The following is a 143239-nucleotide window of genomic DNA, read 5'->3' as shown; positions in this document are numbered from 1 at the left end:
CCAGTGCAGTCAAAACATCATTTCAGCCTGTACATTTAAAAAGTATATATAATATTATTATTATTGTAACTATTATTTATTTGGGTCTGTTTTAGTGGGGTGAAGTTTTGTCAGTGAATTAGTTAATAGACCAATAAGAAAGAGAGTTCCAAACCTCTCTGCCAATAACAGCTGGTTTTCAGTTTTCCCCTCCCCACTCAGACTCACAGACACTCCCAGTAAAATTTTTGCTTGAGAAATTGCTATTTCCTAAGAGGCTTTTTGTTGTTGACCATTTTAATTGAAAGCAATCACAATAAGGTACTTAATTGGCTGCATTGGACCTTTAATGACTAATGTCCTTGATTTTGGAATCGTTCATATATGGTTGAAATCTAGAGCCCAATGGACATTTATGACTCTTTGGTTATGAGTAGTTGTAGCGTATTCCCAACACTAGAGGGTGGTATTTATCTTTTTCTACTACTCTCTGTTGGTCCAACAAATAGGATGTAAACAGTCAAACATACATACACACACTATCTGTAATGAGTCTTGTGTAGTGAGTTGTGTGCTGTATGCTGCTTGTCTGTGGCAGTATGGTCTGCTGTAGCTCTAGCTGTGTCCTGCTCTCTGGTTATTGGTACATGGGGAGACAGGCAGGCAGGCAGTGTTAGCGTGGATGCTAATGAGACCCCAGGTCACATCCCCTCAGGCTCATTGTTATTATCTTCTCCTTCCTCTCTCCCTCTCCTCCTCTGCCTCCATCCTCTCCTTCTCTACCCCCCCCCCCCTTTTCTTCCCCTGCCTTCGGTCCTCCCTCCCTCCTTCAGAGCAAGGTGTGGAGCGCCAGGTGCTGCAGAGCCAGTGTCGGAGACTGGAGAACCAGCACTACAACCTGAGCCTGACAGCAGAGCAGCTCTCCCACAGCATGGGGGTAAGACCCTGTCTGCTACATCTATCATCACTGAGCTTCCTGCAAATCGTTTGGAGGAAATATACTGTCTATTTTAATCAGCTATGTTCAATTGTATTCTTCATACTGTAAAATAATATTAAATAATGCCACATAATTCTAAGCAAATGTGTGGGTGAGTCTGTATCCTTGTGCTGTGTTTTGTTACTTTCTCTTCATGGTGTTACATTTTTGTTAATATGGTTTTATTGACTCTACTCCCCCCCACTCTCTCTCTCTCTCCCTTCTTCTCTGTTTAAAGGAGTTGATGTCTCAGAGACAGAAGCTGGCGGTGGAGAGGGAGAAGTTACAGGCCGAGTTGGAGCACTTCAGGAAGTGTCTGACGCTGCCGCAGCCCCACTGGGCCAGGGGAGGGCACTACAAGGGTTACCCCCCCAGGTGACAGCTCCACTGGGCCAGGGGAGGGCACTACAAGGGTTACCCCCCCAGGTGACAGCTCCACAGGAGAGAGGGATGAATTCATGGATTCATTGATAGATGGATGGGGCTGCTGCCAGCCTGCCAGGGACGGTGCCACCAGCCAGTGGTCTGTGATAACCCTGGGGTCAGAGGGAGCAACAGGCACGTCACACACGGGGCAAAGCTCTAGGGCGGCATGGTCAACACACACACACAAACATACAGAGGAACACACTCACACCATTCTCTTCAGCAAGCACCAGTTACTCTCTTACATTGCAGTCCCAGCCCCATCCTGGGCTCCCCTCACTGCCACGACCACACAGACAATCCTGTAATCGGAGAGCAGCTCAGCCCTGGAATGGGTGTGGTCACGTGACAGAGCGCCATCTACTACCAATCCAATGCCCCTACCTCTGGCCAACTGGACAGGACTGAACCTCCCAGCATCTCTCCTGGTGGCAGGTCAGGCCAGCTTTCAAACTTGAAATGCACTTAAAGAGAAAGACCTGAAGAACTACCTGGTGGTACTGTGTTACGACAAAGAACTGTTCAAATTAGGGAAGAACTTACAAAATGCACATTTTGGAATGAATAAAGGAAATGTTTTATTTCGAGATGAGAATAAGAATTTAAAAGGTGCTTCAGCCTTGTATTGTAAATAATATTAAGACTAAAAATAATTTTGTATGTTTTTATTACTTTAATCATTGTTCTTTTAAGAAGAAGAAAATAAGCCTGCCATTTTTTTATATGTTCATGCTTTTTTGGGTGAAACAGAAAGCTTTGCTTTTAGTGTTTGTTCTGCTGCTGGTCAGGACTGCCCTGTTCAGAGGTGTAGATGGAAGGAGAAAAGGAGAGAACATGCTCCTCTTCTCCTCTTCCCCTTTGACCCAGCCATGTGTGCTGCCGTAGCAGCAGCCTGAGCTCCAGCCACAGCCCTCCCTCCCCTGGCCTCCAGGCCCCGTAAGGCTCACTGAGATGGGGGTAAGACCTAACTCCAGGCCCCACAGGCCTCCCAGATCCATGTACTCCATCAGAACACCAGGCCCACACAGAACCCCTCCTGTCAAGAACAGCGTGTTTTACCACACCCCCTGTGTGAGTAGTTACCCACGGGAAAGAGTGAGTGACAGCTACAGTTACAATGTCATCCTTTATTTCTCTCTCTCCTTTTTCCCCCTTCAGCTCCAGTCCAGGGATGGGCGCTTGTTAACTGTTAACTGATAACTAGACCCATCTCTCTGGACCTTATCATTAAGCACAAGGGGCACAACACCCATTATGATGAGACATTCATATCACTAAACCCACAGAGAGGAGGGAACAATGCAGACAATACCACGTCAAGATTATTCTCCTTTGTGTTTGCCATAAAAGGAAATAGTGCCAAAAAGTAACCCTCCCTAAAACAAAAAATATCATGAGACATTTAAACCTCCAAATAGATTAATTAAAATAACTCCCTGAATTGAAATGGCCAACCCACTTCTAAACATATTATATTACTACATTTATCCCACTTATCATAATGTCAAAGCTCTTGCCAACAATTGGTTAATGGACAATTGTTTTTCACTTGAGGGCCCTCAAATCCAAAGTCTATTAAAGGTTCTCTTTTGCCAAGTATATGAATCATTGCCCTGCACTGCACTGTGCATCTATAGTGTCTGTTTTCAAGCCTGCATCAGTGTCCACCTCGCTGCTGGCCATAGCTGTTCCCCAGTCTGTCTATTCCCCTACCTTCCTTCTGTGGGAGTGTCTGGCCTTTTAGCCTTGCAGGAGGACCTCCGGCAGCATAGATCGCAATGCAGCGTGGGTATTGTAGTGCTGTCAGTCAGTGTTGACAAGGCTTTGAGTATGTAGTCCTAAAGGGGTTCTGTTTGAACTCCAGGCTGATGCTGTGGATGTGAGATGACAGGGAGGGGAGGGTGGCTGCAGGTCTGGTCCCTACATCCCTCTTTGTTCCACTCCTGGTGAGCTCTCAGAGAAACACCCAGTTAGGGAGGCGGAACCATGTTTACAGACCAGAGCAGAGCTACGATAGGAGCACCACTTGTCAATCAAACAGCAAGCGCTACCACTGAGTTAAGCAGCCAATGAGTTAGTGGGAGGACGTTAGGCCCTTCCCCAGAGCCTCCTTACTCTACTACGCACGCACACGCAATAGGCCCCTGACTCTATGGAGGATGTCTAGACTCTAGATGCTGTGAAACTCTGATTTTTAAAATGTACTTGTTTGAATTAATTGTAATGTAATATATTATTTGTTGAATGTAGTAATTAGGTATTTATGAATATATTGCTGTAATTTCAGACAAAAAAATAAAAGAAAATATTTCAAAAATGTACTTGAATAGTCAAGTCTTCTCTTGGTACCATGTCTTCCTGCAGGTTCACTGCATCCTTTTTCAGTATCTGAGTAAAATTCTAACTCTGATGTGTGTTTAACAGTGAGACTGCATTGAGGTCACACATGTCTGATAGAGATGGGGATTATCAATTAATTGTTTCTACTACATTGGATTTACCATCTGGAAGTGGTGTGTTGGAGGACCAGTAGGGGGCACTCTTCCCTCTGGTCTAAGGAGTTCCCAATGCCCAGGGGCAGTGACAGGGACATTGCCCTGCGTAAGGTGCAGCCTTTCAGATGGGACGTTAAACGGATGTCCTGACTGTGGTCATTAAAGATCCCATGGTACTTACTGTAACAGTAAGTGATGTAACCCTAGTGTCCTGGCTAACTTATTATACTCCTCAATCCTAATTGGTTCATACTGTGTGTCACTCCTCACCTCTACACCATAAAAGCTGATGTCTGGTGAGAATTCTGGCACAAATGGTTGCACCCATAGTTGTGTATGACTAGAGATTCATCCAGTCATAAGGTCATTTAGCAACATTTGAGTTTATGTTTTTTTTATGGACATGACATTCTCATTCTGGATTGGATAGATTTGTATAACTCTTATTTCTGCTTGTAGGTATTAAACACTACCTCCAACAGAGGACTTGTGGATTGGATAGATTTGTATAACTCTTATTTCTACTTGTAGGTATTAAACACTACCTCCAACAGAGGACTTGTGGATTGGATAGATTTGTATAACTCTTATTTCTGCTTGTAGGTATTAAACACTACCTCCAACAGAGGACTTGTGGATTGGATAGATTTGTATAACTCTTATTTCTACTTGTAGGTATTAAACACTACCTCCAACAGAGGACTTGTGGATTGGATAGATTTGTATAACTCTTATTTCTGCTTGTAGGTATTAAACACTACCTCCAACAGAGGACTTGTGGATTGGATAGATTTGTATAACTCTTATTTCTACTTGTAGGTATTAAACACTACCTCCAACAGAGGACTTGTGGATTGGATAGATTTGTATAACTCTTATTTCTACTTGTAGGTATTAAACACTACCTCCAACAGAGGACTTGTGGATTGGATAGATTTGTATAACTTATTTCTACTTGTAGGTATTAAACACTACCTCCAACAGAGGACTTGTGGATTGGATAGATTTGTATAACTCTTATTTCTACTTGTAGGTATTAAACACTACCTCCAACAGAGGACTTGTGGATTGGATAGATTTGTATAACTCTTATTTCTGCTTCTAGGTATTAAACACTACCTCCAACAGAGGACTTGTGGATTGGATAGATTTGTATAACTCTTATTTCTGCTTCTAGGTATTAAACACTACCTCCAACAGAGGACTTGTGGATTGGATAGATTTGTATAACTCTTATTTCTACTTGTAGGTATTAAACACTACCTCCAACAGAGGACTTGTGGATTGGATAGATTTGTATAACTTATTTCTACTTGTAGGTATTAAACACTACCTCCAACAAGGAGGATGGAAAACTGTTAGGTGTAGTTGAATTTCTCTGGTCCAAGACATACAGCCAAGCAGTCATCAACATCCACTCTGTGTCTTTTTCTCCACACTCTCTCAAAGGTGCCTCTGGGAATACTATCACTTTCAAAATAAAAGTCCCCAGGGTGTAAACAATAACGGTGCCTCAACATTACAGTAAAATAAAAGTCGTAACAAAAGTAAGGCTAGAGATTTTTATATCAACATAATAAGTCTAGGCTTTAGAGCTTCCAATAGTACATATGTGTTACATCTCTGATTGTTTTGCCTGCCTGCTCTCATCCTTTTTGTTCTAAGCCTCTCTCACTTCCTTTCTGAATTGTCTGACCCAACAAGCTGCATTACTACACATGCTCTTAAATGCCTCATCATTTTCCACAGGAGGTTTTGTACAGTTGTTCTCTAATTCAACTTCTGGACAAGTCAACAGTTCCATCAAGAGTTTTCTTAATTTACCAGAATGTCCTTGGCCTGTTAGTTGACTCTTTATCTCATAATGTATGTATATAGTTGTTGCCCAAACTCTAGGATCATAATGTGATTGGGCAGTTGTCAGGCCATCCGTATTTACTTTACACCTTGCTGGAACAGAGGTAAATATGGGGAAGACTGCTGTGGAATTGTACACGTTGCTTAATGCTTCTGATCCATGTTGGTGACTCCATTGTTTTGCCTTTTCCAAGAAAACTCTCTGTTAGTGTTTCCTCCCCATCTAGAAGTAAAACACAGAAGTTGGGCTCTGGATAGTATGTGCCTAGACTGAAGCATTTTGCTGTCTCATTTTGAATGCCATTGTCAACCTGGCTTGGCCTCTTGAAATCCCCCTCCGGAAACTCATAGTCTGTTGACATCACTGTGAGTATTAGAGTGCTTTCTGACTATCTCTAAATAAGAGCTGTACACTTGGTTAAAGCTTACAGTATCAGCGTCAATAAAACTGAAATAGATCAGATCGTCAGTATCCTCTCAACTCTCTAACAAGCTTTTTAGTTTCTGCATGATTTTTTAGATATTCTCTGATATCCGTATGTGGTACTTTTTAATATATTTTTTAATGTTTAATGTTACCATTGGGTCCCCAGGTAAATGAAATATTTTTAAACCTCAGTGTTGTTTTTTCCTCTTATTCAACCAGTTGAAACAGCAGCTTCGTGAGCTCAGGAACATCTTTGCCATTGAGGCCAATGATGATGGCCACGTCTTTCAGGAGCTCCTTATCTTCCTCCTTAAAGCCTGTATCCTCCAACAACGTCAGTAACCTTTGAACCTGTGTGTCACGTTCTGACCTTAGTTCTTTCGTTATGTTTTTTTTATAGTATGGGCAGGGAGTGAGTTGGGTGGGTTGTCTATGTTCGTTTTTCTATGATTAGCTATTTCTGTGTTTGGCCTGGTATGGTTCTCAATCAGAGGCAGCTGTCAATCTTTGTCCCTGATTGAGAAACATATTTAGGGAGCCTGTTTTCTATTGTGTTTCGTGGGTGATTGTTGTCTGTTGTGTGTCTGCACCAGCCAGAACTGTTTTCGGTCGTTTCTCTTTGTTATTTTTGTTATTTCCACGTTCATTTGAATAAATATGGACACATACCACGCTGCACCTTGGTCCTCACCTTCTTCTACCAACAACGGCCGTTACACTGTGACTCGATTTGGTCCAGTGGTCGGCTGTTGTCAGGTAGTGGGACCCACATGGGCACATTGATCAGGAACTTGATATTTTGATCCTGGTTCTGCTTCTGGGTTTGTCAGGAGAAACAAACACAAAGCATGTAAGGTTAGAAAATGAAAGTACTTTTGGTTAAAGGTCACTGTTAGAAATTTGCAGTATCCCTTGGAGAGGATATATTTAAGCTGAAGCTCATTGACCTCTAACTGTAATTCATAGATTTGAGCCCAGATGTTGTTCTACTACAATGACACTGTTGTTGGCTCACCTGACTGGAACCCTGGTTGAGCTCGTTCCTTTCATCTTGTCTTCCTCCCCTGTACCTCTTCCTACTAGAGGGCCCTAGCTGTGGGGTGTTGTTCGACCTCTTGGCACCAGGGGGAAACCTTGCAGCTCAGTATTCTCCGAACTGCAGAACAAAACAGGAATAAATCATGCTTTTTTTAACAGCTAAGTTATAACAGTAATAGGAATAGTTACTTGGTTTTCCTCCAAAACTCCCTACATTAATCATTTTCACCAAATGGTGTCCCCACTATCCCCAATCTCCCTACTGTATTATGTGGTCGCTGGTTTCTGGGTTGTTGACATGAGACTGTCTGGTGGGCGGCTTCACAGTAGAGTCTGAGGGGAGAAACAGGCTATTCAGAGACTTGGGGAGGGAGGTAGAGAGACTCAGATTGAATGTGTAGTGATAAACCATCCTCTTCTCACCTGGTGATACTTTACAAACTGAGACGTCTACAGATTCATCAGACGCCTTCCCCAAACAGCAGGAGAACTTTTAGGAGTGTGGTCGCCAAACAGCAGGAGAACATTGAGGAGCGTGGTACCCAAACAGCAGGAGAACTTTAAGGAGTGTGGTACCCAAACAGCAGGAGAACATTGAGGAGCGGGGTCCCCAAACAGCAGGAGAACATTGAGGAGCGTGGTACCCAAACAGCAGGAGAACATTGAGGAGCGTGGTACCCAAACAGCAGGAGAATATTGAGGAGCGTGGTACCCAAACAGCAGGAGAACTTTAAGGAGTGTGGTACCCAAACAGCAGGAGAACATTGAGGAGCGTGGTCCCCAAACAGCAGGAGAACATTGAGGAGCGTGGTCCCCAAACAGCAGGAGAACATTTAGGAGCGTGGTACCCAAACAGCAGGAGAACATTGAGGAGCGTGGTACCAAAACAGCAGGAGAACATTGAGGAGCGTGGTCCCCAAACAGCAGGAGAACATTTAGGAGCGTGGTCCCCAAACAGCAGGAGAACATTGAGGAGCGTGGTACCCAAACAGCAGGAGAACATTTAGGAGCGTGGTCCCCAAACAGCAGGAGAACATTTAGGAGCGTGGTACCCAAACAGCAGGAGAACATTTAGGAGCGTGGTCGCCAAACAGCAGGAGAACTTTTAGGAGCGTGGTCCCCAAACAGCAGGAGAACATTTAGGAGCGTGGTACCCAAACAGCAGGAGAACATTTAGGAGCGTGGTCCCCAAACAGCAGGAGAACATTTAGGAGCGTGGTACCCAAACAGCAGGAGAACATTTAGGAGCGTGGTACCCAAACAGCAGGAGAACATTTAGGAGCGTGGTCGCCAAACAGCAGGAGAACTTTTAGGAGCGTGGTACCCAAACAGCAGGAGAACTTTAAGGAGCGTAGTACCCAAACAGCAGGAGAACATTGAGGAGCGTGGTACCCAAACAGCAGGAGAACATTGAGGAGCGTGGTACCCAAACAGCAGGAGAACATTGAGGAGCGTGGTACCCAAACAGCAGGAGAACATTGAGGAGCGTGGTACCCAAACAGCAGGAGAACTTTAAGGAGCGTGGTACCCAAACAGCAGGAGAACTTTAAGGAGTGTGGTACCCAAACAGCAGGAGAACATTGAGGAGCGTGGTCCCCAAACAGCAGGAGAACATTGAGGAGCGTGGTCCCCAAACAGCAGGAGAACATTTAGGAGCGTGGTACCCAAACAGCAGGAGAACATTGAGGAGCGTGGTACCAAAACAGCAGGAGAACATTGAGGAGCGTGGTCCCCAAACAGCAGGAGAACATTTAGGAGCGTGGTCCCCAAACAGCAGGAGAACATTGAGGAGCGTGGTACCCAAACAGCAGGAGAACATTTAGGAGCGTGGTCCCCAAACAGCAGGAGAACATTTAGGAGCGTGGTACCCAAACAGCAGGAGAACATTTAGGAGCGTGGTCGCCAAACAGCAGGAGAACTTTTAGGAGCGTGGTCCCCAAACAGCAGGAGAACATTTAGGAGTGTGGTACCCAAACAGCAGGAGAACATTTAGGAGCGTGGTCCCCAAACAGCAGGAGAACATTTAGGAGCGTGGTACCCAAACAGCAGGAGAACATTTAGGAGCGTGGTACCCAAACAGCAGGAGAACATTTAGGAGCGTGGTCGCCAAACAGCAGGAGAACTTTTAGGAGCGTGGTACCCAAACAGCAGGAGAACATTGAGGAGCGTGGTACCCAAACAGCAGGAGAACTTTTAGGAGCGTGGTACCCAAACAGCAGGAGAACATTGAGGAGCGTGGTCGCCAAACAGCAGGAGAACATTGAGGAGCGTGGTACCCAAACAGCAGGAGAACATTTAGGAGCGTGGTCCCCAAACAGCAGGAGAACATTTAGGAGCGTGGTCCCCAAACAGCAGGAGAACATTGAGGAGCGTGGTCCCCAAACAGCAGGAGAACATTGAGGAGCGTGGTACCCAAACAGCAGGAGAACATTTAGGAGCGTGGTCGCCAAACAGCAGGAGAACTTTTAGGAGCGTGGTACCCAAACAGCAGGAGAACTTTAAGGAGCGTGGTCGCCAAACAGCAGGAGAACTTTTAGGAGCGTGGTCGCCAAACAGCAGGAGAACTTTTAGGAGCGTGGTACCCAAACAGCAGGAGAACATTGAGGAGCGTGGTCCCCAAACAGCAGGAGAACATTTAGGAGCGTGGTCGCCAAACAGCAGGAGAACTTTTAGGAGCGTGGTACCCAAACAGCAGGAGAACTTTTAGGAGCGTGGTCCCGAAACAGCAGGAGAACATTGAGGAGCGTGGTCCCCAAACAGCAGGAGAACATTTAGGAGCGTGGTCCCCAAACAGCAGGAGAACATTGAGGAGCGTGGTACCCAAACAGCAGGAGAACATTGAGGAGCGTGGTACCCAAACAGCAGGAGAACATTGAGGAGCGTGGTACCCAAACAGCAGGAGAACATTGAGGAGCGTGGTACCCAAACAGCAGGAGAACATTGAGGAGCGTGGTACCCAAACAGCAGGAGAACTTTAAGGAGCGTGGTCGCCAAACAGCAGGAGAACATTGAGGAGCGTGGTACCCAAACAGCAGGAGAACATTTAGGAGCGTGGTCCCCAAACAGCAGGAGAACATTTAGGAGCGTGGTACCCAAACAGCAGGAGAACTTTAAGGAGCGTGGTATCCAAACAGCAGGAGAACATTGAGGAGCGTGGTACCCAAACAGCAGGAGAACATTTAGGAGCGTGGTCCCCAAACAGCAGGAGAACATTTAGGAGCGTGGTCCCCAAACAGCAGGAGAACATTGAGGAGCGTGGTCCCCAAACAGCAGGAGAACATTGAGGAGCGTGGTACCCAAACAGCAGGAGAACATTTAGGAGCGTGGTCGCCAAACAGCAGGAGAACTTTTAGGAGTGTGGTACCCAAACAGCAGGAGAACATTGAGGAGCGTGGTACCCAAACAGCAGGAGAACATTGAGGAGCGTGGTACCCAAACAGCAGGAGAACATTGAGGAGCGTGGTACCCAAACAGCAGGAGAACATTGAGGAGCGTGGTACCCAAACAGCAGGAGAACATTGAGGAGCGTGGTACCCAAACAGCAGGAGAACATTGAGGAGCGTGGTCGCCAAACAGCAGGAGAACTTTTAGGAGCGTGGTACCCAAACAGCAGGAGAACTTTTAGGAGCGTGGTCCCCAAACAGCAGGAGAACATTTAGGAGCGTGGTCCCCAAACAGCAGGAGAACATTGAGGAGCGTGGTACCCAAACAGCAGGAGAACATTTAGGAGCGTGGTCGCCAAACAGCAGGAGAACTTTTAGGAGCGTGGTACCCAAACAGCAGGAGAACATTGAGGAGCGTGGTCGCCAAACAGCAGGAGAACATTGAGGAGCGTGGTACCCAAACAGCAGGAGAACTTTTAGGAGCGTGGTACCCAAACAGCAGGAGAACTTTAAGGAGCGTGGTCGCCAAACAGCAGGAGAACTTTAAGGAGCGTGGTCGCCAAACAGCAGGAGAACTTTTAGGAGCGGGTACCCAAACAGCAGGAGAACATTGAGGAGCGTGGTACCCAAACAGCAGGAGAACATTGAGGAGCGTGGTACCCAAACAGCAGGAGAACATTTAGGAGCGTGGTCGCCAAACAGCAGGAGAACTTTTAGGAGCGTGGTACCCAAACAGCAGGAGAACTTTTAGGAGCGTGGTCCCCAAACAGCAGGAGAACATTTAGGAGCGTGGTCCCCAAACAGCAGGAGAACATTTAGGAGCGTGGTCCCCAAACAGCAGGAGAACATTGAGGAGCGTGGTACCCAAACAGCAGGAGAACATTGAGGAGCGTGGTACCCAAACAGCAGGAGAACATTGAGGAGCGTGGTACCCAAACAGCAGGAGAACATTGAGGAGCGTGGTACCCAAACAGCAGGAGAACATTGAGGAGCGTGGTACCCAAACAGCAGGAGAACTTTAAGGAGCGTGGTCGCCAAACAGCAGGAGAACATTGAGGAGCGTGGTACCCAAACAGCAGGAGAACATTTAGGAGCGTGGTCCCCAAACAGCAGGAGAACATTTAGGAGCGTGGTACCCAAACAGCAGGAGAACTTTAAGGAGCGTGGTATCCAAACAGCAGGAGAACATTGAGGAGCGTGGTCCCCAAACAGCAGGAGAACATTTAGGAGCGTGGTCCCCAAACAGCAGGAGAACATTTAGGAGCGTGGTCCCCAAACAGCAGGAGAACATTGAGGAGCGTGGTACCCAAACAGCAGGAGAACATTTAGGAGCGTGGTCGCCAAACAGCAGGAGAACTTTTAGGAGTGTGGTACCCAAACAGCAGGAGAACATTGAGGAGCGTGGTACCCAAACAGCAGGAGAACATTGAGGAGCGTGGTACCCAAACAGCAGGAGAACATTGAGGAGCGTGGTACCAAAACAGCAGGAGAACATTGAGGAGCGTGGTCCCCAAACAGCAGGAGAACATTTAGGAGCGTGGTCCCCAAATAGCAGGAGAACATTGAGGAGCGTGGTCCCCAAACAGCAGGAGAACATTTAGGAGCGTGGTACCCAAACAGCAGGAGAACATTGAGGAGCGTGGTACCCAAACAGCAGGAGAACATTGAGGAGCGTGGTACCCAAACAGCAGGAGAACATTGAGGATCGTGGTACCCAAACAGCAGGAGAACATTGAGGAGCGTGGTACCCAAACAGCAGGAGAACATTGAGGAGCGTGGTACCCAAACAGCAGGAGAACATTGAGGAGCGTGGTACCCAAACAGCAGGAGAACATTTAGGAGCGTGGTACCCAAACAGCAGGAGAACATTGAGGAGCGTGGTCCCCAAACAGCAGGAGAACATTTAGGAGCGTGGTACCCAAACAGCAGGAGAACTTTTAGGAGCATGGTCCCCAAACAGCAGGAGAACATTTAGGAGCGTGGTCCCCAAACAGCAGGAGAACATTTAGGAGCGTGGTACCCAAACAGCAGGAGAACATTTAGGAGCGTGGTACCCAAACAGCAGGAGAACTTTTAGGAGCATGGTCCCCAAACAGCAGGAGAACATTTAGGAGCGTGGTCCCCAAACAGCAGGAGAACTTTTAGGAGCGTGGTACCCAAACAGCAGGATAACTTTTAGGAGCATGGTCGCCAAACAGCAGGAGAACATTGAGGAGCGTGGTACCCAAACAGCAGGAGAACTTTAAGGAGCGTGGTACCCAAACAGCAGGAGAACATTTAGGAGCGTGGTCCCCAAACAGCAGGAGAACATTGAGGAGCGTGGTACCCAAACAGCAGGAGAACTTTTAGGAGCGTGGTCCCCAAACAGCAGGAGAACTTTCAGGAGCGTGGTACCCAAACAGCAGGAGAACTTTAAGGAGGGTGGTACCCAAACAGCAGGAGAACTTTTAGGAGCGTGGTCCCCAAACAGCAGGAGAACTTTTAGGAGCGTGGTACCCAAACAGCAGGAGAACTTTAAGGAGCGTGGTCCCCAAACAGCAGGAGAACATTGAGGAGCGTGGTCCCCAAACAGCAGGAGAACTTTTAGGAGCGTGGTACCCAAACAGCAGGAGAAAATTGAGGAGCGTGGTCGCCAAACAGCAGGAGAACTTTTAGGAGCGTGGTACCCAAACAGCAGGAGAAAATTGAGGAGCGTGGTCGCCAAACAGCAGGAGAACTTTTAGGAGCGTGGTACCCAAACAGCAGGAGAACATTGAGGAGCGTGGTCCCCAAACAGCAGGAGAACATTGAGGAGCGTGGTCCCCAAACAGCAGGAGAACATTGAGGAGTGTGGTCCCCAAACAGCAGGAGAACATTGAGGAGCATGGTCCCCCAAACAGCAGGAGAACATTGAGGAGCGTGGTCCCCAAACAGCAGGAGAACATTGAGGAGTGTGGTCCCCAAACAGCAGGAGAACATTGAGGAGCAGGGATCTGGGGTCTTTCTTCTGATCTTTATCATGATCTTTGTCTCTGTTGTCTGTTATTACCCTCCATGATGTCTCGGACAGACCTACTGTTGTTACCCTCCATGATGTCTCAGACAGACCTACTGTTGTTACCCTCCATGATGTCTCGGACAGACCTACTGTTGTTACCCTCCATGATGTCTCAGACAGACCTACTGTTGTTACCCTCCATGATGTCTCAGACAGACCTACTGTTATTACCCTCCATGATGTCTCAGACAGACCTACTGTTATTACCCTCCATGATGTCTCAGAGAGACCTACTGTTATTACCCTCCATGATGTCTCAGACAGACCTACTGTTATTACCCTCCATGATGTCTCAGAGAGACCTTCTGTTATTACCCTCCATGATGTCTCAGACAGACCTACTGTTATTACCCTCCATGATGTCTCAGAGAGACCTACTGTTATTACCCTCCATGATGTCTCAGACAGACCTACTGTTATTACCCTCCATGATGTCTCAGAGAGACCTACTGTTATTACCCTCCATGATGTCTCAGACAGACCTACTGTTATTACCCTCCATGATGTCTCGGACAGACCTACTGTTATTACCCTCCATGATGTCTCAGACAGACCTACTGTTATTACCCTCCATGATGTCTCGGACAGACCTACTGTTATTACCCTCCATGATGTCTCAGACAGACCTACTGTTATTACCCTCCATGATGTCTCAGACAGACCTACTGTTATTACCCTCCATGATGTCTCAGACAGACCTACTGTTATTACCCTCCATGATGTCTCAGACAGACCTACTGTTATTACCCTCCATGATGTCTCAGAGAGACCTACTGTTATTACCCTCCATGATGTCTCAGACAGACCTACTGTTATTACCCTCCATGATGTCTCAGACAGACCTACTGTTATTACCCTCCATGATGTCTCAGACAGACCTACTGTTATTACCCTCCATGATGTCTCAGAGAGACCTACTGTTATTACCCTCCATGATGTCTCAGACAGACCTACTGTTATTACCCTCCATGATGTCTCAGACAGACCTACTGTTATTACCCTCCATGATGTCTCAGACAGACCTACTGTTATTACCCTCCATGATGTCTCAGACAGACCTACTGTTATTACCCTCCATTATGTCTCAGACAGACCTACTGTTATTACCCTCCATGATGTCTCAGACAGACCTACTGTTGTTACCCTCCATGATGTCTCAGACAGACCTACTGTTGTTACCCTCCATGATGTCTCGGACAGACCTACTGTTGTTACCCTCCATGATGTCTCGGACAGACCTACTGTTGTTACCCTCCATGATGTCTCAGACAGACCTACTGTTGTTACCCTCCATGATGTCTCGGACAGACCTACTGTTATTACCCTCCATGATGTCTCAGACAGACCTACTGTTATTACCCTCCATGATGTCTCAGAGAGACCTACTGTTGTTACCCTCCATGATGTCTCAGACAGACCTACTGTTGTTACCCTCCATGATGTCTCGGACAGACCTACTGTTATTACCCTCCATGATGTCTCAGACAGACCTACTGTTATTACCCTCCATGATGTCTCAGAGAGACCTACTGTTGTTACCCTCCACGATGTCTCACAGACCTACTGTTATTACCCTCCATGATGTCTCAGACAGACCTACTGTTATTACCCTCCATGATGTCTCAGACAGACCTACTGTTATTACCCTCCATGATGTCTCAGAGAGACCTACTGTTGTTACCCTCCACGATGTCTCACAGACCTACTGTTATTACCCTCCATGATGTCTCAGACAGACCTACTGTTATTACCCTCCATGATGTCTCAGACAGACCTACTGTTATTACCCTCCATGATGTCTCAGACAGACCTACTGTTGTTACCCTCCATGATGTCTCAGACAGACCTACTGTTGTTACCCTCCATGATGTCTCGGACAGACCTACTGTTGTTACCCTCCATGATGTCTCAGACAGACCTACTGTTGTTACCCTCCATGATGTCTCAGACAGACCTACTGTTGTTACCCTCCATGATGTCTCGGACAGACCTACTGTTGTTACCCTCCATGATGTCTCAGACAGACCTACTGTTGTTACCCTCCATGATGTCTCGGACAGACCTACTGTATGAAAGCACAATATAAGACTCAGATGAGGAAAGGATCTGTGTCAAATCAAATGATATGTGCAATACATTTCATAAATCTAAAAACTTTTTTTTAGCACTTTCCTTACCAAGAATGGATTCTCATTTGATTACTGGCTATTGACATTTTATAAATCCAATCATACTTAATTGAAACTTGAATGTTGATAGAGATTATACTAGAGCTTAGAATAGCATACTACATTTGATGAAGACATCAATCAACGCATTCACTATTTCCTTGTTTCTTAGTGAAACTAAATGATTCAGATGAAGGTTTTTCCTAATGCCTCTAAAGACGGAGATGAGATTAGGCCTGTCTAAAGAAAATATATTATCTGTTGATGTTCTCAGCAATCTACCCCAGTAGTTTCCCTGTGGGACTTGTGTTGTGTTGCAGGTCAACATTGCAGGTCAACATTCCTCCACCATGTTGAATATTTCATTAGAGACCCATCTTCCTTTTCGGATATGTTCGCAAGAAAACACCTGCATCACTGCCGTGGTTTGTTATTTACTGTACAACATGAGGAAGTATTGTTGTGAGCACATTTTGGATAACTAGGACTGTAAGTACAAAAAAGGTGTCTTCTTGTTTCAAACATACACATCACACCAGTTTTAAAGGGATATTTTCCTCAGAATACATTATTTTGGTACCTTGTTTGTAGTCGATTCAACAAGGCAGTGTTTGGATATTCCCTTAGATACTTAGTCTTATACTGTATTTAGTTTTGTTATTATTACCGTTAACACTTATGCCTCTGTAGTAACACTATCATTTTATTAACATGTTGTTACATATAGCATTTTCCCGATTGCATAGCAATGTAGTTGAGTTGATCATGTACAGTAAAGGTCATTTAAAGGCAATTTACACTTGAGCCTTGTACTGAATCCCCACCCTTGTCCTTTAGTGTCAGTAGAATTACATAAACAAAAATACTTTGTGTTGTGTATATTTACGCTGCTAAGTTGTCATATAGGCCTATATTCCCTGTTCCTGATAGTCAATCCTGTCAATTTAGACAAATACGTAAATATACAATAAAACCTGAAACGAAGTCTGACCCACTAATCGTCTTCTGATCACTCCACTGTCTTTACATGACTTTGTTATTCCATGCTTCAGGGAGTGGTCCCTTGAGGCAGAAGCTCTGTATGTGAGCTGTTGAAGGTTCCTCTTTATGAAGCCCAGAATAGGATGTGGCCTCTTATACATCTGAAGAATGAAGTTATCTGCATATTGTGCTCCTTTTGTAATAGGTGGAGGGAAGCATCTAAGAGGGAGAGACATACTGTACAGCCTTCCCTGCAGTCATCTCATCTTCACTTTGGGAAAACAGGATTTAGCAAGTTGGTGGCCATGAATCATGTCAAGCTAAACTTTGACACACACACACACACACACACACACACACACACACACACACACACACACACACACACACACACACACACACACACACACACACACACACACACACACACACACACACACACACACACACACACACACACACACACACACACACACACACACACACACACACACACAATAATATGTCATTACACAGTAGCCTGTATGTGTGTAACTGTAGTACATGCATTTGTGGGAAAAATTACAGTAAAGCTTGACTGCTTTTTGAATGAATAAATGTTGTTTTAATGAGGCAGTAGTGTAGGCTCAAAGATATCTCTATAGACAGGTTTGTCACACCCTGATCGCACATCTTCCTCATTATCCCTAGTGTATTTATACCTGTGTTCTCTATTTGTCTGTTGCCAGTTTGTCTTGTCAAGCTTACCAGCTTGTTTTTCAGTGCTCCTGGTTTCCTAGTCTCTGTTTTTCTAGCCCTCCCGGTTCTGACCAGTTCTACCTGCCCTGACGCTGAGCCCGGCTGCCTGATCATTCAGCCTGCTCTGACGCTGAGCCCGGCTGCCTGATCATTCAGCCTGCTCTGACGCTGAGCCCGACTGCCTGATCATTCAGCCTGCTCTGACGCTGAGCCCGGCTGCCTGATCATTCAGCCTGCTCTGACGCTGAGCCCGCCTGCCTGATCATTCAGCCTGCTCTGACGCTGAGCCCGGCTGCCTGATCATTCAGCCTGCTCTGACGCTGAGCCCGTCTGCCTGATCATTCAGCCTGCTCTGACGCTGAGCCCGTCTGCCTGATCATTCAGCCTGCTCTGACGCTGAGCCCGACTGCCTGATCATTCAGCCTGCTCTGACGCTGAGCCCGGCTGCCTGATCATTCAGCCTGCTCTGACGCTGAGCCCGTCTGCCTGATCATTCAGCCTGCTCTGACGCTGAGCCCGACTGCCTGATCATTCAGCCTGCTCTGACGCTGAGCCCGGCTGCCTGATCATTCAGCCTGCTCTGACGCTGAGCCCGGCTGCCTGATCATTCAGCCTGCTCTGACGCTGAGCCCGTCTGCCTGATCATTCAGCCTGCTCTGACGCTGAGCCCGGCTGCCTGATCATTCAGCCTGCTCTGACGCTGAGCCCGCCTGCCTGATCATTCAGCCTGCTCTGACGCTGAGCCCGGCTGCCTGATCATTCAGCCTGCTCTGACGCTGAGCCCTCCTGCCTGATCATTCAGCCTGCTCTGACGCTGAGCCCGGCTGCCTGATCATTCTGCCTGCGCTGACACTGAGCCCGTCTGCCTGACCCCGACATGCCAATTGCCTGCCCCTTGTATTTCAATAAATATCAGAGACTCGAACCATCTGCATCTGGGTCTCACCCTGTGTTGTTATTAGCTGACAACGTCACAAAAACAATGTGCACGCTTCAATGGGGCAGAAGTCCATGTGTTGTTGCCTAGCAATAGCTAGCAATAATGACAATAAGCTGCCTTGTGGGGAATCGTAGGTGTCTCGTTTCAGCTAGTTTTAACTTGTTCTTGATACCATGTCTTGTTTTTTAGGCGTTTTGACTGTTGCCACATCTTTGCCATTGTGGCAACAACTGTAAAGATGTATTTGAGAGACAACAAGTGCTCATTGTGTAAGGTATTTATGTTTTCAATAAACAGTGGAGATGAAATATAGTTTACATGCTGTCAACAATCTTAGCCAGCCCCAATGGTCAAAATGATCCAAGATTAGACCAGAAATAGATCCCACTTGTGACCACTGTAAGCAGGCTCCTGATACTTTATTACACACGTTTTGGACATGGCCGAAATTGGCAGATTTCTGGATATCAATTTTTGAAACCTTTTCTAAGATACTGGAGAGACTTATAGAACCTTCTGCCTTTACTGCATAATAAGAGTAGCACCACAGGAGGCCCCTCAACAGTTCTATGGAGTGGCACCACAGGAGGCCCCTCTAAACAGTTCTATGGAGTGGCACCACAGTAGACCCCTCAACAGTTCTATGGAGTGGCACCACAGGAGGCCCCTCTAAACAGTTCTATGGAGTGGCACCACAGGAGGCCCCTCAACAGTTCTATGGAGTGGCACCACAGTAGACCCCTATAAACAGTTCTATGGAGTGGCACCACAGGAGGCCCCTCAACAGTTCTATGGAGTGGCACCACAGTAGACCCCTATAAACAGTTCTATGGAGTGGCACCACAGTAGACCCCTATAAACAGTTCTATGGAGTGGCACCACAGTAGACCCCTCTAAACAGTTCTATGGAGTGGCACCACAAAGGCCCCTCTAAACAGTTCTATGGAGTGGCACCACAGGAGGCCCCTCTAAACAGTTATATGGAGTGGCACCACAGTAGACCCCTCTAAACAGTTATATGGAGTGGCACCACAGTAGACCCTCTAAACAGTTCTATGGAGTGGCACCACAGTAGACCCTCAACAGTTCTATGGAGTGGCACCACAGTAGACCCCTCTAAACAGTTATATGGAGTGGCACCACAGGAGGCCCCTCAACACTTCTATGGAGTGGCACCACAGTAGACCCCTATAAACAGTTCTATGGAGTGGCACCACAGGAGGCCCCTCAACAGTTCTATGGAGTGGCACCACAGTAGACCCCTATAAACAGTTCTATGGAGTGGCACCACAGTAGACCCCTATAAACAGTTCTATGGAGTGGCACCACAATAGACCCCTCTAAACAGTTCTATGGAGTGGCACCACAAAGGCCCCTCTAAACAGTTCTATGGAGTGGCACCACAGTAGACCCCTCTAAACAGTTCTATGGAGTGGCACCACAGTAGACCCCTCTAAACAGTTCTATGGAGTGGCACCACAGTAGACCCCTCTAAACAGTTCTATGGAGTGGCACCACAGTAGACCCCTCTAAACAGTTCTATGGAGTGGCACCACAGTAGACCCCTCTAAACAGTTCTATGGAGTGGCACCACAAAGGCCCCTCTAAACAGTTCTATGGAGTGGCACCACAGTAGACCCCTCTAAACAGTTCTATGGAGTGGCACCACAGTAGACCCCTATAAACAGTTCTATGGAGTGGCACCACAGTAGACCCCTCTAAACAGTTCTATGGAGTGGCACCACAGTAGACCCCTCTAAACAGTTATATGGAGTGGCACCACAGTAGACCCCTCTAAACAGTTCTATGGAGTGGCACCACAGTAGACCCCTATAAACAGTTATATGGAGTGGCACCACAGTAGACCCCTATAAACAGTTATATGGAGTGGCACCACAGTAGACCCCTATAAACAGTTATATGGAGTGGCACCACAGTAGACCCCTATAAACAGTTATATGGAGTGGCACCACAGTAGACCCCTATAAACAGTTATATGGAGTGGCACCACAGTAGACCCCTATAAACAGTTATATGGAGTGGCACCACAGTAGACCCCTATAAACAGTTCTATGGAGTGGCACCACAGTAGACCCCTATAAACAGTTATATGGAGTGGCACCACAGTAGACCCCTATAAACAGTTATATGGAGTGGCACCACAGTAGACCCCTATAAACAGTTATATGGAGTGGCACCACAGTAGACCCCTATAAACAGTTATATGGAGTGGCACCACAGTAGACCCCTATAAACAGTTATATGGAGTGGCACCACAGTAGACCCCTATAAACAGTTATATGGAGTGGCACCACAGTAGACCCCTATAAACAGTTATATGGAGTGGCACCACAGTAGACCCCTATAAACAGTTATATGGAGTGGCACCACAGTAGACCCCTATAAACAGTTCTATGGAGTGGCACCACAGTAGACCCCTCTAAACAGTTCTATGGAGTGGCACCACAGTAGACCCCTATAAACAGTTATATGGAGTGGCACCACAGTAGACCCCTCTAAACAGTTCTATGGAGTGGCACCACAGTAGACCCCTATAAACAGTTATATGGAGTGGCACCACAGTAGACCCCTCTAAACAGTTCTATGGAGTGGCACCACAGTAGACCCCTCTAAACAGTTATATGGAGTGGCACCACAGTAGACCCCTCTAAACAGTTCTATGGAGTGGCACCACAGTAGACCCCTATAAACAGTTATATGGAGTGGCACCACAGTAGACCCCTCTAAACAGTTCTATGGAGTGGCACCACAGTAGACCCCTCTAAACAGTTATATGGAGTGGCACCACAGTAGACCCCTATAAACAGTTATATGGAGTGGCACCACAAAGGCCCCTCTAAACAGTTCTATGGAGTGGCACCACAGTAGACCCCTCTAAACAGTTCTATGGAGTGGCACCACAGTAGACCCCTCTAAACAGTTCTATGGAGTGGCACCACAGTAGACCCCTCTAAACAGTTCTATGGAGTGGCACCACAGTAGACCCCTCTAAACAGTTATATGGAGTGGCACCACAGTAGACCCCTATAAACAGTTATATGGAGTGGCACCACAAAGGCCCCTCTAAACAGTTCTATGGAGTGGCACCACAGTAGACCCCTCTAAACAGTTCTATGGAGTGGCACCACAGTAGACCCCTATAAACAGTTATATGGAGTGGCACCACAGTAGACCCCTCTAAACAGTTCTATGGAGTGGCACCACAGTAGACCCCTCTAAACAGTTATATGGAGTGGCACCACAGTAGACCCCTCTAAACAGTTCTATGGAGTGGCACCACAGTAGACCCCTATAAACAGTTATATGGAGTGGCACCACAGTAGACCCCTATAAACAGTTATATGGAGTGGCACCACAGTAGACCCCTATAAACAGTTATATGGAGTGGCACCACAGTAGACCCCTATAAACAGTTATATGGAGTGGCACCACAGTAGACCCCTATAAACAGTTATATGGAGTGGCACCACAGTAGACCCCTATAAACAGTTATATGGAGTGGCACCACAGTAGACCCCTATAAACAGTTCTATGGAGTGGCACCACAGTAGACCCCTATAAACAGTTATATGGAGTGGCACCACAGTAGACCCCTATAAACAGTTATATGGAGTGGCACCACAGTAGACCCCTATAAACAGTTATATGGAGTGGCACCACAGTAGACCCCTATAAACAGTTATATGGAGTGGCACCACAGTAGACCCCTATAAACAGTTATATGGAGTGGCACCACAGTAGACCCCTATAAACAGTTATATGGAGTGGCACCACAGTAGACCCCTATAAACAGTTATATGGAGTGGCACCACAGTAGACCCCTATAAACAGTTATATGGAGTGGCACCACAGTAGACCCCTATAAACAGTTATATGGAGTGGCACCACAGTAGACCCCTATAAACAGTTATATGGAGTGGCACCACAGTAGACCCCTATAAACAGTTATATGGAGTGGCACCACAGTAGACCCCTATAAACAGTTATATGGAGTGGCACCACAGTAGACCCCTATAAACAGTTATATGGAGTGGCACCACAGTAGACCCCTATAAACAGTTATATGGAGTGGCACCACAGTAGACCCCTATAAACAGTTATATGGAGTGGCACCACAGTAGACCCCTATAAACAGTTATATGGAGTGGCACCACAAAGGCCCCTCTAAACAGTTCTATGGAGTGGCACCACAGTAGACCCCTCTAAACAGTTCTATGGAGTGGCACCACAGTAGACCCCTATAAACAGTTATATGGAGTGGCACCACAGTAGACCCCTCTAAACAGTTCTATGGAGTGGCACCACAGTAGACCCCTCTAAACAGTTATATGGAGTGGCACCACAGTAGACCCCTCTAAACAGTTCTATGGAGTGGCACCACAGTAGACCCCTATAAACAGTTATATGGAGTGGCACCACAGTAGACCCCTATAAACAGTTATATGGAGTGGCACCACAGTAGACCCCTATAAACAGTTATATGGAGTGGCACCACAGTAGACCCCTATAAACAGTTATATGGAGTGGCACCACAGTAGACCCCTATAAACAGTTATATGGAGTGGCACCACAGTAGACCCCTATAAACAGTTATATGGAGTGGCACCACAGTAGACCCCTATAAACAGTTCTATGGAGTGGCACCACAGTAGACCCCTATAAACAGTTATATGGAGTGGCACCACAGTAGACCCCTATAAACAGTTATATGGAGTGGCACCACAGTAGACCCCTATAAACAGTTATATGGAGTGGCACCACAGTAGACCCCTATAAACAGTTATATGGAGTGGCACCACAGTAGACCCCTATAAACAGTTATATGGAGTGGCACCACAGTAGACCCCTATAAACAGTTATATGGAGTGGCACCACAGTAGACCCCTATAAACAGTTATATGGAGTGGCACCACAGTAGACCCCTATAAACAGTTATATGGAGTGGCACCACAGTAGACCCCTATAAACAGTTATATGGAGTGGCACCACAGTAGACCCCTATAAACAGTTATATGGAGTGGCACCACAGTAGACCCCTATAAACAGTTATATGGAGTGGCACCACAGTAGACCCCTATAAACAGTTATATGGAGTGGCACCACAGTAGACCCCTATAAACAGTTATATGGAGTGGCACCACAGTAGACCCCTATAAACAGTTATATGGAGTGGCACCACAGTAGACCCCTATAAACAGTTATATGGAGTGGCACCACAGTAGACCCCTATAAACAGTTATATGGAGTGGCACCACAGTAGACCCCTATAAACAGTTATATGGAGTGGCACCACAGTAGACCCCTATAAACAGTTATATGGAGTGGCACCACAGTAGACCCCTATAAACAGTTATATGGAGTGGCACCACAGTAGACCCCTATAAACAGTTATATGGAGTGGCACCACAGTAGACCCCTATAAACAGTTATATGGAGTGGCACCACAGTAGACCCCTATAAACAGTTATATGGAGTGGCACCACAGTAGACCCCTATAAACAGTTCTATGGAGTGGCACCACAGTAGACCCCTATAAACAGTTATATGGAGTGGCACCACAGTAGACCCCTATAAACAGTTATATGGAGTGGCACCACAAAGGCCCCTCTAAACAGTTCTATGGAGTGGCACCACAAAGGCCCCTCTAAACAGTTATATGGAGTGGCACCACGGTAGACCCTCTAAACAGTTCTATGGAGTGGCACCACAGTAGACCCCTCTAAACAGTTCTATGGAGTGGCACCACAGTAGACCCCTATAAACAGTTATATGGAGTGGCACCACAGTAGACCCCTATAAACAGTTATATGGAGTGGCACCACAGTAGACCCCTATAAACAGTTATATGGAGTGGCACCACAGTAGACCCCTATAAACAGTTATATGGAGTGGCACCACAGTAGACCCCTATAAACAGTTATATGGAGTGGCACCACAGTAGACCCCTATAAACAGTTATATGGAGTGGCACCACAGTAGACCCCTATAAACAGTTATATGGAGTGGCACCACAGTAGACCCCTATAAACAGTTATATGGAGTGGCACCACAGTAGACCCCTATAAACAGTTATATGGAGTGGCACCACAGTAGACCCCTATAAACAGTTATATGGAGTGGCACCACAGTAGACCCCTATAAACAGTTATATGGAGTGGCACCACAGTAGACCCCTATAAACAGTTATATGGAGTGGCACCACAGTAGACCCCTATAAACAGTTCTATGGAGTGGCACCACAGTAGACCCCTATAAACAGTTATATGGAGTGGCACCACAGTAGACCCCTATAAACAGTTATATGGAGTGGCACCACAGTAGACCCCTATAAACAGTTCTATGGAGTGGCACCACAGTAGACCCCTATAAACAGTTATATGGAGTGGCACCACAGTAGACCCCTATAAACAGTTATATGGAGTGGCACCACAGTAGACCCCTATAAACAGTTATATGGAGTGGCACCACAGTAGACCCCTATAAACAGTTATATGGAGTGGCACCACAGTAGACCCCTATAAACAGTTATATGGAGTGGCACCACAGTAGACCCCTATAAACAGTTATATGGAGTGGCACCACAGTAGACCCCTATAAACAGTTCTATGGAGTGGCACCACAGTAGACCCCTATAAACAGTTATATGGAGTGGCACCACAGTAGACCCCTATAAACAGTTATATGGAGTGGCACCACAAAGGCCCCTCTAAACAGTTCTATGGAGTGGCACCACAAAGGCCCCTCTAAACAGTTATATGGAGTGGCACCACAGTAGACCCCTCTAAACAGTTCTATGGAGTGGCACCACAGTAGACCCCTCTAAACAGTTCTATGGAGTGGCACCACAGTAGACCCCTATAAACAGTTCTATGGAGTGGCACCACAGTAGACCCCTCTAAACAGTTCTATGGAGTGGCACCACAAAGGCCCCTCTAAACAGTTATATGGAGTGGCACCACAGTAGACCCCTCTAAACAGTTATATGGAGTGGCACCACAGTAGACCCCTCTAAACAGTTCTATGGAGTGGCACCACAAAGGCCCCTCTAAACAGTTCTATGGAGTGGCACCACAGTAGACCCCTCTAAACAGTTATATGGAGTGGCACCACAGTAGACCCCTCTAAACAGTTCTATGGAGTGGCACCACAGTAGACCCCTCAACAGTTCTATGGAGTGGCACCACAGTAGACCCCTATAAACAGTTCTATGGAGTGGCACCACAGTAGACCCCTATAAACAGTTCTATGGGCAACATGCTGGCATATACTACTCTTCTAGCTCTTACTCTCTTACTTTAACCATTTGATAAAGGAAGTTATGCAACATCTCAAGCTAGAGAAAATACACTACTCCGTTATGGGATCTGCAATGACATTTTATAATATCTGGCAAACCGTCCTATCGTTTGGAACAGACATGGACCAGCTAACTCCATAAACCAAACCAAATTAGAATTTGTTTTATTTTTTTACTTTTTGTTTTACATATCTTTGTATTTTTGTACTATTCGATAATATTATTCATTGTATATCATGCCTGCTTTCAGTCTAGTTTTGGGGTGGGGCTCTAATACATGGGGGGGAGTTGATTTGGTAGGGGATCCGTGTGTGTTCTGCCCTCTACCTGTCTGTCCATTATCTGAATAATCATTAAAAAATGCCAAATAACTTTTGGTTGTGTTGCTAAAGAACCCGTCTATACTATCCTGAACGGAGGCGTCATCAGAGTTTCAGAACATTCAGGGCTCAGCCCTGAAAACCTGGGGCTGACTCGCCGCGAGGGGGAAGGGTGCAATAATATGACCTATAATAAAGCATTGCATGTACTACGCCACCTTTTTTATACATGAGGGGAGGTTATCACATCTAGCCATAATGGTCCTGGAAGCGTAGCCAGAATGGTCTCTTCCGGGATGGTCCCGGATGCATAGGATGCATACGCACTTAAATATGAACCTCTACACAGGCTATAACGTGACAAGATATACATTCATTCATATTTAATATGATTAATTCAACCTGAACAACAGTAGTCATTGCGTGGGTTAACCAGAGATGGAAGAAGAAGGACTTCTCTGTGGGTGGATGACATTTCTCAAGTCGGCTGAGGTGTGATTCTCCACTCTATCGTTTCTTAGGAACTGTGCAACATATGGCAGGGTTGACCACTCCCACATGGAAAACACTTCCTGAGGTGTGATTCTACACTCTTATCGTTTCTTAGGAACTGTGCAACATGCGGCAGGGTTGACCACTCCCACATGGAAAACACTTCCTGAGGTGTGATTCTACACTCTATCGTTTCTTAGGAACTGTGCAACATGCGGCAGGGTTGACCACTCCCACATGGAAAACATTTCCTGAGGTGTGATTCTACACTCTATCGTTTCTTAGGAACTGTGCAACATATGGCAGGGTTGACCACTCCTATAATCATTTCTTAGGAACTGTGCAACATGCGGCAGGGTTGACCACTCCCACATGGAAAACACTTCCTGAGGTGTAACTTCTATTCTGTCAGTAAATAGAAAGGCTACACAACATTGTTAATAATAAAACCTGTATGATTCTATTCCATGGTCTTGCCAGGGAGGAAGACTCATACTAGTTATCTGTAGTTGGACAGGTGTGTTGTTCTTACTAGCGCTATGTAGGGCTGTAATTCTCCTGCAGCAAACCATATTCTTGTGAGGACATTATTACATGAAATCAAGTCAGTTTACACCAACAACACTGCAACACTAGACATTTTATGAAGAATGCATACGCTGAGGCAAAGTTCTGTGCATAGTTATTTGGACATAGACTGAAGCTAAAACTTTTCATTTGGCTCTATACTCCAACATTTTGGATTTGAGATCAAATGTTTTCTGAGGTGACAGTACAGAATGTCACCTTTTATTTGAGGGTATTTTCATACATATCTGTTTTATCGTTTATAAATGAAAGCACTTTATGTATCTAGTCCCCCCATTTGAAAATGTCATAAGTATTCTGAGAAATTCACTTATAGTGTATTCAATTTAGTCAAGTTAAGTATTTGGTCCCATATTCCTAGCACGCAATGACTATATCAAGCTTGTGACTCTACAAACTTGTTTCAGTTTTTCCCTGACATTCAAAAGAGTATCTCTGGTCATCCCTATTGCCTCTGATCTGGCAGACTCACTAAACACAAATGCTTCGTTTGTAAATGATGTCTGTGTTGGAGTGTGCCCCTGATTATCCATAAATAAATAAAAACAAATTGTGCCATCTCGTTTGTTTAATATAGGGAATTTTAAATGATTTATACTTCTACTTTCAATACTTAAGTATATTTTAGCAAATACATTTACTTTTGATACTTAAGTATATTTAAAACCAAATACTTTTAGATTTTTACTCAAGTAGCATTTTATTGGGTGACTTTCACTTTTACTTGAGTAATTTTCTATTTTCTTTACTTTTACTTACTGACTGCGACATCATGTCAAAGGAGCGGTCCTTAGTAATACATGTGGGTACATGGACTGCTTCATGGCACAGACATGGCAAAGCAATCACTGAATTTATCTCCAGTAGGCAGATATAAATATACTGAACAAAAATGTTACGCAACATGCAACAACTTCACAGTTTTTACAGAGTTACAGTTCATATAAGGAGATAAGTCATATTGAAACATATATATTAGGCCCTAATCTATGGATTTCACATGACTGGGTCGGGGTGCAGCAATGGGTGGGCCTTGGAGGGCATAGGCCCACCCACTTGGTAGCCAGGCCCAGCCAACCAGGATGATTTTTTTCCACACATAGGGGCTTTATTACAGACAGAAATACTTAATTCCCCATTTTTTATTTCTATCTGTTTTATTATACTGTTGTTGTGTGCTAGATCTTATGGGTTGAAAATTGTTTTTTTCCTCAGACATAAACAACTCCAGGTGAAAGCTTAAGGTCATACCTAGATTAATAACATTTTGCTAGATTCATGACTACAGCCATAGCGAAACAGTGCAAATTGGCTGTCAGCTCAACTTTAATAAACTTACCTGGAAAAGCTGATATGCTTCAGTTTTCTGCCAGATGACTAGTTTCACATTTTGTTTCCAGCAATTACAAGGTAAAATAGATCTAAAACAATTGTAATTCTAACTACAGTCCCATTATCCAAACGGCTTACTCATTTAGCTTGCTCTCATCAATCTGTAAATTGCAGTGCATGGAGGATGGTATTATTTCTATTGGAAACCGACAGGTTGCTCGGTCTTATTAGTTTTATCATGCGTAATGAGGGTATTAAGTTCAAAAACAGTGTAGAATACAACATATCTGTAGACACACCATTTCTTTAATCGCCACCCCAAACCAATAGCGGTATGATTAGCATGCTATTCTCAAGCTTAAATTCAAGGTGAGAATACACATGAAGAGTATCCATGCCAACTGTCTTGTGTATCCAGAGGGGCAGACATGTAGAAATCAGGGTTATGAGGTGTCCCCTGGCCTAACATAAGGGGATGTACTTTGTCACAACACACACTTAAAACAAAAATATAGATATTTTAATTACACATACTGAAACATTACATGTTATAACATGTTTCGCATGTTGCTTCTTTGATTTCCCAATGTAGGTCTGCAGCCCTCCATCCATAACATCATGTTGTTCTTCTTCCTCAAACTAGACATACCGGTCTATTCACATTCATACAAGGCATCTATCGCTAAACCATCACTGCTACCTCTATTAAGCATGACATTTATACTAATATTTTAAAAGGCATCAACCCAGATTTTGGGGGGAAAAGTCCAACCATACATGGATCAGCCAGACCAACGCAGAGTGTTTCCTCCAGGGAGTCGATGACCTGCTGAAGAGGAATGCCGAACCTTCAACTAGAAACAAATCCAAAGAGATAACACATCGCACTAAGGAATCAGATAGTTGGGGCATGACAACTTCAGATAAGTGCTGCCACTTCATAAGATGTGCTGGTCAGCTCTGTCTTCACTAGGACCAGACTTAGGGCCCTATAAATTTGTTTTACTTTTTGCGTGAGTCAATTAGATTTTTTTCTAAATTTCCATTTTGTTTTCCAGGTTCACACAAAAAAACAACACTTTTTTTAATAGAGAAGTCCACAAGAATGATTAAACCACATCAGAAATGTACTCTTCAGAAAGTAGCAGGAAATACAAATCACTGATGCATTCTGTTCATGCCTTACGATAAACTTGGGCTAATTAATGTTCAATAAGATTCCCTACTAAGTTCAATGCATTTTAGAATTTTGTGATTTAATGTCTGGATTCCATGATTCCGTCCACGTTCTCCGTATTACAGATTAGATTTTACTTTGCAGCTGGTGCAAATGCTTAGTAAAGCTGGGCCTAAGTCTGCTCCATCTTGCTTAGGAGAAGGAGAGGCTGAGGCGCAGGTCTGTAAATACAGATCATTGGTGGTCCTGGGCTTTGCCCCTACTGGAGCCGGGCTGCAAGTTGGAGCGCAGCTTATACATGCAGTTGAGAGTGTCCAGCAGGAACGACCGTGTCGTGTTAATCTCCATCAGAGTTAGGTTGTCCAGCTGGAGAGGGAAAGATGGAGAGGGAGATGAAAAGAGAGGAGAATGTAAATAAGGGAAGAAATAATGTTTCTACACAAAGTTCATAGACCGATGCATTCATCCAACTATACTTTACTTCTATCATCTTATTAATGCCACGTCTATCTTGCTGCCTTGTTGACAATGTGACCCGGTGACGCTGACTACTGTTCCATTTGAGCAGGGAGGTCTGCCCTTGTCGGTTTTTCCGGTCAAATAACCGGCCATAACCCGGTTACAATCGAACTTCTTCAGTGATTGATTGATACCTTGGCGTGTGCTTCCTGCTGGCTGATGAAGCTGTCAGCGGAGAGGCGGAGCTTGGCGATGCGCGTGTCCCAGATGTCCTTCACCAGTGTACGGATCTCATCCGCTTTGGGAATGTTATCAGATGCACTGCAGAGAAACAGGGATATATGACAACAGCTTGAACACACCTTCCAATTCGAGTCAAATTATACATCAATAGCTATATCCAAACTAAGACAATATATCCAAGCTTAAAGTTAGGAAGTGTAGGATGATACTGACTGGTTGAGTAGCAGCTTGGTCAGCTCCATGTAGAATGGACTAGGGACAGGGGTGAATGTGTCTTCCTTCCTCTCTAGCTCTCTGATCTCCTCCAGTTTCTCTGTACACAGATGAAAAAGGAAAGAAGTTCAGCTCTGACAATGGTTTACGTAGAGGCACCATCTTTGTAGACAATATATTAACATGCATCATTTATACATATTGATATTTAACCAGGATTGTGATAAACGCTCAGAGACACCCGTCTCCTTAACTTACCTACATCCATCCACTCTGGTGGCACTATCCTGCATTTCTGCCTCTGTTTCAGATTGAGGGCCAGCCACACAGGCACGTCGACAGGTAGCCCTGGGTTAAAAGGACCCAGATCACCCTGGAGACAGAAATCCACTTCTGAGTCATGCAGAATGTAAACAAACTTACAGTGCCAGTAACGCGTTAGCTAGTTAGCCATGTGCCATCCCAATGGATCTGGCATAAAAACATGTGAGTCTGGAGTGTAGCTAGCTAGTTAGATGGCTAGTAAATTACTGTGGGCTGTATTAATTTGGCTAGCTAGTCGTTATGAATTAGCTAGTTATTAAATGATCAGGCAAGAAAAATAGCCAGGCTAACGTCGTAACAAAACAAGAAACTGGTTAGCTATGCTAAAGACGTTAACCAACTCACCCCGATCAAGTAGATTTTGTCAAGACTGAAATTGGGGATTATCTTCACTACCTCCTTCTCGGCAAGGAATTCGACCTCAGAAGGGTCCATTATAACCGTACTTTTATCGTTTTACGTGTAACGTTATCTCCGCAGGAACAGTGCCTATCGACGCTTTCGCAAGTTCCCGCGAAATATTCAGAGTAGTGTCACAGCAAACACGGAAGTCCCGCCTCCTCTCCAAATCAGTCAATTGCATACAATCGTCACTGGGTGGCAGTATTTACCCACACTAGAGGCACAGACGCACAACATTTTAATTGTATTTATTTATTTCACCTTTATTTAACCAGGTAGGCAAGTTGAGAACAAGTTCTCATTTACAATTGCGACCTGGCCAAGATAAAGCAAAGCAGTTCGTCAGATACAACGACACAGAGTTACACATGGAGTAAAACAAACATACAGTCAATAATACAGTATAAACAAGTCTATGTACAATGTGAGCAAATGAGGTGAGAAGGGAGGTAAAGGCAAAAAAGGCCATGGTGGCAAAGTAAATACAATATAGCAAGTAAAACACTGGAATGGTAGTTTTGCAATGGAAGAATGTGCAAAGTAGAAATAAAAATAATGGGGTGCAAAGGAGCAAAATAAATAAATAAATAAAATACAGTTGGGAAAGAGGTAGTTATTTGGGCTAAATTATAGGTGGACTATGTACAGGTGCAGTAATCTGTGAGCTGCTCTGACAGTTGGTGCTTAAAGCTAGTGAGGGAGATAAGTGTTTCCAGTTTCAGAGATTTTTGTAGTTCGTTCCAGTCATTGGCAGCAGAGAACTGGAAGGAGAGGCGGCCAAAGAAAGAATTGGTTTTGGGGGTGACCAGAGAGATATACCTGCTGGAACTTGTGCTACGGGTGGGAGATGCTATGGTGACCAGCGAGCTGAGATAAGGGGGGACTTTACCTAGCAGGGTCTTGTATGGCCAGAGACTGTAGAGAAAGACCTGCAGAGAGAAACAACACTTCATGTAGCCACCTGAAATAATTAGACGGTTTAATATGGGGTCGATTCCGACCCGAATTAAGCGCGCGTAAATGGAACGTAGGCTAATTCCCTTTTTATGCACTTTTCTATCTATGTGTATGATGACCTTGATTCTATTCAACCCGCTATTCGTTCCGACTGGAGAGCTAATAAATTAAGGTGTGACAGAGATATGTCAACCCGCTATTCGTTCCGGCTGGAGAGCTAATAAATGAAGGTGTAACAGAGATATGTCCAATAAGAAAAACCTACTGAACAGTGTTCAATAGGAATGGGGTAATTAACAATGGGATTTAAAAGTGTTTTCTAAAGTTGATTATTATAATTATTATAATTATATTATTATTCATATTAATATTACTAGTATTATTAATGATACCATTAAAAATAACGTTTTGTTTTTTATAACTGTTATTTCCATTATAACTATTTAGTCATCATTATTTTTAATGCTGTTAACAATAATGTCAATGTTGTAATCAGGCTGACTAGCTCTCGTTCAGGCAAATGAGAAATAAGTCCACTCAGGCTATCCGGAAGGCCAAAGTTAGTTACTTTAAGGAGCAGTTCTCTCTCTGTGAGTCTAATCCCAAGAAGTTCTGGAAAATGGTTAAAGACCTTGATAATAAACCTCCCTCCTCACAGCTGTCCATGTCCCTTAATGTTAATGGTGTGGTTGTTACTGACAAGAAGCACATGGCTGAGCTCTTTAATCAACACTTCATTAAGTCAGGATTCCTATCTGACTCAGCCATGCCTCCTTGCCCATCCAACATTTCCTCATCTCCCACCCCTTCTAATACGACTATTCCCAATTCTTCTCCCTCTTTTTCCCCTGCCCGCCTCATAGTTTCTCCCTGCAGGCAGTCACTGAGTCCGAGGTGCTAAAGGAGCTCCTGAAACTTCACTCCAAAAAAACATCTGGGTCAGATGGTTTAGACCCTTTCTTCTTTAAGGTTGCTGCCCCTATCATCTCCAAGCCTATCTAAACCTTTTGAACCTGTCTCTCCTTTCTGTTGGAGGTTCCCATTGCTTGGAAGGCAGCCACAGTTCGTCCTTTATTTAAAGGGGGAGATCAAGCTGATCCTAATTGTTTAAGACCTATTTCTATTTTGCCCTGTTTATCAAAAGTGTTGGAAAAACTACTCAATAATCAAATGACTAGCTTTCTTGATGTCTATAGAATTCTCTATGGTATGCAAACTGGTTTCCGCTCAAGTTATGGATGTGTCACTGCAACCTTATAGGTCCTCAATGATGTCACCATTGCACTTGATTCTAGCAATGTTGTGCTGCTATTTAAATCGACTTCGCCAAAGCTTTTGATATGGTAGACCATTCCATTTTTGCGTCCCGGCTAAGGAGTATTGATGTCTCTGAGGGGTCTTTGGCCTGGTTTGCTAATTACCTCATTCAAAGAGAGCAGTGTAAAAAGTCAGAAAATCTGCTGTCTCAGAAACTGCCTGTCACCAAGGGAGCTCCCCAAGGCTCGATCCTAGACCCCACGCTCTTCTCAAATTACATAATTACATCTCAACAACATAACTCAGGCAGTAAGAAGCTCTCTCAACCATTTATATGCAGATAATACAGTCAGCTGGCCCCTCCTCTGATTTTGTGTTAAATGCTCTATAACAGATCTTTCTTACTGTCCAACAAGCTTTCTCTGCCCTTAATCTTGTTCTGAACACCTCCAAAACAAAGGTCATGTGGTTTGGTAAGAAGAATGCCCCTCTTCCCACGTGTGTTATTACTACCTCTGAGAGTTTAGAGCTTGAAGTAGTCACCTCATACAAGTACTTGGGAGTGTGGCTAGACAGTACACTGTCCTTCTCTCGGCACATATCAAAGCTGCAGGCAAAAGTTAAATCTAGACTTGGTTTCCTATATTGTAATAGCACCTCTTTCATTCCAGCTGCCAAACTAACCCTGATTCAGATGACCATCCTACCCATGCTAGATTACGGAGACAAAATGTATAGATCGGCAGGTAAGGGTGCTCTCGAGCGGCTAGATGTTCTTTACCATTCGGCCATCAGATTTTCCGTCAATGCTCCTTATAAGACACATCACTGCACTCTATACTCCTCTGAAAACTGGTCATCTCTGTATACCTGTCGCAAGACCCATTGGTTGATGCTTATTTATCAAACCCTCTTAGGTCTCACTCCCCCCTATCTGAGATTCCTAATACAGCCCTCATCCTCCACATACAGTACAACACCCATTCTGCCAGTCACATTCTGTTGAAGGTCCCCAAAGCACACACATCCCTGCGTCGCTCCTCTTTTCAGTTCACTGCAGCCAGCGACTGGAACGAGCTGCAACAAACACTAAAACTGGACGGTTTTATCGCCATCTCTTCATTCAAAGACTCAATCATGTCAGTTGTGGCTGATTTGTGGGATGTATTGTTATCTCTACCTTCTTGCCCTTTGTGCTGATGTTTGTGCCCAATAATGTCTGTACCATGTTGTGTTGCTACCATGTTGTTGTCATGTTGTGTTGCTACCATGCTGTCTTGTCATGTGTTGCTTCCTTGCTATGTTGTTGTCTTAGGTCTCTCTTTATGTAGTGTTGTGTTGTCTCTCTTGTCGTGATGTGTGTTTTGTCCTATATTTATATTTTATTGATTGATTTATGTTTAATCCCAGCCCCCGTCCACACATGAGGCTTTTTTCCTTTTGGTAGACCGTCATTGTACATAAGAATTTGTTCTTAAAAGACTTGCCTAGTAAAATAAAGGTTCAATAAAAAAATATTAAAAATATTATTTGTGCTATAATGGCAATTAACTTGATTCCTTTTTGTCTACAGATATGCTCTATTCCGATTTTGACACAATTCCCTCATTATTCCACCACCTTTATGCCCTAGGAAACCATGAATAAGGTCAAGTGAACCTACCGTTTCCTAGTGGAAAAAGCATCTACTTAAATTTTTCCCCATAGAAATAACAGCATTCTCCATGCACTGTAATTCATCAACTGATAAGAGCTATTGATCAGATCTGGGTAAATGAGTAATCCGTTTGGTGAAAGGGATGGTAACTAGACAGCAATTTTTTGTATATGATTTTCCCTTATGATCCTTGGAGACTAATGTGAAACCAGTCAAGTAGAAGCAAACAAAAAATCATATAAACACGAACCGGTTTGTGCCGGTATTCAGAATTGTAATTGTGTGCCCTCACAATTTAAGTGGATGAAATGTGGAGACCCAAACTACAGGCTTCTGTAGGGCTGAACCTGCCGAGTTGATGTATACGCTTTAGAATGTTTCAATTATATACCCGGAGTTTTCTCAATTTTATTTCACAATTTGTATCATGTTAAATATTAGGCACTATCAGGACCCACCATCAGTAATACCCAAATACATTTACAACTGTCACTTTAGTGTTCGTTTTCTTGCATTTGATGTTGTTATATTTTGCATCATTCCATTCCATTTACCTTTCTTTCCTGTCAAGCCTGTGTAGTTATTCCTGAGGGTCGCTAGCATAGTAACAGAAAGGTTGCAAGATCGAATCCCCGAGCTGACAAGGTACAAATCTGTTGTTCTGCCCCTGAACAAGGCAGTTAACCCACTGTTCCTAGGCCATCATTGCCTTGCCTAGTTAAATAAAGGTACAATAAATAAAAAATTAGTGGATCATATTAGGGTAACGTTGTGCAATAGTGTGGGACATGTAGCCTATTAGAATAATTCTGGAACTCAGACCACACATACCCATTGTCATATAGTTCCATGATTAGTGAGGATTAGGGTAGATTAATAGGACTGTTGTTCATCACTTACTGCCTGCTTTTTCCCACATTCCAATATGTAGTGTTTTAAACTCCATTTTGACAACTTTCAGGATGAAACAAACCACTATTTTCGATTCATCAATATATTTTGTGCATAAAGGCTCTCCAAACCTGTTTTATTAATGAGTCATACATACTTTCCTAACCCTAAAATCTACCAGTTGGTGCTGAAATGGAGACAAAAATATCCATATATTTACATCTTTCTTTCATTGACCCCTGTATTCTGAGCCCCTTCTCTCTATGTTTCCTAGTATGTCTACAACATTCTAATTAACGGTACACCATATTTAAAGGGATGGCTTAAGATAAATGTACTATAAATCCTATTGAATGAAAACTCCACAAGAATATATGTTGGCCAAATGTATTCAGTACATGCAAGGGAATCCCCTCAAATGTTCTACTGCTTAATCTCCTGTTCCACTTATAGAATGTTAGTTCAAAAGTATTGTGGAGCTCCTGCACCTAAATATAAACAGTAATGGCACCCAAAACGAGTACGGACATCTATTTCAGTCCAAGCACTGGGTAAGTCTGATTACTAACTACTGAGAAGTGCTTAGGAAAGGCGTGTGTACATTTCCTGTCGGAATGGGGCCCTACGGTAGTAGTTCCATCATGTTCTCAGGTTATGGAAAGTTCTTCGGGGTATGTGCTCTTTCAGGAATCAGTTTTTCACCATACCATTTGTCATGGCCCCTTACTTCAACCAGAGATAATTTAGAATAAACTTTTCTATACCGTTTCAGCTTCTATATCTTGTCTTGATGCACCCTCATAGATTAGAAAGTATTTCCCGAGTGGTGCAGCGGTCTAAGGCACTGCATTGTAGTGCTTGAGGCATCACAACAGACCCGGGTTTGATCTCGGGCTGTGTCACAACCGGCCGTGACCGGGAGTCCCATAGGGTGGCGCACAATTTGCACAGCGTCGTCCGGGTTAGGGGAGGGTTTGGCTGGGGGAGGGGTTTTACTTGGCTCATTACGCTCTAGCAACTCCTTGTTGCGGGAAGGGCGCCTGCAGGCTGACTTCAGTCGTCAGTTGAACGGTGTTTCCTCCCACACATTGGTGCAGCTTGCTTCCAGGTTAAGCGGGCGGGTGTTAAGCGAGGTTTGGCGGGTCATGTTTCGGAAGACGCATTACTTGACCGTTGCCTCTCCCGAGCCCATTGGAAGTTGGAGCAATGAGACAAGGTCTAAAAGGGAGGGGGGAAATAAATGGAAAGTATTTTCCATTAATATCCACTGTATGCTGTCTCAACACAAAGTAATGGAACACTGCATCCTAAATTTAACACTCAGCTCATTCAGCGCTGGAGTAAGGGAGTGATTTTAGAAAAAGGCATTAAAAACATGCACAATATCTGAAAAGTTACATTTTATTTGTACATTCTGTTGAAACAATTTTTTTTACAAAAAGGTTTAATATATCAAAACCTCAAATTATTTGATTTAGACTTATCTTAATCCAACCTGAAATATATAATTAATGAATCAATAATAATAACATGGATATGCTTTTATCCCGAGTGACTTACAGTTTATTACCTATCCAATAACATAATTTATTTCAGCAATTAAAGTAAAGAATCAGATAATCTTTTAACAAATAAATACTAAGCTATCTCTTATAAGAAAAACAAGAGGAAAACAGTTCTCTGAGAATATAAACATTAAGACTTAATAGGTAGTGAAATAAAACAACATATCTCGTTGATTACAATTCTGTAATATTTCAATAAGTCACATCTCAGAACAATAATTGAAGTCTAGCATCTCTGTAACACTATTTCTGAAGAACCTAAAGTATTCGATAAGTCAAAATAAATGATATTCATGTTTCCCTACCATTCAGAATTACACATACATCTTCATTAATTATTAGCATACAAAAACCATGAGAAAGAAAATTAACACGTTGCATTGAATGACACCAAGGTCTTGATCCTCCCTACTACGGGATCAAAGATCCCAATGGTACCTGTGTCCTGCTTGCCCATAAAAATAGACTGGCCAGTGCTCCAAAAGCTCTCTTCCCTGTGAGAGCAATTCACTAGGAACAAAGACTTAGCATTCCTGCTCTACAGTAGTATTAGCATGTCCAACGCCGTTTTGGCCGCAATGCCTTTGTCTAGTGCAGTGCAGTCACTCGACTGGGAGGCTTAGCACAGGTGTAGCACAGACTTGTTGATCTCAGGGTTGGTCCAGTCATTCCTGAGGTCGTCTAGGTGATTGTCAAAGTCGATCAGGCTCTCGTAGGACCTGCCTTCCAGCAGAGCCGACGTGATCTTCTGAGCCTCACACCAGTCCTCAAAGCAGTCTCTGGAACACACACAAACCAACACTTCAGAACCTCAGCTCCACCTTCAAGAATCACAAATCAAATCGCATTTGTCACAAGTGCCAAATATAACTGGTGTAGACTTCACCGTGAAATGCTCGCTTACGAGCCCTTCCCAACAATGCAAAGTTTAAGAATAAAATAGTAACACGAGGAATAATTTAAAATACACAAGAATGGAGCAATATACAGGGAGTACCAGTACCAGATCAATGTGCAGAGGTATGAGGTATTTGAGGTAGATATGTACATGAAGGCAGGGTAAAGTGACTAGGCATCAGGATAGATAATAATAGTAAAATAAATATCTACTACACTAGGTTCTATTTCACTAACAGATATTGACATAGTGTACACCATGTCGTTCCAAATCTTTTTCTTTGGACAGGAATAAGACACCCATCAAGAAATGATGCTTCCACAAGTCTAAAACTGCTGCAGAGTTGCAATGCGGTATGCAAGGCTGACCATATAATTAATTACACATTAGAACTCATTTTTGATCCAATCAGTGATTTTATAGAATCTCTGAGAGGTCGACAGCCTGTGTATATGGTATAGCTGTTAAGACTGTCAAATGTCTGCATGTCCAAATCTTTTTGGATAAATGGCTGTTCGGTAGCTTTGATATATCTAGCCCACATTACATATTAGGAAAGCTCAGGAACACTTACGCATTACAGTCCCTGCATTTCCACTTGTTTTCATGGTGGTCATAGATGGCTAATATGGGCTCATAGCAGCCCATGGTGAATCTGGTGCTGTCCACCTGAGGAACACAACATTATTAGAGATACAGTGGTCAGTGTAGATCTTATGTGTGAATTCAGTAATGTGGCAGTTCTGATACTGGATGGCTAATAGAGGATTACCATAATCATTGCTGCTTCGCTGAAGTTCTCTGCAATCCTGGCCCCAACTTTTTCAGCAACCTGGTTAGGTCTGTGGGAGTCAAAAGAAGACAGAGTACATTGTGTACCATATCAACACAACTCTCCACAGAGCACGAAAGGGATCCTGTATCAAAATCTTGTTACCTGAAGTCCTTTGTGCGCTCGTTGGCTTGGTAATACCCAGCTATGACATATTTGTTCTCTTTACACCACGTGTCAATCTGGATGTGGGGAAAGAAAAACGTCAAGTAGAAGTGCATTTAACAGCTGTCAATCCTGCTGACACGTCAAGCTAAACGCAACAACACTGTGAAGGAAGTTTCTGATAAACTCCACCAATGGAGAAGTTCATCAGACACTTCCTTCACTATGATGTTGCGTTTAGCTTGACGTGTCAGCAGGATTGACAGCTGTTAAATGCACTTCTACTTCAACAGGCCCAGTAACTTGCTGTGGTGAACATGCAATGGAGTAACATGAACATTTTTTTTTATCATGATGTGAATAGAAGATAAAGACGATCAATTCACTCACCAATGTAAGTGCCACTTCCAGCATAGGTGCCAATGCAAGTGTGCCGTGGAATAGTGGTATACAATCCACACAGAGGATTGGAGTGGAGTGGCTGTCTTTTTTCTTCTCCTTCTGTTTCTCAGCAACCAGTAATCCGTTCACGGCGCAATGAGGATATTTAGCAGCATGCAAAAGCATCTTGCAATAAGCCTGAGTTGTCAATTTAATACTCATTCTTATTTCGAGATAAACACTAAACTAGCTAATTGTATAAGGATGGTTTGGAGACTGCTAGCTTGACAGCTAGCCAACGGATATCATACCCGATACAACAGAGAGACAGTGACAGCTCTGCCAGGTTGACTACGGTTATCGAGTCTCTTATAACTAGCTACCTACATAAAGGTCACTTTTCGTGAATGTAACAGTGCATTAATGTTATATGTTGGTCACGACGGTAACGTTATATCCTACTACAAATGAACGCTGCTTGGCTTCTCTGGTGGTTTGCACCGGTACTATACTACACACACACACACCGCTGTGAAACAGGCAAGAATAAGTAAGTACTTCTGGGTCACGTATATTTTGAATCCTTCAGAATAAAAATCCAGCCCTGTATACTTTGTAAATAAATAACTAGGGCGAAAATTATGGAAAATTTGCACAATTATCGATATATTGTATACTACTTATCATACAAATAATAATTTAAAGTAATTATATAAGACATTGTCATTTATTTGTTGATGTGTTTATTTTTAAAGCCTAAATGGTCATCAATGTTTTTTGTGTGTGTACTCATTTATTGCACCTTACAAAAGTATTTGTACATTATGTCACAGTAAAAGGGGGTTCCACTCTACTCAGGAGCACTTCTTGTTTCCAAATACACCGAGTTTACACCCAGAGGAGTGTTGCTGTTCCTTTTGGCGGCACTTAAAGAGTGGCCCGTCATCTTAAATCCAATCGTTTTTTCATATTGGACATACATATTGTACCTATCTGTACATTGTGTCACAGTAAAAGGGGGGTCATTCTACTCAGGAGCACATTTAGTTTCTAAATACACAGAGTTTACACCCAGAGGAGCATCACTGCTGATTTGGTGGCCTTTAAAATGTGGCCCATCAACTTAAATCCAATGTCTAATATGAAAAAACTGTTTGATTTAAGTTGATGGGTCAGCAAATGAGCAGTGACACTCCTCTGGGTGTAAACTCTGTGGATTTGGAAACTTAATGTGCTCCTGAGTAGAATGACCTCCTAAGTAGAATGGATTGTGTACTACTGTGCAAAAAGAAAAACGTACTGAACAGGGTTCAATACGAATGGGTTAATTAAGAATGGTATTTACAAGTCTTTTCGAAAGTTGATTATTATAATTATTGTAATATTATTCATATTGTTATTACTATTAGTATTAATAGTAGCATTATAAATAATGTTTTGTTATTTTTGGCTTATTGCAATGGAGACTTTTCTCCCTCACCAACTTCAAACATCAGCTATCTGAGCAGCTAACCGATCGCTGCAGCTGTACATAGTCTATTGGTAAATAGCCCACCAATTTTCACCTACCTCATCCCCATACTGTTTTTATTTATTTACTTTTCTGCTCTTTTGCACACCAATATCTCTACCTGTACATGACCATCTGATCATTTATCACTCCAGTGTTAATCTGCAAAATTGTAATTATTCGCCTACCTCCTCATGCCTTTTGTACACATTGTATATAGACTCCCCCTTTTTTTCTACTGTGTTATTGACTTGTTAATTGTTTACTCCATGTGTAACTCTGTGTTGTCTGCTCACACTGCTATGCTTTATCTTGGCCAGGTCGCAGTTGCAAATGAGAACTTGTTCTCAACTAGCCTACCTGGTTAAATAAAGGTGAAATAAAATAAAAAATAAATGTATTACTGTTCTTACCATAACTATTTAGTCATCATTAGTTTTATCTCAATCTCTTCATTCAAAGACTCAATCATGGACACTCTAACTGACAGTTGTGGCTGCTTTAAGTGATGTATTTTTGTCTCAACCTTCTTGCCCTTTGTGCTGTTGTCTGTGCCCAATACTGTTCATACCCTGTTTTGTGCTGCTACCATGTTTGCCTGCTGCCATGTTTTTGTCTTGTTGTGTTGCTGCCATGCTATGTTGTTGTCTTGGGTCTCTCTTTATATAGTGTTGTGTTGTCTGTCTTCTCGTGATGTGTGTTTTTGTCCTATAGTTTTAATTTAATTTATTTTTAATCCCAGCACACGTGACTGGCAGGAGGCCTTTTGGTAGGCCTTCATTGTAAATAATAATTTGTTCTAAACTGACTTGCCTCGTTAAATAAAGGTTAAATAAAATTATTTGTAATGCTGTTAACAATCATGTCAATGCTATAATATTATTTGTGCTATAATGGCGATTAACTGTATTATTTTTTCACAAAATTATAAGTGTGCTAACATTTCCTCATAAAACGTTACGAATTTCAACCGTTTGTATTATTTTTCGCCATCTTCATTGAGAAACTTTTACTTTAAAGGAAAATCTCCGAGGTCAAGGCCTTATTCTTGCTAGGTCTTGCTTATTCTTGCTGGCGGAACGAAGGTCGCACACACCCGGGTTGAATCCCACACCATATGGCAGGCCAAAAACACCATTTTGGTTCATCTCAGGGCACACCGCGTGACAGGAAGAATGACAATGCTGCGCAACATGGTAGCAAATGAACACTAGTTTCGCTACATTGTCGTAAAAGTTCAAGTTCAAATTCAATTGTACAGCTAAATGAATCACCACGCACATGATTTTACAAACACATTTTAATATGTATATAATAGTGTGAGTACATATGACCGATTGACCTTCCATAGTTTCCCATAATCCCGCGCTTGCTACGTATTTCCGGTTAATGACCCTTTAAACCTTAATGGTTTTTGGGAGCGTCGGCGAAACGAGAACAAGTAAGAGATGTCGGGTGAATTTTCTAAATTATTAGACGTCTGATATACAGCTATAATAGAACATATTATATCGTTTTTAATGAAGATAAACATGCTACATATGTGCTGTGTAATCTAAAATGGATTTGTCAATGTTTCCGAGAGCCGAGTGAAGAGATGTGACATTGAAGAGAGAGGCAGACAAGACAAGGGGCAAATAGGCAATGGTTGGCTAGGCTAGCTAGCTTCCTAGCTAACGTTAGTTAAGGTGTCATTTTCCTGTATGTAGTCTGTTTTTGTGGGTATTCCTCCTCATAGCAATGTGTAGTGTTACTGTGGATTTTAGACCGGAACAGGAATATTACACAATGTTGGCTATCTACCATGTATTTGACCTTGTGCCAGTTAGCGATGATTAGCATTGTTAGCTTGAGTGTGAGCCTTCTAGTTAGCTATCGTTTGAACCAATGAATTGTATAAACCCCGGATGCCTGAAGGGGCGCAGTATTGAGGTCACTGCGCAGTCATCATGGTACTCCTCAATTGTAAAACAGATTTTTGGAAGCAATAGAAATGCATTTATTAATTTCTATGTTCGTTTTTGACACGTTCATTCTATTAGACACCTTCCTGCATACTTTCACATTGAGCGCGAAACAAATAAACAATTTCCTAAAATTATATATTTGTTTAGTACTAATGTTACTGTCCTCAGTACAACACTGAATATACATAAAATGTTGTCCTTGAAACAGTATTTAAATTAAATGTAGAATTCCAATCATTCCTATGACTGAGTGCTCCTACCTGTGAGTGCCAATATGGCCGACCGATGGCTTCAAAGCATCTCAATGACCATTACATAGGTTGCAATCCAAAAACAAAAAAGACACACTATCCCCTCAGCACTCAAAGTAAGTGGACACTTCTGATGTATCATGACGCCTGACAAGTACACTTTCAGGGCAATCACCTTTGTGAGAATTCTGGATGTTACAAATGTCTACTTTTAAAAAATGAACAGGAAATCAAAACCAGTAAGAAAAGTGTATCACAACCTGAGAAAGGAACTAAAATTGTACCTGGATAAAACATGGGAGAAATACACAAACATTACACTATATATAGGCCTTTGACTATGTTTTGAATCGATGTCATTTATCAATTTCAGAACAGAATTAACTATTTGTAAATGCATCCTGTAAACAGTAGAAACACTAGTTGTAAAAAAACAAATGAAAGGGTACATGTAAAAAAACAAACAATGCATGTCTATCAATTAGAAAAGCCTGTTATAATAATGTAATAGCATTGTCAATAGGAGAAAATGCTTGCCCAAGATGCTTCATGCATTCACCCTTTGCTGTGCCGATTTGCACACACATTAAAGATGTGACTCCAATCAGCTTCAAAACAGATACATGATACAAAGTACCCTAAAAGTCTTCTGCTACGAGAACTAAGGGGGACAAGACTGCACACTACTTTTAACACATCATTGCTCAAATCAAGCTACTTAAAAGGAAAAGTTGGAAGGGAGGGAAAGACAGCCTGAGGACACGTAAATTAGAGGCATCTAAGCGCGCTCCCCACGGATACGATGGGCCAGTTGGATGTCTTTGGTCATGATGGTGACACGCTTGGCATGGATGGCGCACAAGTTGGTGTCCTCAAACAAACCAACGAGGCATACCTCGCTGGGCTCCTGCAGGGCTCCAATGGCTGCACTCTGGAAACGCAGGTCAGTCTTGAAGTCCGGAGCAATTTTTCTCACCAAGTGCTGGAAGGGCAGTTTGCGGATCAGCAGCTCAGTGGACTTCTGGTACCGACGGATCTCACACAGGGCCACCTTCCCAGGCCTGTAGCGATGGGACTTCTTGACCCCACCAATAGAAGGGGCGCTCTTGCGGGCAGCTTTGGTGGCCAGCTGCTTACGTGGGGCTTTGCCTCCAGTAGATTTACAGGCTGTCTGCTTGGTACGGGCCATGGCTCCTACAAATCACCTTTGATACAACAGACTAGAGGTTGACTGATTTAATTGGAATGGCCGATTAATTTGGGCCGATTTCAAGTTTTCATAACAATCGGAAATCGGTATTTTTGGGTGCCGATTTAGCCGATTTTTATTATTATTTTTTACACCTTTATTAAATCTTTATTCAACTGGGTAAGTCAGTTAAGAACACATTCTTATTTTCAATGGCGGCCTAGGAACGGTGGGTTAACTGCCTCGTATAGCGGCAGAAAGACAGATTTTCACCTTGTCAGCTCGGGGGATTCAATCTTGCAACCTTACAGTTAACTAGTCCATTGCTCTAACCACCTGCCTCTAATTGCACTCCACGAGTAGACTGCCTGTTACGCGAATGTAGTAAGCCAAGGTAAGATGCTAGCTAGGATTAAACTTATCTTATAAAAAACAATCGATCAATCATAATCACTAGTTAACTACACATGGTTGATATTACTAGTTTATCTAGCATGTCTTGCGGTGCGTATCGTTGCTCCAATGTGTACCTAAGCATGAACATCAATGCCTTTCTTAAAATCAATACACAGAAGTACATATTTTTAAACCTGCATATTTAGCTAAAAGAAATCCAGGTTAGCAGGCAATATTAAAACCAGGTGAAATTGTCACTTCTCTTGCGTTCATTGCACGCAGTCATTGTATATGCAACAGTTTGAGCTGCCTAATTTGCCAGAATGTTATGTAATTATGACATAACATTGAAGGTTGTGCAATGTAACAGGAATATTTAGACTAATGGATGCCACCCGTTAGATAAAATAAGGAACGGTTCCGTATTTCACTGAAAGAATAAACGTCTTGTTTTCAAGATGATAGTTTCCGGATTCTACCATATTAATGACCTAAGGCTCGTATTTCTGTGTGTTATTATGTTATAACTAAGTCTATGATTTGATAGAGCAGTCTGACTGAGCGGTGGTAGGCAGCAGCAGGCTCGTAAACATTTATTCAAACAGCACTTTTGTGTGTTTTGCCAGCAGCTCTTCGTTGTGCGTCAAGCATTGCGCTGTTTACGACTTCAAGCCTATCAACTCCCGAGATTAGGCTGGTGTAACCAATGTGAAATGGCTAGCTAGTTAGCGGGGTGCGCTCTAATAGCGTTTCAAACGTCACTAGCTCTGAGACTTGGAGTGGTTGTTCCCCTTGCTCTGCATGGGTAACGCTGCTTCAATGGTGGCTGTTTTCGTTGTGTTCCTGGTTCGAGCCAAGGGAGGAGCGAGGACAGGGACGGAGCTATACTGTTACACTGGCAATACTAAAGTGCCTATAAGAACATCCAATAGTTAAAGGTTAATGAAATACAAATGGTATAGAGAGAAATAGTCATATAATTCCTATAATAACTACAACCTAAAACTTCTTACCTGGGAATATTGAAGACTCGTGTTAAAAGGAACCACCATATGTTCTCATGTTCTGAGCAAGAAACTGAAACATTAGCTTTCTTACATGGCGCATATGGCACTTTTACTTTATTCTCCAACACTTTGTTTTTGCATTTATTTAAACCAAATTGAACATGTTTCATAATTTATTTGAGGATAAATTGATTTTATTAATGTATTATATTAAGTTAAAATAAGTGTTCATTCAGTATTGTTGTAATTGTCATTATTACAAATAAATAAAAATAATCGTACGTTTAATGGGCTCTTTTTTTTGGGGTCCTCCAATAATCGGTATCGGCGTTGAAAAATCATAATCGGTCAACCTCTACAACAGACTATGTTAAAAATATGAAACTCGTCTCGTGTCCTTATTTATTGCGTTGTTCACACCTGGAAGGAAAGATTTTTAAACGGACTGCCCTTGCCCGGAAATTCCTCACTTGTTCATCCTGCGATTATTGTTTTCAGCCACTGTAGCTTGTGGGTGCTTTATATGCGCTACAGTCAATTATGATTGCATGCTATATTGACTATATAATTATGAATTTACGCCTACTGTATGATAGCTATTAAATTAATTATCTAACTAACGTTAGCCTGCCTAGCTGGAACTTCTGAAGAAGGAACATGTTTTATTTCTACAATTTCCAAAAGCTAACTAAACAAAAACATCATTACTTTTATGAGATGTGTGTGTATGCTGTTATGTGCATTAGTAGCACAATTTCTAACCTTTTTACATTAGTTTTTACTTATACTTGTATGTTGACTTCTCCATTGATGCTGTTTTAAAGTTTTGGCTGACTTAGCGGATGTACAATTGTCGCAAATTGAATTATGTGGAGTTTCAGGCCCAGAGTGAACATAATTGTACACTCGCAAAGTCGACTAAAAACGAGTGCTGAGGGGCTTATGTTGCAAACTTCCCTTGCTTGGCTAATCATTTGGACCGCCCGTCAAGATGGTGATGGGATTCCCCTAAGGGCATAAGGGTACGTGGACGAGGATGTCTTTTTATGAGTTTAAACCGCAACCACCATCTTGACGGGCGGTCCAAATGATTAGCCAAGCAAGGGAAGTTTGCAACATAAGCCCCTCAGCACTCGTTTTTAGTCGATTTTAGAAACTCCCCATATTTCAATTTGCGACGATTGGTTTGAACCAATACCTGGGCTTGAGGAGATGATGAATATGATGACATTTCCTCGGAAGTCCAGATCCTTCAATTCAAAGTCCCATTAACCAGTTCTGCAAATGTTATGTCAGAACGTTCAGTACTCAACAATAGATGGTGTTTCATAGAGCAACTATCATCATTACTGCTGTTACTCATGGTTTGTACTTTCAAAAAAAGGTTAAAGTAAAAACACATTCTTGTTGACTCTTTTTGGAAGTGCATGCCATGAGTAACATCAGTAATAACGATAGTAGTTCTGCGAAACTCCATATTTTGATGAGTCCAGATCGCATTTTTACATAATTAAAGTTTGCAGAGCTGGCTAATGGGACTTTGAACTGAAGGATCCTGGGCGTCGGCCGAAAATCTCATATTCATCCCCTCCACAAACCCAGGTACTAGTTCAGCTAACGTTAGCCTAGGTTGAATATAACAACTCATTATTTTCAACAAAGACGTTAGCTAGCTATCTATTAGCCTGTCTAATGTTACCATTGAAATGTTTGGGTAATGTAAGCTTGAAATGTCCACTGCTGATGGATGGCTAGTTATGTTTAGTTTGCTAGGCAACTTCCTAGCATAGACATTTTAGCTGGGTAACTTCATCTAGGTTATCGTAGCTAGCTAGTTTTTCCTATTTTTTGCCAGTTCTGTTTCTTAGATTTTTATTTGTTACAAAAACTGGTTGCTAGCTATGTATGCTTGGGCAGTGACCATAACTAGTTGCTAAATGCCAGATTAGGGAGGCGTGGAGTTTCATAAATTATCTTGTTGCTATTTTTGACAAATTGATTAAGAATAAAACTATTTTACAAAGACCTGATGGCTAGCCGCTAGGCTATAGTTCCATGTCATCAGAATAACCTCTTTGAGATTCGTTGGTCAGTAATGGTTTGTTCCATTAGTAGCTAGCGATATTCATTTTTCATCAAGGGTTTTCTCATACATGTTATTTTCTTTCAGAATGCTGGCCACCAGAGCCCTTAGCCTTGTTGGCAAACGTGCCATTTCCACATCAATCTGTGTACGTGGGGGACATGGTGAGTGACTGTTGGCAGCACACACCACATACTTGACCTTCATGGTATGGACCTTTAAACCACCTTCTGTAAATTGTACCTACCACTAAAAAGTTGGCACACAAACAAATGTTAACAATAGATAAAATACACCACCACCAGCATGATTTGGAGATGTACAGTAATCAGACGATACCAGTTTATTGTAGAATTAGAGATTTTTTTTTTTTTTTAGGTAAACTGAAAAAGCAGTTATGCGGCTCCCAAAAGCACACAGAATGTATTTGCACATACACATATTTGCTAAGCAGGTCCCATGCAGGTTTGAATACACATATTTACTGGTTGTGTGTGTCAGTCCTATGTAGTAACATGGTGAGTTTCCTGCAGGTGTTGCCAAGGTAGACGACTACGCTCTCCCAGCCTACTTTGACAGGCGGGAGAACCCCCTCCCAGACGTCCAGTTTGTGACAGAGCTGAGTGCAGTGCAGAAGTCCTTAAAGGAGAAGGAGAAGGGCTCCTGGGCCACACTCTCCAATGAGGAGAAGATTGCATGTAAGTGGTTTTCACCTTGTTGTTGAATACTTGACATTTGTCTCTCTTTTTTTTGCCTATTCAAAACAAGAAAGAAGTATTGTTTGCCTATCTGTTCTGTTAGTGGGGATATAATGATTCACCGATACGCGTCGGTCCCCGGGTTCAAATGTTTAAGATGTGAGTGCATCTGTCCGTGGGAGCCCAAACCAATCCATATGTAGCATGCATCGGTAAGAACCAATTAAAATGTTACAAATCGGTTCACTCATGTTTATTACGTGTTTTGTTTTGTTGCCTTATTCTGAAAATACATTCTGTTTGAATTGATGCGTCCTCTCCTTCAGCCTATGACACTTTTATGCATGTAACTGCATGTGATATTGATCTACAAGTTCGATAACCACGCAGTGCGGGAGACGCAGCTGCTCGCGCTAACGAGAGGTAGGGCTACCCTATCCCTGTTCTAATATTCGTAGGCAACATCTGCACAGCACCTTCAGCATTTACATGTTTTTAAATTGGTTTCCCTCAATTAATAAAACCTATGTAATTTGCTGGGTCATTTAGCTAGGCTTCCATCCAATTGGAATATTCTCAAATCTGCATAAAAACCATATGCAGATTTTCATCACACAATTTTCCATCAAGTTGACCTGTTGAGGATAAAAGGCTGGCGTTGTGCACATAAAAATAGCGTTTGCGGTTAAATTCCCATGTACTGAATAGAAAATACAAATGGGTTTCCACTGCATTTTCAACTCTACTGATGGTTTTCTCACAAAAAAAATGGTTATATAGTGAGTGTACCCACTCTGGTATTAGCATGTGCGCTGTAGCCATCAGGTCGCAGACACAGTGTGGGTATAGCCTACATTAGATTATTATGGACAAAAGAGAGATTATTTTTGTCACGGCAGCCAAGCATCAACGATCATGTCATCAGAATAAGACACTATTTATTGGGAGGAAGCATCAAGCTCATCACCTGCACTTTCACCACCCTGTGAAGTTCACTTATTTCATCTGTATCCTAATAAACTGCATGTTCTCCTGACAAGTCCTAATGTGGGAGGATCACACATCATTGCGTGACTCCAGGTTTACTTCGATATACTGGTTATTATGTAGCAGTATTTATTAGAGGGGTAAATATAAAGATTATGTTCAGGCGCCAGGCAGGTATTAACCATGCCGAAAGGACAAGAGTAGAATAGAGAGAGTACCACTACCAGATCCACACACATCAGCAGAAGAGACTGCCTAGAGTGTAGCCTGTTTCCCAGATAGCCAGTGGAGAGAAGACACACCATATAAACCCACGTCACAGCACAGGGGTAACCCCACCAATAATACCTCATACAATAATAATAAAGGCAGAACATATGAACGGCAACTTCATAGAAACAATTTACAAGAAAGAACCCAGTCATCAACAGAGGATTTGCAATAATCTGTATTACCTTCCAGTGGAGGAATACAGAGTGTATGAAGGTGGGGGGTGTTCATAGACAAAACAAAGGCCTTAAAATGTTCACAATCTTCTCGGCCACATGTCACTAGTACACCCCACCTCAATACAGTTCAAATAACAATCCTCAACTTACAAGCAACCTCACTTTTAACTAAAATGTCCACCCAAATACTTCTGGCAGGGCAATAATAGTCCAGCTCTAATGAACATCACTGGGAAGTGCATTTGAAAAATAGAAAGTATGTTGCAGGGTAAAGCACTGGAACAAGAGAGGAGAGAAAGAGAACGAGAGAGATCTTGGCTGTGGTCTTCAGGCTTGCCGGTGTACTGTCTGACCATCTGATTTGTTGGTTTGAATGTCAAAGCTTCGCAACAATGTTGCTACTAAACCATGCAATCCATAACCGGTGCGGTCCCAAACGATAACAACCACGACCTAGAGCTGTCACACCGATGATTGAGTTAAATACTTTATAAACTACACACTCTGCAAATAAACAAGGACGTCTGCAGCATAGCACACACAATCAAACTGTCACTCCAACCAAGCGCTCCTTCCCAGAGTGCTGAAAGAGCTGTCTTTATTTCCTCCTTCCTTACTGCTGATGCGCTCTTAAAGTGTCAGCGCACGCACGGTGAAGGCTCCGTACAGGATTTCGCCACAATTATATCAATATTTGCTCATTAAAGCGTTTCCACTGACATTTCAAGCATAATTCATTTACAGACCCTAAAGGATCACACCTTGTCTATTTTGTTTTGTCGACATTTGGAAAGTTTACTGACAACTTTTCCATCAGGCATGGCATAACTTTTTGGGTGTCTAACATGTACTTTACTTGCATTAAAAGGTTGGATGGAAACCTGGTTTGTGTTACCAAATGCGCTGTTGGAAATAGTTTGACATGTGGAGCTCTGTGGGCTACCGGAGTGGACATAACTCACATCTTGCTGATTGCACATCTAACTGCTGATTAGGGTTTTTCGATTGCCAAGTTCACCATGCAAAATATTTTTGTTCTGCTTTAAACAGTTAATGGATTTGGTCATTTTTACATGAACATGATAAAGGTGTATTTCATATCAATGACGGCAATCATTTTCGCCAGCCGCTCTGGTCAGAACGGGAGAAGAGAGCCGCTCTGGTGCCAAACTGTCAATAACATTCACTTTTGAGACAGGTGAAATCAAAAGCTGGGTTATATTAATTGGCCATGTATGTAAAAGCTAATTTCTTAAGATAAATCTATACATTTTACTAGCTCAAAATGTATCTGGTATATGACAGGTTATAGCAGCGTGGGGACAAGACATAAATTGACCCCCCTAATCTGATGCTCAGTCTGCTGTATGGATCAACTCACACATTACACACACACGGCAGAAATACTTTTCTATCATACAGCAACGACAAGCCATGGTTAATTCACTCAGCTCAGAGAAGTCAGCTCAGACAGGTCCAACTCAGCTCCTGAGCTCCATCACTATCAGATATTCATTTAGAATGGAAATGAATGTGTTCATGCCCTTGTTTATCACATCGACTCATTCCACTAATTAAATCAAATCGTTACAAACTACAAATATCGTTCCTGTATCTGAACCCATATATGTAGATGCATATTGAATTGTGCTTGTAAGGAGAGATACACATCCCTACCCGTTAGTTAGGCTGTGTTTAAATGTTATCTAACAAGTCTTGCATTTTCTTTTTACCAACAGTGTACCGTATTAGCTTCAAGCAGAGCTTTGCAGAGATGAACGAGGGCACAAAGGAGTGGAAATCGGTTATCGCAGGAATGTTCTTCTTTATTGGCATGACAGGACTGGTTGTCCTATGGCAGAGGAAGTTTGGTATGTCTTCGAATAAGAAAAGGAATGGGAACATTTATTGTGGATGGAGTCTGTGATAATTCAGTTGTAATATACTGAACAAAAAATATCAACGCAACAATTTCAGATTTTACTGAGTTACAGTTCAAATAAGGAAATACATATATAAATTTGGCCCGAATCTATGGATTTCACATGACTGGGTAGGGGTGCAGCCATGGGGGGGCCTTGGAGGGCATAGGTCCACTCACTGGGAAGCCAGGCCCAGCCAATCAGGGTGAGGTTTTCCCCCAGAAAATGACTTTATTCCAGACAGGAATACTCCTCAGCACCCCCCCTCGCTCAGATGATCCTGCAGGTGAAGAAGCTGGATGTGGAGGTCCAGGGCTGGCGTGGTAACACATGGTCTGTGGTTGTGAGGCCGGTTGGGCGTACTGACAAATTCTCTAAAACAACATTGGAGGCAGCTTATGGTAGGGATGGATATTAAATTCTCTAGCAACAGCTCTGGTGGACCTTCCTGCAGTCAGCATGCCAATTGCAGGCTCCCTCAACTTGAGGCATCTGTTACATTATGTTGTGTGACAAAACTGCACATTTTAGAGTGGCCTTTTATTGTCCCCAGCACAAGGTGCACCTGTTTAATGATCATGCTGTTTAATCAGCTTCTTGATATGCCACAACTGTCTGGTGGAGGATGATCTTAGCAAATGTTAAATGCTCATTCACAGGGCTGTAAACACATTTGTGCTAAAAATGTTAGCGAAATTAGCTTTTTGTGGGAAATTTCTTGGCTATTTTATTTCAGCTCTTAAAACATGGATCCAACACTACATGTTGCGTTTATATTTTTGTTCAGTGTGTGTTGATGTTCATCATTTTTCCACCCACCTGTTAAAAGCCACAAGTGAGCATTATTTTGCAATGAGATGGATATACAATATTATTTTTCAGACATACTTATACAAGATATTATTTTACATAATTCAAATACTGTATTTGGCCATCAGTGCCAATTCAAATAAATGGGAGCGTGTCTTCTCTGCCATTGTATTGCCACCAACCATAATTGGTATAACTGACAAGCAACCAGGTTGCTATTGTGAAACAGAATGTTCTGAATGATGATTACCTTGGTAGATAAATGTTCAATACAGACTCTTAAAGAATATATGTTCATGGGTGAACTTTGAGGCAGAGCCTAACAAAGCTATCGGTCTCGCTGCAGTGTACGGACCTGTCCCCCCCACCTTTGAGTCAGAATGGAAAGAGAAGGAGGTGCAGAGGATGCTGGACATGAGGATCAACCCAGTGGAGGGCTTCTCAGCCAAATGGGACTATGAGAACAAGGAATGGAAGAAGTAAACCAACCATCCAGAGGACCACATTACATACCATGACACCAACAAATGTACAAACATACCAATTACTTGTCTGTATGTATCTATTGTCCACATTACCTCAGTACGTTTTGGAAGGTCTCTTCCTCTTAAGGTTATCATGTATTATAGAGCAAAATAAAGTTCCTGTTTACCCAATAGTGTGTCTCCACTTTGCTGTTATACTACCATGACACTGGAGGAGTAGGCCCTACATGTCAGGTATATGTTGTTATTCTACCGTGTGGTGGAGGGTTAAATGACACTGGAGTAGGCCCAACATGTCAGGTATATTTTAGTAGTACATCAGGAACATCATAAACGGCATAGGTGTGATATTTCCACATCCTTGGTTTCCCCTATTTTAACTGGCAAGATTTGTTTGGTTGCCTCTAATTGTGTGAAAATCGTACTGGGGTCAGTCAATAAGTGGTAAAGCACCATGTTTTTGGTTGCCATTTTAAAGGAATGCACACTAGTCCTGGATTAGGCTATGGCAAGCGTTTGTGGGTTTACAGGAAAGAAAAAAGCATAGGCTGTCAGATCATTCCAATAGTTAAAATTAATATATTTAGGACATAGTACAAAGCAGTAGTACTGAATGAATTGATAATCATTTCCAGCTCTGAGATCACGAAACCCGCGCGGACTGGGCTGCATTACGGTCCCATGTACCAATGAAATCCTTTATCGGGGGAAACCCGGAAGAGGATTATGGAGCGAAGGTTACACAGAGCAGCGTTATGGCGATCGTCTTCTGAAAGCAATGTAGACAAAGCGGTCAAAAGTACACCCATGTTGATCTACAGAGGCGCAAAGTGGTCTCACTCGTGACGGACCGAACATTTCGCACGCACCCCTTCATGTTCGTGAAAGTCCGTCCATGTTCTTTTCCAATATTTTGCGTTGTTGCATTGAGACGTAAATACTCAGCTGTATTTTAAATAGGTCATAATCTTTATCGCCTGCGAGAGACATGGGGAATGGAATGAACAAGGTAGGGGCCTTTGTGTTTTTGTTATTAATATAGCTGTTCTGTTCAATGGCTTTTGATTGTAGCAAGGCACTTCCTCCGAGGAGCGTAAACGTTGAACATAGATATGCGCGGAATAGATTCTGTCGTGTTATTTACATCATCCATCTACATGCAACGCTGAAGTCCCCTGAATAAAACTAAAGGGCAGGCTATTCATCACACACTGTCACTTGATGTAAATAACGTGATACCCTAAATCAAAACCTGTATGAGTTATCAAATGGAGAAAACACTTAGCCCGTCTATTTTGACTGTTTTAAAGCCCGTATTGTCATCTGTCAATCGTTGGGTGTTTAAATGTTTTGTCTATACAGTACCAGTCAATGGTTTGGCCACATGTATTCATTCAAAGTTTTGTCTTTATTTTTACTATTTTCTACATTGTAGAATAATAGCGAAGACATCATGCTTTGCATAACCAGCATAGCTATCCCAGTATTCTGCAGCGATATGCCATCCCATCTGGTTTGCGCTCAGTGGGACTATTTATTTGTTTTTCAACAGGACAATGACCCAACACACCTCCAGGATGTGTAAGGGCTATGACCAAGAAGGAGAGTGATGGAGTGCTGCATCAGATGACTGTTTCTGTATGATATGTTGGATAAAGGAATAAAGACAGACACCAATGTCAAGTTGAATAGCCTTGTTTGTGCATTGTACAAATCCCTACACGTGGAGTCCCGGGAACAGTCCAGCTAGTCAAATACCTATCAACTAGACTCCGTAACATCATCCTTTTCAATAAAGTGCAAACATAAAGGCATAACAATTGAAAAACCATGACATTTTATTTTTTACTTCAGTTGTCATCTTCCTTTTACATTTACATACATTTTTTAAATGAACGGAGGACAAGTTAACAGTCTCTTGCTTACAGAGTCAGCCTGTCCGGTGGCTTGCACAGCCGCCCCACCCGGGAGTAAGTCTGGGCTCTGACAGGGGTAGGATTAGGGCCACGAGCTGGAGAGCTTGGTGAGGTAGAAACTTCACCTTCAGTTGGCCCATGTCTCAATTCTGCACCCCTCACCCTTAGGCCTGGACTGTGATCCAGCTCATCTAGGTGAGTGTATGGCGTGTTCTGGTTTGTCTGCTCTGCTACGTGCAGATCTACCCAATTGCGACGATAGAGGGAGCCACCAACATCCACCAGGTAAGAACGTGGTGCAACTCTCTGCAGGCCCAACGTGTGCCCAGCCTCCAAAGTCCTGTGTGGTCTCCCGGCAGCGGTTTCATCCTTATCGTTTCACCCACCTCCAGCTCTGGTAGGTCTCGAGCAGTCCGGTCGTAGAAGCACTTAGCAAGCTGCTTTCTGTGATGCAGTTTGTCCGTGATGCCAACCATGACGCAGGGCTCAAGTAGCTTGTTAGCTACGGGGATGGTAGTCTTCAGATGTCTGGACAGAAGGCGTTGTGCTGGGCTGCTGTCCATGTTTTCGGTGGGTGTGTTCCTCCACTGTAAGATCGCTTTTCATGGGTCATTGCTGTCGCGCAAGGCCCTGCTTAACAGGTCTTTTCAATCTTGACAGCCGACTCTTGCCTTGCCATTTGATTTTGGGTGTCTTGGAGAGGTGGTCACGTGGTCAAACTCCCATTCTGAAGCGAAATGCTTGAACTGTGCAGTGAATTGTGGGCCATTGTCTGTGATGACCTTGTCAGGCTGACCTTGCCTTGCAAACTGCGCCTTGCAGCGATTTATGACCGTCTCTGCAGACAAGTCAGGGAGCAGTTCAATTTCCCAAAAGTCAGAGGAGTGATCAACGATGAGAAGATAGTCCTTTTGTCTGTGGCTGAATAAGTCCATGCTGACGATTTGCCAGGACCTTGTGGGCAGTTCGTGTGACATCATGGTTTCCTCTTGCTGTTCATGAGCGTACTCGTTGCATGTGGTACAGTTTCTGACAGTCTTTAATTTCTGCTTGCATGTTTGGCCAGTATAATGTAGCATGCGTCACCTCCAACGTGACTGGAGTGTATGCGTGTAAGCATCTCTGGACGTAGTGATTTGGGAATAATGACCTTCTGACCTCTGAACAAGACGCCATTTTGTACGCTGATCTCATCTCGAAAGGTCCAGCATTCTCTCACTGTGAAAGGTGTCTCCTCTTTCAGGTATGGCCAACCTGCGAGAGCCATGGAGTTCAGTGACTGTAGGTGTTCGTCCTTGTCAGTGTGTTGCCTGATCTGAGCTAGGCGGTGATCTGTGAGGTTTAAGTAGTCTGCCTGACTGATCTGTTGAACATCTTGTTGTTCCTGCTGTAGCGAACAGATGGCCTGCTGCTGATCGACAGTGCCCCTGCTAGTACATTGTGCTGTTGCCCTGCTCAGTGTGTCGCTGATGTACATCTCTGGTCCTGGCTTGTAAATGACCTTCAGGCTGTAGTTTTGCAGAGTCAGGAGCATGCTTTGAAGCCTCTTGGGCGCTTTGAGGAGAGGTTTACTGAATATGGCAATGAGTGGTTTGTGGTTAGTTTCAGCGGTGACCAGCTCTCGACCATATAAGTAGTGATGGAATCGCTGGCAGGAAAGACGATGCTGAGGCACTCTTTCTCAATTTGTGCATAGTTTTGTTCGGTGGGGGTGAGTGCTCTTGAGGCAAACGCAACAGGCTGGCCTTCCTGCATAAGGCAGCATCCAAGTCCCCTTTGGCTGGAGTCGCTCTGGATTGTGACATGCTTCGTGACGTCGTAGTAGCAAAACACGGGCATGGATGAAGCCAGAGATTTCATCTCCTGCACTGCGGCCTCGTGCTTGGGTAGCCACTGCCATGGTGTGTCTTTAGCCAGCAACCGGCGCAGAGGCGCACAGACTGCTGATAGGTGTGGCATAAACTTTGCAAGATAGTTTGCAAAACCGATGAGACGCTGTACTCCTTTTGCATCAGACGGGTTTGGCATGTCGAGGATCGCTAGGACCTTGTGTGGGTCCGGCGTCAGGCCTTTTGCCAAGAGAATGTGGCCATGGTGGACGTCTTTCTCCTTGAACTGCAGCTTCTTCAGGTCAAGGCGAAGCTTAACTGATCGGCAGAACTCCATCAGTGCCAGGAGCTTCACAACGTGGTGGCGTTCTGCTTCTTCGTCTGTGTCACCACAGCCTACGATCAGGACATCATTGGCGATGGGTTCAATGCCCTTGAGCCCAGCCAGTAACTCGTGCTGCTTGCGTTGGTATACCTCAGGCGCCACTGAGACACCAAACGGGAGCTCCAGCCAACGTTTCCGACCCCAGGGGTCCAGAAGGTAGTCATGAAGCTGCATTCTTCGTCCAGCTTGCATTGAAGGAATGTATCTCGGGCAACCTCCAAGGTGAAAATCCTGGCCTTGGGAAGCTTATAGAGGACATCTAGTGTCGGCATGAGGTAGTGGGATCGTTTCAGTGCTTGGTTCAGATGCTTTGGGTCGATGCAGACCCTTTTTTTTCACTATGACCATATTGCTGATCCAGTCAGTTGGTTCAGTCACAGATGTCATGTGGCCATCGGCCTCATACTTGTCCAGCTGGGCCTTCACAGCCACTTTCATTGCGCAGGGCACATTGCGAGGAGCACACTGGACTGGAGTGATGCTCTCATCCACTTCAAAGTGTACCTCCCCAGGCACAGATTCAACGGGCATGTTGAATACATCGTCATATCTGCTGAGTAGTTGTTCTTTGGACAGGGGTCCATGCTGGACATGATCCACAATGTGCAGGTCATTTGATACAGTGAACTGCATCAGTCCCAGGCGTTCGCATGTAGAGCCTGAGAGGAGAGGATGTTGACTGGTTTTCACAATCTCAAACTCCAGCTCGTGTTTGCGTTCCTGTATAACACATTCGGTCTCAAAGGTGCCCATAGAGTACAGCTTTAGTCTAGTATCGCTGGGCAATAGATGTGTGTCAGGTGCCAGATTGATTTTGTCTTTGTAGCTCATTACGTTGCATGTAGCACCGGAATCCAGTTGACGTTGTTGCTTGTTGTGTAATCGTAGTGTCACAAACCATTTCTTCCCTCTTGAGTGTACAGCTCCAATGGATTCATGCATGTAACAATGACCTGGCCTCCACAATCACCCAACCTCAACCCAATTTAGATGGTTTAGGATGAGTTGGACCGCAGAGTGAAGGAAAAGCAGCCAACAAGTGCTTAGCATTGCTTGTTTTGTTTAACACTTTTTGGGGGGTTAATACCTTATTCCATTTGTGTTATTACATAGTTTTATGTCTTCACTATTATTCTACAATGTAGAAAATAGTAAAAAATAAACAAAAACCCTGGAATGAGTGGGTGTGTCCACTTTGGACTGTTACTGTCTATATTACACATCTTAGTGTCCTGTTAACAGTGATGGGAGTGTCCAGAAGCACCTCTGGGCACCACTGTAATTCCACCCTAACTGAAGCTCTAGGCTTATCTGAATTTCAGAGGACACTAACATCATAGGCAGGCATATACTTTTTATTTTGAAGTCTTAAATAATGCAGGAGTCTTGTAATGTCTAGATGAGATCATGATCGGATCGCTACAGCTTTATTGCACAGCTTTGTGTCAACATGGCCTTAACCATCAGAGTTCAGTGCTCCTCACTCCCAGTCATGTCAGGCAATACTATGTATTACATGCCCTATAAGGCTTGACATAGCTATGAGAACGATTCCTGTTTGTTTTCTCAATTGGAAAAATACTGTTTGACCAAACTGGACACCTGAATACGTCCTACGACCATAGATAAGGAGCATCACTAAGGTTAAGGCCATGCTCATTGTGAATATCTAACTCGTGAAATATCTTTGTTTTCCTATTTGCAGGTTGTTGATGGGCTCTACCTGGGAAATATCAGAGGTGAGAACAGGATTCTGTTGAAATCCATTCAGTTGTTTTATATGTTGCACAGTCAGGCATCCCACCCAAGAGGCAACACTCACAAATTCACTAGGTGAGGCACCAGCAGCAGAATCCAGGGCAGCTTTCAAAGAGACTCAGGCATTTTCTTCTGTTTTTGATGCACATGAGCTTTACGTTCTCTGTCCTTATGTTGTTGATACGTTACCTGTAAGCTATGGTCAAATGCTACAAGGGAAGTGAGAACAAGAATATCTAGTGAGTGGACTATAGTTATGTATAGATCAAAATAGAGTAGCAGAAGGTTATATGTGTACTGTAGCTCAATGAACTAAGGCATGGCCTGAATTAAGGCTGCTGCATGCATCATACTGTATCCATCAGTAGAATATGGCACATTTACTCCCTCTGGTAGTGTTGGTGATTTATCTGCTCCTCAACCAAGGGGGTTTCTGCCCTACCAGCTTAATGTGACATCTACCCTGCCATAATTTTAGCCATACTAATGATGGCTTCACAAGATGGTCCAAGTACTGCTCACACACTGAAAATGGCTTTAAGTGACAAGGCCAAATGAATGCTACCCAAATTACAGCCACACAGTCACAGATACTGCTTGTGGGCAGCCACTCCTGGGTCTTAAACACTTCAACAGATCTCTCCTTATGGCATTGCTTTGTCTACTGAGGGTCTCATAGAAATTCACTGAGAAGAATCACTGATCAACATTTACTCCCTCCCTTTGTCTTTTCCTAGACTCTGAGAACAGAGAAAGTTTGTCCCAGAACAACATCACCCACATCCTGTCTGTGTATAACAATGCTAAACCCGTGCTGGAGGTGAGTGGGGCAGGCAGCCATAGAGGACACAAGGCCAGTTTCACAGACTGACTGAATAAATTGTTGTCTTGAGTCAGGCTTCATTCAGGTTTAGTTGGTCAAGAACTGAAATGGGATTTCATGACCATTGACCATAACCTTGAATAACATGTCTTACATGAGTCAAACTTAAACATTGAAATGATTTTTAACTTCCTCATACTCAGTCAGTGAATATGGGATTTTGTCTCAAATTCTAGAGAGACATCTAATAACTTTTTGGGTCAGTATTCAGTTCCTTTGATTTTATTCATGGGAATTGTGTAGTGTAGTGAAATCTGTACATTTTGTAAAAGTGGAAAACAGATTTTGTAGTACACAGTTGAAGCCTGCTGGGGGTAGTGTCTCACAGTTTAATACATACCAGTGACATTGGACTGTAGAACTTTAGACAAAGCATTAACTGTTCATTAAAGCACTTCACTCTACTTGAAGCATCAAATTGTTGTTTTATTTGACCTATGGGGTTAATTTATAATACTCAGTTGAGTATGTGTGTGCATTTACAATGTGCAGTTGACCACACACCTTACCGGCTAATTGGTGGAAAGTGAATGATAAACAGCTGATAAACTGTACTGTGAATCCATGTAGATGATATGTATTGTGTGTAGAACAAAACTGACCCTTGTGTTTGTTCTCCTTTTTGTTTACCTCTCACAGGACATGACCTACCTGTGTATACACGCAGCTGATGCGTCTAGCCAGAACCTGTGAGTTACACACACACACACACACACACACACACACACACACACACACACACACACACACACACACACACACACACACACACACACACACACACACACACACACCCTATTCATTGTCAAACAAATCGACCAACACAAGCCACTCCACTGTGTACCATCGTCAGAGGTCCCTCTTTTCTTCCTGTGAACAAGACATGACTCGTGTTCACTTTTTCATATTGTTGAACGTAACTCTTCAGTTTGACTCCAGGGTGTCACGCAGGCAGGAAAAGTAGATTAGTCACTTTGTTTTTGAAACAACTGAAATAAGCCTGGAAGTCTTTTAAAGGTTCATACAGTATGTATCAGGTAGAGTTAAACAAGGTACCTATAGTATCAAGTCAGGGACCAATAATAATAAGACCTGATAATCTAAAGGACTCTGAGAGAAAGACATCTCAGTTTGACTTGTCTGGCTTTGCTATCAGAGCAGGAAAGAGTGTGGAGATGGTGCAGTATTTTAAATGGCTGTGGTTTTATATAGACCCCATCACCACTGTGTGAAATGAGCTAGATAGACTGCTGCTTCACGTGTGTTATCAAGTCCCCCTCTGCCATTATAGCGGCAGACCAAACCATTTACTTCTCTGTCTCTAAGCTGCTCTCATGTTTGGTGGGTCGCCATTGGCATACTACCATTTAGTATAAATACTGAAAATGTTATAAAACAAGTTGAAAATAAAACCTAATCAGGGGTTGGAACCGAAGAGAGAGAGAAATGCCTGGAACGTAAAATAACGTTATTAAAGGGTGTCCTTGCTTTTAAAATAACGGTTCTGTTCCAGAACAGTATGGATCACTTTTATTCCCGGTTCCATTTCTGTTCTTTGAGAAATGTCATTATTTTCCGTTTTTGAGTTCTGTTCCCTGAACCGGTTCCAACCCATGAAAATAGTAATACAAATGCTGTAACACACGAGAATCATTTCAGTAGTAAGGGACTCCGACTCTAGTGTTGTTGTGGTCATTGGAGGCAGGTCTTTCATGTCACTTGATTACACATTGTGGTTATTTGAAAAGAAAAGTAGTGTCAGAGTCCCCCTAGCATCACATGGTAACCCTGTGATGTCTCTCCAAGTGACTTAACAGCTGAGGGTAGAGTCCCTGTAGCACTGAGAGCGTTCTCCTCAGCTCTGCTCTGTGTGGGTGTCCTTCTCTTCCACCCATGCCATTATCACTTTCACATTCAGTTTTTAAGAGTGGTATCCCAGTATTTAAAACATGTTCCATCCCCAGAATAAATCACTTTTCTCTCGGGCACCCAATATTTCCCGCCATTTAGTGTCAAATCCATTTAGTGTCATTCCAAAGCATGTGGAACAGTGTACCAAACATTAGGAACACCTTCCTAATATTGAGTTGCTCCCCCTTTCCCTCAGAACAGCCTCAATTCATTGGAGCATGGACTCTACAAGGTGTCAAGCATTCCACGGGAATGCTGGCACATGTGGACTCCAATGCTTTCCACAGTTGACTGGAAGTCCTTTGGGTAGTGGACCAATCTTGATACACACAGAGTATTGTTGAGCGTGTTGCAGTTCTTGACACACTCAAACTGGTGCACCTGACACCTACTACCATACCCCGTTCAAAGGCACTTAAATCTTTTGTCTTGCCCATTCACCCAATGAATGGCACACATACACAATCCATGTCTCAATTGTCTCAAGGCTTAAAAATACTTTTTCCACCTGTCTCTTCCCCTTCTTGTACACTGATTGAAGTGGATTTAACAAGCGATATCATTAAGTGATGATAGCTTTCACCTGGATTAGAGGTCGAATGATTAGCCGATTTTAATTAGGGCGGATTTCAAGTTTTCATAACAATCGGTAAACAGCTTTTTATGGTCGATTATGGCCGATTACATTGCAATCCATGAGGAGATCAGTGCAGCATCAAAAGGACCTTGTGGCTGCAAGGAGCCAAGGTAAGTTGCTAGCTAGCATTAAACTTATCTGATTAAAAAACAAATCAATCTTCACATAATCACTAGTTAACTACACATGGTTGATATTACTAGGTTAACTATCTTGTTCTGCGTTGAATATAATCAATGTGGTGCCTGTTCATTTATCATCGAATCACAGCCTACTTCAACTTGATTTAACAAAAGCGCATTTGTGAGAAAAGCACAATCGTTGCAATAATGTACCTAACCATAAATATCAATGCCTTTCTTAAAATCAATACACAAGTATATATTTTTTAAACCTGCATATGTAGTTAAAATAAATTCATGTTAGCAGGCAATATTAACTCGGGAAATTGTGTCACTTCTCTTGCGTTCAGTGCAAGCATAGTCAGGGTAGATGCAGCAGTTTGGGGCGCCTGGCTCTTTGTGAACTGTTGAAAGGCCATTTATTTCTAACAAAGACCGTAATTAATTTACCAGAATTTTACGTAATTATTACATAACATTGAAGGTTGTGCAATGTAACAGTAATATTTAGACTTAGACAATATTTCACTGAAAGAATAAACATTTTGTTTTCGAAATGTTAGTTTCCGGATTTGACCATATTAATGACCAAAGGCTCGTATTTTTGTGTTTTATTATATTAGAATTAAGTATATGATTTGATATTTGATAGAGCAGTGACTGAGCAGTGGTAGGCAGCAGCAGGCTCATAAGCATTCATTCAAACAGCAGCTCTTAGCAATGCTGGGATGCACAGCGCTGTTTATGACTTCAAGCCTATCAACTCCTGAGATTAGGCTGGCAATAAATACTAAAGTACCTATTAGAACATCCAATAGTCAAAGGTATATGAAATACAAATGGAATAGAGAGAAATAGTCCTATAATTCCTATAATAACTACAACCTAAAACTTCTTAACTGGGAATGTTGAAGACTCATGTTAAAAGGAACCACCAGCTTTCATACAGTGCCTTGCGAAAGTATTCGGCCCCCTTGAACTTTGCGAGCTTTTGCCACATTTCAGGCTTCAAACATAAAAATATAAAACTGTTTTTTTTTGTGAAGAATCAACAACAAGTGGGACACAATCATGAAGTGGAACGACATTTATTGGATATTTCAAACTTTTTTAACAAATCAAAAACTGAAAAATTGGGCGTGCAAAATGATTCAGCCCCCTTAAGTTAATTCTTTGTAGCGCCACCTTTTGCTGCGATTACAGCTGTAAGTCACTTGGGGTATGTCTCTATCAGTTTTGCACATCGAGAGACTGAAATTGTTTCCCATTCCTCCTTGCAAAACAGCTCGAGCTCAGTGAGGTTGGATGGAGAGCATTTGTGAACAGCAGTTTTCAGTTCTTTCCACAGATTCTCGATTGGATTCAGGTCTGGACTTTGACTTGGCCATTCTAACACCTGGATATGTTTATTTTTGAACCATTCCATTGTAGATTTTGCTTTATGTTTTGGATCATTATCTTGTTGGAAGACAAATCTCCGTCCCAGTCTCAGGTCTTTTGCAGACTCCATCAGGCTTTCTTCCAGAATTGTCCTGTATTTGGCTCCATCCATCTTCCCATCAATTTTAACCATCTTCCCTGTCCCTGCTGAAGAAAAGCAGGCCCAAACCATGATGCTGCCACCACCATGTTTGACAGTGGGGATGGTGTGTTCAGGGTGATGAGCTGTGTTGCTTTTACGCCAAACATAACGTTTTGCATTGTTGCCAAAAAGTTCAATTTTGGTTTCATCTGACCAGAGCACCTTCTTCCACATGTTTGGTGTGTCTCCCAGGTGGCTTGTGGCAAACCTTAAACGACACTTTTTATGGATATCTTTAAGAAATGGCTTTCTTCTTGCCACTCTTCCATACAGGCCAGATTTGTGCAATATACGACTGATTGTTGTCCTATGGACAGAGTCTCCCACCTCAGCTTTAGATCTCTGCAGTTCATCCAGAGTGATCATGAGCCTCTTGGCTGCATCTCTGATCAGTCTTCTCCTTGTATGAGCTGAACGTTTAGAGGGACGCCAGGTCTTGGTAGATTTGCAGTGGTCTGATACTCCTTCCATTTCAATATTATTGCTTGCACAGTGCTCCTTGGGATGTTTAAAGCTTGGGAAATATTTTTGTATCCAAATCCGGCTTTAAACTTCTTCACAACAGTATCTCGGACCTGCCTGGTGTGTTCCTTGTTCTTCATGATGCTCTCTGCGCTTTTAACGGACCTCTGAGACTATCACAGTGCAGGTGCATTTATACGGAGACTTGATTACACACAGGTGGATTGTATTTATCATCATTAGTCATTTAGGTCAACATTGGATCATTCAGAGATCCTCACTGAACTTCTGGAGAGAGTTTGCTACACTGAAAGTAAAGGGGCTGAATAATTTTGCACACCCAATTTTTCAGTTTTTGATTTGTTAAAAAAGTTAGAAATATCCAATAAATGTCGTTCCACTTCATGATTGTGTCCCACTTGTTGTTGATTCTTCACAAAAAAATACAGTTTTATATCTTTATCTTTAAAGCCTGAAATGTGGCAAAAGGTTGCAAAGTTCAAGGGGGCCGAATACTTTCGCAAGGCACTGTATGTTCTCATGTTCTGAGCAAGGAACTTAAACATTAGCTTTCTTACATGGCACATATTGCACTTTTACTTTCTTCTCCAACACGTTTTTTTTTTACATTATTTGAACCAAATTGAACATGTTTCATTATTTGAGACTAAATTGATTTTATTTATGTATTATATTAAGTTAAAATAAAAGTGATTGTTGTAATTGTCATTTATTACAATTATATGTATAAAAATCATCTGATTAATTGGTATCGGCTTTTTTGGACCTCCAATAATTGATATTGGTGTTGAAAAATCCGTTTGTTTTGAAAAAAACGACCTCTAACCTGTATTCACTAGGTCAGTCTATGTCATAGAAAGAACAATATTTTGTACACTGGGCAAGTATGTCTGGAATAGATTAGAGCTTTGATCGGCATGAAAATTCAAGCCTGATGCTACCTGAGCTCTGCATTAAAGACATTTTACGAGCCTAAGCCCAAAAAAGCCCAAATGATTGTGCCGTTATCCAATACACAGCCGCACATTACGCGAGACCGGAAAACATAAAAGCCGATAGATGTAGCTATGCTCTCTTGGATAAATAAATTAAACAAGCTCCAGTAATCTTTTTGTGTGTGGACTGTATTATTGTACTGTATTGTATTATATGGACTAGAATTACACACCTTGTTCAAACCATGAAGCTGGGAGAGAACATATGTTGCTGGTGCAGGACGTGTGGCCTACAAAGTTACAATTGTAGGCTAGTAAATTTGATTTAATTTGTAATTTATTATTATTATTATTATTATTAGGGCTGTGGCTGTCATGAAAATTTTGTCACCTGGTGATTGTCAAGCAAATAATTGCCGGTTTCACGTTAATTGACTGTTAATTAACAGAAACACATTTAGCATCCGCATAGCCTACTGATGCAGACCTTTTGGAACATTTACATTTTAAAATGTCTAATAAATCCATGTACTTTAGCCTACACCATCACAGTGAATCCATTATTTATTTTAGACAGGTCTAAACAAACATGATATGAAGAAAATGTAGTCTATTTCAGAAGTACAGAATAACATGAATTATCCTTGTGTTTGGCCCTGGCTATATGCTTAATTTAGTGTTATTTATGTAACATTAGTTGTGGTAGAAATGTTGGGTTATATGTTTAGATTTTTAATACATATAAAACATTCTAATGATGCTACTCTAATGATGATTTGAAAAAAGTGGCATGAAAGGCATGAGCTCTGCTTTGTTTTTTTTGCGCAGGTTTATTCACAATTTGACAAGCACTTGATAATGCCTAAAATTTCCCAGCTGCATCCCCTCTGTCTGGCCTTAATGCCCCCAAAAGTTCCATGCCTTTTGTGGCCGTTGTGCCCTTGGGATGAATATAATTATTATAATTCCCTTCTCATTGCTGCTTGCCGAAGCACCTCTCACTCACATGGCTCTGTGATGGTCTTTCTCACAGGTCACAAGTGAAGATGGACACATCTGGGATGCATCTGCGCACGTCCGTATCCAATTCCCAGGTGCATTTTGAAGATATTGGAATAACTGTCCATTTGCTTTTTGTCAGCCAACAAGATGAGTAGGCCTAACGAACAGCAAAAGCACAAGCATATGTCAATCTACTATCCCCCATAGTACAAAAGTTGACCTATTCTGTGTGAGAAATAAATATTCCAAACATAGTCTGGGACAGTTGTGGGATGTGATAGATCCCAAATGAATTCAACCACTAGCATCAAAAAACCTGTTTTAAGCAATGTGCCTGACGCATCTGATCAGAATGTTTTGCGTAAAATGTTGATAAACTATTAGCCAAGTTTTTCACATTACAAGTACAGCAATGTGAACATGGTAGTAGGCTATAAGCGTGAATGTTCCATTAGCAGGAAACCACCATTATCAAAAGTGACTGCAAATGCGATTATGCAGTGGCGGATTTAGGTATAGGCGACATGGGCAGCTGCCCAGGACGGCATTTTGCCAGGGGCGGCACGGGGCGCTCACACAAAAAAACGGAATGGTGACATTTGCGTGATCGGGTTTTTCTATCGCTCCTTTGCACGTCACGTCAATGATATCATGTCACCGTTTGGGACTGTGGATCAATTAACCTTGTCGGACTGGGCACCCTGATTCTCGTTTGTGAGCTAGGCAGGCTACTGCCATGGAAGGTCTCCCACTCAGAAGTACGAGATGGGGAGGTTGTTGGGGGTAGGTTGTCCTCAGGTCTCCCCACTGGAACCCCGAGATAGAGGTGCGCTATTTGATAGTGTACAATCACACTACGAAATGCTACCAAATAAACCACAATTCCTTCATAATACTGTGAATATATAGTTTCACAGACAATTTGTTGCATTGTTTTCTTGTTTGTGGTGAAATCGTTAAGAATAATATAAAACCAGTCTGCACACCACCAAGGTGAATTGGTTTAGTCTTGACTCTTGGTTGACAGTGTTGGGGGATGTGTTATGTATTGATGCTCAAGTACCAAATCAACACAATTTTGTTTCTATTTGTCTTTATTACTTCTTTTTGATATTTGAGTCTTATTTTTGTATGTATTTTTATATTTATATAGTTTTAAATGTTATGATTATTTATTTACCTCGCTGCTACCGAGTCGCTATAGTGGCTAATGCTATCTCCCGGCTAGCAAACAGAATTACTCCAGCTACAATACCTCTTTTGCCAATTGGCCTGAACCCTTTGTCGACACCGAGCCCCGCCGATCCATCACGACTGGTCCACCGACGTTATTCCGTCAGATGTGCCCTCAACCGGCCTTTGCCGAATGTCGGTGTAGCCCTGCGTGCTTTCATTTGTTGCGCTTTCATTTGTTGACTTCTGTAACCGTAAAAGCCTTGGTTTCATGCATGTTAACATCAGAAGCCTCCTTGTTTGTTTTTCTCACTGCTTTAGCACATTCCACCAACCCTGATGTCCTAGCCATATCTGAATCCTGGCTTAGGAAGGCCACCAAAAATTCTAAGATTTCCATCCCCAACTACAAAATGTTCCATCAAGATAGAACTGCCAAAGGGGGAGGAGTTAGCCTGCAAAGTTCTGTCAAAGTTCTGTCATACTTTCCAGGTCTATGCCCAAATAGTTTGAGCTTCTAATTTTAAAAATGAATCTCTCCAGAAATGAGTCTCTCACTGTTGCCACCTGTTATAGAACCCCCTCAGCTTCAAGCTGTGCCCTGGAAACCATATGTGAATTGATTCCCCCCATCTATCTTCAGAGTTTGTTCTGTTAGGTGACCTAAACTGGGATATGCTTATCACCCTGGCATCCATACAATCTAAACTAGATGCCCTCAATCTCACAGAAATTAGTAACCTACCAGGTACAACCCTAAATCCGTAAACATGGGCACCCTCATAGATATTATCGTGACCAACTTACCCTCCAAATACACCTCTGCTGTTTTCAATCAGGATCTTAGTGATCACAGCCTCATTGCCTGCATCCGTTTTGGGTCCGCGGTCAAATGACCACCCCTCATCACTGTCAATCGCTCCCTAAAACACTTCAGAGAGCAGGCCTTTCTAATTGACCTGGCCCGGACATCCTGGAAGGATATTGACCTCATCCTGTCAGTAGAGGATGCCTGGTTGTTCTTTCTAAAAGTAATTTCCTCACCATCTTCAATAAGCATGCCCCTTTCAAAATGTAGAACTAAGAACAGATATAGCCCTTGGTTCACTCCAGACCTGACTTCCCTCAACCAGCACAAAAATATCCTGTGGTGTACTGCATTAGCATTGAATAGTCCCTGCGGTATGCAACTTTTCAGGGAAGTCAGGAACCAATACACACAGTCAGTTAGGAAAGCAAAGGCTAGCTTTTTCAAACAGAAATTTGCATCCTGTAGTTCTAACTCCAAAAAGTTCGGGGACACTGTAAAGTCCATGGAGAATAAGAGCACCTCCCCCAGCTGCCCACTGCACTGAGGCTAGGAAACACTGTCACCACCGACAAATCCACGATAATCGAGAATTTCAATAAGCATTTCTCTACGACTGGCCATGCTTTCCTCCTGGCTACCCCAACCCCGACCAACAGCTCCGCACCCCCCGCAGCTACTTGCCCAAGCCTCCCCATTTCTCCTTCAACCAAATCCAGATAGCAGATGTTCTGAAAGAGCTGCAAAACCTGGACCCGTACAAATCAGCTGGACTAGACAATCTGGACACTCTCTTTCTAAAATTATCAGCCGCCATTGTTGCAACCCCTATTACTAGTCTGTTCAACCTCTCTTTCGTATCATCCTGAGAATCTTAAAGATTTGGAAAGCTGCCGCGGTCATCCCCCTCTTCAAAGGGGGTGACACTCTAGACCCAAACTGTTACAGACCTATATCTATCCTGCCCTGCCTTTCTAAAGTCTTCGAAAGCCAAGTTAACAAACAGATCACTGACCATTTCGAATACCACCGTACCTTCTCCGCTGTGCAATCTGGTTTCCAAGCTGGTCACGGGAGCACCTCAGCCTCGCTCAAGGTACTAAACAATATCATAACCTCCATCGATAAAAGACAGTACTGTGCAGCCGTCTTCATCGACCTGGCCAAGGCTTTCGACTCTGTCAATCACTGTATTCTTATCGGCAGACTCAACAGCCTTTGTTTCTCAAATGACTGCCTCGCCCGGTTCACCAACTACTTCATTAGAGTTCAGTGTGTCAAATTGGAGGGCTTGTTGTATGGACCTCTAGCAGTCTCTATGGGGGTACCACAGGGTTCAATTCTCGGTCCGACTCTTTTCTCTGTATATATCAATGATGTCGCTCTTGCTGCGGGTGATTCCTTGATTCACCTCTACGCAGACGACACCATTCTGTATACATCTGGCCCTTCTTTGGACACTGTGTTAACTAACCTCCAAACAAGCTTCAATGCCATGCAACACTCCTTCCGTGGCCTCTAGTGAAACTAGGTCAACTAGGTCACCTTAACACCCACACGCTCCAGCAGGAATATCTCACTGGTCATCCCCAAAGCCAACACCTTATTTGGCTGCCTTTCCTTACAGTTCTCTGCTGCCAATGACTGGAACGAATTGCAAAAATTGCTGAAGTTGGAGACTTACAGTGGGGCAAAAAATGATTTATGGTGGAAAATAAGTATTTGGTCAATAACAAAAGTTTATCGGGGCGGCAGGGTAGCCTAGTGGTTAGAGCATTGGACTAGTAACCGAAAGGTTGCAAGTTCAAATCTCCGAGCTGACAAGGTACAACATTTGTCGTTCTGCCCCTGAACAGGCAGTGTTCCTAGGCCGTCATTGAAAATAAGAATTTGTTCTTAACTGACTTGCCTAGTAAAATAAAGGTGGGGGGGAAAAAATCAATATTTTGTTATATACCCTTTGTTGGCTATGACAGAGGTCAAACGTTTTCTGTCTTCACAAGGTTTTCACACACTGCTGTTATTTTGGCCCATTCCTCCATGCAGATCTCCTCTAGAGCAGTGATGTTTTGGAGCTGTTGCTGGGCAACACAGACTTTCAACTCCCTCAAGATCTGGAGACTGGCTAGGCCACTCCAGGACCTTGAAATGCTTCTTACGAAGCCACTCCTTCGTTGCCGGGGCGGTGTGTTTGGGATCATTGTCATGCTGAAAGACCCAGCCACGTTTCATCTTCAATGCCCTTGCTGATGGAAGGAGGTTTTCACTCAAAATCTCACGATACATGGCCCCATTCATTCTTTCCTTTACACAGATCAGTCGTCCTGGTCCCTTTGCAGAAAAACAGCCCCAAAGCATGATGTTTCCACCCCCATGCTTCACAGTAGGTATGGTGTTCTTTGGATGCAACTCAGCATTCTTTGTCCTCAACACGACGAGTTGAGTTTTTACCAAAAAGTTCTATTTTGGTTTCATCTGACCATATGACATTCTCCCAATCTTCTTCTGGATCATCCAAATGCTCTCTAGCAAACTTCAGACGGGCCTGGACATGTACTGGCTTAAGCAGGGGGACACGTCTGGCACTGCAGGATTTGAGTCCCTGGCGGCGTAGTGTGTTACTGAAGGTAGGCTTAGTTACTTTGGTCCCAGCTCTCTGCAGGTCATTCACTAGGTCCCCCCGTGTGGTTCTGGGATTTTTGCTCACCGTTCTTGTGATCATTTTGACCCCACGGGGTGAGATCTTTTTTTATTTTTTATTTCACCTTTATTTAACCAGGTAGGCTAGTTGAGAACAAGTTCTCATTTGCAACTGCGACCTGGCCAAGATAAAGCATAGCAGTGTGAACAGACAACACAGAGTTACACATGGAGTAAACCATTAACAAGTCAATAACACAGTAGAAAAAAAGGGGAGTCTATATACAATGTGTGCAAAAGGCATGAGGAGGTAGGCGAATAATTACAATATTGCAGATTAACACTGGAGTGATAAATGATCAGATGATCATGTACAGGTAGAGATATTGGTGTGCAAAAGAGCAGAAAAGTAAATAAATAAAAACTGTGGGGATGAGGTAGGTGAAAATGGGTGGGCTATTTACCAATAGATTATGTACAGCTGCAGCGATCGGTTAGCTGCTCAGATAGCTGATGTTTGAAGTTGGTGAGGGAGATAAAAGTCTCCAACTTCAGCGATTTTTGCAATTCGTTCCAGTCACAGGCAGCAGAGTACTGGAGCGAAAGGCGGCCGAATGAGGTGTTGGATTTAGGGATGATCAGTGAGATACACCTGCTGGAGCGCGTGCTACGGATGGATGGGTGTTGCCATCGTGACCAGTGAACTGAGATAAGGCGGAGCTTTACCTAGCATGGCCTTGTAGATGACCTGGAGCCAGTGGGTCTGGCGACGAATATGCAGCGAGGGCCAGCCGATTAGAGCATACAAGTCGCAGTGGTGGGTAGTATAAGGTGCTTTAGTGACAAAACGGATGGCACTGTGATAAACTGCATCCAGTTTGCTGAGTAGAGTGTTGGAAGCGATTTTGTAGATGACATCGCCGAAGTCGAGGATCGGTAGGATAGTCAGTTTTACTAGGGTAAGCTTGGCAGCGTGAGTGAAGGAGGCTTTGTTGCGGAATAGAAAGCCGACTCTTGATTTGATTTTCGATTGGAGATGTTTGATATGGTCTGGAAGGAGAGTTTGCAGTCTAGCCAGACACGTAGGTACTCATAGGTGTCGACATATTCAAGGTCGGAACCATCCAGTGTGGTGATGCTAGTCAGGCATGCGGGTGCAGGCAGCGATCGGTTGAAAAGCATGCATTTGGTTTTACTAGCGTTTAAGAGCAGTTGGAGGCCACGGAAGGAGTGTTGTATGGCATTGAAGCTCGTTTGGAGGTGAGAGCACAGTGTCCATTCTATATACTTTCGGCCCGTCATTGGTGTCGTCTGCGTAGAGGTGGATCAGGGAATCGCCGGCAGCAAGACCAACATCATTGATATGTACGGAGAAAAGAGTCGGCCCGAGAATTGAACCCTGTGGCACCCCCATAGAGACTGCCAGAGGACCGGACAGCATGCCCTCCGATTTGACACACTGAACTCTGTCTGCAAAGTAATTGGTGAACCAGGCAAGGCAGTCATCCGAAAAACCGAGGCTACTGAGTCTGCCGATAAGAATATGGTGATTGACAGAGTCGAAAGCCTTGGCAAGGTCGATGAAGACGGCTGCACAGTACTGTCTTTTATCGATGGCGGTTATGATGTCGTTTAGTACCTTGAGTGTGGCTGAGGTGCACCCGTGACCGGAGAAGGTACGGTGGGATTCGAGATGGTCAGTGACCTGTTTGTTGACTTGGCTTTCAAAAGACCTTAGATAGGCTGGGCAGAATGGATATAGGTCTGTAACAGTTTGGGTCCAGGGTGTCTCCCCCTTTTGAAGAGGGGGATGACTGCGGCAGCTTTCCAATCCTTGGGGATCTCAGACGATATGAAAGGGAGGTTGAACAGGCTGGTAATAGGGGTTGCGATAATGGCGGCGGATAGTTTCAGAAATAGAGGGTCCAGATTGTCAAGCCCAGCTGATTTATACGGGTCCAGGTTTTGCAGCTCTTTCAGAACATCTGCTGTCTGGATTTGGGTAAAGGAGAACCTGGAGAGGCTTGGGCGAGGAGCTGCGGGGGGGCCGGAGCTGTTGGCCGAGGTAGGAGTAGCCAGGCGGAAGGCATGGCCAGCCGTTGAGAAATGCTTGTTGAAGTTTTCGATAATCATGGATTTGTCGGTGGTGACCGTGTTCACTAGCCTCAGTGCAGTGGGCAGCTGGGAGGAGGTGCTCTTGTTCTCCATGGACTTCAGTGTCCCAGAACTTTTTGGAGTTGGAGCTACAGGATGCAAACTTCTGCCTGAAGAAGCTGGCCTTAGCTTTCCTGACTGACTGCGTGTATTGGTTCCTGACTTCCCTGAACAGTTGCATATCGCGGGGACTGTTCGATGCTATTGCAGTCCGCCACAGGATGTTTTTGTGCTGGTCGAGGGCAGTCAGGTCTGGAGTGAACCAAGGGCTGTATCTGTTCTTAGTTCTGCATTTTTTGAACGGAGCATGCTTGGAGCCCCAGATCGAGGGAGATTATCAGTGGTCTTGATTGTCTTCCATTTCCTAATAATTGCTCTCACAGTTGATTTCTTCAAACCAAGCTGCTTACCTATTGCAGATTCAGTCTTCCCAGCCTGGTTCAGGTCTACAATTTTGTTTCTGGTGTCCTTTGACAGCTCTTTGGTCTTGGCCATAGTGGAGTTTGGAGTGTGACTGTTTGAGGTTGTGGACAGGTGTCTTTTATACTGATAACAAGTTCAAACAGGTGCCGTTAATACAGGAAACGAGTGGAGGACAGAGGAGCCTCTTAAAAAGAAGTTACGGGTCTGTGAGAGCCAGAAATCTTGCTTGTTTGTATGTGACCAAATACTTATTTTCCACCATAATTTCCAAATAAATTCATTAAAAATCCTACAATGTGATTTTCTGGATTTATTTTCTTCTAATTGTGTCTGTCATTGTTGAAGTCTACCTATAATGAAAATTACAGGCCTTATCTTTTTAAGTGGAAGAACTTGCACGATTGGTGGTTGACTAAATACTTTTTGCCCCACTGTATGTATGTGTATTTAAAAATATATATTGTCTATCTATTTTAAATGCAATTTGAATGTAATTGATGGAGAGAGAGAGACTGAGAGAGCAACAATATTCGAGTGATAGGCTGTTTTAAAACCCTGCAGCTGAAGTCAATTTTAAAAATAATCATTACAAAAAATGTGGTCACCCCTGAAAGCCAGATGGAGATGTATAACTTAGATGCGTATTCAGTCCTTATATTACTCTACCATAGGAAATCCTGCAACTACATGCAGGGCCTACCTGTCACAAGAAAAACAGTTACCATGATGAGATGATTGGTCGTGCAGATGTCAAATAGAAGGCCGTAGAGAAGCAAGATTTATACATAACTTATGTAACAGTTCCATTTCACTGCATGCTGTTCATATAAATCATTTATTATAATTTACCGGTTTCTCACCGTTATTTACTCCAGGAAAAGGGAGTTGGTTTGGGCGGTAAATCTCAGTAACCCAATACCCACTATTCAACCCTAGTCTTTAGTCATACTCATTACCTTTGTGCCATGCACCACTATTAGAGCTCCTATAAATGAGAGCTAGCTACTTCCCTGGTACCCATGACCTGCACCATCTGTTGAGTTTGTTCTGTGTCCACTTTCCACATGAATTACTGCTCATTACATTAGTATTGTAGCACGCTGTGTAGCGCAGTAAGGATAACTCCCAGGGTGGAATGTCCTACCCTGCTTTTCATACCTGGACAGAAACACCCTGTCTGCCAGTCAGTCAGAAAGAGACAGACACTAGTGTTAAAGACATGCTCCATAACTTTGGCGACTAACAAGTATTTTTTTAAACCTCCGCAAGCAGAGCATAACTCAGTCAGTCTGTCAGTCACTTGTCTTCTCAGAGGAAAAGGAGAGAGATGATGATGATGATGATGATAATGATGAGGGTGGTTGGAGGTTGAGGATGAGGTGAGGAGGGGATGTTGTTGTTGGGTTGGGGGGCCTCTGACCCCACCCCCACCCCCCTGTTGCAACCAACTGGTCTGCAGGCAGCAGGAAGGAAGCCTTGCTGTGACATCCTGCTGTGCCTCGGTCACCAGGTCTATTATAGTCCCTCTCTGTCACAATCCCTAGGCTGGGAAAACAGGGCTAACGGTCGTCCCGCTGGTTTCATCACGTCCCCCTGTTCCCCGCTTTTAGAGACCAGGCCAGGGACTGACATGGCTAGGGGCCCTAGGGGCTAGGACTTTATGTGTAACTCTGTTGTTTTTGTCGCACTGCTTTGCTTTATCTTGGCCAGGTCGTAGTTGTAAATGAGAACTTGTTTTCAACTAGCCTACCTGGTTAAATAAAGGTGAAATAAATAAATATCTGTGAGCTCCTGATGAGTCCGAGTGTGTCAAATGATTGCGGTAGGATGCGGACCTGACCCTCACTTCGTGATGTTTTATTAAACACTCAAGAACCAAGAATTATAATTAGAATCAGGTGCTTTATCTTCAGTTACCAGATATCACAAAACTAAAGCACCACAGAGTCTTTGTTTGGATACAACCATACAGTTTGCCACTGTCCTTCATTTGTGATTTTAATATGGGTGGTTCGAGCCCTGAATGCTGATTTGGCTGACAGCTGTGGTATAGCAGACCGTATACCACGTGTATGACAAAACATGTATTTGTACTGCTCTAATTACATTGGTAACCAGTTTATAATAGCAATAAGGCACCTTGGGGGTTGTGATATATGGCCAATATACCACAGCTCAGGGCTGTGTCCAGGCACTCTGCGATGCATTGTGCCTAAGAACAGACGTTAGCCGTGGTATATTGGCCATATATCACACCTCCTCAGTTAAATATACACTGAGTATACCAACCCCCCCCCATTGCAGTTCTTGATACAGGTGGACATGGCACCTACTACCATACCCCTTTCAAAGGCACTATTTGTTTCTTGCCCATTCACCCTCTGAATGGCACACAGACACAATCTGTGTCTCAAGGCTTAAGAATCTTTCTTTAGCCTGTCTCCGCCCCTTCATCTACACTGATTGAATTGGATTCAATCAAGTGACATCAATAAGGGATCATAGCTTTCACCTGGATTCACCTGGTCAGTCTGTCATGGAAAGAGCAGGTGTTCTTAATGTTTTGTATACTCAGTGTAAGATCCTAATTCTTTTTGTTTTGATTTGGAGTTCAGCCTGTCAAAACACAAAATACTCGGCACCTAATACATTTCTGCACATTTAACAAGATAGCCGGAAACTGCTGGACCAGAAATAATTAAAGTGCTGAGGAGACATCTTTCAGCAAGAGTTTGGCTCCAAGTGAGGAGGGAACGTGCAATCCATCTATTTTAGCCCCTGGCTGTTGAGTTGGTTGGGTAACCAAGCAGCCTTTGCTGTTATAGGACAATGCTCCCCACCATATGACTCTCCTATTGCGCAACGCTTCACTACTATTTCCTAATAGTGTTTGGAGTGGTAGTCATCCACCAACACCAAATAACAGTTTAGGGTAGACAGGAAGGAGAATGTTAATTGGGGTATATGCTGTATTGATCTACATTACAGTTTAGGGTAGACAGGAAGGAGAATGTTAATTGGGGTATATGCTGTATTGATCTACATTACAGTTTAGGGTAGACAGGAAGGAGAATGTTAATTGGGGTATATGCTGTATTGATCTACATTACAGTTTTGGGTAGACAGGAAGGAGAATGTTAATTGGGGTATATGCTGTATTGATCTACATTACAGTTTAGGGTAGACAGGAAGGAGAATGTTAATTGGGGTATATGCTGTATTGATCTACATTACAGTTTAGGGTAGACAGGAAGGAGAATGTTAATTGGGGTATATGCTGTATTGATCTACATTACAGTTTAGGGTAGACAGGAAGGAGAATGTTAATTGGGGTATATGCTGTATTGATCTACATTACAGTTTAGGGTAGACAGGAAGGAGAATGTTAATTGGGGTATATGCTGTATTGATCTACATTACAGTTTAGGGTAGACAGGAAGGAGAATGTTAATTGGGGTATATGCTGTATTGATCTACATGAAAAGATGATCTCTAAAGATGGAATGATAGTGGTTGTAAAGTCTGGGAGGGGAAGCAGTATAGGAGTCCCCTATACTCTCATTACCTCAGTCCTACAAAGGTGCTTGAATTGACAAAGAGATATTATGACTTTCTTGGATGACAGTGGAAATTGAATAGGAAATACTTCTAGGTTCTCCTAGTAGTGTCCAGTGGAGAGTGCTACTAAACAAGACAACTGTATAGGAGAGATCACTTCCACCACCATCTCGAGAGTAAGCTACCCATCCCTTCCCCCTCCATAACATCGTTATGCGTCTTTTCCTACTAGCACTGACTTTGCTGATCAATACTTTGAGGGAAAATGTACTTGATATAATTGTGATGTTGTCTCACCAACAGTAGCTATCTTAAGATTAATGCACGAATGTAAGTCGTTCTAGATAAGAGCATCTGCTAAATTACTAAACTACAAAATATGCCCTGGGACTTCCCAGTGATGTGATGATTGGACACAGGTACATGGTTACTTGGGTATAAGACAGGACAGGTACAGTGGGGCAAAAACGTATTTACTCAGCCACCAAATGTCCAAGTTCTCCCACTTAACAAGATGAGAGGACTGTAATTTTCATCATAGGTACACTTCAACTATGACAGACAAAATGAGAGAAAAAAATCCAGAAAATCACATAGTAGGATTTTTAATGAATTTATTTGCAAATTATGGTGGAAAATAAGTATTTTGTCAATAACAAAAGTTTATCTCAATACTTTGTTATATACCCTTTGTTGGCAATGACAGACGTCAAACATTTCTGTAAGTCTTCAAGGTTTTCACACACTGTTGCTGGTATTTTGGCCCATTCCTCCATGCAGATCTCCTCTAGAGCAGTGATGTTTTGGGGCTGTTGCTGGGCAACACGGACTTTCAACTCCCTCCAAAGGTTTTCTATGGGGTTGAGATCTGGAGACTGGCTAGGCCACTCCAGGACCTTGAAATGCTTCTTACGAAGCCACTCCTTCGTTGCCGGGGCGGTGTGTTTGGGATCATTGTCATGCTGAAAGACCCAGCCACGTTTCATCTTCAATGCCCTTGCTGATGGAAGGAGGTTTTCACTCAAAATCTCACGATACATGGCCCCATTCATTCTTTCTTTTACACAGATCAGTCGTCCTGGTCCCTTTGCAGAAAAACAGCCCCAAAGCATGATGTTTCCACCCCCATGCTTCACAGTAGGTATGGTGTTCTTTGGATGCAACTCAGCATTCTTTGTCCTCAACACGACGAGTTGAGTTTTTACCAAAAAGTTATATTTTGGTTTCATCTGACCATATGACATTCTCCCAATCTTCTTCTGGATCATCCAAATGCTCTCTAACAAACTTCAGACGGGCCTGGACATGTACTAGCTTAAGCAGGGGGACACATCTGGCACTGCAGGATTTGAGTCCCTGGCGGCGTAGTGTGTTACTGAAGGTAGGCTTAGTTACTTTGGTCCCAGCTCTCTGCAGGTCATTCACTAGGTCACCCGTGTGGTTCTGGGATTTTTGCTCACCGTTCTTGTGATCATTTTGACCCCACGGGGTGAGATCTTGCGTGGAGCCCCAGATCGAGGGGGATTATCAGTGGTCTTGTATGTCTTCCATTTCCTAATAATTGCTCCCACAGTTGATTTCTTCAAACCAAGCTGCTTACCTATTGCAGATTCAGTCTTCCCAGCCTGGTGCAGGTCTACAATTTTGTTTCTGGTGTCCTTTGACAGCTCTTTGGTCTTGGCCATAGTGGAGTTTTGAGTGTGACTGTTTGAGGTTGTGGACAGGTGTCTTTTATACTGATAACAATTTCAAACAGGTGCCATTAATACAGGTAACGAGTGGAGGACAGAGGAGCCTCTTAAAAAAGTTTCAGGTCTGTGAGAGCCAGAAATCTTGCTTGTTTGTTGGTGACCAAATACTTATTTTCCACCATAATTTGCAAATAAATTCATAAAAAATCCTAAAATGTGATTTTTCTGGATATTTTTTTCTAATTTTGTCTGTCATAGTTGAAGTGTACCTATGATGAAAATTACAGGCCTCATCTTTTAAAGTGGGAGAACTTGCACAATTGGTGGCTGACTAAATACTTTTTTGCCCCACTGGACATCATGACTAAGATGAAACGGATTGAAGGAACTTGTGCTGTGCAGAGATGGGGTCCAGATGACTTTTACACCTTAGTTTCACTTCTTCCTGTTCTTTCTCATATCCCATAAAATGTGACCTGAAATCTATTTATATAGTTATAGATCTGGTCTCACCGAGGGCTGTGACGGTGGTGACATTTTGTCAGCCGGTGATTGTCAAGTAATTGACCGTTAATTAACTGACCGTCTGTGGGCTACACTAGATTATTTAGCAGACAAGATTTGCTTAGAATTCTGTGGAATTGTTTTACATTATTGTATAGTATTTACCTTTTTATTTAACTAGGCAAGTCAGTTAAGAACAAATTCTTATTTTCAATGACGGCCTAGGAACAGTGGGTTAACTGTTTAGTATGAAGAATACAATTCAACATAGCTGAATAAAATAGAAAGGATATTTTCTCCAAACATTTTAAAGGAGTGTGCATATGCAGTTATTCTGTGTTGAGAGGTTAACAAAGAAACAGGTACCCTTAAATACTTGATTTCCAGTTATTTATGTAACTTTGGTTGTGATACAAACGTTGGGTTATCTGTTCTGATGCTTAATACATTCTTCGGCTGCATGATGCGACTCTAATGATGATTTGAAGAAAGTTGCATGAAAGGCATAAGCTCTGCTTTGTTTTTTTGCACGAGCTGTACACTTCACCAGTCTCTCATTCACAATTTGACAAGCACTTGATAATGCATAGAATTTTCCGGTGGCATCCCCATTGTGTGGCTGTAATGACAAAAAATATATGTATTTTGTGGTAAGTGGCCATTGTGCCCTTGGGCTGAATGTAATAATTATAATTCACTTCTCCTGAAAATTTTGCTTAAAATGTTGATAAACTATAAGGATATTTCTTCACATTAGAAGCGCAGCAATGTTCACACCATAGTAGGCTAAAAACGCAAATCTTCCATTAGCAGGAAAACACCATTCTCAAAAGTGACCACAAATGCGATTATGAAAGTAATGCTTTTATAATAGAAGTGAATTTTTATGGTGAAAAATGATTTTCCCCAAACTTGAAACTCACGTGCTGCTTATGTATGCCAGTTAGGTTCTACACCCCTTGTAAAACGGATTCATGTCTTCATTTTAAGATGTTATTTGGCCACTTCAGTTGTGATACCATCCTTATCAAAACATATAGGCCTATGGGCTAGGCTACATGAGGTGTGCAACTATGATTTGGAAAAAGTCCCCCCAAAAAGGCATGCGCTGTTTCTTTTTTCTTTTAATTTTTTTATTTCACCTTTATTTAACCAGGTAGGCTAGTTGAGAACAAGTTCTCATTTGCAACTGCGACCTGGCCAAGATAAAGCATAGCAGTGTGAACAGACAACACAGAGTTACACATGGAGTAAACAATTAGCAAGTCAATAACACAGTAGAAAAAAATGGGCAGTCTATATACAATGTGTGCAAAAGGCATGAGGAGGTAGGCGAATAATACAATTTTGCAGATTAACACTGGAGTGATAAATGATCAGATGGGCATGTACAGGTAGAGATATTGGTGTGCAAAAGAGCAGAAAAGTAAATAAATAAAAACAGTATAAAAACAGTATGGGAATGAGGTAGGTGAAAAAGGGTGAGCTATTTACCTATAGACTATGTACAGCTGCAGCGATCGGTTAGCTGCTCGGATAGCTGATGTTTGAAGTTGGAGAGGGAGATAAAAGTCTCCAACTTCAGCGATTTTGCAATTCGTTCCAGTCACAGGCAGCAGAGTACTGGAACGAAAGGCGGCCAAATGAGGTGTTGGCTTTAGGGATGATCAGTGAGATACACCTGCTGGAGCGCGTGCTACGGATGGGTGTTGCCATCGTGACCAGTGAACTGAGATAAGGCGGAGCGTTACCTAGCATGGACTTGTAGATGACCTGGAGCCAGTGGGTCTGGCGACGAATATGTAGTGAGGGCCAGCCGACTAGAGCATACAAGTCGCAGTGGTGGGTGGTATAAGGTGCTTTAGTGACAAAACGGATGGCACTGTGATAGACTGCATCCAGTTTGCTGAGTAGAGTGTTGGAAGCCATTTTGTAGATGACATCGCCGAAGTCGAGGATCGGTAGGATAGTCAGTTTTACTAGGGTAAGCTTGGCAGCGTGAGTGAAGGAGGCTTTGTTGCGGAATAGAAAGCCGACTCTGGATTTGATTTTTGATTGTCCACATATTCAAGGTTGGAACCATCCAGGGTGGTGATGCTAGTCGGGCATGCGGGTGCAGGCAGCGATCGGTTGAAAAGCATGCATTTGGTTTTACTCGCGTTTAAGAGCAGTTGGAGGCCACGGAAGGAGTGCTGTATGGCATTGAAGCTCGTTTGGAGGTTGGATAGCACAGTGTCCAATGACGGGCCGAAAGTATATAGAATGGTGTCGTCTGCGTAGAGGTGGATCAGGGAATCGCCCGCAGCAAGAGCAACATCATTGATATATACAGAGAAAAGAGTCGGCCCGAGAATTGAACCCTGTGGCACCCCCATAGAGACTGCCAGAGGACCGGACAGCATGCCCTCTGATTTGACACACTGAACTCTGTCTGCAAAGTAATTGGTGAACCAGGCAAGGCAGTCATCCGAAAAACCGAGGCTGTTGAGTCTGCCGATAAGAATTTGGTGATTGACAGAGTCGAAAGCCTTGGCGAGGTCGATGAAGACGGCTGCACAGTACTGTCTTTTATCGATGGCGGTTATGATATCATTTAGTACCTTGAGTGTGGCTGAGGTGCACCGTGACCGGCTCGGAAACCAGATTGCACAGCGGAGAAGGTACGGTGGGATTCGAGATGGTCAGTGACCTGTTTGTTGACTTGGCTTTCGAAGACCTTAGATAGTCAGGGCAGGATGGATATAGGTCTATAGCAGTTTGGGTCCAGGGTGTCTCCCCCTTTGAAGAGGGGGATGACTGCGGCAGCTTTCAATCCTTGGGGATCTCAGACGATATGAAAGAGAGGTTGAACAGGCTGGTAATAGGGGTTGCGACAATGGCGGCAGATAGTTTCAGAAATAGCGGGTCCAGATTGTCAAGCCCAGCTGATTTGTACGGGTCCAGGTTTTGCAGCTCTTTCAGAACATCTGCTATCTGGATTTGGGTAAAGGAGAACCTGGAGAGGCTTGGGTGAGGAACTACGGGGGGGGCGGAGCTGTTGGCCGAGGTTGGAGTAGCCAGGCGGAAGGCATGGCCAGCCGTTGAGAAGTGCTTATTGAAGTTTTCGATAATCATGGATTTATCGGTGGAGACCGTGTTTCCTAGCCTCAGTGCAGTGGGCAGCTGGGAGGAGGTGCTCTTATTCTCCATGGACTTCACAGTGTCCCAGAACTTTTTGGAGTTGGAGCTACAGGATGCAAACTTCTGCCTGAAGAAGCTGGCCTTAGCTTCTTGCCTTAATCTGGGCATCATTCACAAGTAATAAGCTAATATTTTCAACCATCAGACTATTCTTGATTTAATCTTGTCTTTACATATACTAAATCATATATGTGGGAAATTTTGATTTATCATACACCTGTCTCGAAACAGGGTCAGGGGGAAAAAATACATGTCATTTATGCACTTAAATAGTAAATGGAGGATGCTTTTACCCGTGGTTTATTTCCATGCCAGCCAGGTAGGCTATACTCCTGTTGTAAATTTAATCAATTTGCTTAATATTAGGAAAGTTGAGAAATCAAGATAGTTAGCCTAGCCTATAGCAAGCTGATGTGATCCTCCTCTTTCTAACAGAGGCCATCACTCTGGTTTCTCATGCAATTACATAGCCTGTAGAAATGTTGCACAACATGAGCTCATGGGCTCTCATGAAGTGTTTGATTTAGATGTTTTACATTTGCATTGATGTCAGAGTGATTAGAGGGACAATAGAGTGCTGAGTTCCAGGCAGTTAGCAAGTTAGGTAGGCTACTAATGACCATTGGCAGCACCAGAGCTTGGAATACCTAGGATAGGATAAGTAATCCTTCTCACCCCCCCCAAAAGATTTAGATGCACTATTGTAAAGTGGCTGTTCCACTGGATGTCATAAGGTGAATGCACCAATTTGTAAGTCGCTCTGGATAAGAGCGTCTGCTAAATGACTTAAATGTAAATGAGAAGCCTAATTACTGTGACTAAATGGTCATGACTCATGACCACCAGTGTGGCGGAAATCTGGTCGTCTTAACAGCCCTAGTCTCACCTATGACAAGACAATCCACATCCTGATATGATCAGTGACATACTTTTAGACTACACTGTTTATTCTGTACTTGTACCTATAAGGCCATGTGATTTTGTCTTTGCAGGTCACAGCATTTCAAAGAGAGCATCAGGTTCATCCACGAATGTCGTCTAAATGGAGGGGCCTGTCTGGTGCACTGGTACGTACACCACCTAACCATAAACCACTAACTTTCTGTTGACCGTACCTGACTCCTCATGACTATGCTCTCCCTGTCCCTGTCCATTAATGCAGCCTGGCCGGTGTGTCCCGTAGTACCACCATGGTGGTGGCCTACCTGATGACCGTCACCACCTACAGCTGGGAGGAGTGTCTGTCGGCTGTCAAGGCCGTGCGTTCCTTCGTAGGCCCGAACTATGGCTTCCAACAGCAACTACAGGAGTACCAGATGAACCAAGTCTCAGAGGTAGGTACACACACATTGAAACTAGAGGTCAACCGATTAATCGGAATGGCCGATTTAATTAGGGCCGATTTCAAGTTTTCATAACAATCGGAAATCTGTATTTTTGGACGTCGATTTGCCAATTTTTTTCTTTTTTTCTTTTTTGTTCTATTTTTTTCTACCTTTTATTTTACTAGGCAAGTCAGTTAAGAACACATTCTTATTTTCAATGACGGCCTAGGAACGGTGGGTTAACTGCCTTGTTCATGGGCAGAACGACAGATTTTTCACCTTGTCAGCTCGGGGGATCCAATCTTGCAACCTTACAGTTAACAAGTCCTACGCAATAACAACCTGCCTCTCTCTCATTGCACTCCGCACTCCACAAGGAGACTGCCTGTTACGCGAATGCAGTAAGCCAAGGTATGTTGCTAGCTAGCATTAAACTTATCTTATAAAAAACAATCAATCAATCATAATCACTAGTTAACTACACATGGTTGATGATATTACTAGATATTATCTAGTGTGTCCTGCGTTGCATATAATCTGACTGAGCATACAAGCATACAAGTATCAGACTGAGCGGTGGTAGGCAGAAGCAGGCGCGTAAACATTCTTTCAAACAGCACTTTCGTGCGTTTTGCCAGCAGCTCTTCGTTATGCGTCAAGCATTGCGCTGTTTATGACTTCAAGCCTATCAACTCCCGAGATGCGGCTGGTGTAACCGAAGTGAAATGGCTAGCTAGTTAGCAGAACGGTTCCGTATTTCACTGAAAGAATAAACGTTTTGTTTTCGAAATGATAGTTTCCGGATTTGACCATATTAATGACCAAAGGCTCGTATTTTTGTGTTTATTATATTATAATTAAGTATATGATTTTATAGAGTAGTGACTGAGCAGTGGTAGGCAGCAACAGGCTCGTAAGCATTCATTCAAACAGCAGCTCTTAGCAATGCTGGGATGCACAGTGCTGTTTATGACTTCAAGCCTATCAACTCCTGAGATTAGGCTGGCAATACTAAAGTACCTATTAGAACATTCAATAGTCAAAGGTATATGGAATAGAGAGAAATAGTCCTATAATTCCTATAATGACTATAACTAAAAACTTCTTACCTGGGAATATTGAAAACTCATGTTATAAGGAACCACCATATGTTCTCATGTTCTGAGCAAGGAACTGAAACGTTAGCTTTCTTACATAGCACATATTGCACTTTTACTTTATTCTCCAACACTTTGTTTTTGCATTATTTAAACCAAATTGAACATGTTTCATTATTTACTTGAGGCTAAATTGATTTCATTGATGTATTATATTAAGTTAAAATAAGTGTTAATTCAGTATTGTTGTAATTGTCATTATTACAAATCAATTTTAAAAATCGTCCGATTAATCGGTATCAGCTTTTTTGGTCCTCCAATAATCGATATCGGTATCAGCATTGAAAAATCATAATCGGTCGACCTCTAATTGAAACACAATATACTATGGAGGGGCCTGTAAAGATAACATAATGATGTCCCCTAACAACAAAAATATACTCAACAAAAATATACTCACTGTGCCCTTGAGCATGGCACTTAACCCTTAATGGGGCGGCAGGGTAGAGGGTTAGAGCGTTGGACTAGTAACCGGAAGGTTGCAAGTTCAAACCCCCGAGCTGACAAGGTACAAATCTGTCGTTCTGCCCCTGAACAGGCAGTTAACCCACTGTTCCTAGGCTGTCATTGAAAATAAGAATTTGTTCTTAACTGACTTGCCTAGGTAAATAAATAATGCTCCAGTGGTGCTGTACAATGGTGACCCTGGATGTGACCTCAGGAGGAGTTGGGATATGCAACAAATAAGAGGACAAATATAAGCAACCCCAAGTTATTATTATTATTAATATTATTATTATTCTACAGCTTCCCACAATTCAAAGCGGGCAGAAAAACAGCCTAACACAGCTCAGGCGTAATATTTAGACTTGCATAGTTCAGGCCTATCAACGGTAAACAATTTCAATGAGTAAGAAGAATGCCGGTCAAGGCCCACCTTTTCTCGAACACCCACTCGGAAGCCAAACTGTTAGCTTACTCCCACTCATAGTACAGAGTCACAGGAATGTGTCATCATTCAGCTGCTATCAGTTAATAATGCAGCTGTTTTTTTACAAGGCCACTCCTGCCCTGTCAGGTTCATACTTTTGGTTTACTTTCACTTCTGTAGATGGAGGTGGGTCTCTGACAGTAAACCTGGAGCCCATCCTTCCTGGTTGCCTGTCTCAACTTTATATGACCTACCAGGGATCTTCCTAAACTCATCATACTGGGAGATGATCTCTGTGATGACTGATGGCTTGTCTGGACTTGCTGTTGTGCCTGAGGTGGGTTATGAACCCTTGATGTATCTAGGCAAACAGAAGACAACTAACCTCGATGTATTGAGGCCAATGGAAGACTATTAGATCCTGTGTAAACTACTACTATGTGATTTTTTTTTTGTCTGGTCCACCAGAAATACATGTTATTTAATTAGAAGTACCACCATCGTGTATATTAACCGTGACTTCAACCTCCTTCACTCTCATGTCACTAGACCTACACTAAAGTGTTTGCTGGTTTCAAAGTGAGTATCTGTGTTGTCAGTCAGCCCCATCTGCATATTATTCACACAAGATGTAGTGGGGTGAGAAAATGACTTTCCTGTTGTGGGGCAGCTATTTCCACACACATCAGACTTCAAACCTGTGAAATGATGTTTGACATGTACACGCACAGACGCGCGTGCGCGCACACACGTTTCTAGAACATGCTGCAAAGAGAGCTGTGTATGGAGGTTGCTGAGAAGGGCTTTGTCTCTCTAGCTGATGACATGCACCCAACCAGTGGTACTCAGTATGTTTGTGTTCTACACAGAAGGGGAACTGGAGGGGCTTGCTGAAATTGCATTAGCCTGGTACTAACCATCACGTGACTGTAATTACTGTCAGAGGCTTGCAAAATGTCTTCACAGAAGAAAAAAATTGTTGTTTTCATATTGTTTGGTTGAGTTGACAGTGATTTTGAGGATCAAAGGGGAAATGGGATTCCTTTCTTCATGCTTTTCCCATGACTGTGTCTTAGAGAATTTGATGTTGTCATACCAATAGTTTTATCTAGTGTTGTATTGTATATAGGGTTGATCGATTTTATATTTTTTTCATTTCACAACACTTTGTCAAAAACACTGATACAACTATGGCATGTCTGTTGTTAAAAATGATTATAAATGCATTATCACGTGGGTGTTTTGTTGAGTATAAGGTTCAGTAAGTGTGATAGTGTCTTAGGGGATGTGTCCAGGTCATTGTTTCTCAGTTTTGACTTTGACTTACTTTGAATGGATTCAAAGCTGAGAGACATTTTCAAGCAAACAAAACTGAAATTGACATTTGTTCCAATTTTGAGTAATCCCTTTCTCATGAATTGATGATCCGGAAGTGAAAACTGGTAATGGAATGGTGGAGAGTCTGACTCAAAGCTGGGTTTGGGACTCAAGTCTCCCATCTGTCCTTATCGTGTGTCGTCTAACTGTTCATTGTACCTTCCTTGGTGTGCATTTTTATAACACAGTGCATGTTCTTTTAAAAGAGGTTTGAGTATATTGTATGTCTGGTTATGGATGGAGGTAATGTGTGGGAGTCGCTGTGACACCTGACGGTTGTGTGGGAGGAAACATACAGTGACACAACATACAGTGACACACCTGAACACAACTCTTCTCCTTTACCAGACATGGGAACTGTCTTGGTTCATCTGGAACTCCTGCATTTATGACAGGAAGTCTGTAACACTATTTTGATATAACATTAAAATTATACTGTATATCATGATTAAATCAAATCAAATGTATTTATATAGCCCTTCGTACATCAGCTGATATCTCAAAGTGCTGTACAGAAACCCAGCCTAAAAGCCCAAACAGCAAGCAATGCAGGTGTAGAAGCACGGTGGCTAGGAAAAACTCCCTAAAGGCCAAAACCTAGATTGATTACCCATCTAACGTAAATAATGTACCACTAGTTTGTTTACCTATAATTTATTACAGTAGTGTATAGTTTATTTATAAGAAAATCACTAAATAAATACGCATTAAAATCTTTTGTTGAACTATCACATTGGTGGCTATGCATTGATACAAGTAGCCACCCACCACTCCATCCAACACCTGTCTACCAGAAGCCCATGATGAGCTGTTCAACACCTGTCTACCAGAAGCCCATGATGTGATGTTCAACACCTGTCTACCAGAAGCCCATGATGAGATGTTCAACACCTGTCTACCAGAAGCCCATGATATGATGTTCAACACCTGTCTACCAGAAGCCCATGATGAGATGTTCAACACCTGTCTACCAGAAGCCCATGATGAGCTGTTCAACACCTGTCTACCAGAAGCCCATGATGAGCTGTTCAACACCTGTCTACCAGAAAACCATGATATGATGTTCAACACCTGTCTACCAGAAGCCCATGATGTGCTGTTCAACACCTGTCTACCAGAAACCCATGATATGATGTTCAACACCTGTCTACCAGAAGCCCATGATGTGATGTTCAACACCTGTCTACCAGAAGCCCATGATGTGCTGTTCAACACCTGTCTACCAGAAGCCCATGATGTGATGTTCAACACCTGTCTACCAGAGGCCCATGATGAGATGTTCAACACCTGTCTACCAGAAGCCCATGATGAGATGTTCAACACCTGTCTACCAGAAGCCCATGATGTGATGTTCAACACCTGTCTACCAGAAGCCCATGATGTGATGTTCAACACCTGTCTACCAGAAGCCCATGATGAGATGTTCAACACCTGTCTACCAGAAGCACATGATGAGCTGTTCAACACCTGTCTACCAGAAGCCCATGATGAGATGTTCAACACCTGTATACCAGAAGCCCATGATGAGCTGTTCAACACCTGTCTACCAGAAGCCCATGATGAGCTGTTCAACACCTGTCTACCAGAAGCCCATGATGAGATGTTCAACACCTGTCTACCAGAAGCCCATGATGAGATGTTCAACACATTTACATTACATTTAAGTCATTTAGCAGACGCTCTTATCCAGAGCGACTTACAAATTGGTGCATTCACCTTATTACATCCAGTGGAACAGCCACTTTACAATAGTGCATCTAACACCTGTCTACCAGAAGCCCATGATGAGATGTTCAACACCTGTCTACCAGAAGCCCATGATGAGATGTTCAACACCTGTCTACCAGAAGCCCATGATGAGCTGTTCAACACCTGTCTACCAGAAGCCCATGATGAGCTGTTCAACAGCTGTCTACCAGAAGCCCATGATGAGATGTTCAACACCTGTCTACCAGAAGCCCATGATGAGCTGTTCAACACCTGTCTACCAGAAGCCCATGATGAGATGTTCAACACCTGTCTACCAGAAGCCCATGATGAGCTGTTCAACACCTGTCTACCAGAAGCACATGATGAGCTGTTCAACACCTGTCTACCAGAAGCCCATGATGAGATGTTCAACACCTGTCTACCAGAAGCCCATGATGAGCTGTTCAACACCTGTCTACCAGAAGCCCATGATGAGATGTTCAACACCTGTCTACCAGAAGCCCATGATGAGCTGTTCAACACCTGTCTACCAGAAGCCCATGATGTGATGTTCAACACCTGTCTACCAGAAGCCCATGATGAGCTGTTCAACACCTGTCTACCAGAAGCACATGATGAGCTGTTCAACACCTGTCTACCAGAAGCCCATGATGAGCTGTTCAACACCTGTCTACCAGAAGCCCAGCGGTGTGGAACACATCTAAGCTGCATAACCTTGATTAGTGAACACACAGGTGCCAAAAGGTATGTGACAACTGAAGCAAAAAGAAACAGAATGTTTCGGTTCATTAGGCTCACACTAGTGGGAACATTTAATTTGTCTCCTTATAATCTACAGTTCCCTCTTTGTATTCATATTGCGTTACTGAAATGGAACATAATTCCATATATTTCTTTCAGAGATGCATTCAGTTCATCCTATTTCGCAATATATATGGTGTTACACAACAAATGATTAGATGGTTATTTTCTGGATTCCCTCCAGAAACCACAAATCTAGATGATCTGTTGAACTTGTTGACCTAAATGGTTAGAGCTTTACTGTAAAGGCAAGATGGAGAATGTCCCACAGGCTGTGGTTCCTCTCTGGCAAGAGGAGGGCTGGGTAGTGTTCAATTAACGTATGGTGTGTCACACTTACAGAATCACCAGGACTGACATAGAAATAGAAGAAATAAAAAACAATATCGGTCAAATACAATTTCTGGTGTATTTGGATTTATTATGCATCCCCATTAGCTGCTGCCTTGGCAGCAACTACTCTTCCTGGGGTCCAGCAAAATTAAGGCAGTTTATACAATTATAAAAACATTACAATACATTCACAGACTGTGTGCCATCGGGCCCCTACTCCACCACTACCACGTATATACAGTACAAAATCCATGTGTGTGTATATATAGTGCATATGCTATTGTGTGTATGTGTCTGCATGTGTCTGTGCCTATGTTTGTGTTGCTTCACAGTCCCCGCTGTTCCATAAGTTGTGTTTTGACATGCATATTATTCATATTAGTTCTCTGTGTACATCCAAGGGCCAGCCGTGCTGCCCTGTTCTGAACCAATTGCAATTTTCCTAAGTCCTTTTTTGTAAAGTGTACTTTTCTACAAGCTTCAATGGAATTGGGAGACATCACTTGCACAGTCACTACAATCTAAGCTGGTCCTAGATCTGTTTTTGCTTGAGAGCCCTGTAGCTACTGTGTAAGCAGAAATGTCAGAGGAGAAGTGACAGAAGTGGAGGCAGGTTCCTGGTAAAGGTCTGATTCAGAGCTAGCTTTCCCCACCCTTTCCTCAGCTCTCACTGGTCCTTATGTGGGCCCACTGACTGCTGGGCTAAAGACCTGGGACTTCTGCCAGGGGTTTCCCACCCAGTCCCTGCTGCCTCCTCGAGGCCCTCTCACCAGGATTAATCCCTGTGTACGTTAAACACAGAAAACACAGACACTGGGCCATTTTAGAGGACGTTGTCTATGTAAGGATATGATACTTACACTCCTCATAGAAGGTCACATCTCATCTTGAGATCAGCATGTGTAACTTGAATTTTCACAAGTTACACATACATGCAATGGCATCAATGCATGATTTCCGTGCACAGAACTCAAGTTGGGATCAAGCCCAGAAGCAATGTTGTTAAAGCCAGAGTGAGTGTGTTGGGGTCATAGCTGTTGGACCTCTTATGGCTCCCTGAGCTGCCGAGGAAAGTCCCTCATTTTCACGAATGTCTGCCGTCCGTTTGCCAACCACACACAGAGATTGATCTAGAGATAGATTGCTTAGATTGTAGCTTCCACTATCTACATCTATCACCATCTACTAGGAAGGAAAAGAAACCAAGAGAAAGTGTGGTAAACTACACCACAATAGAAAATCTCCTCTGATATCAGAACACTCTGCTCTGACACCAGAACACTCTGCTCTGACATCCCACCGTTGGAGGACCATAGAACACTAATTGAGCTGAACCATCGAACATGGTATTTTCTGTCTGTCTTCTCTCCAGTACCGGGCGTGGCTGCGGGCCAGTTTTCGCCCCAGTCCCTTTAAGGACCAGGAGCAGGTGGGAGTGCTGCTGAACCAGTACATAGAGCAGCAGCAGCAGGAGAACCAGAGGAGAGGAGGGGACCAGGGCTGGATGAACCAGGCCTCCAGTGTCTACCCTCTACCCTACAATGCCTACAACGGCTCTGGGGGCAACAGATGAGCCAAGGGGCCTCGAGTCTCCATGGTCCCACCAACCTCCAGCTCAGGCCTGCCTGGAGAGTGACACAATGGCCCAGTCCCAAAATCACCCCTAGGCACTTAGATCTGAAAGGATTGGATGGGTGTAAGTAGGGCCAGGGGTTTCTCTTGACCAAGACATTCTCCATACCCTAGTCCTAAGCAATATGGGAATAGCTCCACCCTGCCCTCTGATAGACTAGGTGGAATTGTCACCCTATTGCCTGTAACTATTTACTACTTAGTAGGTCCCAAGTGCATAGGGTTATTTTGGGGGCATTGGCTAACTGACTCTCTCACCACTGCACTACCTCCCATGTCTCTCATCACCTTCACCACTGAACTGACCTTAGTGCAGCCTGATCAGGAGCTCTGATGCTCACTGAAGCCTTAGTCCAAACACCTCGACACCTCAACACCTTGACCTTACAGCCACATACTACCATGAGGCTTCACCTGTCCTATAACCTCGCCTCAACTCATCTCTAAACCCAACGGATCAACTTGTAAGGCCAAACAGATAAAGAATTGTAGGACTAGCAGTTTTTTTTCGTAATCATCTGCCTAAGACCTATAACTAGGACCTGGTTAGGTCACATGATCAGTAAAAAGTCATACACCTAACATTACATTATAATAAATTATTATTAATATGTTTAAACAATATGTTATTACATGGTACCATGATTACATCATGTTAAATGTAGTCCGCTGGTTAGATGGAAGATCTGATTGGTGTTGAGGGTTGAATAGACATATGAATGAACATAAGATTCTCTTCGCCCTAATTTAAACTGATCCAGCTACTGTATAGCTGCATGTGATAAAGCTTTAAATAACAGCAGCTTTACCATAGAAAATGAATGCCTCGTTCCAGCTAGTAAAATTAAGGATCATCACAGCCCAAAGTCATAATATGGGGTCTTCCTAAAATCTACTGTAAATCTTCTTTGGAAATTTGCTTATCAATTTATCATAAGTTATAAATATAATTGGATTTTTAGGGAATTTTTAAGATCTTTGTTAAATGTTTAGTGGTACAAATGATGTTGTATCTGCTTTATTAATATTCAAATGTACACTTTCATTGTTTGCCAAAAAATATATGCTAATAAATACTATTATGAAGCCAAAGCAGCATATTGAGACTGAAACAACCTTAAAGCAATTTTATAAGGCTGGCTACAAACCAAAGTATTATCAAATCATAACTAAACTAGTGTGTGTGTGTGTGTGTGTCGACACGTACATGTGTGTGTGCGAGAGATAGAGAGAGCTTGTGCTTGAAAGTGTATGGTACTGGAGCATCAGCTCTTGGACCAAGAGGCTCTGCAACAGCTTCTATCCCCATGCCATAATACTGCTAAATAGCCACAAGACTACTTCATAATCCAGGTAACCACTAATTAACTATCCACACTGACCCTGACTCTATGCACACTCACAAGACTATATATACACACACTCTCTCTCACACACACACACGCGCATACACTTCTACACATCATATGCTGCTGGTACTATGTTGTTTATGTTCTTATTATCTATGCTGATGTCTAGTCACTTTACCCTGCCTTCATGTACAGTGCATATTGAAAGTCTACACCCCCTTGAACTTTTTTCACACTTGGTTGTGTCAGTGCTTTAGAGCTGTTTGGGAAACGCTGATTTTTAATCGCTTTGGTACTAGTTTCGCAAGTATGTGATAACATTTCACAACCCTTAGTACAAAACTCAAAACATATCCTCAAAAGGGCTGTTTTTTTAAAACATTGAGAGGTCAAAGACCTGGGCATGGGCCCAGTCAGGGAACTGTTGTCTAATGAAGCCCGGGCCATCGTCATTGACCACGTGGCAAACAGAGGCCTTACCATGGCAGAGGCTGCCAGATTAGTTCACCCCAATCTGAAAAAATCAACTGTCAATTTGATAATGAGAACATTTCGCCAAGAAAACCGGTAAGTCTACAGGATATGCACTATGCTTTGTCATTACATTTACTGTAAATTACATTGTAATGCATGTAAATTCACATAAAATGTTACAGTATTCTTACAGTATGATCTATTGACAGTATACTCTGTTCTACAGTCAGACTTGACAGAAGACCCCATGGTGGTGGCCATGTGCTGACCGACCAGCAGGAGTGGGCAGTGGTGGAAATGGTGAGGGCCAGGAATGACATACGACTGTCTGAAAAAAAGCAGGCCATTGAGGAAAACGATGACATCATGTCACGAGAATTTTCAATCCCGATGATGATGATAACAATCACTATAGCTTTGACCAATTTCCCCTAGGTTGTAAAGCTAGGATTAATAAGAATTAGGCATTCTGCAAAATGTTCGTTGTAGTTTATTCATGAGAGCTCTAAAGTCAATCAGAATTTGAACAGTCTTTATAACCCCCTTTACACACACACACACACACACACACACAGGTTTGTCACTTTTCTACCAGCCTTGGCAGTTTCTCGCTGTTCTCTCCTCCCTAGATTAGAGACGCCTTGGAAGTGATAAACAACAGGCCCTCCTGTTATCAGCTTTTTCAGAGTTATCATGTGTATTCTACCAGCCTCTGTTTTCTCCCTCTTACACACACACACATACATTATTAGAATTATAGTATTATAAATTCCTTTATCACATCCCCATGAGCGTGACACCCTCCTGGTCATGGATGAGGCATGTTACGACATCAATGCAGACCAAATGTCAAGCTTGAAAATATTTTTCCCGTGGTGCATGAACAATGAGGACATTCACTGTGATGTGGATGGGAATTTATGGCCAAACACTCAAGACAGGCTTGATGCAAATTAATGCGTGCTAAACATCATGTTATATTATCATTGATTTAATTTGTTTCATTTAATTTCTTACATTTTATTACAGACAGTACACCTATATTGTAATTCCATTTTTTGTTGTTGCATGAATGGTTGTAGTGGATGTCTTCATTGACCACACCTTTTCTGTACATTGCTCTGTTAATTTGACCTTCTATCCTGATCAGTCCCTGACGATAAAAAAAACATCCCCATAACATGATGCTGCCACCACCATGCTTCACATTAGGGATGGTGTACATTGGCTGATGTGTTGGGTTTGCGCCAAACGTAACGCTTTACATTTAGGCCAAATATTTTAGTTTTGTCAGACCACAAACAATTTGGCCACACGGTTACAGAATCTCCCAAGTGTTTTTTTCTATACTTCAAATGGGATTAAAGGTGGGCTTTCTTGAGTAATGGCTTCCTTCTTGCCACCCTACCACACATGCCAGATTTGTGGAGTGTTTGGGATATTGTCACATGCACACTTTGACCATTCTTGGCTATCAAATCTCTGTCAGAGCAGCTCACAGATTACTGCACCTGTACATAGCCCATCTATAATTTAGCCCAAACAACTACCTCTCCCCCTAATGTATTTATTGATTTTGCTCCTTTGCACCCCATTATTTCTCTACTTTGCACATTCTACTGCAAATCTACCATTCCAGTGTTTATTTTTTTAATTTTTATTTTACTTGCTATATTGTATTTACTTCGCCACCATTGCCTTTTTTGCCTTTACCTCCCTTATCCCACCTCATTTGCTCACATTGTATATAGACTTATTTTTCTACTGTATTATTGACTGTATGTTTGTTTTACTCCATGTGTAACTCTGTTGTTGTACCTGTCGAACTGCTTTGCTTTATCTTGACCAGGTCGCAATTGTAAATGAGAACTTGTTCTCAACTTGCCTACCTGGTTAAATAAAGGTGAAATAAAAATAAAGTCTGTAGCTCTTTCAAAGTTGCCATTGGACTGTTGGTATCCTCTCTGTGTATGCTTTGCAATTCACTACCCAACAGACAGAGGGAACCTACAACCTCTCCCTCAACGTGATCAGGACAAAGGAGATGATTGTGGACTGAAGGAGGACTGAGCAAATAAAATGAAATTTTATTGGTCACAAACACATGTTTAGCAGATGTTAATGTGAGTGTCGTGAAATGCTTGTGCTTCTAGTTCAGACCATGCAGTAATATCGAACAAGTAATCTATCAATTTCACAACAACAAGGAATGAATAAGAGTATGTACATATAAATATATGGATGAGCGATGGCATAGAGTACAGTATATACATACAGTGGGGAGAACAAGTATTTGATACACTGCTTATTTTGCAGGTTTAACTACTTACAAAGCATGTAGAGGTCTGTAATTGTTATCATAGGTACACTTCAACTGTGAGAGACGGAATCTAAAACAAAAATCCAGAAAAATCACATTATGATTTTTAAGTAATTAATTAGCATTTTATTGCATGACATAAGTATTTGATACATCAGAAAAGCAGAACTTAATATTTGGTACAGAAACCTTTTCAATTACAGAGATCATATGTTTCCTGTAGTTCTTGAATAGGTTTGCACACACTGCAGCAGGGATTTTGGCCCACTCCTCCATACAGACCTTCTCCAGATCCTTCAGGTTTCGGGACTGTCGCTGGGCAATACGGACTTTCAGCTCCCTCCAAAGATCTTCTATTGGGTTCAGGTCTGGAGACTGGCTAGGCCACTCCAGGACCTTGAGATGCTTCTTACGGAGCCACTCCTTAGTTGCCCTGGCTGTGTGTTTCGGGACGTTGTCATGCTGGAAGACCCAGCCACGACCCATCTTCAATGCTCTTACTGAGGGAAGGAGGTTGTTGGCCAGGATCTCGCGATACATGGCCCCAGCCATCCTCTCCTCAATACGGTGCAGTCGTCCTGTCCCCTTTGCAGAAAAGCATTCCCAAAGAATGATGTTTCCACCTCCATGCTTCACGGTTGGGATGGTTTTCTTGGGGTTGTACTCATCCTTCCTCTTCCTCCAAACACGGTGAGGAGTTCAGACCAAAAAGCTCTATTTTTGTCTTATCAGAAGCAGGTCTACAATTTTATCCCTGATGTCCTTACACAGCTCTCTGGTCTTGGCCATTGTGGAGAGGTTGGAGTATGTTTGATTGAGTGTGTGGACAGGTGTCTTTTATACAGGAAACGAGTTCAAACAGGTGCAGTTAATACAGGTAATGAGTGGAGAACAGGAGGGCTTCTTAAAGGAAAACTAACAGGTCTGTGAGAGCTGGAATTCTTACTGGTTGGTCGGTGATCAAATACTTATGTCATGCAATAAAATGCAAATTAATTACTTAAAAATCATACAATGTGATTTTCTGGATTTTTGTTTTAGATTCCGTCTCTCACAGTTGATGTGTACCTATGATAAAAATTACAGACCTCTACATGCTTTGTAAGTAGGAAAACCTGCAAAATCAGCAGTGTATCAAATACTTGTTCTCCCCACTGTATGAGATGAGTAATGTAGGGTATGTAAATGTGATATAAAGTGCCATTGTTTAAAGTGACTAGTGATACATTTATTACTTCCAATTTTTAGTTATTAAAGTGGCTAGAGATTTGAGTCCGTATGTTGGCAGCAGCCACTCAATGTTAGTGATGGCTGTTTAACAGTCTGATGGCCTTGAGATAGAAGCTGTGTTTCAGTCTCTCGATCCCAGCTTTGATGCACCTGTACTGACCTCGCCTTCTGGATGATAGCCGGGTGAACAGGCAGTGGCTCGAGTGGTTGTTGTCCTTCTTGATCTTTTTGGCCTTGCTGTGACATCGGGTGGTGTAGGTGTCCTGGAGGGCAGGTAGTTTGCCCCCGGTAGCATGCCCCCATTCTCATAGATGGTGCTGTAGTGGAGCAGGTTGAGAGCTTCAAGTTCCTTGGTGTCCACATCACCAACAAACTAACATGGTCCAAGCACAAGACAATCGTGAAGAGGGCACGACAAAACCTATTCCTCCTCAGGAGACTGAAAAGATTTGGCATGGGTCCTCAGATCCTCAAAAGGATCTACAGCTTCACCATCGAGAGCATCGTGACGGGTTGCATCACAGCTTGGTATGGTAACTGCTCGGCCTCCGACCGCAAGGCACTACAGAGGGTAGTGTGTACCGCCCAGTACATCACTGGGGCCAAACTTTCTGCCATCCAGGACCTCTATACTAGGTGTGTCAGAGGAAGGCCCTAAAAATTGTCAAATAATCTAGCCAACCTAGTCATAGACTGTTCTCTCTGCTACCACACGGCAAGGGGTACGGGAGCGCCAAGTCTTGGTCCAAGAGGCTTCTAAACAGCTTCTACCCCCAAGCCATAAGACTCCTGAACATTACATTTACATTTACATTTAAGTCATTTAGCAGACGCTCTTATCCAGAGCGACTTACAAATTGGTGCATTCACCTTATGACATCGAGTGGAACAGCCACTTTACAATAGTGCATCTAAATCTTTTAAGGGGGGGGGGGATTACTTTATCCTATCCTAGGTATTCCTTAAAGAGGTGGGGTTTCAGGTGTCTCCGGAAGGTGGTGATTGACTCCGCTGTCCTGGCGTCGTGAGGGAGTGTGTTCCACCATTGGGGAGCCAGAGCAGCGAACAGTTTTGACTGGGCTGAGCGGGAACTGTACTTCCTCAGTGGTAGGGAGGCGAGCAGGCCAGAGGTGGATGAACGCAGTGCCCTTGTTTGGGTGTAGGGACTGATCAGAGCCTGGAGGTACTGAGGTGCCGTTCCCCTCACAGCTCCGTAGGCAAGCACCATGGTCTTGTAGCGGATGCGAGCTTCAACTGGAAGCCAGTGGAGAGAGCGGAGGAGCGGGGTGACGTGAGAGAACTTGGGAAGGTTGAACACCAGACGGGCTGCGGCGTTCTGGATGAGTTGTAGGGGTTTAATGGCACAGGCAGGAGCCCAGCCAACAGCGAGTTGCAGTAATCCAGACGGGAGATGACAAGTGCCTGGATTAGGACCTGCGCCGCTTCCTGTGTGAGGCAGGGTCGTACTCTGCGGATGTTGTAGAGCATGAACCTACAGGAACGGGCTACCGCCTTGATGTTAGTTGAGAACGACAGGGTGTTGTCCAGGATCACGCCAAGGTTCTTAGCGCTCTGGGAGGAGGACACAATGGAGTTGTCAACCGTGATGGCGAGATCATGGAACGGGCAGTCCTTCCCGGGAGGAAGAGCAGCTCCGTCTTGCCGAGGTTCAGCTTGAGGTGGTGATCCGTCATCCACACTGATATGTCTGCCAGACATGCAGAGATGCGATTCACCACCTGGTCATCAGAAGGAGGAAAGGAGAAGATTAATTGTGTGTCGTCTGCATAGCAATGATAGGAGAGACCATGTGAGGTTATGACAGAACCAAGTGACTTGGTGTATAGCGAGAATAGGAGAGGGCCTAGAACAGAGCCCTGGGGGACACCAGTGGTGAGAGCGCGTGGTGAGGAGACAGATTCTCGCCACGCCACCTGGTAGGAGCGACCTGTCAGGTAGGACGCAATCCAAGCGTGGGCCGCGCCGGAGATGCCCAACTCGGAGAGGGTGGAGAGGAGGATCTGATGGTTCACAGTATCGAAGGCAGCCGATAGGTCTAGAAGGATGAGAGCAGAGGAGAGAGAGTTAGCTTTAGCGGTGCGGAGCGCCTCCGTGATACAGAGAAGAGCAGTCTCAGTTGAATGACTAGTCTTGAAACCTGACTGATTTGGATCAAGAAGGTCATTCTGAGAGAGATAGCGGGAGAGCTGGCCAAGGACGGCACGTTCAAGAGTTTTGGAGAGAAAAGAAAGAAGGGATACTGGTCTGTAGTTGTTGACATCGGAGGGATCGAGTGTAGGTTTTTTCAGAAGGGGTGCAACTCTCGCTCTCTTGAAGACGGAAGGGACGTAGCCAGCGGTCAGGGATTAGTTGATGAGCGAGGTGAGGTAAGGGAGAAGGTCTCCGGAAATGGTCTGGAGAAGAGAGGAGGGGATAGGGTCGAGCGGGCAGGTTGTTGGGCGGCCGGCCGTCACAAGACGCGAGATTTCATCTGGAGAGAGAGGGGAGAAAGAGGTCAGAGCACCGGGTAGGGCAGTGTGAGCAGAACCAGCGGTGTCGTTTGACTTAGCAAACGAGGATCGGATGTCGTCGACCTTCTTTTCAAAATGGTTGACGAAGTCATCTGCAGAGAGGGAGGAGGGGGAGGGGGAGGAGGATTCAGGAGGGAGGAGAAGGTGGCAAAGAGCTTCCTAGGGTTAGAGGCAGATGCTTGGAATTTAGAGTGGTAGAAAGTGGCTTTAGCAGCAGAGACAGAGGAGGAAAATGTAGAGAGGAGGGAGCGAAAGGATGCCAGGTCCGCAGGGAGGCGAGTTTTCCTCCATTTCCGCTCGGCTGCCCGGAGCCCTGTTCTGTGAGCTCGCAATGAGTCGTCGAGCCACGGAGCGGGGGGGAGGACCGAGCCGGCCTGGAAGATAGGGGACATAGAGAGTCAAAGGATGCAGAAAGGGAGGAGAGGAGGGTTGAGGAGGCAGAATCAGGAGATAGGTTGGAGAAGGTTTGAGCAGAGGGAAGAGATGATAGGATGGAAGAGGAGAGAGTAGCGGGGGAGAGAGAGCGAAGGTTGGGACGGCGCGATACCATCCGAGTAGGGGCAGTGTGGGAAGTGTTGAATGAGAGCGAGAGGGAAAAGGATACAAGGTAGTGGTCGGAGACTTGGAGGGGAGTTGCAATGAGGTTAGTGGAAGAACAGCATCTAGTAAAGATGAGGTCGAGCGTATTGCCTGCCTTGTGAGTAGGGGGGGAAGGTGAGAGGGTGAGGTCAAAAGAGGAAAGGAGTGGAAAGAAGGAGGCAGAGAGGAATGAGTCAAAGGTAGACGTGGGGAGGTTAAAGTCGCCCAGAACTGTGAGAGGTGAGCCGTCCTCAGGAAACATCTAATCAAATGGCTACCCAGACTATTTGCATTGCCCCTCCCCCCTCTCCTTTTACGCTACTGCTGCTCTCTGTTATTATCTTTGCATAGTCACTTTAATAACTCTAACTACATGTACATATTACCTCAATTATCTCAAGTAACCGGTGCCCCTGCACATTGACTCAGTAGCGGTACCCCCTGTATATAGCCTCGCTATTGTTATTTTACTGTTGCTCTTTAATTATTTGTTACTTTTATTTTTACTTGTTGGTTAAGGGCTTGTAAGTAAGCATTTCACTGTTGTGTTCTGCGCATGTGACAAATAAAATTTGATTTGAACTGCTGAATATATCCTGAAATCATGTGAATCACTACAATTTAACACAGATGGAGGCCAATAAACTTAGTGTGTGATTTTGAAGGTGATTGGTTACACCTGAGGTAATTCAAGATTGTCATCCTATTAACCAACCAAGCTTTTCAATTCAATTTTTTAAATAGATTTAAATTTAAATATCCAGAATATTTATTTTCACTTCATAGTTGTGGGTTAGGATGTTTAAATCAATGGGGGAAAAAATACCATTTTAATTCCAGGCTATGAGGTGGAAATGTTGAATGGGAGTGTAGACTTTCTATATCTACCTCAAATACTTCATACCCTTTGATCTGATACTGGTACTTCCTGTATATATTTTTACACTTGAGGTTTTAGTCATTTAGCAGACACTCTTATCCATTTTTTTCATACTGGTCCCTCGTGGGAATCGAACCCCAACCCTGCCGTTGCAAGCGACCTGTTCTACCAACTGAGCCACATGGAACCTATATAAAAGTATGTGGACGCCCCTTCAAATGAGTGGCTTCGGCTATTTCAGCCACATCTGTTGCTGGCAGGTGTATAAAATCGAGCACACAGCCATGCAATCTCTATAGACAAACATTGGCAGTAGAATGGTCTTACTGAAGAGCTCAGTGACTTTCAATGTGGCACTGTCATAGGATGCCACCTTTCCAACAAGTCAGTTCGTTAAATTTATGCCCTGCTCGAGCTGCCCCGGTCAACTGTAAGAGCTGTTATTGTGATGTGGAAATGTCTAGGAACAGCAAAGGCTTTGCCACGAAGTCGTAGGCCACACAAGCTCACAGAACAGGACCACCGAGTGCTGAAGCGCATGGCGCATAAAAATTGTCTGTCTTCTTGTTGTAACACTCACTACTGAGTTCCAAACTGCCTCTGGAAGCAACATCAGCACAATAACTGTTTGTCTGGAGCTTCATGAAATAGGTTTCCATGGCCGAGCAGCAGCACACAAGCCTAAGATCACCATGCGCAATGCCAAGCATCGGCTGGAGTGGTGTAAAGCTTGCTGCCATTGGACTCTGAAGCAGTGGAAACGCATTCTTTGGAGTGATGAATCATGCTTCACCATCAAACTGTCCACTTAGGAAGCAACACTGATTGACAATAAATTTCACATGCTGTAATTAGCAAGACATCCCCAATAAAGGAGTGGTTCTGCAGGTGGTGACCACAGACCACTTCTCAGTTCCTATGCTTCCTGGCTGATGTTTTGGTCACTTTTGAATGCTGGCGGTGCTTTCACTCTAGTGGTAGCATGAGACGGAGTCTACAACCCACACAAGTGGCTCAGGTAGTGCAGCTCATCCAGGATGGCACATCAATGCGAGCTGTGGCAAGAAGGTTTGCCGTGTCTGTCAGCGTAGTGTCCAGAGCATGGAGGCGCTACCAGGAGACAGGCCAGTACATCAGGAGACGTGGAGGAGGCCGTAGGAGGGCAACAACCCAGCAGCAGGACCGCTACCTCTGCCTTTGTGCAAGGAGGAGCACTGCCACAGCCCTGCAAAATTACCTCCAGCAGGCCACAAATGTTCATGTGCCTGCTTAAACGGTCAGAAACAGACTCCATGAGAGTGGTATGAGGGCCCGACGTCCACAGGTGAGGGTTGTGCTTACAGCCCAACACCGTACAGGACGTTTGGCATTTGCCAGAGAACACCAAGATTGGCAAATTCGCCACTGGCGCCCTGTGCTCTTCACAGATGAAAGTAGGTTCACACTGAGCACATGTGACAGACGTGACAGAGTCTGGAGACACCGTGGAGAACGTTCTGCTACCTGCAACATCCTCCAACATGACCGGTTTGGCGGTGGGTCAGTCATGGTTTGGGATGGCATTTCTTTGGGGGGCCGCACAGCCCTCCATGTGCTCGCCAGAGGTAGCCTGACTGCCATTAGGTACCGAGATGAGATCCTCAGACCCCTTGTGAGACCATATGCTGGTGCTGTTGGCCCTGGGTTCCTCCTAATGCAAGACAATGCTAGACCCCATGTGGCTGGAGTGTGTCAGCAATTCCTGCAAGAGGAAGACATTGATGCTATGGACTGGCCCGCCCGTTAACCAGACCTAAATCCAATTGAGCACATCTGGGACATCATGTCTCGCTCCATCCACCAACGCCACGTTGCACCACAGACTGTCCAGGAGTTGGCGGATGCTTTAGTCCAGGTCTGGGAGGAGATCCCTCAGGATACCATCCGCCACCTCATCAGGAGCATGCCCATGCGTTGTAGGGAGGTCATACAGGCACGGGGAGGCCACACACACTACTGAGCCTCATTTTGACTTGTTTTAAGTACATTACATCGAAGTTGGATCAGCCTGTAGTATGGTTTTCCACTTTAATTTTGAGTGTGACTCCAAATCCAGACCACCATGGGTTGATACATTTGATTTCCATTGATAATTTTTGTGTGATTTTGTTGTCAGCACATTCAACTATGTAAAGAAAAAAGTATTTAATAAGAATATTTCATTCAATCAGATCTAGGATGTGTTATTTTAGTGTTCCATTTATTTCTTTGAGCAGTGTATAAAAGCAACAGATACCATTAATAAGAAGTGTCAAGAAGAGTCTTATGTGGTGAGCTACCGAGTGGCTATGACAGGCAAGCCCCATACTATCGTGGAGGACTTCATTCTCCCTGCTGCCGCGGATATGGCTGGGACAATGCTGGGGGAAAAGGCCCAAATAACTATACATACAATGCCTTCATCAAATAACACTGTTTCATGACACATCAGTAACATGGCAGGAGATGTTTTGAAACAATTACTGCTTCGCATACAAGCAAGTGAATTCTTTGCATTACAGCTGGATGAGTCAACAGTGGCGGGCCTGGCAGGGCTCCTGGTATAATACAAATCCGGGTTGGAGCGAGCGGTCGCATCGCACTTCGCTCCGCTGGTAGTATAACTTTTTCATTACATTTCATTATAGTACAACGGTTGATTTGTCTAATCTTAGCAATTTCTTCTTAGCTAGCTACATAGCCGTCCTTGTATCAGAGATAATTGCATAATTATCGTATTTCGTCGCCCTAACGTAGCCTTCACTGCTATTCGCCCAGCAGCTAGCAAACGCTAGCAAACGCCCACAGATTAGCATCACTGTAGTGCTATTCACTCAACTGAACGACTTGATTAGTTTAGTGTTAGCTAGCTACATAGCTGTCTTTGTTTCCAAGATAATTGTGTAGTTTAGAGTGTGTAGTCTTGGAGTGATTATCTTAATTTACCGAGGTTCGCTAGCCAGCTATTTGTCGTCCTTAACGTAGGAGACTCTGCTAGCTAGCCAACAGCTAACAGCTAACAGCTAGCCAACGTCTACTGAATCGAATTCAACAACCCGGTCGCAGTCACAGGTAGTATCACATTTTCATTTCATTTCATTACAGTACAACGGTTTGATTTGTTTGATCGTAGCTAGCTACATAGCTAGCTACATAGCCGTCTTTGTTTCAAAGATAATTGTGTAGTCTAGAGCGATTTTCTAGGTTAGCTAGCCAGCTATTGTCGTTCTTTTAACGCAACGTAACGTAAACAACACTGCTAGCTAGCCAGCTAGCCCCCGAATAGTAGCACTGTAGAAACTATTACACTCAACGGAACGACTTGATTAGTGTAGTGTCAACAACACAGCTACTGCCAGCTAGCCTACTTCAGCAGTACTGTATCATTTTAATCATTTTAGTCAATAAGATTCTTGCTACGTAAGCTTAACTTTCTGAACATTCGAGACGTGTAGTCCACTTGTCATTCCAATCTCCTTTGCATTAGCGTAGCCTCTTCTGTAGCCTGTCAACTATGTGTCTGTCTATCCCTGTTCTCTCCTCTCTGCACAGACCATACAGACGCTCCACACCGCGTGGCCGCGGCCACCTAATCTGGTGGTCCCAGCGCGCACGACCCACGTGGAGTTCCAGGTCTCCGGTAGCCTCTGGAACTGCCGATCTGCGGCCAACAAGGCAGAGTTCATCTCAGCCTATGCCTCCCTCCAGTCCCTCGACTTCTTGGCACTGACGGAAACATGGATCACCACAGATAACACTGCTACTCCTACTGCTCTCTCCTCGTCCGCCCACGTGTTCTCGCACACCCCGAGAGCTTCTGGTCAGCGGGGTGGTGGCACCGGGATCCTCATCTCTCCCAAGTGGTCTTTCTCTCTTTCTCCCCTTACCCATCTGTCTATCGCCTCCTTTGAATTCCATGCTGTCACAGTTACCAGCCCTTTCAAGCTTAACATCCTTATCATTTATCGCCCTCCAGGTTCCCTTGGAGAGTTCATCAATGAGCTTGATGCCTTGATAAGCTCCTTTCCTGAGGACGGCTCACCTCTCACAGTTCTGGGTGACTTTAACCTCCCCACGTCTACCTTTGACTCATTCCTCTCTGCCTCCTTCTTTCCACTCCTCTCCTCTTTTGACCTCACCCTCTCACCTTCCCCCTACTCACAAGGCAGGCAATACGCTTGACCTCATCTTTACTAGATGCTGTTCTTCCACTAACCTCATTGCAACTCCCCTCCAAGTCTCCGACCACTACCTTGTATCCTTTTCCCTCTCGCTCTCATCCAACACTTCCCACGCTGCCCCTACTCGGATGGTATCGCGCCGTCCCAACCTTCGCTCTCTCTCCCCCGCTACTCTCTCCTCTTCCATCCTATCATCTCTTCCCTCTGCTCAAACCTTCTCCAACCTATCTCCTGATTCTGCCTCCTCAACCCTCCTCTCCTCCCTTTCTGCATCCTTTGACTCTCTATGTCCCCTATCCTCCAGGCCGGCTCGGTCCTCCCCTCCCGCTCCGTGGCTCGACGACTCATTGCGAGCTCACAGAACAGGGCTCCGGGCAGCCGAGCGGAAATGGAGGAAAACTCGCCTCCCTGCGGACCTGGCATCCTTTCACTCCCTCCTCTCTACATTTTCCTCCTCTGTCTCTGCTGCTAAAGCCACTTTCTACCACTCTAAATTTCAAGCATCTGCCTCTAACCCTAGGAAGCTCTTTGCCACCTTCTCCTCCCTCCTGAATCCCCCCCCCTCCTCCCTCTCTGCAGATGACTTCGTCAACCATTTTGAAAAGAAGGTCGACGACATCCGATCCTCGTTTGCTAAGTCAAACGACACCGCTGGTTCTGCTCACACTGCCCTACCCTATGCTCTGACCTCTTTCTCCCCTCTCTCTCCAGATGAAATCTCGCGTCTTGTGACGGCCGGCCGCCCAACAACCTGCCCGCTTGAACCTATCCCCTCCTCTCTTCTCCAGACCATTTCCGGAGACCTTCTCCCTTACCTCACCTCGCTCATCAACTCATCCCTGACCGCTGGCTACGTCCCTTCCGTCTTCAAGAGAGCGAGAGTTGCACCCCTTCTGAAAAAACCTACACTCGATCCCTCCGATGTCAACAACTACAGACCAGTATCCCTTCTTTCTTTTCTCTCCAAAACTCTTGAGCGTGCCGTCCTTGGCCAGCTCTACCGCTATCTCTCTCAGAATGACCTTCTTGATCCAAATCAGTCAGGTTTCAAGACTAGTCATTCAACTGAGACTGCTCTTCTCTGTATCACGGAGGCGCTCCGCACTGCTAAAGCTAACTCTCTCTCCTCTGCTCTCATCCTTCTAGACCTATCGGCTGCCTTCGATACTGTGAACCATCAGATCCTCCTCTCCACCCTCTCCGAGTTGGGCATCTCCGGCGCGGCCCACGCTTGGATTGCGTCCTACCTGACAGGTCGCTCCTACCAGGTGGCGTGGCGAGAATCTGTCTCCTCACCATGCGCTCTCACCACTGGTGTCCCCAGGGCTCTGTTCTAGGCCCTCTCTTATTCTCGCTATACACCAAGTCACTTGGCTCTGTCATAACCTCACATGGTCTCTCCTATCATTGCTATGCAGACGACACACAATTAATCTTCTCCTTTCCCCCTTCTGATGACCAGGTGGCGAATCGCATCTCTGCATGTCTGGCAGACATATCAGTGTGGATGACGGTTCACCACCTCAAGCTGAACCTCAGCAAGACGGAGCTCCTCTTCCTCCCGGGGAAGGACTGCCCGTTCCATGATCTCGCCATCACGGTTGACAACTCCATTGTGTCCTCCTCCCAGAGCGCTAAGAACCTTGGCGTGATCCTGGACAACACCCTGTCGTTCTCAACTAACATCAAGGCGGTGTCCCGTTCCTGTAGGTTCATGCTCTACAACATCCGCAGAGTACGACCCTGCCTCACACAGGAAGCGGCGCAGGTACTAATCCAGGCACTTGTCATCTCCCGTCTTGATTACTGCAACTCGCTGTTGGCTGGGCTCCCTGCCTGTGCCATTAAACCCCTACAACTCATCCAGAACGCCGCAGCCCGTCTGGTGTTCAACGTTCCCAAGTTCTCTCACGTCACCCCGCTCCTCCGCTCTCTCCACTGGCTTCCAGTTGAAGCTCGCATCCGCTACAAGACCATGGTGCTTGCCTACGGAGCTGTGAGGGGAACGGCACCTCAGTACCTCCAGGCTCTGATCAGGCCCTACACCCAAACAAGGGCACTGCGTTCATCCACCTCTGGCCTGCTCGCCTCCCTACCACTGAGGAAGTACAGTTCCCGCTCAGCCCAGTCAAAACTGTTCGCTGCTCTGGCCCCCAATGGTGGAACAAACTCCTCACGACGCCAGGACAGCGGAGTCAATCACCACCTTCCGGAGACACCTGAAACCCCACCTCTTCAAGGAATACCTAGGATAGGGTAAGTAATCCTTCTCACCCCCCTAAAAAGATTTAGATGCACTATTGTAAAGTGGCTGTTCCACTGGATGTCATAAGGTGTATGCACCAATTTGTAAGTCGCTCTGGATAAGAGCGTCTGCTAAATGACTTAAATGTAAATGTAATATGTCCATTACGTTTATGGTGGGGTCAATTAATGAAGACATCCTCTTCTGGAAACCAGGACAATAGGAGAGGATTTATTTTAAGTACTGGACAGCTTTGTGGCATCAAATGGACTTTGGTGGTCAAGATGTGTTGGTATATGTACCGATGGAGTAAAGCCATGACAGGGAGACATAGTGGAGTGGTAACGCGCATGCAAACAATTGCTCCTGACGCCACTTGGGTACACTGCAGCATACACCGAGAGGCTCTTGCTGCCAAGGGAATGCCTGACAGCTTGAAAGATGTTTTGGACACTACAGTGAAAATGGTTGACTTGCAAGGCCCCTGAACTCTCGTGTATTTTCTGCACTATGCAATGATATGGGTAGTGACCATGTAACAATTTTACAACATACAGAAGTGCGCTGGTTATCAAGGGGCTAGGTATTGACACATTTTTTAAATTGACAGACGAGCTTAAAGTTTTCTTTACTGACCATAATTTTCATTTGTCTGACCGCTTGCATGATGACGAGTTTCTCACATGACTGGCCAATCTGGGTGAAGTTTTTTCTCGCCTGAATGATCTGAATCTAGGATTACAGAGACTCTCCTCAACTATATTCAAGGTGCAGGACAAAATTGAGTCTATAATTAAGAAGTTGGAGCTCTTCTAATCTGCATTAACAAAGACAACACACAGGTCTTTACATCAATGTATGATTTTTTTGTATGCAAATTAACTCAAGTTTACGGACAATGTCAAATGTGAAATAGCGAAACACCTGAGTGAGTTGGGTGCGCAATTACGCAGCTACTTTCCCAAAACGGATGATATAAACAACTGGATTCGTTATCCCTTTCAGTCCACTTACCGATATCTGAACAAGAGAGACTCATCGAAATTGCAACAAGCGGTTCTGTGAAAATTGAATTTCATCAGAAGCCACTGCCAGATTTCTGAATTGGGCTGCGCTCAGAGAATCCTGCCTTGGCAAATCACGCTGTTAAGACACTGACGCCCTTTGCAACCATGTACCTATGTTAGAGTGGATTCTCGGCCCTCACTAGCATGGAAACTAAATAGACACAGACTGTGTGTGGAAAATGATTTAAGACTGAGACTCTCTCCAATACAACCCAACATTGCAGAGTTATGTGCATCCTTTCAAACATACCCTTCTCATTAACCTGTGGTGAGTTATTAACAATTTTAGATGAACAAATAAGGTTTTATATGTAAGATGGTTAAATAAAGAGCAAAATTATTGAATATTATTATATTATTATTTGTGCCCTGGTCCTATAAGAGCTCTTTGTCACTTACCACCAGCTGGGTTGTGACAAAAACTCACACTTGTTCTTATGTTTAATAAGTGTATTGTATAGTGTGTGTGTGTGGCAGGCTTACAATGATGGCAAAAAACAACATCTGAGAGGGCGCTGACCCCGGTGCTAGAGGGGGTGCGTAGCTGTAGATTGAATGTTTGAAGGGATACGGGACTATAAAAAGTTTGGGAACCACTGCACTACAGTATACAATGACATTCTAGACAATTCTGTTCTTCTAACTTTGTGGCAACAGTTTGGGGAAGGCCCTTACCTGTTTCAGCATGACAATGCCTCTGTGCACAAAGCGAGGTCCATACAGAATGGTTTGTCGAGATCGGTGTGGAATAGCTTGACTGGCCTGCACATAGCCCTGTCCTCAACCCCATCGAACACCTTTGGGATGAATTGGAGCGCAGACTGCGAGGCAGGCCTATCGCCAAACATCAGTGCCCGACCTCACTAATGCTCTTGTGGCTGAATGGAAGCAAGTCCCCGCAGCAATGTTCCAACATCTAGTGGAAACCCTTCCCAGAAGAGTGGAGGCTGTTATAGCAGCAAAGGAGGGACCAACTCCATACTAATGCACATGATTTTGGAATGAGATGTTCAACGAACAGTTGTCCACATACTTTTGGTCATGTTAATGTAGCTCCATTCTTGTGTTTTTCCCCCCTCGTGTTATATATTTTTTTACTCTGCATCGTTGGGAAGGGAGCGTAAAAAAGAATTTCACTATTCAGTCTACACCTGTTGTGTTCAGCACATGTGACAAATAAAATATTATTTGTGTATGTGTTAGGGAAAGACCCAGAGATGGAGGGTTGGTCAGAGACAGCGTGCCTTCGCCGTGCCACCCCAGGCTGGCATGGACACAGTAGTAACAATTAGTGTTCTGTTCCCCTCAGTGAGAAGTCCTTCTCTGACCCAGAGACTATGCCACCCCCAGCTTCCCCAAACAGCCCCCCCGCCCGTACAGACTCCACCCCTTTCCGTACAGGTGAGGCCAAACCAGGACATGGCTCAAATCCTCAAAACGCACCCTGGACATATGACCTTACCTCCACCACAACTGCTTTTCTTAGTTTCGAAATGATATATACAAAGGTTGTGTGATCACAATACTGAGGATTGGTCACAACAAGTTAACCCTCTCCTCCAGTATTCAGCCCTGCAGTACCTGTTGAAACCACTGGACCATTCCTGTGTAGAATAGCGTTTTAATATTAATCAGATGAAATCGGCTATCTGCTGTAGGGCAGGCTATTTTTAGCATATAAACTGAGTGTACAAAACATTAGGAACGCCTTCCTAATATTGACTTGCATCCCCTTTTGCCCTCAGAACAGCCTCAATTCGTCGGGACATGGACTACAAGGTTTCGATAGCATTCTTCAGGGATGCTGGCCCATGTTGACTCCAATGCTTCCCACAGTTGGCTGGATGTCCTCTGGGTGGTGAACCATTCTTTTTTTTGTAAGATTTTATAAACAATACAAAACATACACATAAATGACAACATCATACAAACATTAACTACATCCCACCTGGCCAGACCCTCTAGTAAACACCCCCATCTCCAGTGCCCGAATCACTTTCAACATGGCCTGAAACTGCACCATTTTTCCCCCTCCGTAGCCCACGCACTTTCAATATTTAAATAATATATCATTACATTTTTCCATTGTATTAATGATGGCGGATTGATTGATTTCCAAGTTTTCTGTATCCGTTTTTTCAAGATGAGTGATGAGAAGATAATTGTCCCACCCATCGGGTATCTCACTATATTTCACCATGTCTTGAAATATACAGACAGACAGATTAAAATTAAGTTTACATTGTAACAGCCAACTTTCTAGCTCCGTCCACAAAGCATGGATCATTGAGTCATTATTCGTTTTAAGACATGATTCTGCCATTGTAATGTAGAATTTGTGAATTTTGTCTCTTGTATAATAAATTCTATACATCATGTTAAACTGGATTAAGCATACATTTTTGTTAGCTGTAATTTCATGAGTTATGCTCCAACTTTCCTTCCATTTTATGCCAACATCAGTTTTTTAAAGTCTTGGTTTCAATAGTTTATATTTTTTTCTAAGAGATTGCCAGTTGGATTTGCTCTCTAGGTTTTGTATACCTTCCCGATCATATGAACATCCTTTATCTGACTCAAAGATTCCATCAAGGTTGCTCTGATGCCCAAAGGTTTTCAAATATACATTTTGTGATATCTCACTTTTAAGTTGCATGGATTTTTTATTCTGTCATGGAAATAACTGTATTTCCTGTTACCAAGTCAATTCCGGTTTCAAAGCCTTAAGGTTTCCATGTTGACCAATTTATCTGTGAATTCTGAAAAGCTCTCCAAGGATTGTTCCATAACGTTGTGTTTTTAAGAAGTGATATTGGTTCTTCAAGAATACGTTTCATTTTCTCCCATGTTGTGATAGTGTTCATAGCTTTATCCTTTGAAAATAGACATGTGAAAAGATTCTGGGGATGAGCATGCGCATCTTCAGTATGTACCCATTTTTCCTCATTACCGAGTCTGGCAGGTTAAAACCAACTTCAGATTTAGGAAGATGTAAAACTTTCCTTTTTATTCCATGCATTTGATTTTCCCCAATAAAGTATGTTATGACTGAGTACACTTTTTTTAAGACTGTCTTCGGTTAAATAAATACAAAAACTTTGTCAGCCATGACATTCTAAAGTGGTTTATTCTACCTGCAAGATTTATGGGAAGACAATTGAATTTAATTAGATCTGCTTTCATATTGTTGAGTAATGGAATAAATGTATCTGTATATATTTGTAGTTTGTTGTCATTTATTAAGTATCCTAAGTATTTTATATTTTTTTGTGGTCCACTTAAAGTATTGCTGTATATCGTGAGTATTTAAAAAAAAAAAAAAATCCTATTTCCATTATTTAGTTTTTTTCCGTGTTAAAATTATTTCCTGAGATTTTCAAATATTCTGTAAATATTTTTTAGCAAAGGGGCCATTGAGTTTTCAATATTGGTCAGGTACAGTTGAAGTCGGAAGTTTACATACACCTTAGCCAAATGCATTTAAACTCAGTTTTTCACAATTCCTGACATTTAATCCTAGTAAAAAATTCCCTGTCTTAGGTCAGTTAGGATCACCACTTTCTTTTAAGAATGTGAAATGTCAGAATAATAGTAGAGAGAATTATTTATTTTAGCTTTTATTTCTTTCATCACATTCCCAGTGGGTCAGAAGTTTACATACACTCAATTAGTATTTGGTAGCATTGCCTTTAAATTATTTAATAACTTGGGTCAAACATTTCGGGTAGCCTTCCACAAGCTTCCCACAATAAGTTGGGTAAATTTTGACCCATTCCTCCTGACAGAGCTGGTGGAACTGAGTCAGGTTTGTAGGCTTCCTTGCTCGCACACTCTTTTTCAGTTGTGCCAACAAATGTTCTATAGGATTGAGGTCAGGGCTTTGTGATGGCCACTCCAATACCTTGACTTTGTTGTCCTTAAGACCTTTTGCCACAACTTTGGAAGTATGCTTGGGGTCATTGTCCATTTGGAAGACCCATTTGCGACCAAGCTTTAACTTCCTGAATGATGTCTTGAGATGTTGCTTCAATAAATCCACATAATTTTCCTGCCTCATGATGCCATTTAGTTTGTGAAGTGCACCAGTCCCTCCTACAGCAAAGCACCCCCACAACATGATGCTGCCATTCCTGTGCTTCACGGTTGGGATGGTGTTCTTCGTCTTGCAAGCCTCCCCCTTTTCCCCCCAAACATAACGATGGTCATTATGGCCAAACAGTTCTATTTTTGATTCACCAGACCAGAGGACATTTCTCCAAAAAGTATGATGTTTGTCCCCATGTGCAGTTGTAAACCGTAGTCTGGCTTTCTGATGCCGGTTTTGGAGCAGTGGCTTCTTCCTTGCTGAGCGGCCTTTCAGGTTATGTCGATATAGCACTTGTTTTACTGTGAATATAGATACTTTTCTACCTGTTTCCTCCAGTATCTGCACAAGGTCCTTTGCTGTTGTTCTGGGATTGATTTGCACTTTTCGCACCAGAGCACGTTTATCTCTAGGAGACAGAACGCGTCTCCTTCCTGAGCGGTATGATAGCTGTGTGGTCCTATGGTGTTTATACATGTATAATATTGTTTGTACAGATGAACGTGGTACCTTCAGGCGTTTGGAAATTACTCCCAAAGATGAACCAGACTTGTGGAGGTCTACAATTTTTTTCTGAGGTCTTGGCTGATTTATTTTAATTGTCCCATGATGTCAAGCAAAGAGGCACTGAGTTTTTATTTATTTTACCTTTATTTAACGAAGCAAGTCAGTTAAGAACAAATTCTTATTTTCAATGACGGCCTAGGAACAGTGGGTTAACTGCCTGTTCAGGGGCAGAACGACAGATTTGTACCTTGTCAGCTCGGCGGTTCCGGTTACTAGTCCAACGCTCTAACCACTAGGCTACCCTGCCACCCGAGTTTGAAGGTAGGCCATGAAAACATCCACAGGTCCACTTTCAATTGACTCAAACGATGTCAATTAGCCTATCAGAAAAATGACTTGTGTCATGCACAAAGTAGATGTTCTAACCGACTGGCCAAAACTATAGTTTGTTAACAAGACATTTGTTGAAAAACTAGTTTTAATGACTCCAGCCTAAGTGTATGTAAACTTCAGACTGCAACTGTATATCAAGAGATCATCTGCCAATAAGATTCGTTTATATTCATGTTTACCAATACTGACACCTGTTACGTTGAATAGAATTCTATGGGAAAGCCATCCATTCCTGGTGTTTTTCTCCATGTGAATGTTTTAACCATATCTAATATTTCTTCTTGGGTGATCTCTGTTTTTAGTGATTATTTTTTGTCTTGCTTCAGAGTTGTTGAGTCTAAGAAGGCTATAGTATCAGTCCAGCTGTTGTTTAATTCTGATTTATATACATTTTCGTAGAAGCTTTTAAAAATGAAATGAATCGTGGTGGACCATTTTTGATACACACGGGAAACTGTTGAGTGTGAAAAACCCATCAGCGTTGCAGTTCTTGACACACTCAAACCAGTGTAACTGGCAGCTACTACCATACCCCATTCAAAGGCACTTAAATATTTTGTCTTGCCCATCCACCCTCTGAATGGCACACATACACAATCCATATCTCAATTGTCTTAAGGCTTAAAAATCTTCTTCAACCTGTCTTCTCCCCTTCATCTACACTGATTGAAGTGGATTTAACAGGTGACATCATTAATAGGTCATAGCTTTCACTTAGATTCACCTGGTCAGTAAATGTCATGGAAAGAGCAGGTGTTCTAAATGTTTTGTACAATCAGTGTATAGTCCTTTCAGTATGAGGCCTTTGAATAAGCATGTTGGCATTAGAAACGTTGTATTTTTTTGGGACACTCTTATTCTCACGAAATAAAAACGAATTAACATGGTAACATGATAAACACTTTATAATTGCATCTATTTCAGCATAGATATCAGTCAACCATAGCCGTCCTGAAAGTTACCCTGCCGACGCCTACATTATGTTTGAATGTAGCCTAAACTGTTGTACAACCTGCACAAGTGGGGGTTTTAGTAACGAAGGAACAATACCTGTTGGGCCAAACTTTACAGTAAAAATGTATTTTATGACGCTGTGAAATCCCCTTTGTCCTTTACTAATTATTATCCAGGATTGTCCAATACCCCGCCGTCTGTAACCAACTGTGGCATAGACCCTACGATGTCTCCTGTCAGATGATTTCTTGTAAATGACACTGCGTCGAAGAACAAGACTTCCGGATTGGGTTGTCTATAAGTATTTCCCAAACCTTATTGGATACAAATGAAACGCATCCGTCCAATCAGCTTGCAGTCAATGCTTCATTTACCTGAAAGAAGATATTAAACTGTTATACGAGTAAAGACTTATTCTATTGACGCTGAGACATCGACTTGGTATTAAGGTTTAACAATAGTCTTCAATAAGCTATTTGAAGGATATCTAAAATACTTATCAATACAAAGATAAAAGGTAAGATTTAGTTGTATTTGTTTAAACTCTTCAAGCGTGTTCCCTTTTCTACCTATATAAAACGCAGGCTATTAGAAAATGATAGTTGTTTTGAAATAATAAACCATTACTATCTTGTTTTACTTTTTGCTCTCTCCCCTCCCTCTATATCTGCCTCGCTCTCTCTTGAAATAAGTTCCTAATTATCACAAACAAGCATCAAATTAAAACAAACGTTCAGCACATACAGTGACATGTCTTGTGAATGTTTATGACAGATGTCAGTAAACCCGGGCGGTCGGAGGCTGAAACAGTGGCTAGTTGAGCAGATCCAGAGCGGCCAGTACCCGGGGCTGGTCTGGGAGGACGACAGCCGCATTATGTTCCGTATCCCCTGGAAACATGCTGGGAAGCAGGATTACAACCAGGAGGTCGACGCCTCTATCTTCAAGGTAGGTTCATTGACACACATTTCAAACGAGGATTGTGTTGATAGCGGTGGATTTGAGAGCATATTTAGATCACCGATATGTGTAGCCTTCCGCACGACTTTTGGAGAGGCACATTATAACACACTTTTTATCCCGCGCCTACAAATAGAGCAGGTGTGAATGACGTTTTGTTGGTTTAACTTAAACATTCTCACCACCTGTAACGCACATAAAATACACATTCATTGTTGAGTATGCGCATACAAATAGAACGGGTGTGAATTACGTTTTGTTGGTTTAACTAACACATTCTCACCACCTGTAACGCACATATAGGTTACACATTAATTGCAGAGTATGATGACATAGATGACAATACCTTGATCTATGAGTCATGGGGCTCTATTTTAACAAACCTAACACAATGCTAAATCTAAGTGCTGGCAGTATCTCTTGTTCTGGGGGTGTGTCAGAAATATTTTTGCTGTTCTCACAGCCAGAATTATAAGCACAATAGCTGGCAGGGGCACGAAAGGGCTGGGTTTTGATGAATGAACAAGTTGTTGGTGTGACAAGCGCTCAACACATTCCATGGCTTAATGCATGCATTTGTCAAGTTCTGTAGGTTATTGATGATCTTTGCATTGCCATCTATTCCAATTCCTGCTGGTCCATTGTGGATTGATACTACAGCTTATTAAATAGCATAGGCTACAGTCATGAGTAATAGCAACCGTAAATAGCTCAAAAGCCTATGTTTGCAATGTTGTCGGTCAACAGTGTTGTAAATGGCTTCAATGAGCCTAGCCTATAGCCTACATGTCTTTACTCATCACACTTCTTCTAAACTAAAAAATACTAGGTTCCCACAAATCACATTGTATGTGTGAGGCACGTTATCAATACGCAAAATATAGCATAGGCCTACCATGATAAAGCATTATAGGACTGAATCATTTAAATCCATTTGGAGGAGCGTGTCTTTGGTAACCAGATGAAATGCACTCTGTGGAGATGAGGATGGATACTTGAACAAGCGAAATGAACTAAGCAGGTATGTCAATTGTGAAAGATGAAAAACCATGAGGGTTAAAACCTCCAAAATATTTCTAAGCACTCTTAGCAGACCATTTAAAACCCCTTTATCCATAGGCTACTTGGCTAATGGCCAGGAGAAAAAGATGTATCTGTGCTATGCTGATAAATCGGCCTTGAATAAGGGGAGGTTAGGCTATGCTCATGAAAAAATATATATAATTAAACTAAATGAAACCAATCGGTTTTTTATGTTTCTAAATAAGAATTTCACTGGTATAAAAAACACATATGTCTTTCATGGGCACTGTGCATCATGCCTGGATAGGCTACCTCTCAAAATCCATGCCATTATCAGCTGTGTTACCGTTAAAACCTGCTTTTTGTGAGTCTTAAAACTTCCCATTTGCGCTCCATGAAATTGTCACTTTTGTGCTTGTTTTTAAAAACACACCTCAAATATTGCCACCTTTCCCCCCCTCAGTGCAAGCGAGCTGATTTTAGACAGGTAAATTGCTGAACCTGGCGTTATGGCTGGAAAATGCCAGTGTACCAGTTTTGACATGATGAAATTGCAAACTAATCTACATTTGACACTTGCGCCTCCTTGGAGCCAGCTAAAATAGAGCCCATGGTCATAATAAGACAAGCAGAGAAAAATTACATTGAAAATCTAATATCTTTGTGTAATTATATGTAATTATAACTTAATAGTTAACAAATCATTTAAACCAGAACCTGTCCAGTTTCATGTCATTACAATTCAACATTTTGTTTTATGTAACCTTTATGTATTTATCATGTGATTAATTGTATTCTGCCTGTCAAAGTAGTTGAGTTCTAATTACTTCTATGCATGGCTTCATCGTGGACTTTTCTCATCTCTTTCGTTCAGTTCCAGACCTTTTTCAATATAACAAGTTGTTGACAGCACCAGCAGGTATGTGTTATGTTTTGATGTGTGTTAATATGACTGTCGTTCTAATGTACCTGCTCCCACCCTGCAGGCCTGGGCGGTGTTTAAGGGGAAGTTTAAGGAGGGGGAGAAGGCTGAGCCTGCTACATGGAAGACCAGGCTGCGGTGTGCCCTCAATAAGAGCCCCGACTTCGAGGAGGTGGGAGACAGGTCCCAGCTGGACATCTCTGAGCCCTACAAGGTGTACCGCATTGTCCCAGAGGAGGAGCAGAAGAGTGAGTTCATATTTCACTATGGAGACATTAGAATAATGAACACTATAAACACCTGCATTGAATGGATGTAGAGTCAAATTGCACCAATGCAAATTATTTATTAAAAGTCACTAATGTTTCAGCAGCAGGACGTTGCCTTGATCAGAGTTGAAAACATAGACACCTGGACAAAGACAGCTTGCTGCTGAGACTTGATTTACATTTGACCATCAGCCTTTTCCGCAGTAAATAGAAAGAATAGTTGTGATAATAAGACTAACAACCATGCTGTCCCCTCTGCTCCAGCAGGTAAAAGTGCAGCAGCAGTTTTGACATCTAGCCCTGGTGACAGTACTGACATGGACTGCAGCTCTGCACACCTGGAGGAGCTCATCAAAGAGGTGAAGCAGGTATGCTTTTATTTTTTCCATCCATTTCTTCCCTTCCTCTCTCTGTCTATATTTCTCACTGACTTCACTCACTCTGTTTTTCTGTTTTCTTATTTTAATGTCTGTCAAGTGTTCCCTCCTTTTCTGTCTCTGTCTTCCACTACCAACTATATTACCTCTTCTGTTTCTAAAGCAGCTTTTATATGTATGGTTGTTGATGTATGGTTTGTCATTCCATTAACAGTCTTCTAGTGATGAGTACCTTGGCATCATCAAGAGGAGCCACTCTCCCCAGGAGGATGGCTGTAGGATGCAGCCCAGTCCAGAGTACTGGTCCCAGGGCAGTGTCAGTGGTAAGGGTCCTTCTCCACTCAGTCCATGGTTCTTTTCTTTAGCAGTGTCATCCAATCTAGTGGAGTATCGCCAACATGCAGTGGTGTCATGTCCATTTAAACACTTTCATACAGTGAAGACTGGAACAAATGTCAATTATCTGATCTATTTAATACATCATATTGTCCTTGTTAAAAGTATCTGTCTAGCTGTTTTCCATGTGGACATTTTGTAGAGAAACTTGCATGTTTATGTCTCCTGTATCAAAGTGGGCATTATTGTGGTATGTTCTATGAGGCTACAGCATGAGGCTACAGCATGAGGCTACAGCATGAGGCTACAGTTCCTCCTTTGTGAGAGTTGAGATTTCTTAGTTTAAAAATAACTGCGTATCTATAGCGATGCAAAACTGCGACTTTACCTTGCAGTTATGGCTTCTAACACAAGCTTGTTTACATGACTCTAGAGGGGGAAGGATTTACTCATTTCCTTTAGCACTTTGCTGACTAAGGTGTTTGTTTCTTGGTCACACCGCCTGTGAGTCTGTTGTGCTTGACGGGCTGTATTTTTTGATGAAATGACAAATCATGACATGATAGAGGGGTCAGATGTTTTTCACGGTCACTCAAGATCATTGCATCTTAACGAGCATGCTGCATATGTAAGAGGAAGGCAATATTTGAATTTCATAATAGAAAAAATCTATACCACAAAGTCAGTTATCTTTTTCTTTTTATTTCCCTGCAGTCTTCCCGGGGCATCAAGATCCCTCGCCGATGGGTTCTTTCAATGCCGGTATGTTTCCTCAGTATTTCTAAATACAGATGTATTTATTCCTCTGCGAGACTTAATAGAAGACAATGCGGTGGCTTACTCAACACTTCCCTCCCTCTGTTTCCAGCCTTCTCCCAGATGATCATTAACTTCTTCTATGGTGGGAAGCTGATGGACAGCGTGGTGACATCTCATGCTGATGGCTGTCGTATCTCTCCGGGTCAGCCTCCCTTGGTCCAGCACAGGTCCCCCTACGGTCTCCCAGACAGCCTGCAGAACGTCTGTTTCCCTCCCGCTGAACTCATCGAGGTTGAGCGCCAACGCCATGTCACCCGCAAGCTCCTGGGCCACCTGGAGAGGGGTGTGCTGGTCCGTGCCAACCGCGAGGGCATCTTCATCAAGAGGCTGTGCCAGAGCCGTGTGTTCTGGAGCGGGCTGGGGGGATTGGGCCCCCACTACAGCCCCGGGGGGCCCTGCAAACTGGAGAGAGATGATGTGGTCAAGATTTTTGATACAGGAAGGTTCTTCCAAGGTGAGGAGAAAGGAACTCATGTTGTTTTTGTTGTTGATTTAGGATGTTTTGCTCTGAAGAGGACAGGAATACATATACTCTTGACTGATATATACTCTTTGGAGTACCTTCACTCATCAGTGTGCAGTTATGATGAAGCATTCTCTGTCTGTGTAATAAGTTCTTCTCTGTCTGCTTTGTTTGTCCCAGCTCTCCAGCTGTACCAGGAGGGCCAGATTCCAGCCCCTGACCCCATGGTGACCCTGTGTTTTGGGGAGGAGCTTCATGACCTCAGCACAGCCAAGACCAAACTTATCATTGTCCAGGTAACAGAGGTTATATCCCCTGGATCACTGAAACATGTGGTATCCCCCCAGCACAGTCCCAGAATGTGTTTGAGTAAATAGAGGTAACTTTAGTCTTCAAGGTGATTTGGTCAAAAGGGCACCACTACACTCTTAGAAAACAAGGGTTCCAAAGGGGTTCTTCTGGCTGTCCCCAAGCCTTTTTGCTTCAAGGTAGAACCCTTTTGGGCTCCATGTAGAATCCTCTAGAAAAAGGTTCTACATGGAACCTAAAAGGGTTCTACCTGGAACCAAAGGTGTTCTACCTGGAACTAAAAAGGGTTATTCAAAGGGTTCTCCTATGGGGACAGTCGAAGAACCCTTTAAGGTTCTAGATAGCACCTTTTTTTCTAAGAGTGTACCTTAAAAATACAAGCTGGGCTAACAGTTACCTCTCTTCTTCTCTCCCTGTCTGGTTGTGTTCAGATCACTCCAGTCTACTGTCAGAAGCTGGCAGACTGAGCTTACAGTTGCCCCTCTCCTTCTCTCCCTCTCCCCTTCTCTTCTTCTTTCTCTGTCTGTGCTCGGCCACAGGTCACTCCAGTGAACTGCCAGCAGCTGTTGGATGCAGTGAGCATGCGTCGTTCCCAGTACAGCAGTCCTAACCTGGAGATCCAGTCAGACGAGCTGCATGCCGGGGAGCAGATGGCCCGGATCTACCAGGACCTGTGTAGCTACACCGCCCCCCAGAGGGTAGCCTGCTACAGGGACAACATGCCCATCACCGCCTGAACAGAGCACCTTCCTTCACTCCCCCTCATTGATATAACAAGAAAGGACTGACATGACATATGGTGAAATGTGTCACTAACATACACTTCAGCCTCTCACTCCTTTTAGCCCTTGCATACAGCAATGCTTTTCAATTCTTCAGAGCCAATGAGCAAGGGCATACTTTGATGAATGGAGAAAGAGATGGGATAGGGGATCGGAACAAAGCCAATACTTGCAAGGTGTGAACTGATAGGACCCAAAGGTATGCAGCTTGGGTGTTACAGAGACACTGTGTGTCAAGAAAGGGAAGTACTATACAACCGTATTACAAATGGTGCTGTAAATGTATTAAAGGGTTTACTCATCAAATATACCACCCCAGTAAGTATACCACATGTTTCCCCCAATCCAGAAGAAAAATAGTTCAAATGTAATACAATTCAAAATATAGTAGTTTGAACTATTCTGTCTTGTAAACCTACTACCATCAAGGTTATCACTATTCATTTTTAAACAACACATGGTTAATTTATTACAGCAGTAAAGTTGATTGAATAAACCCTGAAGTGTCGAATGTTATATTAGAATTTGTGTCTATCGATTGACTAACTTTTGTGTGATTTCTTTGTCAGATTTCTCACTTGCTTTTAATGTATTTTTTATTATGGAAAATTTGATTGATATTCAATCCAATACGCCATACTAGTCATCATATCAGAGTACATTTAAACATGGACAATAAAGGGACAGCATAACTACAAGGAAGGCAGGACATTTAGGTACACTAGATTACCTATTCTTTATATGTAGAACATCCTTAACCTTTACATTTGTTCTATTTGTACTGTAGAAACATATTTTTCTTATACTGTACGAGAGATTTTAACAGCAACATGATTGCTTGGATTGTATTTGATATAGATAGGTTTTACTATCCTATTCTGTCCACTGTTTTACTCTCTCTGAATTCATTTTTCAAATTAAAAACAATTTATCAAACTTTTCAGTGAATCTCTTCATTTGGCTAGCATTTTATTTATGAGCTGTTATACTGCAATATCTATGAAGTCACTTACTGAACATATCTTTGATTGATACTTTGATGATGGCTTGAAAACTATTCAACACACAATAGGCCAGAATAAATGGTGAAATTATATACGTTTTCTGTGTGTGTGTGTATTTCATTGAATACTTTCAAAGCTGCAGCCAGCCTAAAAAAGCATCTTCCAGAGAAGTGTACCCATTCTAGCCACCACCGACTGTTACATGGCAGTAGCCCTGCTTGTCACAACAGTATATAAGGAACTCCTTCACATGCATCCCACAAGTGAACTTACATCCCACAAGTGAAATCACGGGTGTCTGAGTGAGTGAATGAGTGTATTAGTGATGGAACAACAGCCAACATTTTCTATTGTTGGACAGAAACCATAGAGAGGACGGACCTTAGAGAGGTTACTGTAGAGGAGGGAAACTAGTGTCTAGGACATCCCCAGTGAGTAAGACATGGCTGATGGAGAGAAAGGAGGATGAGAACAGAAGAAGAGAGACAAAGGTCATTGTGATCTCCCCACTCCCTGTGTGGGGGATTCCTGATTTGTTCTTATTTCTAACTTCTAGAGAATGGGCTACTCTCCCATCTCCATTCATGAGAAACCACTCAAGTACAAAAGAACAACCTACACAAAACGCAAACAGCCCCCCTCACTCTCAGTTCCACTTCACACCCACACAGAGAGTTCTCAGGTCATTCAGCACAGGTCATTCAGCACTTAATTATTTGGAATTCAGCAACAAAACATTGCTAACATGCCACACACGTACTCGCACACTCTCATCACAAACAGTCTAGGTAATCTATGCCACTTGACTTGTGCTTGATTCACACTACAGGGATGACCAGAACCGTACTGGTTCGGATACACTTGTGTGTGTGGGTGTGGGTGTGTGTGTGGGTGTGGGTGTGGGTGTGGGTGTGCGCGTGTGGTCCACAGACATGTAGAGGTGTTACATGTCTGTCAGAACCCCTCCACAGGGTTTCAACGAGCAGGAACTGACTGCAAGCCATCAGAAACTGTCAACGGAAACCAAGTCTACCCCCCAAATAAGATCTCTCTGAGACTAGGCTAATTTAACCCCCTGTGTGTCTAATATTCAGAAGAATAGAATGGGCCTATTGACTCTACTTATGTGATCTGACCAGGACAATAATAACTAGAGCCCAGACTTCCTAGTCAGATCAAGCGGTCAGGAAAAACTGCTGTCCCTAGTTATAATGAGAAAATTTGGTTATGGGGGGATAGAGTGCGGTTATGCACAAAGCACGAGCCTATGTTTTCTGTCCACAGTTGCAGTATCTGCAGTGTGATGTCTCCTGTGTTGTAACGCTGCCTTGTGGCGTCTGAGGCTTCCCACAATAAATGATCATAAAGGAGCAAGTCTTCCATTTAACATCAGCAGCTGTGGTGGTAGCATACAGACACTACAGTAGTAATGGAATGGAATGTTCTCTACACATGTAATCTCAGCATAAAAAAAGAAACATCCTCTCATTGTCAACTGCGTTTGTTTTCAGAAAACTTATTTGTAAATATTTGTACCAACATAACAAGATTCAACAACTGAGACATAAACTGAACAAGTTCCACAGACATGTGACTAACAGAACTGGAATAATGTGTCCCTGAACAAAGGGGGGTCAAAATCAAAAGTACCAGTCAGGATGAGCCTGCAGGAAGGGTACCACATGAGGGAGGAGGAAGTCTTCCCTGTAACGCACAGCATTGAGTTTGCCTGCAACCTGCCTTACAACAGGCCTGGGAAACATGGGAAACAGCATGGGAAACAGTGTTTAAACCCTTTACAATGAAGATCTGTAAAGTTATTGGATTTTTACTAATTATCTTTGGAAAACAGGGTCCTGAAAAAGGGACCTTTTTTTTGCTGAGTTTATTATGCCAGATCTAGAGACACTGACATACACTTCAGCCTCTCACGAACTAACTAGAATCATCAAATAAATTAAAGATTAAATAAAGAGGAATTACTATTCTCCAAAGTATTTCCTTGAAAATCTGCTTTTTCTCTTTTTGGTTTTGTGGCCAGATTTGTTGCTTACTTCTCTGAAAATGTCAAGATGTCTCTGAAATGGACTGTAGAGTCAGCAATGACCCCCCCCCCACACACACACACACCACCACCCTCTTCCCTCACAATGTTTTGGTCTGTGAATCCCCTCATCCTGTTTCATCATATTCATCATTGACACACAAACACAGAGGAAACAAAAATATGTAATTTTTCCTATGTGAGCCCAGTCGTATGTAAAAGCAGAACACAAATGTAGCATTTACTGTACTGCTATGTTTTCCATTTATTTAATTTTTATGTGAAACAAGAATTGTGTTCATTCAGTTAACGTAACATCTAGGCTACATATGAGATCGTTTGCCTTTTTTTTAAAAGAAAGACAACATTTACAAGAAACAATGCATGTGAAGCTGTGGGTAGAGTCATGTCTAGTGGCAAACACGGGTTTCTTCTCCCACTTGTGTTCAATATTATACATGTTTGTATAGTCTTACTATCTATCTGTATATGTATTTCACTTTCTAAAAGGTATTGAGATGTATTTTGAATACTGTATTGTGACTACTGTTATTAAGTTACTGTATCAGTGCTGATGATTGGATGATACTGTATCATGTGAATCCTGGTCTCACGAACCGCAGGGACAAGTTGGAGAAGCAGGTACCAGAAACCCGGGACAGAAGGATGTGGAGAAAGACTGTGTGAATTGCCATAACTAAGGGACATACAGTAAATACAAACCAGATTAAAGATTGACAGTTGTTGTTGATGATGCTTTAGCAGCCCCACCCAAATAGATGTTTTATTTTATTTCTGTATTTCACCTTTATTTAACCAGGTAGGCTAGTTGAGAACAAGCTCTCATTTGCAACTGTGACCTGGCCAAGATAAAGCATAGCAGTGTGAACAGACAACAACCCAGAGTTACACATGAGTAAACAATAAACAAGTCAATAACATAGTAGAAAAAGAGTCGGCCCGAGAATTGAACCCTGTGGTACCCCCATAGAGACTGCCAGAGGACCGGACAACATGCCCTCCGATTTGACACACTGACCTCTGTCTGCAAAGTAGTTGGTGAACCAGGCAAGGCAGTCATTCAAAAATCCGAGGCTACTGAGTCTGCCGATAAGAATATGGTGATTGACAGAGTCGAAAGCCTTGGCCAGGTCGATGAAGACGGCTGCACAGTACTGTCTTTTATCGATGGCGGTTATGATATCATTTAGTACCTTGAGCGTGGCTGAGGTGCACCCGTGACAGGCTCAGAAACCGGATTGCACAGCGGAGAAGGTACGGTGGGATTCGAGATGATCGGTGATCTGTAACAGTTTGGGTCCAGGGTGTCTCCCCCTTTGAAGAGGGGGATGACCGCGGCAGCTTTCCTATCCTTGGGGATCTCAGATGATACGAAGGAGAGGTTGAACAGGCTGGTAAAAGGGGTTGCGACAATGGCGGCGGACAGTTTCAGAAATAGAGGGTCCAGATTGTCAAGCCCAGCTGATTTGGATGGGTCCAGGTTTCGCAGCTCTTTCAGAACATCTGCTATCTGGATTTGGGTAAAGGAGAACCTGGAGAGGCTTAGGCGAGGAGCTGCGGGGGGGGGCAGAGCTGTTGGCCGAGGTTGGAGTAGCCAGGAGGAAGGCATGGCCAGCCGTTGAGAAATGCTTGTTGAGGTTTTCGATTAAAACAGATTTATCGGTGGTGACCGTTACCTAGCCTCAGTGCAGTGGGCAGCTCGGAGGAGGTGCTCTTGTTCTCCATGGACTTTACAGTGTCCCAGAACACTGGGACAGTGTTTGGAGTTAGAGCTACAGGATGCAAATTTCTGCTTGACTGTGTATATTAGTTCCTGACTTCCCTGAACAGTTGCATATCGCGGGGACTATTCAATGCTATTGCAGTCCGCCATAGGATGTTTTTGTGCTGGTCGAGGGCAGTCAGGTCTGGAGTGAACCAAGGGCTATATCTGTTCTTAGTTCCGCATTTTTTGAACGGAGCAAGATGGTGAGGAAGTTACTTTTAAAGAATGACCAGGCATCCTCAACTGACGGGATGAGGTCAATATCCTTCCAGGATACCCGGGCCAGGTCGATTAGAAAGGCCTGCTCGCAGAAGTGTTTTAGGGAGCGTTTGACAGTGATGAGGGGTGGTCGTTTGACCGCGGACCCGTAACGGATACAGGCAATGAGGCAGTGATCGCTGAGATCCTGATTGAAGACAGCCAAGGTATATTTGGAGGGCAAGTTGGTCAGGATAATGTCAATTAGGGTGCCCATGTTTAAGGATTTAGGGTTGTACCTGGTGGGTTCCTTGATGATTTGTGTGAGACTGAGGGCATCTAGCTTAGATTTTAGGACTGCCGGGGTGTTAAGCATATCCCAGTTTAGGTCACCTAACAGAACAAACTCTGAAGCTAGATGGGGGGGCGATCAATTCACAGATGGTGTCCAGGTCACAGCTGGGAGCTGAGGGGGGTCGGTACCAGGTGGCAACAGTGAGAGACTTATTTCTGGAGAGATGAATTTTAAAAATTAGAAGTTCGAACTGTTTGGGCATAGACCTGGAAAGTATGATAGAACTTTGCAGGCTACCTCTGCAGTAGATTGCAACTCCTCCCCCTTCGGCAGTTCTATCTTGACGGAAAGTAAGTAGTTGGGTATGGAAATCTCAGAATTTTTGGTGGCCTTCCTAAGCCAGGATTCAGACACGGCAAGGACATCAGGGTTGGCAGAGTGTGCTAAAGCAGTGAGTAAAACAAACTTAGGGAGGAGGCTTCTGATGTTGACATGCATGAAACCAAGGCTTTTTCGATCACAGAAGTCAACAAATGAGGGTGCCTGGAGACATGCAGGGCCTGGGTTTACCTCCACATCACCGGGTAGAACAGAGGAGGAGTAGGATGAGGGTGCGGCTAAAGGCTATCAAAACTGGTCGCCTAGAGCATTGGGGACAATGAATAAAAGGAGCGGATTTATGGGCGTGGTAGAATATATTCAGGGCATAATGTGCAGACAGGGGTATGGTGGGGTGCAGGTACAGCGGAGGTAAGCCCAGGCACTGGCTGATGATAAGAGAGGTTGTATCTCTGGACATGCTGGTTATAATGGGTGAGGTCACCGCTTGTGTGGGAGGTGGGACAAAGGAGGTATCAGAGGTGTGAGGAGTGGAACTAGGGGCTCCATTGTAAACTAAAACAATGATAACTAACCTGAACAACAATATACAAGGCATATTGATATTTGAGAGAGACATACTGCAAAGCATAAAGTAATCGCAGGTCTTGATTGGGAGAGCTAGCTAAAACAACAGGTGAGACAACAACAGCTAGTCAGCTAACACAACAACAGCAGGTGAAATTGCGATGACTAGACAGAGAGGGTCGGATTAACGACACACAGAGCCTGAGTTCACGGCTGGGGCCGACAGATAAAACATAAATAAACAGAATGGAGTACCGTGATTAATGGACATTGAATGATATCATTTATTCATTTGTTAAGTGAATTTTTTGTTTATAAAGCACTGTTTTTGTTTATAAAGCCCTCCTTTATAAACCTCCTCCTACCTTACTTCATTTTTTAACTTACAGATGTACAAGATACCAGACCCAGTCTCAGGGAAGGCTAAATCCGGAGATCCCCTCCATCTCCACTGATTTAGGTAAATCTGAGTTTTAGTTTTTTTGCACATTACTTGTGGAATTGATCTCCAAGGCTCTCTGAAGGAGGATGAATTGGTTCCTCTAGGGCATTTCAAAAGGATGATTGTGGACCTTTTTAGAGAAGAATGATTCTATGATTGTGTTTTGCTCTTGCTTTTTAAAATGTATTTGACCTTTATTTAACTAGGCAAGTCAGTTAAGAACACATTCTTATTTACAATGACGGCCAAACCCGGCCAAACCCTAACAAAGCTGGGCCAATTGTGCACCGCCCTATGGGACTCCGAATCATGGCCGGTTGTGATACAGCCTGGAATCAAACCAAGGTCTGTGGTGACGCCTCTAGCACTGAGATGCAGTGCCTTAGACGGCTGTGCCACTCGGGAGTATAGTGATGTGTATTGATTTGTATACAAGGCTCATCTGTGAAAGAGAGGTTGGTCTCATCATCACTTCCTGTTACAATAAAGGTTCGAAAAAACATTTGACAAAGTAAATACCAAGTGAGAAGCAGAAGCATAACCAAGACATACACAAAATAACAGAATTCAATATTATGCTAGAACCTGTGATTTCCTAAGAAAAGGATCTTTACTATGAAATCAGAGTGATCTGGGAGTCTCTTGTGTCTCTGGGGAGGAGTGGGGTTAGAGACAAGCATGTGTGACACGAGAATAGTCATCAAGAGAGGAACTGGGAGAGCAGCGAGAAAACTGAGGTGTGGAGAGACAGGTGGAAAGGGAACCCACAACCTGGAACCTGGAGGATAGACACAAACACACACACACTCACATGCATGCACACAAACCACAAACACACACACACACACATTGGCCAGCAGTCCAGGGTTGTTTCCTCTAATCAGTATCGGTTCACTTATGTCCCTCTGACCCCAAACCCACCACCAAACCCCTCTGGGAGGGGTCCCTGCAAGGCGGGGGAGCCACGAGCGCTGAGGGTCTATGCGCCTTTTATCTCACACCTATCTCTACATTTTATGAATTTTTTAAGTAACACTCCTTTTTCATGTCCACATGTAGCAAGCAATCTACATGGACTAGTAGGTGAAACAGACAGGCAATATAGTTGTCATGCATCTACACTGAACAAAAATATACATTTACATTTACATTTAAGTCATTTAGCAGACGCTCTTATCCAGAGCGACTTACAAATTGGTGCATTCACCTTATGACATCCAGTGGAACAGCCACTTTACAATAGTGCATCTAAATCTTTTAAGGGGGGTGAGAAGGATTACTTTATCCTAGACCATAACAACATTAGACCATAAGACCATAACAACATTAGACCATAACAACATTAGATCATAACAACATTAGACCATAACAACATTAGACCATAACAACATTAGACCATTAGACCATAACAACATTAGACCATTAGACCATAACAGCATTAGACCATAACAACATTAGACCATGACAACATTAGACCATTAGACCATAACAACATTAGACCATAACAACATTAGACCATTAGACCATTAGACCATAACAACATTAGACCATAACAACATTAGACCAAAACAACGTTAGACCATAACAACATTAGACCATAACAACATTAGACCATTAGACCATAACAACATTAGACCATAACAACATTAGACCATAACAACATTAGACCATTAGACCATTAGACCATAACAACATTAGACCATTAGACCATAACAACATTAGACCATTAGACCATAACACCATTAGACCATAACAACATTAGACCATTAGACCATTAGACCATAACAACATTAGACCATTAGACCATAACAACATTAGACCATAACAACATTAGACCATTAGAACATTAGACCATAACAACATTAGACCATAACAACATTAGATCATTAGAACATTAGACCATAACAACATTAGACCATTAGAACATTAGACCATTAGATCATTAGAACATTAGACCATTAGACCATAACAACATTAGACCATAACAACATTAGACCATTAGACCATAACAACATTAGACCATAACAACATTAGACCATAACAACATTAGACCATAACAACATTAGACGATAACAACATATATAAACATATATAAACATATATAAATACAAAATGCAACAATTACAAATATTTTAATGAGTTACAGTTCATATAAGGAAATCAGTCAATTGAAATAAAATCATTAGGTCCTAATCTATGGATTTCAAATGACTGGGAATAAAGATATGCATCTGTTGATCTTGATACCTTTAAAAAAAGATAGGGGCGTGGATCAGAAAACCAGTCATTATCTGGTGTGACCACCATTTGTCTCATGCAGCGCAACATCTCCTCCACATAGAGATGATCAGGCTGTTGATTGTGGCCTGTGGAATGTTGTCCCACTCCTCTTCAATGGCTGTGCAAAGTTGCTTGATATTGGCAGAAACTGGAACATGTACAATACCTGTCAAAAGTTTGGACACACCTACTCTTTCAAGGGTTTTTCTCTATTTTTGCTATCTTCTCCATTGTAGAGTAATAGTGAAGACATCACAACTATGAAATAACACATATGGAACCTTGTAGTAACCAAAAAGTGTTATACAGATCCAAATATATTTTAAATATTTTTGACAGCATTGCACACTCTTGGTATTCTCTCAACCAGCTTCACCTGGAATGCTTTTCCAACAGTCTTGAAGTAGTTCCCACATATGCTGAGCACTTGCTGGCTGCTTTTCCTTCACTCTGCTGTCCAACTCATCCCAAACCATCTCAATTAGGTTGAGGTCGGGTGATTGTGGAGGCCAGGTCATCTGATGCAGCACTCCATTAGTCTCTTTCTTGGTCAAATAGCCCTTACACAGCCTGGAGGTGTGTTGGGTCATTGTCCGGTTTTCGAAAACAAATGACAGTCCCATTAAGTCCCACATGCACGTACAGATCCCAGATGCAATGGTATATCGCTGCAGAATTCTGTGGTAGCCATGCTGGTTAAGTGTGTCTTGAATTCAAAATAAATCACAGACCTTGTCACCATCAAAGCACCCCCACACCATCACACCTTCTCCTCCATGCTTCATGGACAACCACACATGTGGAGATCATCCATTCACCTACTCTGCGTCTCACAAAGACATGGCAGTTGGAACCAAAAATCAGCATTTGTGAGATCGGGCACTGACGTTGGGCAATTAGGCCTGCCTCGCAGTTGGCATTCCAGTTAATCCTAAAAGTGTTCGATGGGGTTGAGGTCAGGGCTCTGTGCAGGCCAGTTAAGTTCTTCCACACCGATCTTGACAAAGCATTTCTGTATGGACCTCCCTTTGTGCACAGGGGCATTGTCATGCTGAAACAGGAAAGGGCCTTCCACAAACTGTTGCCACAAAGTTGGAAGCACAAAATGGTTTAGAATTTCATTGTATGCATTAGCGTTAAGATTTCCCTTCACTGGAACTAAGGGGCCTAGGCCGAACCATGAAAAACAGCCCCAGACCATTATTCCTCCTCCACCAAACTGTATAGTTTGGCACTATGCATTGGGGCGAGTAGCGTTCTTCTTCTGCCAAACCCAGAATCGCCTGTCAAACTGCTAGATGGTGAAGTGTGATTCTTCACTCCAGATAACGTGTCTCCACTGCTCCAGTGGCGGCGAGTTTACACCACTCCAGCCAACGGTTGGCATTGCGCATGGTGATCTGCTATAAGCCAGTGGGTCTGGGCCCGTGAGTAACCGGCCTCTACAGGGGCTGTACTCATAGGAAGTTTAGGTGTGAATGTTTTTATTTTTTATTTAACCTTTTTTTAACTGAAGAGCCCTAAAGGTATACAGTACATATAACACACTGTACCCATCTCCTACTAGCTATCATGCACGTACAGATCTCAGTTTAAAGTCCATAGAACATAAAATACATAGAGCTCTCACTGTGTATAGTCAGTTGAGAGTTGCAGCAGTGTGAGGGCATCTGGTGTCCCTGTCTGGAGGAGTGATCTGTGACCTCCTCATCTGGCCTGACCTGGACAGGAAGAGCATGTGGACCGGAGAGGATCTGACTGAGCAGCATGCAACTTCCCTATAGAAAAGAGGAAGAAGACACAGAGCATTGGAGCCAGAGACAGACAGTGGTCAGGGAGTCAAAGACCCTGGCTGGAGCACATAGATTATACTCATATAGAAAATACTACATATAGAAGTGAAAGGTGAAATTGTGTGTAGGGGAGGTGTCCGTACACATCAAGAGGACATTGCTGAACAGGAATAGTTCGCCATTGAAATATAGACAACTGTTAAATAGTATTTTTTATTTATTTGGTGAGTCCTAGGTTGACCCTTTGCTCTTCTGTTTTGTAGTCGGGTGGAACAAAACTTAGTGTCAGCAGGGTAATAGGGGGTGGGTGGTGGTTGTGTAGAGTTGGGTGGGGTGGGGTGTCAGTCCCACGGGGGAGTATGGGGGCTGCCACAGTGATCTCAGGGTCACAGTACAGGGGATTTCTGCTCCAAGCTGCCGCTCTGACCCAGGCCATCTCAAACGGCTCAGTGCTCACTGGATTGTGTGTGTGTGTGTGTCAGGGGACAGGATGTGGTTGGCCAGCTCAAAGACAGGTGACAGTCATAGGGTTCTGATAGGTTCTGAAAGCACCTGAGATGAGAATAGCTGTGTACAAGTACCAGTCAAAAGTTTGGGCACACCCACTCATTCAAGGGTTTTTCTTTATTTTGACTATTTTTTACACTGTAGAATAACAGTGAAGACATAAAAACTATGAAATAACATACAAGTATATGGAATCATGTAATAACCAAAATGGTGTTAAACATAAAAATATATTTTATATTTGAGATTCTTCAACGTAGCCGCCCTTTGCCTTGATGACAGCTTTACACACTCTTGGCGTTCTCTCAATCAGCTTCATGAGGTAGTCACCTGGAATGCATTTCAGTTAACAGGTTCATTTGTGGAATTGATTTCCTTCTTAATGCTTTTGAGCTAATCAGTTGTGTTCTGAGAAGGTAGGGGTGGTATACAGAAGATAGTCCATATTATGGCAAGAACAGCTCAAATAAGCAAAGAGAAATGACAGTCCATCATTACTTTCAGACATGAGGGTCAGTTAATCAAATCAAATTGATTTATTTGCCCTTCGTACATCAGCTGATATCTCAAAGTGTTGTACAGGAACCCAGCCTAAAACCCTAAACAGCAAGCAATGCAGGTGTAGAAGCAAGGTGGCTAGGAAAAACTCCCTAGAAAGGCCAAAACCTAGGAAGAAACCAAGAGAGGAACCAGGCTATAATGGGTGGCCAGTCCTCTTCTGGCTGTGCCGGGTGGAGATTATAACAGAACATGTCCAAGATGTTCAAATGTTCATAAATGACCAGCATGGTCAAATAATAGGTCTGGGACAGGTAGCACGTCCGGTGAACAGGTCAGGATTCCATAGCCGCAGGCAGAACAGTTGAAACTGGAGCAGCAGCACGGCCAGGTGAACTGGGGACAGCAAGGAGTCAACATGCCAGGTAGTCCTGAGGCATGGTCCTACGGCTCAGGTCCTCCGAGAGAGAGAAAGAAAGAGAGAAAGAGAGAATTAGAGAGAGCATACTTAAATTTACACAGGACACCGGATAAGACAGGAGTACTCCAGATATAACAAACTGACCCTAACCCCCCTACACAAACTACTGTAGCATAAATACTGGAGGCTGAGACAGGAGGAGTCAGGAGTTACTGTGGCCCCATCCGATGATACCCCCGGACAGGGCCAAACAGGAAGGATATAACCCCACCCACTTTGCCAAAGCACAGCCTCCACACCACTAGAGGGATATCTTCAACCACCAACTTACCATGCTGAGACAAGGCCGAGTATAGCCCACAAAGATCTCCGCCACGGCACAACCCAAGGGGGGCGCCAACACAGACAGGAAGATCACATCAGTGAGTCAACCCACTCAAGTGACGCACCCCTCCTAGGGACGGCATGAAAGAGCACCAGTAAGCCAGTGACTCAGGCCCTGTAATAGGGTTAGAGGCAGAGAATCCCAGTGGAAAGAGCGGAACCGGCCAGGCAGAGACAGCAAGGGCGGTTCGTTGCTCCAGACCCTTTCCGCTCACCTTCACACTCCTGGGCCAGACTACACTCAATCATATGACCCACTGAAGAGATGAGTCTTCAGTAAAGACTTATAGGTTGAGACAGAGTATGCGTCTCTCACATGGGTAGGCAGACCATTCCATAAAAATTGAGCTCTACAGGAAAAAGCCCTGCCTCCAGCTGTTTGCTTAGAAATTCTAGGGACAATTAGGAGGCCTGCGTCTTGTGACCGTAGCGTACGTGTAGGTATGAACGGTAGGACTAAATCAGAGAGATAGGTAGGAGCAAGCCCATATAATGCTTTGTAGGTTAGTCAGTTTCAAAAACCATCAAGCGCTATGATGAAACTGGCTCTAATGAGGGCCGCCACAGGAAAGGAAGACTCAGAGTTTCCTCTGCTGCAGAGGACAAGTTCATTACAGTTACCAGCCTCAGAAATTGAGGCCCAAATAAATGCATCACAGAGTTCAAGAAACATACACATCTCAACATCAACTGTTCAGCGACTGCGTGAATCAGGCCTTCATGATCGAATTGCTGCAAAGAAACCACTAATAACACCAATAACAAGAAGAGACTTGCAAGGCCACAAAACGTGAGCAATGGACATTAGACCAGTGCAAATCTGTCCTTTGGTCTGATGAGTCCAAATTTGAGATTTTTGGTTCCAACCGCCATTTTTTTTTAGCTTTATTTAACTTGGCAAGTCAGTTAAGAAATCATTCTTACTTTCAATGACGGACTGGGTTAAAACTGCCTTGGTCAGGGGTGGAACCTTTTTACCTTGTAAGCTCAGGGATTTGATTAGGTGAACAGATGATCTCCGCATGTATGGTTCCCACCGTGAAGCATGGAGGAGGTGTGATGGTGTGGGGGTCTTTTGCTGGTGACACTGTCTGTGATTTATTTAGAATTCAAGGCACACTTAACCAGCATGGCAACCACAGAATTCCGCAGTGATACGCCATCCCATCTGGTTTGTGCTTAGTGGGACATTCTGTTCTATGACATAATATCAGTCAGTTAACAAGACTAGGAATTATGAAGCCTTTATGTGTTTTTTTATTACATAAATGCTTCAAAATTCACAAAATGAAAATGATCTCATAGAACAAAACGTATAATATCTCTTAAGCCTGTGTTAACCACAGACCTTATTTTCGGCAATTATCAAAAACCCTTACAAAAACGCCATTAATTTTCCCATAGGTTTTGTCCAACGAACCAGGGCGGAGTTAGTGCCTACAAAAAGAGGCCATTAATATTTCTCTCTATAGAGTAGGTTGTAAATAAACAGTATTAAGATGTGTAAATCACAAGTGTCTTGGTGACTGAGGTCACAGCTTTGTGAAGGAATTAAAAGCTAGTTGGTAAGGAGGTGGAAATATCTTCCTGCAGACCTGCACTAAAAGACTTTAGCACATTTAGCACAATTTGAAGAAATCTAAAACATAAAGAAAACATTTATAAGCATAAGTTATGCACATTATACCCCCTGAAACTAATGTTGATATATATGTTATATTCAAAATGGAATGATCCAACCCTGTCATGTATGATAGAGGAACAACATTTTGGAGGTGAAACCACCACGTCAGACCCCAAATATGTTACCGTGATTACACAACCTCTTACTGAGGAAAAACCGCCTGCCCAGGCCACAGGTGCTGCTGGGATATGAATAAAATTTGGTCTATAACGGTTGAAGTGCAGCTGGAGGAGCATGTGGTCCAACCTCAGCTACAGGGCTACAGGGTTGTCTGTTGACTGGAGTATGCCTGTGTGTAGCCATTTGATTCCCTCTCCTATGTCAACCAGGAACCTGAACTTGAGCCACCTATTATGTAAACACATTTGAACAAAGGTTGTACATTTTTCAATGTGTAATATCCTGATCTATTATGAATAAAATGTAAGAATTGGTTGGATAAAATTTGATGTAAACATATCACTTATTAATGGTTGCAAAACATTCTGTTGTAGATGTAAATAAAAGGTTGGCTTACACAACATGCCTACCACTTTTATTGTGAAACAAACAAGAAATAAGCACGTAAAACTTGAGCGTGCATAACTATTCATCCCCGCAAAGTCAATACTTTGTAGAGCCACCATTTGTAGCAATTACAGCTGCAAGTCTCTTGGGGTATGTCTCTATAAGTTTGGCACATCTAGCCACTGGGATTTTTGCCCATTCTTCAAGACAAAACTGCTCCAGCTCCTTCAAGTTGGATGGGTTCCGCTGGTGTACAGCAATCTTTAAGTCATACCACAGATTCTCAATTGGATTGAAGTCTGGGCTTTGACTAGGCCATTCCAATACATTTAAATATATCCCCTTAAACCACTCAAGTGTTGCTTTAGCAGTTTGCTTAGGGTCATTGTCCTGCTGGAAGGTGAACCTCCGTCCCAGTCTCAAATCTCTGGAAGACTGAAACAGGTTTCCCTCAAGAATTACCCTGTATTTAGAGCCATCCATCAATCCTTCAATTCTGACCAGTTTCCCAGTCCCTGCCAATGAAAAACATCCCCACGGCATGATGCTGCCACCACCATGCTTCACTGTGGGGATGCTGTTCTCGGGGTGATGAGGTTTGCGCCAGACATAGTGTTTTCCTTGACGCCAAAAAGCTCAATTCTAGTCTCATCTGAGTGCCTTCTCCAATATGTTTGAAGAGTCTCCCACTTGCCTTTTGGCCTTTTGGCGACCACCAAACATGTTCGCTTATTTTTTCTTTAAGCAATGGCTTTTTTCTGGCCACTCCTCCGTAAAGCCCAGCTCTGTGGAGTGTACGGCTTAAAGTGGTCCTATGGACAGATACTCCAATCTCCACTGTGGAGCTTTGCAGCTCCTTCAGGATTATCTTTGGTCTCTTTGTTGCCTTTCTGATTAATGCCCTCCTTGCCTGGTCTGTGAGTTTTGGTGGGTGGCCCTCTCTTGGCAGGTTTGTTGTGGTGCCATATTCTTATTTCAATTTTTTAATAATGGATTTAATGGTGCTCCGTGGGATGTTCAAAGTTTCTGATATTTTTTTTATAACCTAACCCTGATATGTACTTCTCTACAACTTTGTTTCTGACCTGTTTGGAGAGCTCCTTGGTCTTCAAGGTGCCGCTTGCTTGGTGGTGCCCCTTGCTTAGTGGTGTTGCAGACTCTGGGGCCTTTCAGAAAAGGCGTATATATACTGAGATCATGTGACAGATCATGTGTCACTTAGATTGCACACAGGTTGACGTTATTGAACTAATTATGTGACTTCTGAAGGTAATTGGTTGCACCAGATCTTATTTAGGGGCTTCATAGCGAAGGGGGTGAATACCTATGCACACACCACTTTTCTGTTTTTAACTTTTTGACTTTTTTGAAACAAGAAAACTTTTTCATTTCACTTCACCAATTTGGACTATTATGTGTATGTCCATTACATGAAATCCAAATAAAAATCCATTTAAATTACAGGTTGTAATGTAACAAAATAGGAAAAACGCCAATGGAGGTGAATACTTTTGCAAGGCACTGTATTTAGTAGGAAGGACAATTTTCTGTAATCAACGATCATTATGAGAAAACAAAAAAGGGACCTGGGAACTTTTATCATAAGAATTACAGAAGAACCACACATGATAACAATCTGGAAGATTTTCATGATAACAAAATCTTGACAGCCACCATTCAGCACGCCACCCATGAAGAATATCAACGTCATGGTTCACAAACATAACAAACACTGAGCTAAAATAATCTCCCAGTAAACAGATTCTCATCGACAGCCTGGCAGGGTAACATGCAGTCATATGCATGGTTATAAACAGCAGCCAGGTGAGGGGGGGAAAGTGTATTTCTGTCTTCTCATTTGCATGTAAGTCTAACATGCACCACACTGGGGCTTGAGGGGAAGGTAACACAGAGCTGTAGAGCTCACTGAAGCACATCCCCTATGGCTGGCTAACCATGCTAGTGAAGGCTACACTAGCTGTAGAGGATATACCTTGTTATGTAACCAAGAAGAACCAAGTTGAACTATGGGTAATGCTATGCGGAATCTTTCAAAGATATGAAACAAGCTAAGGATAGCTTGTGAAAGAGGAAAACAAGTGAATGGGGTACAAATGCTATTTCCATACACCTTGGTAAAGCCTAAGTGACCAAGATAATTCTCTGCCCTAATAAACCGTGAACCAGTTCAGTGAGTCCACCATAAGAGTTTATGTTACCACATCACCCTCTTGTGGTGCTACTCAGGACTACTCCTTATTGAGTCCAACATGAAACACAAAGGGCCAGTTTCCCAGACACATATTGAGATTAGTCTTTGACTAAAAATAAAATTCAGTGGAAAATCTGCATTGGATTAGGCTTAATCTGTGTGCAGGAAACCTCTCCGAAATGTACACTGGTTCTCGGTAATGTACTTTGTTGCAATGACAAATTACATATTGTGTGAGACAAATCATGTGACTAAAATGAAAATAAAGATTGCACAGCATTAGCCATGGTTATTTACCTATGGTGAAATACGGAGGGATTTTCTGCTTTCACTTCTGCTTTTTACTTCCATGTTTTCAAGTTGCATATTTACAGAGTAAATGTATTTTCATTTTAATATCAGGAATTTGTTGTTATTTCATTACCTACAAAATGTGTGAATAATGGAACAAGTATGGAAACAGTGGATGTCTATTATTTGTAATTTATCATTTACATTTATAATTTACTGAATTAAATAATACTATTACTGAGTTAATGAAAATCCAATTCAGAATATGACATAAGTTATTTAATAATAACAGTATTTGAGAGAGAAAATCTTCCTATTACTAGTTGGAATTCAGACCTGGATGCAGCTACAACTATGCTAAGGTAATAATTAAATAATTTACTCAATAGCATTATTTATATCCCAAAACATACAGGATTAGTGGCATAGGGTCAAACTAAAATTTGAATTAAAATGTGTTATTTTTCAAAACGCTATATATCCATTTTATCCTGTAAATTTGACGCTGGTATGTGCTTGTCTCGTGTACTGTAGCTATCTTATGAGGAATTCATTAACTGTAAATTGCTATGGATAAGAGCATCTGCTAAATTACTAAAATGACAAATGTAAATGTTTTACATAGAGATCTCATATTACTTTATCAAATATATATTTGTAAACATTTTATTAATATTGATGTCACAAATGTATCATTTGTACAGGTCTTTATAAAAAATGTACTTATTTCTTACATTTGACTGTATAAAACCTAGCAATACTTGTCACGATTGTCGTAAGAACATTCGGACCAAAGTGCAGCGTGATATGGGTTCCACATATTTATTGACGTGAAACGCACAAAACAATAAAAAGCAAACGATACATGAAGCTATGGAGTGCTCACAGGCAACTACACATAAACAAGATCCCACAAAAAAACTGTGGGGAAATGGCTGCCTAAATATGATCCCCAATCAGAGACAACGCTAAACAGCTGCCTCTGATTGGGAACCATACCAGGCCAACATAGAAATAAAACAACCTAGATTACCCACCCTAGTCACACCCCAACCTAACCAAAATAGAGAATAAAAAGGCTCTCTACGGTCAGGGCGTGACATGGAGCAGGACTGGACGCCGTGCCTGGACTGGACATCGGCGCAGAGGAAGGCTCCTGCCATGGAGCGGGACTGGACTCCGTGCCTGGACTGGGCACCGGCGTAGAGGAAGGCTCCTGCCATGGAGCGGGACTGGACACCATGCCTGGACTGGGCCCTGGCGTAGAAGAAGGCTCCGGCCATGGAGCAGGACTGGACGTCGTGCCTGGACTAGACATCGGTGCAGAGGAAGGCTCCGGCCTTGGAGCGGGACTGGACACTGTGCCTGGACTGGGTATTGGCGCAGTGGAAGGCTCTGGCCATGGAGCTGGACTGGACACCGTACCCGGACTGGGTACCGGTGCTGAAGGAGGCTCCTGCCATGGAGCAGGACTGAACGCCATGCCTGGACTGGACACCGGCGCAGAGGAAGGCTCCGGCCTTGGAGCTGGACTGGACGCCGTGCCTGGACTGGGCACCGGCGCATAGGGAGGCTCCTGCCCTGGAGCGGGACTGGATACCGTGCCTGGACTGGAAACCGGCACAGAGGAAGGCTTCTGCCCTGGAGCTGGACTGGACGCTGTGCCTGGACTGGGCACTGGCACATAGGGAGACTCCTGCCCTGGAGCGGGACTGGACACCGTGCCTCGACTGGACACTGGTGCAGAGGAAGGCTCCGGCCTTGGAGCTGGACTGGACGCCGTGTCTGGACTGGGCACCGGCGCATAGGGAGACTCCTGCCCTGGAGCGGGACTGGACACCATGCCTAGACTGGACACAGGCGCAGAGGAAGGCTCCGGCCTTGGAGCTGGACTGGACGCCGTGTCTGGACTGGGCACCGGCGCATAGGGAGACTCCTGCCCTGGAGCGGGACTGGACACCGTGCCTGGACTGGACACTGGCGCAGAGGAAGGCTCCTTCCCTGGAGCTGGACTGATTGCCTTGCCTGGAAGCTCTGGACCGTCGCTGGAGGTTCCGGAACGTTGACCGTCGCAGGAGGTTCCAGACTGTAGACCATCGCAGGAGGTTCCGGACTGTGGACCGTCGCAGGAGGATCCGGACTGTGGACCGTCGCAGGAGGTTCCGGACTGGGAACCGTCGCCAGAAGCTATGGACTGGGAACTGTCGCCGGAAGCTCTGGACTGGGAACTGTCGCCGGACGCTCTGGACTGGGGATCGTCGCCGGAAGCCTGGTGCATGGAGCCGGCACAGTTGGCACCGGACTGGTGACACACACTTCAGGGCGAGTGCGAGGAGCAGGCACAGGACGTACCGGACTGGGGAGGCGCACTGGGGGCCTAGTGCGTGGAGTCGGCACAGTTGGTACCGGACTGGTGACACACACTTCAGGGCGAGTGCGAGGAGCGGGCACAGGACGTACCAGACTGGGGAGGCGCACTGGGGGCCTAGTGCGTGGAGTCGGCACAGTTGGTACCGGACTGGTGACACACACTTCAGGGCGAGTGCGTGGAGCCGGCACAGGACGTACCAGACTGGTGACACACACTTAAGGGCGAGTGCGAGGAGCAGGCACAGGACGTACTGGGCTGGGAAGGCGCACTGGAGGCCGAGTGCGTGGAGCTGGCACAGGACGTACTGGGCTGTGGAGGGGTAATGGAGGTCTGGTGCGTAGAGCCGGCACACATGGTACCGGACAGATGACACGCTCCTCAAGGCGAGTACGGAGAACTGGCACAGGACGTACTGGGCTGTGGAGGCGTACTGGAGACCTGGTGCGTGGAGCCGGCACAGTTTTTACCAGACTGCTAGAACGCTCCTCAGGACGAGTACGGAGAGCTGACTCAGGTGGCATCAAACTGATGACACGCTCCTTAGGGCGAATGTCGTGCATCATACTGTCCCCAGTCCACTTGGCCGTGCAGCTGCTCCAGTTTCAACTGTTCTGCCTGTGATTATTATTTTTTGGCCATGCTGGTCATTTATGAACAGTTGAACATCTTGGCCATGTTCTGTTATAATCTCCACCCTGCACAGCCAGAAGAGGACTGGCCACCCCTCATAGCCTGGTTCCTCTCTAGGTTTCTTCCTAAGTTTTGGCCTTTCTAGGGAGTTTTTCCTAGCCACCATGCTTCTACACCTGCATTGCTTGCTGTTTGGGGTTTTAGGCTGGGTTTCTGTACAGCACTTTGAGATATCAGCTGATGTACGAAGGGCAAATAAATACATTTGATTTGATATTTGATTCATACACCAACAAAACAACTCTCTCATTTCTCTCTCCTCCAATTTCTCCATCAACTCACTGACGGTCTCTGACTCTCTCCGTTCACTCTCCTCCAATTTCTCCCTCTTCTCCCAGATTGGCCCTGGTTCACTCCTCGGCTCCGCCGACCACCCCGTGTGCACCCTCCCATTAATTTTTTTGGGGGGGGGGCTGTTCTTTGGGCTTTCGTTGTGGCCGCGAACCCTGGCGTCGTCGCTGTCCTCCCTTCTCTCCTTGCGTCTGCTTCCAAGGAAGGCTTTCGTGTCCTCCCATTATTTCCTCCCAAGCCCAGGATACCTTCTCCTCCTGGGCACGCTGCTTGGTCCTGGTGTGGTGGGACCTTCTGTCACGATCACCGTAAGAACATTCGGACCAAAGAGCAGCATAATATGGGTCCCACATATTTATTCATGTTGTCGTGTCTTTACTATCATTAAATTGAAGACATAGTTTTATCAAAGATTCCCTGTAATTAGGCATTCCCTACTGTACAGTCCCTTTTCTGCCAGTCTCTCTCTCTCTCTGTTATTCCAACAACTACTGTAATCACACAGGAAAAACAAACAGGAAAAATGTGTCTGATAAGGTTGGGGTGCGTGGGGGTAAAAGGGGGTGTAATGGGGTGTAGCAGAAGCATGTCAGCTCTCTGACATCTTCCATTATCTTTGGTTCCATTAAAGCACCATGCAACCAGAGGGGATGAAAACCCAGGGAGGTCCGGTCCAGGCAGACATATACTGTACAGGCTAGGTGGGCTGGTTGCATGCCTCTTCAGAGTGTGTTTACAATGGCATGTGTTTAGAAACCCTCTCTCAGACTGTCACCCTGGACACGACAGGGGAAACACAACAAGGCTTTCCCATGCAGAGACTTTCCACATCCAGCCTTATGACTGATTCTCGCTTACTCATCAACAACACACAATTACTGACTGGGCCAACTAATTGAAGACTGGGCAGAGTGAGGGAGGAGGAAGTAGAGTAAGAGAATGTGCGCATGTGTGTGTGTGTGTGTGTGTGTCCCATCCGAAAGACGGCACCCTACACAAGGCAATGTCCCCAATCACTGCCCTGGGGAATTGGGATATTATTTTTTAGACCAGAGGAAAGAGTGCCTCCTACTGGCCCTCCAACAGCACTTCCAGCAGCATCTGGACTCCCGTCCAGGGACTGACCCGCACCAGGCTTCTCTTTGCTCGACATCATGGGAAAATCCCATA

General features: G+C 43.5%; 8 protein-coding genes and 1 long non-coding RNA gene across 64 annotated transcripts in view; 4 read left to right on the top strand and 5 right to left on the bottom strand.

Annotated features, from left to right (window-relative positions):
• Positions 1 to 3705, top strand: part of LOC118383124 (genetic suppressor element 1-like) — a 553956-nt gene extending 550251 nt beyond the window's left edge. The window contains exons 16-17 of the mRNA XM_052482567.1: positions 813 to 916; positions 1197 to 3705. Coding sequence (XP_052338527.1) covers positions 813 to 916; positions 1197 to 1337 — 245 coding nt within the window. The 3' untranslated portion in view covers positions 1338 to 3705. The remainder of the gene's footprint in view (positions 1 to 812; positions 917 to 1196) is intronic.
• A 596-nt stretch (positions 3706 to 4301) lies between these two features.
• On the bottom strand, positions 4302 to 5209 carry LOC127909328 (uncharacterized). Its single transcript, XR_008070795.1, has 3 exons — positions 5071 to 5209; positions 4785 to 4926; positions 4302 to 4712 (listed from the first exon to the last, which is right to left on the bottom strand). It is a non-coding gene; the product is annotated as an uncharacterized LOC127909328 (long non-coding RNA).
• A 23787-nt stretch (positions 5210 to 28996) lies between these two features.
• Positions 28997 to 31450, bottom strand: gins2 (GINS complex subunit 2). Its single transcript, XM_035763712.2, has 5 exons — positions 31260 to 31450; positions 30849 to 30963; positions 30591 to 30690; positions 30329 to 30455; positions 28997 to 30041 (listed from the first exon to the last, which is right to left on the bottom strand). The coding sequence occupies exons 1-5, from the start codon at positions 31347 to 31349 to the stop codon at positions 29910 to 29912; spliced, it is 564 nt and encodes a 187-aa protein (XP_035619605.1). The 5' UTR covers positions 31350 to 31450; the 3' UTR covers positions 28997 to 29909.
• Positions 31451 to 37463: 6013 nt separating this feature from the next.
• On the bottom strand, positions 37464 to 40405 carry LOC118376900 (ER membrane protein complex subunit 8-like). Its single transcript, XM_035763711.2, has 5 exons — positions 39869 to 40405; positions 39479 to 39555; positions 39314 to 39383; positions 39116 to 39210; positions 37464 to 38422 (listed from the first exon to the last, which is right to left on the bottom strand). Exons 1-5 carry the CDS (start codon positions 40079 to 40081, stop codon positions 38263 to 38265), a joined length of 615 nt encoding a protein of 204 aa, XP_035619604.1. The 5' UTR covers positions 40082 to 40405; the 3' UTR covers positions 37464 to 38262.
• A 2258-nt stretch (positions 40406 to 42663) lies between these two features.
• LOC118376897 (cytochrome c oxidase subunit 4 isoform 1, mitochondrial-like) lies at positions 42664 to 53784 on the top strand. 2 transcript variants are annotated; one of them, XM_035763708.2, is made up of 5 exons: positions 42664 to 42810; positions 48350 to 48426; positions 48796 to 48960; positions 52136 to 52267; positions 53475 to 53784. In XM_035763708.2, exons 2-5 carry the CDS (start codon positions 48351 to 48353, stop codon positions 53609 to 53611), a joined length of 510 nt encoding a protein of 169 aa, XP_035619601.1. In that variant the 5' UTR covers positions 42664 to 42810; position 48350; the 3' UTR covers positions 53612 to 53784. The 2 variants fall into 2 exon arrangements, with proteins under 2 accessions (XP_035619601.1, XP_035619602.1); XM_035763709.2 differs by having other exon boundaries at positions 42791 to 42824.
• Positions 42831 to 47250, bottom strand: LOC118376898 (histone H3.3A-like). Its single transcript, XM_052482534.1, has one exon. It carries the CDS (start codon positions 44774 to 44776, stop codon positions 44366 to 44368), a length of 411 nt encoding a protein of 136 aa, XP_052338494.1. The 5' UTR covers positions 44777 to 47250; the 3' UTR covers positions 42831 to 44365.
• Positions 53785 to 54308: 524 nt separating the features above from the next.
• On the top strand, positions 54309 to 112491 carry LOC118376904 (dual specificity protein phosphatase 22-A-like). 3 transcript variants are annotated; one of them, XM_052482460.1, is made up of 8 exons: positions 54309 to 54622; positions 55166 to 55251; positions 59449 to 59482; positions 60239 to 60321; positions 61024 to 61073; positions 84180 to 84254; positions 84350 to 84521; positions 111013 to 112491. In XM_052482460.1, exons 2-8 carry the CDS (start codon positions 55204 to 55206, stop codon positions 111127 to 111129), a joined length of 579 nt encoding a protein of 192 aa, XP_052338420.1. In that variant the 5' UTR covers positions 54309 to 54622; positions 55166 to 55203; the 3' UTR covers positions 111130 to 112491. The 3 variants fall into 3 exon arrangements, with proteins under 3 accessions (XP_052338420.1, XP_035619606.1, XP_035619607.1); XM_035763713.2 differs by lacking the exon at positions 111013 to 112491 and adding an exon at positions 92134 to 93485 and having other exon boundaries at positions 54315 to 54622; XM_035763714.2 differs by lacking the exons at positions 55166 to 55251; positions 111013 to 112491 and adding an exon at positions 92134 to 93485 and having other exon boundaries at positions 54316 to 54622.
• Positions 86758 to 92127, bottom strand: LOC127912534 (uncharacterized). Of its 50 annotated transcripts, XM_052482428.1 has the most exons (7): positions 90186 to 92127; positions 90114 to 90149; positions 90042 to 90077; positions 89457 to 89528; positions 89313 to 89420; positions 89205 to 89276; positions 86758 to 88952 (listed from the first exon to the last, which is right to left on the bottom strand). In XM_052482428.1, exons 1-7 carry the CDS (start codon positions 90414 to 90416, stop codon positions 88596 to 88598), a joined length of 912 nt encoding a protein of 303 aa, XP_052338388.1. In that variant the 5' UTR covers positions 90417 to 92127; the 3' UTR covers positions 86758 to 88595. The 50 variants fall into 50 exon arrangements, 30 of the variants coding, with proteins under 30 accessions (XP_052338388.1, XP_052338266.1, XP_052338269.1 ...); XM_052482306.1 differs by lacking the exon at positions 89457 to 89528 and adding an exon at positions 89682 to 89789 and having other exon boundaries at positions 89862 to 90149; XM_052482309.1 differs by lacking the exon at positions 89457 to 89528 and adding an exon at positions 89682 to 89789 and having other exon boundaries at positions 89313 to 89348; positions 89862 to 90149.
• A 3047-nt stretch (positions 112492 to 115538) lies between the features above and the next one.
• On the top strand, positions 115539 to 122401 carry LOC118376896 (interferon regulatory factor 8-like). 4 transcript variants are annotated; one of them, XM_035763707.2, is made up of 9 exons: positions 115539 to 115722; positions 115980 to 116153; positions 118175 to 118358; positions 118647 to 118738; positions 118971 to 119079; positions 119807 to 119854; positions 119961 to 120365; positions 120555 to 120670; positions 121223 to 122401. In XM_035763707.2, the coding sequence occupies exons 2-9, from the start codon at positions 115980 to 115982 to the stop codon at positions 121418 to 121420; spliced, it is 1326 nt and encodes a 441-aa protein (XP_035619600.1). In that variant the 5' UTR covers positions 115539 to 115722; the 3' UTR covers positions 121421 to 122401. The 4 variants fall into 4 exon arrangements, with proteins under 4 accessions (XP_035619600.1, XP_035619598.1, XP_035619599.1 ...); XM_035763705.2 differs by having other exon boundaries at positions 115540 to 115722; positions 118647 to 118747; XM_035763706.2 differs by having other exon boundaries at positions 115540 to 115722; positions 118644 to 118738.
• Positions 122402 to 143239: the final 20838 nt, after the last annotated feature.

Source organism: Oncorhynchus keta, chromosome 2 (genome assembly GCF_023373465.1).
Source record: "Oncorhynchus keta strain PuntledgeMale-10-30-2019 chromosome 2, Oket_V2, whole genome shotgun sequence".
Lineage (NCBI taxonomy): Eukaryota > Metazoa > Chordata > Actinopteri > Salmoniformes > Salmonidae > Oncorhynchus > Oncorhynchus keta.
This window is presented reverse-complemented; position numbering and strand designations above follow the sequence as displayed.

What these genes read in the sequence shown, in the direction of transcription:
- gins2 (XM_035763712.2), bottom strand. Translation starts at nt 31,349, where the DNA reads ATGGACCCTTCTGAGGTCGAATTCCTTGCCGAGAAGGAGGTAGTGAAG. An exon ending in ACCAGAGTGGATGGATGTAG is followed by an intron (nt 30,691 to 30,848) that starts GTAAGTTAAGGA and finishes ATCTGTGTACAG; the next exon opens with AGAAACTGGAGGAGATCAGA. An exon ending in AGCAGGAAGCACACGCCAAG is followed by an intron (nt 30,042 to 30,328) that starts GTATCAATCAAT and finishes TTCCCTCTCCAG; the next exon opens with CTGGACAACCTAACTCTGAT.
- LOC118376900 (XM_035763711.2), bottom strand. Translation starts at nt 40,081, where the DNA reads ATGAGTATTAAATTGACAACTCAGGCTTATTGCAAGATGCTTTTGCAT. An exon ending in TGGAAGTGGCACTTACATTG is followed by an intron (nt 39,556 to 39,868) that starts GTGAGTGAATTG and finishes CCCCACATCCAG; the next exon opens with ATTGACACGTGGTGTAAAGA. An exon ending in AAATGCAGGGACTGTAATGC is followed by an intron (nt 38,423 to 39,115) that starts GTAAGTGTTCCT and finishes TGTGTGTTCCAG; the next exon opens with AGACTGCTTTGAGGACTGGT.
- LOC118376898 (XM_052482534.1), bottom strand. Translation starts at nt 44,776, where the DNA reads ATGGCCCGTACCAAGCAGACAGCCTGTAAATCTACTGGAGGCAAAGCC.
- LOC118376897 (XM_035763708.2), top strand. Translation starts at nt 48,351, where the DNA reads ATGCTGGCCACCAGAGCCCTTAGCCTTGTTGGCAAACGTGCCATTTCC. An exon ending in CTGTGTACGTGGGGGACATG is followed by an intron (nt 48,427 to 48,795) that starts GTGAGTGACTGT and finishes AGTTTCCTGCAG; the next exon opens with GTGTTGCCAAGGTAGACGAC. An exon ending in CCTATGGCAGAGGAAGTTTG is followed by an intron (nt 52,268 to 53,474) that starts GTATGTCTTCGA and finishes GTCTCGCTGCAG; the next exon opens with TGTACGGACCTGTCCCCCCC.
- LOC118376904 (XM_035763713.2), top strand. Translation starts at nt 55,204, where the DNA reads ATGACCAAGAAGGAGAGTGATGGAGTGCTGCATCAGATGACTGTTTCT. An exon ending in CTACCTGGGAAATATCAGAG is followed by an intron (nt 59,483 to 60,238) that starts GTGAGAACAGGA and finishes GTCTTTTCCTAG; the next exon opens with ACTCTGAGAACAGAGAAAGT. An exon ending in AGATGAACCAAGTCTCAGAG is followed by an intron (nt 84,522 to 92,133) that starts GTAGGTACACAC and finishes TCTTCTCTCCAG; the next exon opens with TACCGGGCGTGGCTGCGGGC.
- LOC127912534 (XM_052482306.1), bottom strand. Translation starts at nt 90,416, where the DNA reads ATGAACCGAAACATTCTGTTTCTTTTTGCTTCAGTTGTCACATACCTT. An exon ending in CATGGGCTTCTGGTAGACAG is followed by an intron (nt 90,150 to 90,185) that starts GTGTTGAACATC and finishes TCTGGTAGACAG; the next exon opens with GTGTTGAACAGCTCATCATG. An exon ending in CATGGGCTTCTGGTAGACAG is followed by an intron (nt 89,421 to 89,681) that starts GTGTTAGATGCA and finishes TCTGGTATACAG; the next exon opens with GTGTTGAACATCTCATCATG.
- LOC118376896 (XM_035763704.2), top strand. Translation starts at nt 115,980, where the DNA reads ATGTCAGTAAACCCGGGCGGTCGGAGGCTGAAACAGTGGCTAGTTGAG. An exon ending in TCATCAAAGAGGTGAAGCAG is followed by an intron (nt 118,748 to 118,970) that starts GTATGCTTTTAT and finishes TTCCATTAACAG; the next exon opens with TCTTCTAGTGATGAGTACCT. An exon ending in GATGGGTTCTTTCAATGCCG is followed by an intron (nt 119,855 to 119,960) that starts GTATGTTTCCTC and finishes CTCTGTTTCCAG; the next exon opens with CCTTCTCCCAGATGATCATT.